Below are 121,962 nucleotides of genomic sequence, written 5' to 3'. Positions count from 1 at the left end.
ACCCCCCACCCGTTGCCCTCCAACAGCAACTACATGGGAGACATTATTTATTTTATTCATATTTTAAATAATCTGTAATCACTTCAATCTGAAGTGATTAACTTTAACCTTTAGCCTCCCATCATGTCTCATCTGAAAGCTTTTAATTAATTATAACATTTTACTTTCTTTGTTGTGTTTCTCTTCAACAGAATCAGAATCATCTTTATTGTCACATCACAGGTTAAAGGTGTGAAGAAGTGGGTGGAATTATTTTTTGTGCAGCTCCATCGTTTTAGTTCTTTTCAGAAAGAGAAAGAAAAGAAGACGGGGGGGGGCAAGGAGAGAATAAAAGATGAATGAAACAAAGATATTTACATATTGTATGTACATGAGGAGACATAAGGTGCATAAGGTACAGTATGTACATGAGGAGACATAAGGTGCATAAGGTACAGTATGTACATGAGGAGACATAAGGTGCATAAGGTACAGTATGTACATGAGGAGGCATATGGTGCATAAAGTACAGTATGTACATGAGGAGACATAAGGTGCATAAAGTACAGTATGTACATGAGGAGACATATGGTGCATAAAGTACAGTATGTACATGAGGAGACATAAGGTGCATAAGGTACAGTATGTACATGAGGAGACATGGTGCATAAAGTACAGTATGTACATGAGGAGACATAAGGTGCATAAAGTACAGTATGTACATGAGGAGACATATGGTGCATAAAGTACAGTATGTACATGAGGAGACATAAGGTGCATAAGGTACAGTATGTACATGAGGAGACATAAGGTGCATAAAGTACAGTATGTACATGAGGAGACATATGGTGCATAAAGTACAGTATGTACATGAGGAGACATAAGGTGCATAAGGTACAGTATGTACATGAGGAGACATAAGGTGCATAAAGTACAGTATGTACATGAGGAGACATAAGGTGCATAAGGTACAGTATGTACATGAGGAGACATGGTGCATAAAGTACAGTATGTACATGAGGAGACATATGGTGCATAAAGTACAGTATGTACATGAGGAGACATAAGGTGCATAAGGTACAGTATGTACATGAGGAGACATGGTGCATAAAGTACAGTATGTACATGAGGAGACATATGGTGCATAAAGTACAGTATGTACATGAGGAGACATAAGGTGCATAAGGTACAGTATGTACATGAGGAGACATAAGGTGCATAAGGTACAGTATGTACATGAGGAGACATATGGTGCATAAAGTACAGTATGTACATGAGGAGACATAAGGTGCAGTATGTACATGAGGAGACATAAGGTGCATAAGGTACAGTATGTACATGAGGAGACATATGGTGCATAAAGTACCGTATGTACATGAGGAGACATAAGGTGCAGTATGTACATGAGGAGACATAAGGTGCATAAGGTACAGTATGTACATGAGGAGACATAAAGTGCAGTATGTACATGAGGAGACATAAGGTGCATAAGGTACCGTATGTACATGAGGAGACATAAGGTGCATAAGGTACATTATGTACATGAGGAGACATAAGGTGCATAAGGTACCGTATGTACATGAGGAGACATAAGGTGCATAAGGTACAGTATGTACATGAGGTTAGACATAAGGTGCATAAGGTACAGTATGTATATGAGGTTAGACATAAGGTGCATAAGGTACCGTATGTACATCAGGAGACATAAGGTGCATAAGGTACAGTATATACATGAGGTTAGACATAAGGTGCATAAGGTACAGTATGTACATGAGGAGACATAAGGTGCATAAGCAGCAGCTATATACCATATATGATTATGTGCAATAATCCAGACTGTCGTCTTTCTGGAAACAGATGATGTAACATCTTATCTTTAATCTGATTGGCTGATTCTTCTGAACTAAAGAACGTGTCCTCCTGCATTCTCTTTCAGACTCCAGAACTTCTCTTTCAGTAAACATCTGTTTATTCTGATCTGTTTATTATCATCTGTTTATTCTGATCCGTTTATTCTCATCTGTTTATTCTGATCTGTTTATTCTCATCTGTTTATTCTCATCTGTTTATTCTGATCTGTTTATTCTGATCTGTTTATTCTCATCTGTTTATTCTGATCTGTTTATTCTCATCTGTTTATTCTCATCTGTTTATTCTGATCTGTTTATTCTCATCTGTTTATTCTCATCTGTTTATTCTCATCTGTTTATTCTCATCTATTGAATTCAGTTCAGTTTTGATCAGTGATGATGAAGATTACAGCCACCCTCCTCATCCTCTCCTCTGTACTTCATGTCAAAGCGATCCCAGGAAGTAAGTACATTATATTTATGTTATTATATAATATGTACATTTATATCTACAGTTATTATATAAAACCAAATATGAACAATGCACAATACAAACAAATGACATGCGCACGCACGCACGCACGCACGCACACACACACACACACACACACACACACACACACACACACACACACACACACACACACACACACACACACACACACACTCCCTCCTTTTACTACCTGTCAGGCCCGCTGAAAGGCGGGGCTAAAGGGGCCTCAGGCGGGGGGGGGGGGGCGCCGGCAGAGACATCGCAAACTTCTTCACATATAATTCATTTAATTTATATTTGTGTGGTGGTGGACTGGTGGAAATGCGCGCTGCGTGCGTCGCGACGTGACTGTGTGTGTGTGCGCTGCTGCGCATCTGATCAGAGAGAGAGAGAGAGAGAGAGAGAGAGAGAGAGAGAGAGAGAGAGAGAGAGAGAGAGAGAGAGAGAGAGAGAAGGGGGGGGGTTGCCGGGTAAAATCTATGAAAAAAGCAAAAATGTGCGCTTACAGTATTGATTGATTGATTGAAGTCACGGGGAGAAAAGTAAACAAAACATTGTGTGGATTTATGATGAGACAGAAAATAGCATGTTTTCAACTAGAAATGATGACTTTAGGAGATGTTTGGACGTTGGAGGGACAGCTATTGAGTGCAGAATGTTTAATGTGCAGAAGTGGCTGCCGTGCCTATGAGTAAAAGTGCAAAAGTATAAAATGGACTAATCTCGTATCAAAAGTAAAAGTACTCATTATGCAGAATGTCCCATTTCAAGTTTTCAAATGTATAAAAACCTTTTGAAAATAGCAGATCTACAAGCTCTGTGAGCTGTAGATCTCTGTGAGCTGTAGATCTCAGCCCTATATATTTCGGCCATTTGAAAATGGCCCTGTAAAAGTACTCACAACGACTGGAGTACTTTTACTTTTGGTACTCAAAGTACATTTTTATACCAATACTTTTGTACCTTTACTGAAATACATTTTTTATTGACTTTTACTTGTAAGGGAGTATTTCTACATTGCATTATTCATACTTTTACTTAAGTAAAACATGTGAATACTTTTTCCACCACTGGTTATGAACAGAACTGACTATATATTGGCTTGAGGCTAAAGTAGCCAACGTGAAATCGCGCAAAGACACCCGACTTAATGTTTTGAGGTCAAAAATAATAATAAATTAATTCAAAAACCGAGAAAAACCCGAAAATAATAATAAGAAATTAATAAATAACTGAATTAAAACCGGAAAAAAATCGCGCGAGGACACGCCCCATGCACGCGCGCGCAAGCATGGGGGATAAGGATAAGGATAATTCCTTTTAACAGGTCGTTCATGAAAGTCCTTGCGGTCTTGTTTCCAATGAGAACCTGTGAGCAATTGGGGTTAAGAGTCTTGCTCAGGGACAAATTTCATATCATCGGCACATATGCTGGGATAGCCTGGAATCGAACCTGGGGCAACCAGGGCCAGCTGGTTCCCTAGGCGGGCTCACTAACCACTCAGCTATGGCCGCCCTCGAGGGGGGGGCCCACTTTCAAAAAACTTGTCCCCCCATCCAAGAATCCTGTCATCGGCCCTGCTACCTGTATATACAATATTGAATCAGTGTGAATAAAACGTTTGACAGGAAGCTACTTTTAATATCCAACCTTTCACTTCATATAAGAACCAAACATGATTGTTTAACATGATGATTATGTGTTATTGTCACTGTGAAGAAGTTTGTTGTTTAACGTCATCTTTGTTTTATTTCCAGTGTTCCATGAGGACATTCAAGTCTTTAGCTGTTCAGACACAGTTAAAGACTCATATAAAGAGTGGATGATGGGACTGGATGGTGAAGTGTTGGTGTACGCAGACTTCAACAAAGGGAAGGCGGTGGAGCCTCAGCCTCCGTTTGTAGATCATATATCCTACCCAGGAGTTTATGAATATGCTTTGGGTGGTGATCAGCACTACTGCAAAGCCAACCTGGACACCGTTCGCACTGCCTTGAAGAAACCACCAGTGAAAGGTACATGAATACTATTAACACAATAGTTATTAACTAAAACGGTTGAACACACACACACACACACACACACACACACACACACACACACACACACACACACACACACACACACACACACACACACACATACACCTTTACTTATTTATTGGGATTTTCAATATAAAGACATGAATTATGTCAAAATCCAAGATAATACGATTATACAACAGTTATGCTCCTTACACACCGGGGGCGATTTTTTCATGCGAATAATAGGTTTTTTTAAACCTTATAAAGTCAATGCAAGCTTCCATGGAGTGAAAAAGCGAAAAAGCGAAGCGAAAAAGCGTCTTTTAATCTGCGTATATTCACATAATCGCCGGTGTGTAACGACCTTTACCATCAAAATAAAACATATCAGAATTAATACTTTTTTTAATTAATTAATTAATACAAAACATTCGTGCATGAGTCGCGCACTCATGTGGTCCGCAACACAGGTGCGGGGGGGGGGGGGGGGGGGGTACAGTTTATGCCCGGTCAACATTAGAGTCCAGTAGCTGGACGGACGGACAGACAGACAGACAGACAGGCAGACAGACAGACAGACAGACAGACAGACAGACAGACAGACAGACAGACAGACAGAGTCCTTGTTTATTCAGCCGCACTAGACAACTGGACACATAGAGAAACAAAACCTAAAACATTTTAATGCCAGATTTCACATCCTGAACCTATTGTAGACTTTATGTAGAGACATTTGGCTGATGGGGGGCAGTTAGCCTAGTGTTGATATTATACAGATGAATAAAACTGAACATTAATGACATTTTTCATTGTCGACTACTTTCAGATGGATATGTGTTCTATAGGGCTTCCCGCTGTGTGTTCAACTCCAGTGAGTGAGAGTGAAGGACATACAGTACATAGAGTCATTGAATTTCGATGGTGATGAGATCATCAGGTGGGACAGTAGAGTAGATCAGTGGGTTGGATACACTGAGTATGGTGTGAAGAACGCAGAGCGGCTCAATAAAGATCCTGGAGCACTGGCTGCGATGAGAGCAAACCGAGAGGCATACTGCAAACCCAACATTGAGCTCTACTACCCCCATGCTCTGAACAAGAGAGGTGAGCTGATCTCAGAGCAGCACTCAACACTCATCACCTCATAAACTATAACATGAAATCACATGATTCTATTCAGAGTTAATTAATGGTGTTAATATTGATCATATAATAATTATTACATATTTCTTTATCTGCTGAGAAACATTTCAGATCCTCTTGATTTATACTGTATCCTAACAGGCTGTCACGCAGTGGAAATAGCAGATCTACAAGCTCACAACATGTGGTGTCACCATTGTACAGTAGTATAAATGAAACATAGATCTAGGCTATGAGCGTTTTCACCTACATATAATGACCTGCCTAAAACAAAGACACCAGGATTAATGTTTTTAAATTATCGTTAAAAAGAACCAGGCTAAAACACACCTCTTTACACTTCATTTCACCACCTGATTTTATATTTTAATTATTGTCTTAACTAGTTTGTTTTGTATGTTTTTTATCACAATATTTTACAGGATTATGTGTATTGTTTTGTTTGTTTATTAAGCAATATCATTTTCATACAATGATATTGCTTGGTTTATTGTTGTTTATGTAAAGCACTGTGTAACTGTGAATTATTTAATATGTTTAAATTATATTATATAAATGCATTCTACGTTGTAGAAAACTGTAGACTATTGTAGAATCTACAGTACTCTGGTGCCATCTGGTGGCCAAACACTGACATTTACAGTTACAATTTACAATGTAGGCATTTATCAGACGCTCTTAATCCAGAGTGATTTACAGTAAGCAAGGTAAACATGAGGTAATACATCAAATGCATAGAAATAGTAATCTAGGATCATATGTAAACCAATAACCTATCATCAGTCTAAACAGTATAATATCAAACAAATAAATAATATGTACATTGAAACTATCCAAATGATAGGATGCCAGGTTGAACCTGGCATCTGTCTACTAGTTAATGACCAGCACAGACCCCGCCCAGCCACTGTTAAAATGCCTCTCTGATATAAAATCCTGGATGAACACAAACTTTCTCACTCTGAATGAAAGCAAGACCGAAGTCATCATCTTCGACAATAACCCTAGCTCACCCATCACCCCACTCGGCCCCCTCAGTGATAATATCAGTTCCTCAGTTAAGAGCCTTGGTGTCACCTTCGACAATAAACTCAAATTCAACAAGCATATTAGCTCCGTGGTCAAGGCTAGCTTTTTTCAGCTTAGGCTTCTAGCCAGGGCAAAGGCCTATCTACCCCGTATCGACCTCGAGCGAGTCGTCCACGCGTTTATTTTAACTAGATTAGACTACTGTAATGCTCTCTATGTAGGCATTGATCAGTCCGCTATCCGGCGTCTTCAGCTTGTGCAAAATGCCGCCGCCCGCCTCCTCACCAACACCAATAGGCGTGACCATATCACCCCAGTCCTCGCCTCCCTCCACTGGCTCCCTGTCCACTTCAGAATTGATTTTAAGATTTTAGTGTTTGTTTTTAAAGCCCAAAATGACCTGTCTCCTCCATATCTAGCTCAATTGATCATTCCTTACGCCCCAACAAGAGCCCTGAGATCGGCCAATCAGTCTCTCCTGGTTGTGCCTGACACACACTTCAGGACCAGAGGAGCTCGTGTGTTCGCCGTGGCCGGTCCCAATCTCTGGAACGCCCTGCCTCTCCATGTTCGCACTGCTCGGTCTTTGACGGCCTTCAAGTCCCTACTAAAGACTCATTTTTACTCTATTGCTTTTAATTCTATTTAATTCATTGCCTGTCTATGCTAATATGCTCTGTACTGTGAAGCACTTTGGTTCGACCTGTCGATGTAAATGTGCTATATAAATAAAGTTTGATATTGATACATAATATGCTATCTAAATGATCTAAATTACATTTTAACCTTTGAATAAGACTGCAAGGTCGTCAAGGCTAGGTCAAGAAGGGAGAAGAGTCTAGGACGTGTGGAGCGTTGTCCAGGGTGTTTTAGAGAAGGGAGAAGAGTCTAGGACATGAGGAGCGTTGTCCAGGGTGTTTTAGAGAAGGGAGAAGAGTCTAGGACATGAGGAACGTTGTCCAGGGTGTTTTAGAGAAGGGAGAAGAGTCTAGGACGTGTGGAGGGTGAGAGGTTGTATAGGGTTGGATCAGGTATATGGAGGTGTTATACCTTTGGTTGGTTTGTAGGCCAACATCAGTGTTTACTGTTTTGTACTCTGTGAGGGCAGCAACTGGAGGGTCAATGGAGGGAGAGCCGGGAAATGTGAACATTTTGGCTGGTTGAAGAACAAGTGTGTTGCAGCTTTCTGGATCATTTGGATGATATGCAATTATTAATGATAATAACAGGTTCCTACTTCCTATGACGGTTATATAATAATAATAATAATAATAATAATAATAATAATAATAATAATAATAATAATAATAGTAATAATAATCTTATTTATCCAGTGGAGCCCAAAGTGAGTCTGAAGTCAGAGACTCCCCCTCGTCGTGGTGAACACACTCACATGCTGAGGTGCAGCAGCTACGACTTCTATCCTAAAGTGATCCTGGTGACCTGGTGGATAGGTCAAGAACCTTTGACCTCTGGTCTCTCCTCTACTGACGAGCTGTCTGATGGAGACTGGTACTACCAGTACCACTCCTACCTGGAGTACACACCCAGGTACACACCTAACAGACACCTATACATAGAAATACACACAGACACCTATACATATATTCTTTAAAAATAAAACAAGTGTTACTCACTTGCTGAAAATTGCCCATTAATTGGTAGGCTAATATTAAGTCACACACACACACACACACACACACACACACACACACACACACACACACACACACACACACACACACACACACGATTCCTCCGAGTCCCGTGTTTAACACCAGTCTACTCCAGACACAACTACGCAGCAAGCTCGTCGTCGTGCAAGCATGACGAACGCACACAGAGACCCGCGAGCGAGTGTGCTATACATGAATACACACACAGGAATACGCTATAACGTGCATATCTCGTTGCTAATTTTTTTCTGCCTCTTGCCTTCCTATTTTTTCTGCAATGGGGAGGGAATAGTGGAATACACAATAAACACTAGAGCGGAGGAGAGCCCAGCGGGGCATTCACGCTCCTACACAAAAATAGTCAAACCTTTTTTTTTTTCCAAGAAACTAAATAATAACAAAGATCAACGGATCAATGTGTCGAAGCGCGGCGCGTTTCAGTGTGTAGATCGGCTACTTTCACAATCTGTCCTAATGTTAGTGCTAATTAACAGCTGCTCACTCACTGCCAGACCGGGCGGGGAGGAGGGGCCGCTTCAGCTCTGAGCAGATCCACATGGACACACATTCAACTTGAGGACGCACGCACGTCATGATTATTTTAGGCGGAGAAAATATCAGTATAAGCTTATCTTATTGCCTATAACGGTCTAGTGCTATGGTGCCTAATTGTAGTTGTGTTTTTAATCTTACATTTACATATAATAGTTCATTGTTTAGTTATTATGGTGCCCCCCCTGCACCGTGGTTCCCCCCCTGCACCGTGGTGCAGGGGGGGCACCTGTGCGTAGCTACTGATCATCCTCATCAGATAGAAAACATGCTGTGCTTTTTGTAGAGGATCATCAGCAGAAAAACGTGTGTGTGTGTGTGTGTGTGTGTGTGTGTGTGTGTGTGTGTGTGTGTGTGTGTGTGTGTGTGTGTGTGTGTGTGTGTGTGTGTGTGTGTGTGTGTGTGTGTGTGTGTGTGTGTGTGTGTTACAGATCAGGAGAGAAGATCACATGCATGGTGGAACATCCCAGCCTGACCGCGCCTATCAAGATGGACTGGGGTCAGTTACTGTAATCTACTCTATTCTACTGTAATCTACTGTATTCTACTGTAATCTACTGTAATCTACTGTAATGTGTTACACTGCACTCTGTTTTAAGGGTTCAAGGATTCTCTTTTTGTACCTGAAGGTACATTTGTTTTGCAGAAAGGAAACACAGCAATCCAATTAAAAACAAGACACAATAATAATACAGACACCAGAAATAAGAATCAATACAAATACATTAAAACATCCTAAAAAAGTAACCATTCTAATAAGAAGGTCATGACAGGAGCCTCACCTACTTAGAGCTTAAAGGAGAGATCCGCCCATTTTAAGTGTTATCTTTGATGTGTCGCTAATCACTCACCATCATTGAAAGGGACGTTGAGTTATTTCAGAGAGTCCCGTGTCCTGCAGTCTGTCGACCCCCTCCGTTGGCATAATGGGAGCCCGTGTAAGAGTGAAAATCGTCTATTATAACCGATGCAAAGTTAGTATTTTCTCTACTACTGCTCATTCTGGAGTCTCATGATACTCAAACGTGCACTGAATGTAGCGAACGAGCTATCGTTCATGCAGAATGAGATTATGCTGGTTGCTTACTTCTTCCACAGACGCCAGGTTCTGTGGAAGAAGTAAGCAACCAGCGTCGTCTAGTTCTGCACGAACGATAACTCGTGTGCGACTTTCAGTGCATGTTTGAGTATCATGAGACGCCACAATGAGCAGTAGTAGAGAAAAAACTAACTTTGCATCGGTTATAATAGACGAATTTCACTCTTACACGGGCTCCCATTATGCCACGGAGGGGGTCGCCAGACTGCATGACACAGGACTCTCTGGAATAACTCAACGTCCATTTCAATGATGGTGAGTGATTAGCGACACATCAAAGATAACACTTAAAATGTCCGGATCTCTCCTTTAAGTGTCTTGTGTCTAGATCAGGTACATCATCTTTGTTTACTAATGGCTGCAGGTATAAAGACATTTATAGAATTTATAATATAATATAATATAATATAATATAATATAATATAATATAATATAATATAATATAATATAATTAATATAATATTTGTATTGTCAGATGACTCCATGCCAGAGTCAGTGAAGAACAAGGTGGCCATGGGAGCAACAGGTCTGGTTCTGGGTCTGGTCTTTTTCCTGTCTGGATTCATCTACTACCAGTGGAAGAAACAAGGTGATTAGCATGTTTAATTGACATGTTTCATTAATTAATCTACTACCAGTGGAAGAAATGAGGTCAGATCAACAGAGGATCACATGACATGTGGAACCCTCACATAAATGCAAACAAACAAACAAACACATGTGTAAAGCCACAACCTAAACTGGTCTATATTGGTTTAGAACCTTAACCAGTTTAGACGACCTAGTTAGAGGTCAAAGTGTGTTCTATGTTGTCACATTTAGTCTTAAATAAGAGTCAAATGTTCAAATTAGTTCTGATGCCACATGTGACCCTGATGACTGAACCCTAATGTTGTTGTGTTGTTGTGTTATTGTGTTGTGTGTACATTTATGCATATTATGGAGAAATACAAACACAATACAGTACATAGGATGTATTTGTGTGTCTGTTTTAACTGTCTCTCTTCTTCTTCTATCAGGTCGTATTCTGGTGCCGACAGCCAATGACGATCTTTAGACTCCTCCCACACACCCAGGTTCACTTCCTCTTTCTTTTTACTAAACCTTTTTACATATACATTCATACAGTTTTAATGTATAAAAGTGTATACAACTAGAAAACATACACATAACAACATGCTTGTGTAAGAAGTGAAACAACTAGCCTGGTACACCATCCCGGTCGCGTGAATTCACATTATCATGTGTCTTCTGCTTAATTTCTTATAATAATGAATCTAATAATCAAATGTAATAATCAAATGATTTGTTGTATCAGACAACACTAATGACAATGTGGTCAGTTGGGGGGGGGTGCTCTTGGTGAACTGTGTAGTTTGGACCATTCATCATCAATCAAATATAAACATGTTTTACATGACGCAGGAGTTTAGATCCCATAGCCTGAGAGGACGTTCAGGTGACTCAGTTAGGAAGTGAAGAGACGACACAATGCAGCCAAACTCTGAACCAATCATTTGAACACAATATTTCAGTGAACTGTACCCAATGATTCAGTTCATTGAACACAACATTTCAGTGAACTGTACCCAATGATTCAGTACATTGAAACACAACATTTCAGTGAACTGTACCCAATGATTCAGTTCATTGAACACAACATTTCAGTGAACTGTACCCAATGATTCAGTACATTGAAAACACTGATCATTCCATCACAGCAGGATCAAAGACAGAACCTTATGGTCCAAAGGAGAGTGTTCTACCAACTGAGCTGCCCTTCCTACTAAGACACTTCCTACTAAGACACTATTGACAAAGTATTGGTCAAATGTTGTTTGAATGGACTGAGTTGTTTCTACTTTGATGGTTACTGTAGTTGCAGGGAAGGTGCTGGGGGGTTAGGTTTTTAAGTAGTTTAGGCCTACTAATAACTTGTTCATGATCTATTAACTATTAATAGCATAGTTTTATAAATAATTGTTAAAGCATTAACCATTAACACACATTTAACAAGTTATAAATAACACATTAACTAATCATTTGGGAATGATTAATTAAATTTTATAAGGGAAGGTTATTCTAAAGTGTTAACATGTTCACACAGTTAATACATTCTGATTCTTCTTGGTTTATTGTCTTTTCACAGAACACCTGGGTGTGTTTTCAGAGAAGCAGAGAGTCATCGCTGCCCCCTGGTGGAGAGAGGAGTAAATACATGTGTGTCCATTCAGCTTTTAAATACTAATAACAGCAGCAAAATGATGAGATCATCAACCTTTTTCACAAATGCTAATTAGCTAGCCAAGGCTAACGAGAATTAGTGTGCAGACTCTGTCTCTTTTCCCGGTGTTTCGCCCAGTTCGACCTGGTCATTGTCTCCGCCAGGCCGAAAGGCATGGCGAGAGAGTATGTTTTTCACCCTGTCCGTCCGTCTGTGTGTCCGTGCGTCCGTCCGTCCGTCTGTGACCAGCTAATCTCCGGCACCGTTGGCTTGATCGCAGCGAAACTGTGCACACACACTCCCTGGATGCCAATTCAGAACCTCTGCCCCAGATATTTCTCATGGCCCTTTTATAGCGCCACAAGGAGGCCGATTTGTGCAAAACTTATTTTTTGACAGTACTCCTACAGATTTTGTCCAGCAAATCGGTACACAGTATCTCTATAGTCATTAAACGAAACGGGTCTTTCAGATTTTTCATATTCCATCCTGATTGGCTAAAAATGTCTTCCAAAGTTTGCAGGAGTGCTCTGTTTTGAACAAAATGCCTCAAATCATGAAAACAGCATGCAATTTCCGTGAAATTTTGCACGCACATTCCATTAGGCCGAGGAATAAATGCCACTTGAACATTTTCCAATCAGCCTCATGGTGGCGCTATAACAGGCCGATTTGTGTTTTTACCTATAACTGCACCAATATGTGTAAAACTTTGTATGCACACTCCCTAGAGGTCAACAAAAAACCTTTGCCCTGCATTTTTCACATCTGCCTTTTATAGCGCCACCAGGAGGTCGACTTATGTAAAACACATTATTTTATACTACTCCTTCCAATTTTATCCAAATTTCACGCAAATCGGTACACATGATCTCTATAGTCATGTGATCAAGACGGATGTGTTTGATTTTTCATATTCTATCCTGATTGGCTAAGATTGACATCTAAAGTTTGCATTATTGGCTTGTTTTGAACAAAATTCCGCAAATCATGAACGCACTGTCCGATTGCGGTCAAACTTTGCACGCACATTCACACTATGTTGAGGAACAAATGCCACCCTTTTGACATTGGCCTGTTATAGCGCCACCAGCAGGTCTAATTTAGCAAAACAAATGTTTTTAACAAAATGCCTCAAATCATGAATGCAGTCAGGGTCCAATTGTCGTGCAAGGCCTAAGAACAAATGGCACCCTTTTCACATTGGCCTATTATAGCGCCACCAGGAGGCCACAATAGCCTACCTGACCTGGCGGAGACCTGTGCCCCGAGGAGCACTTTTTCTAGTTTATCATGTAATCATTTATAATGTGTGATAATGAATGTGTTAAGATCATTATGACATCACCGTTTCCCTGTGATGGGTGGACCTGGACCCTCTAGGCTGGTCCGGGGTTATGGGTGGACCTGAACCCTATAGGCTGGTCCGGGGTTATGGGTGGACCTAGACCTTCTAGGGTGATCTGGGGTGATGGGTCCACTCAAATTAGACAACGGTGGGCCACCACAGTCTATGAAATGAATAGGAAACACTGATGACATGTGTTACGGCCCTGTGTGGCCTCATATTGTGTTTTTTAACCCTCTGAGTGTTCTCAGTGCCCCATTTGGTAATTGGAGGGTGGAGTGGAGATTGGAGGAGTGGCGTGGTGTCTGGAGACACACCTGGGCTTCATCCTCAATCAGCCCAGCCAGCATAAAAGCCTGTTAGAAGCTCCTTTACAGTCCTGTTTACCCTCCGTCACCTCCATGTGCTGAACCCTTTCTGTTAGTTAGTTGGTGTTTACTACTGTAGGTCTATATAGGCTGTGTGCCATACCTTTTTCTGTTTAGTGCGTAAAGGTAACTGTAATACTGTGTGTTTCAAGTACAGACACTTATTAGATAGGAAACTTCACTTCACTATGTTCCAAACCTTCACCTGAGTGTACTAGAGAAGGGAAGCTTGGTAGGGGTGTGCCGCCATTTGCTTTTTTTTTTTTTTTTTTTTTTCGTTTTGAGCCTGTTTTGTTTAGTTAGGGAGCCTAGACTAGTACTTTTTCATGGCAAGGACCCCCAACATGATATGTATTTGGCCGCGGACCCCCATCTCGAAATATTTTGTTCCAGGGACCCCCCAGAAGCCAAGATTTGTGTTAAAAACTCACTCAGAAAATTTGTAATTCACTCATTTTCATGTTTTTTCAAAAATGGCAGATCTACAAGCTCATAGCGCGGCACTCGGTGCCGCGCTATGAGCTTGTAGATCTGCTATTTTTTAATAACCAAAGTATAAAAGGTTGAAGTGATTTAAAATTATTGTGATGCTATATTAACACATTTTGCTGGGGACCCCCTGGAACCCCTCCAAGGACCCCTGGGGTTCCCCGGACCCCACTTTGAGAACCGACGGCCTAGACTGTAACTCTTGTTTTGGTGTAGTTTAGGTTTTCTTTTCAGGTAGGGTTGGAGTATTTTGGCTTTGGCCACCCTGACGTTTTGTGCTTTCCCTAATCTGTTTAAGTTTGATCCTATTAATAAATTGTAAACTCTTTCCGTTCCTCTGGTTTGTGATATTTTGTTTAGATATTGTACCTCTTTATAGCCTCTAGACTTTATAAGGTCGTAACACCACTGTTCATTTATATCTTATATGTCAAGTAGGGGTCGGTCTCTGTCTCTCTGTCTGTACATCTGTTTCCTGTACATTGTCAATGTCTTTCTCAGGTTTTTATCAGTTACTGTGCTCAGGTAGTCTGCCACAGTATACCGTCTGTTTAGGACCAAATATGTTTCTACTTTGTGTTGTGATTGTGTAAGTTCATTCCAATAAGTGATGTATTTATCTTTTTCTTTAGTTATAATGTGGTTAGGTCTAATCTTTAGTTATAATGTGGTTAGGTCTAATCTTTAGTTATAATGTGGTTAGGTCTAATCTTTAGTTATAATGTGGTTAGGTCTAATGTTTAGTTATAATGTGGTTAGGTATAATCTTTAGTTATAATGTGGTTAGGTCTAATCTTTAGTTATAATGTGGTTAGGTCTAATGTTTAGTTATAATGTGGTTAGGTCTAATGTTTAGTTATAATGTGGTTAGGTCTAACCTTCTGACTGATAGTGAAGCTGCACTGAGGCTGGCTGTGGTTTGTGATGTCAGAAGGTGAAAGGTCAGCTAGTTTCAGGACCAGTTGACTGAGGCTCCTTTCTATGTTCAACTCTTGGCAGGCAAGGGCTTTATAATGGTAACAGGCGGGGTCACTCTTTTTAATATGGCTCCGGAATTTAATAGATCTTTTTTGTATATTAAGAAGTAAAGGATATTGGCCTAATTCAGCCCTGCATGCAGAGTTTGTGCTTTTTCTTTGTACCAGGATCATAGTTTTGCAGAACTCTGCGTGCAGGATCTCAACTGGATTTTTGTCCAATTTTGCCCAATCACTTTCTTATAAAGGGCCCCATACCTCACTGCCATACAGTGCTATGGATTCTATAACCGAATTAAATAATTTGAGCCATATCCTGATTGGAAATTGGATTTGAACTGAACACTTGATGGCATAGAAAGCCCTTTTTGCCTTCTCTTTGAGTTCCTTCACAGCTGAACACAGTTTCCTTTGGAAGCCAAATACGTATAGAAGTTTGTTTGTTCTATTTGGGTCCCACCTATTTTGAATGTTGAGTAATTTCTCTGTAACCGTGATAATTTTTGGAAGGTCATAATTTTGGTCTTCTTCATATTCACTGTCAGGGCCCAGGTCTGACAGTACTGATGAAGAATGTCCAAGCTTTGCTGAAGACCTTCTCTAGTAGGATACAGTATGACCTGATCACCTGCATAAAACAGCCTTGCTTCACCCCTCTGCCTTGTGGGAAGAAGTCTGTATGTTCATCTCCAATTTTGACAGGCAATTTCTTTTTATTTTCATATATGTGTAAGCGGGTGGAGTTAATGTTGTCTTATAGATACACACAGAGATAGACGGGAACGCCCAGGAACGCCCCATTCGATTTTTAGCTTGGGGGAAAACAGAACGATCTGCCTCATAGAGTTACATCATACACGATCGTTTGGATCACTTTCAGAGCTGTTTTATGGACGATAGAAACATTGTCAGCCAAGAAAGATCCATCAGAAGGACAGCTGGAACACAATCGTCCACTCACCCTCGGAAAAGTTGACTTATTATTAAGATATATGTGACTAAAAAGACCAAACATCTATGAGCTCACAGCGCGTCGGAACGCGACGCGTTGTAACTGTGAGCTAGATTGTCAATGTTTGGTTTATGTTCCCCCCAGAATACGTAAGCTGGGGTTCATGTGGTTTATCAGATTATCCTTATATCTTATTGCATGAGTCAAGTTTCAGCACAAGCACCACTGAGATCGGAGATCTGTTTCCCTCTTTACATCTCCGTCTGAATACCAAAACACTCGCCCCAAAACACAGTCGCCCTGGGGCAAACCTGCGAGGATTCACCTGGTATTCCTAAACGTAACCTCAGTAAAACTATGCCTAAACATAACCTTATTCCTAAACGTAATCTCAGTAAAACGGTGCCAAAACATAACCTTATTCCTAAACTGAACCTCAGTAAAACTATGCCTAACCCTGAACTTATTTCAAACCTTATCCTCCGTAAAACAAATACAAGAATACAAGAACCGCTGGTCGGTGAGAAAAATGGGGGCGAGCGTGTTTTGGGACGAGTCTTCTGGTTACCTCTCATCTCCCTCTTTGTTACAAAACATGTTTACATATGCACAGTGTTTAATCGCCTGGTAGAGACACTATTACAAGATACGATCAATTAAACTTACCCTAATATCAAAACCCAACAGCCATTAAGTCATCAATAATGTTTATAGTGAATTTGAAGTACAGTTTAGAGACGGAACGGCACGTACCGACGCCATTATCATTTGGCAAAGTGCGCCATTTAATATCATGCAGGATTTACACACTGCTTTAGCTCCGTGTTCATTGCCAGATTTACAATTGTGTTTTCTGTAGGTTTTAAACGAGGATAGCCGGGTTTGGCTTGTTTAGTGTGTAAATCGCTGCATGTTGAACTGCGTTTCCAAACTGTAATGGCGTCGATGTCTCCTGTACTTGGAATTCACTAAAACGTGTTATAAACATCATTGATTAATGAATGGCTTTTTCTTTTTGATAATATGATAAGTTTAATTGATCATATCTATAGAAAATTGAATAGTGTCTCTTACCAGGCGATTAAAGCAGATAACCTCGGGCCATTGTGTTGTGTTGGATCCTCTGTCCAGTCAGGACAACATTCCAATCGGACTCTTGTTTAATTTGCTAATGTAGCGTTCCTTGTCGAGTGGCAACAAGGTTCTGTGCCTGTGATCTGGCAAGCCATGACGCCTGCTTTTTAAATTGGTATACTTTTACAGCATATGAGTTTGAAAACCCCACATCCCTCGATCTATACCAGCTGGGGGAAATCTGTGTTTTCCCCCGAGCCGACTCCGCCCCCCTAGGTACGACCCACTGATGACACTACGCCGTGTGGATATATTCCCCATAGACATATAAAGGTAGACGCGTTCGTATCTCGGCGCGCTTCCTGCTTCCGCAGGGCTGCCGTGTGCGTCACAGAAGCGGAAGTTCGGTAGGCCAATCAGAGGCAGGTGGGGGCGGGTCTTTTTGTATTTCAGCTTTTAACCCTTTAAGAGGCAGCAGCTGTGCGCAGCATCTAGTTAGTTGGAACTTGGCAAACTCCACACTCTATTATTATGCTATACTGCTCTGTGACTTTGGAATTATATGCTTTTGGTATTATTTTATCATTATTACCATTATGATATTCTGCTCTGTGACTTTGGAATGATATGCTTTTGGCTGTCTTGGAGTATTTGTGTTATATGTTATGCTTTCAGTGCCATTAAAATATGGAACACAGACATTTCATTTATAGTTGCTGTTTTTGTAAGAGAAAATTCTCAAATGAACAATTATTTCAGTCTTTCAAAGTTGATTTGCAGATGTTTAACAATTTGACTCTTGACAGTGTGAAATGTTATACTCAAGAGTTAAAGATCTATAAGGGTCCATTTGGTTATCAACTCTCCATCATTTAGCTGGGAACCTGGAACCCCCTCAAGGACCACTGGTGGTTCCCGGACCACTGGTTGAGAACCATTGCACTGACAAGTCCCGGAAAAGACGCACTGTGATTGGCCAGTAGTCAACGCGCTGTGAGCGCTGTGATTGGCCAGTAGCCACTTTGAGTGGCAGGTGCCCTGCGGAAGAGCCGTGTATTGCGATACCAGTTGCCCCAATGAACTGCAGAGGCCAATGAGCTATCTAGGTTTCTAATATCTATGATATTCCCCCTGTGGTGTGTGTGTGTGTAGAGCTGAGGATGGATCATGATTGGTGAACCAATCCGACTGCTGTCCAATCATGGTCTGGTTGGCCTTTTAAAAGCAGGAAGTTGTCATTCAACAACAGATTTGTTTGCAGGTTTTGCACAGGCGGGCAGAGTGTGATCCAGCGTCAGCCATGTTAAATGTAATAGTTCATTTATAGTTATTGCTACTTTTAAATGGGGCTAACAGTGGAGTGTGTAGCTTGTGGGGCAGAATTCTGCCATTAAGGTGCGCTCCACTCTGCTCGCCCTGTGGTAAGGATGTTTTTATTATGTGTGCGTAATGTCAGGTTGTTTTGAAATGTGTGTCAATGTATTAAGCTATTCAATGCAGTCAGATTGTTTTGTGTACATGGTATGTAGTTGTATGTTTTAAACCCACTGTATTTATATAATGATGGTCCATTTGAACTCCTATTTGATAACTTCTGTGAGCATAGTGAACTAATATGTGTGTGTGCTCTTTTGCAGTGAAACGACTAACCTATGAGTTAATTACTCCCTTTTTGTGTGCTGTGGCTTATCTGCTCTGGACAATGCTTGGGGAGATGTGTTCTATTGACCAGTTGTATTGCAGTGGCATAATCTTTTTTAATAATTTAATGTGAATAAAATGTAAAACTTTTGCAACGTCATGGTGTCATTGCTGAGCCTCCTACCCAGTTTTCAAAGCTCTGTTAGACGAACCTCCTTTTAATGTTGAGCCTTAATTGGCTTGTTGGTTTAAATCCAACTGGCGTAGTCAGTAGTATTTATGTTTTTAGTAACCCCTATTTTGGCCAGGGTGGTTACATATGGATTTAATTACCTCAAGGACTTTTCCCCCTATACCACCTTCTATTCATTTAAAAAGTAAACCCTCATGCCAGACTGAGTCGAAAGCTTTCTGGAAATCGACAAAGCATGTATGAATCGTTCCTTTGATTTGATTTATGTATTTATGTGTGTGTGTGTGTGTGTGTGTGTGTGTGGAATCTGACTTTTGCTTAAGACATTGTGCTCTGTGAGGAAATCTATAATTCTAGAATTTAAAATGCTGCCAGATAACTTACCTAACCCCAGGTTACTACTACTTAAGTTGTTGGGACTCCGTTCTTGAAAATGGGTGTGATCAACCCTTCACTCCAGCTTTCAGGTTAGTGACCCACACTTAGTACCAAGGTGATTAGTTTTAGGGTGGCCAATTTACATGTTCTGTTGGTATATTTTAACATCTCATTTAGGATGCCATCAGGCCCACATGCTTTTTGGTTCTGCAGAGCCTTTAGTTTCTCTTGCTCGCTCGCTCGGAGTTTAAAAGGAGAGCATGTGTTGAGATGAAAAGGAGCAAATATTGAGGTTTAAGAAATAATGACATGAAACACATTTTGTATGAATAATATTCAGCTAGTGGAGTTTATTTTGTGTGACAAATAGCGTATCATTCTAATGTTAATTGAAAATGAGACATTCCTCTAAATCTGTCTAGAAATGTCAAAACAAAAGTTCAGTTCAGTTTTAGCCCCTCCCCCTGTAACATATTTTTTGGGGTCAAAAACATGTTTTATACATAATGTCTGGTGGTCATTGGGCTGCTAGGCTGCCCCAACGCTCCTGATTTCGTGTATAGAGGGGCGGGTGTATAGAGCCGGCGAGAGATTGCGCCTGATCCCATTGGTTCACCGATCTGTCCGTCAACCCCCGCCCCGTTAACACAACATTACGAGCGACGCCCACTGCACTCTGGTTGGTTGGGAAATGAAACACTTCCTCAAACCGAGTACACCGACGCGCTGGGCCAGGCTTTTATTTTTTAGCAAAACTAAACAATAAAAGCCTGGAGATCGAGGCTATTGGGCTGCTAGTCTGCTGGTTGTGCAGAGGCTGTGAAACCTTTCTTTCAATCAGGATGTCTGGAAATAGTCCTATTCATGAACCATATTAACGTATAGACAATTGGGTCTGAGGGAGAAGTTATATGGCTGCTTATATCTAACCTTTATATTATACCATCCTTTATAATACTTCTACAATACATTATGATATGTGTCAGCTTGTAAGAGCCTAGATGTCTCCACTAGGCCTAATAGCTATTGTTTTGGTACGGCCTATCTTGTTATGGTTCAGTTTGTCCTTCAGGCAGCTACAGTATAACTATGATCTCTGCCTTGTGCTCCAGGCAGAACTACCGTACCACTGACATGAGTGTTAATGTACTCCTGACCATGATATCATGTACATAAAGCATAACCACCTCCACCTAGAATATTGTCTCCACTCCTATGTGCCTTATCGATTGCTGATTGATCCAGCTGATTGATTCTTCACTATTCTGCCCACCTGAGCATACAAGTTATTAAAGTTTAATAAAGTTATGAACTGCTACATATGAGGACACAAAGCATCAGAGAATAAGTGCAAAATGTGAATTAATGGAGCAGCAAATTGCACACATTCAAACTTAATGTAGATGAGTATTATCATGAGATGATCTTATTAAGATCTTATCTTAAAGTGTACTTTATAGAACATGTCCATGAACATACATTGGCATTCATTCATCCATTCATATATGTATGTATTTATTAAAAATGAAAAATATGGGGCACGGTGGCGCAGTCGGTAGCGCTGTCGCCTCACAGCTAGAAGGTCCTGGGTTTGATTCCCGCCGGGGACGCTGTGGGCGCTGGGGGCGTGTCTTCTCCTCCGCGTCATCAGCGCCCATACCCTAGGTGGGGTTGGCGAAAGGGCCTACTCTGTGTGGAGTTTGCATGTTCTCCCCGTGTCTCCTAGGGTAGTTAATACCCTCACAAAAACATGTAGTAATCCTGGTCGCTATACCGCCTCCCCCATGACAGCCGGGGCGCCTGATGGAGGGGAAGGGAACTGGTCGGAATAACGTGTTCCTTCCACGCGCTACGTCCAACCAGGGAAACTCCCCCCTGTCAGGTGACAAGAAGGTCAGTTGGCTCTCATGCATTGAAGGAAGCATGAGCTCGGCCCTGGCCTCCCTACTGTGGGGGACTGGTGTAGTGCTGGTGTAGGGCTGGTGTAGCGCCCAGGATCACTTAGGAAATTGGCACCGGGTGAAAAAAAAATGGGTTACAAAAATCGCGGGATAAAACATTAAAAAAAATATATATATATATTCGTTTTTCAGTCTAGACATGTTTGGTTTGGAAATGTGGAAAGGTATTAAAAAGCAATGTGACTTCTACCTATGATACAGGCCCACTGAAAATACCAATTATAATACAAATACTATGGTGCAACATCGAGAGTCATGTGAGTTAAATGCTTTGTGTTTCCATTCTTTTCGACAAAGTCCCAAAATCCACCTCTTACTTTCCTTAGTGGGAACACTCAAAGGCCTCCACCTCACGTCTAAAATACACTTTTTCGCCAGAAAAGAAAAGGTTTCACAGGAAGATTTTTTAAAAAGTTACTCTACTAGCATTGGTTCTCAAAGTGGGGTCCGGGGACCCCCAGGGGTCCTTGAGGGAGTTCCAGGGGGTCCCCAGCTAAATGATAGATTAGGCACCAAATGGACCCTTATGGGTCTGTAACTCTGAGAGTTAAATTGACATAGATTTTACAATATAAATTGCGTCCAAGTGATAGAAAAGACATTAAATGTGGGTCCGTAGCCCTAATGCATGTCAAACTGGTGATCCTTCAAATTAAAATGGTTGAGAATCACTGCTATAGAGCCATAAAAAATCTTCTCTTATGGGGGTCCCTGGCATATCTTTTCAAATGGGGGTCTGCGGGCTAATAAGTGTCAATTTGGGGGTTCTTTACATGAAAAAGTTTGAGAACCACTGCCCTACAGAATTGGTCAATGGTAGTTTTCTATTGACAAGATTTGTAGGGAGCCCAGTGGAATAACTAAAAAAAAAAATCTTCCGGTGAAATATTTTCTTTTCTGGCAAAAAAGTGTATTTTAGACGTGAGATGGAGGGCTTTGAGTGTTTCCACTAAGGAAAATAGGCTTTCAATTCCATAAAACCGTCTGTTTTAGTGCATATAGCTAGCTATTTTTTTTTACTACAGATGAGAGGCTGCACTACCGGGGGTGTGAGGGAAACGGCTCGAAACTTGACTGGAGTATTTCCAATTTGTTATACTTTTAGTTCTACTCCACTACATCTCAGAGGCAAATATTGTACTTTTACTCAACTACAATTATTTGACAGCTTTAGTTAAGATTTTCATTATTACAAATCATGCATTAACCACTTCAGCCCTTTATATATTTTGGCTATTTTCAAAAGATTTTTATACATCTGAAAACTTGAAATGGGACATTCTGCATGAGTACTTTTGGTACTTTAAATACATTTTGATGCCAATACTTTCATTCTTTTACTCAGAGTCTTTGTTCACTGTATTAGTCCGTATTTTTCCAAAATATGTGTTTTAATCCCGTCTGTGTCCGATTCTACTGTACTCCTCAATGGGCGGTAGTGATGGGACGCATCAGGTGAAAGCCGGTATTACACTCAATGTAAACAGGAAGTAAACGAGGGGGGAGACTGACATTCGGCCACAAACGGGATTAAAACACATATTTATTGACAAATACGGACTAATACATTGCACAAAGACTCCGGATGCTGAGGTAACATTTTGCAGCAACCGGAAATCACCTTACATATTTTTGTTGTACATGTACGGAGAAATACGGGCTTTACTGGTGAAAGTGCAGGTTGCGGTGGGGGGTGCAGCCAAGACTATCGTAGATACGAAAGTCAAAGTCAGACTCGATTCGGCTCAGGCTCACTCACATGCCGCGCTGTCTGCCAAGCCCCACTTCTTCATAGTTAGCCTATATTAATTGTATTAACATACTCTACCATACAGATTGGACTAAATTACATTTTATTCATTAAAAAGAAAGTTGTGCCGCTTTACTGTTGATGCATGAATCCAGTGTTTTTGTTTGACTTTAAAAGAAAACAGCAGATGGCAGTATTGTACCATTTAAATGTGTTATCATGTAGTTAGCATTACAACTGTTGTGGATGGAAAGCAGCGTCATTCATAAAGAGATTGTTATTATGTGCACATAACATCCATGGCCAACTGCAAGGATTAGGGCACATGCGCAAATCTGCGTCGTCATGGCAACGCGTTTGTATGACCATGTTTTGTTGATGGAACACTTGGTGCTGTGACGTCAGAGCAGAGGCGTCTATATAAAGGTGAAGATGAGTTCCAGGACTCAGTCTCACTGAGACAAAGCTCTGTACTGAGTTCTTACTGTTCGTTCCAGAGCATCACCTACAGCAGAGTCTACAGCACATTGGATCCAGGACTGTCAACAATGGGACGCAGAAAGTAAGCAACAGATGGGTCTGGACACCATGTTCACCTGTCCATTCTGTAACTACCTAAACTCCTGTTCTGTCACAATGGAAAGGACTCGGAGTGTGGGGATTATAACATGCTATGTGTGCATGGAGGCGTACCAAACGCCTTTACATTATCTGTCAGAGCCGGTGGATGTTTTCAGTGAGTGGATAGATGCCTGTGAACAGGCCAACGCATAGCCCTTCAACAAGGTGTCTTTACACTGAAGTCTTCCTCAGAAGGAGGTACCTGCAGCCTGTCATGGATGCTTCCACACACAAGAGGGAGCTCCTCAGTCTGCAGAAGAACGATGAACATCATGCCAGAATGTCCTGACAGAAGAACAAAGGAGTATGATGTGAAGTCACTGGAGAAGCCATAATGATGGAGCTGCTTCAGAGGCTGCAGTGTTTGATATATTTCTCTGTCATTTCTCTGTTCATAGACTGGCTGCTATGAGAGACAGTCTGTGGAATTACAGTAAAATGCTGTATATTAAGTAAACAATATTGCTTGTATTTTTGCTGTAATACTGTAACCGAGTACTCAAGTCAGTAAGTAGGCTACTGTAAATAATATTGTACATTTTACCTGTTAACTGTGATTTTACCCCAACTTACATGTTTTGGATCTGGTCAATAAAAAAAAAACGATAAAACAAAGAACAAGACACATTTAATTCCACTTTAAATCAGCAGTTCAAGTTTAAGTACAGCTACATTTCCCTTTTCTCCATTGGTTACAATACAGAAATGTGGTCAGATGAAAACACAACAAACAGTGTGTCTGTATCCATAACTATCAGAAGATAGTATTAAGTGATTGCGGCGGGCGGCAGTGGCTCAGGGGTAAAGTGGCTGGGTAGAGTGAACTGGAAAACCACAAGGTTCCCAGTTCGATCCCGGGCTGGGGCTGTTAGTGTCGAAGTGTCCTTGAGCAAGACGCTGAACCCCGCTGAACCCGGTGAGCAGGTTGGTGCCTTGCATGGTTTCCTCCGCCATCGGTGTATGAATGTGTGTGTGAATGGGTTAATGGCACATATAAAAGGATAAAAGCGCTATATTAATGCACCATTTACCATTTTATCCACAATTTAGCTCAAACCTTACTGAGGAACATAGGCAATCATTACAGCATATTGTATGCTTATAAATTTTTACACTATAAATCTAAACTATTTTTTTTAATCTACAGTGAAGCAATAGAGGAATTTGACATTTGGATAAAATAAAAACTAAAGCCCAAAATGGTTTTAATGTGTCACATTGTTTATTAAGGATCCCATTAGTCCTCACAGCAGTGAAGGCTATACTCTTCCTGGGGTCCAAACATTCACAATCAAATTAAAACATAATACAATGGAATTCCACCATTACATAGTTAAAACAACTATTATTATTATTATTATTATTATTCCAATGTGTTACTGCTCTATATATTTCATTAACCACTTTAGACCTATTTTTCTCTCTATTTTGAGCATGTCATAAGGGAAAGATTTAACAAACAAAACACATGTGAGCTTGTATATCAGTTATTTGTGGTTAACACGAGTAGTAACATATCGTTGCTGTCGAGCAGAAACCTCTTATCTCCATATTTTAACTTTGTGAGTGTTTTGGTAAATTAATGCCCTACTTCATCACTACAAGCTCCAATCGTGGTGCCAAGCTTTGAGCTTGTAGATCTGCTACTTTTGAATCCTGAAAAGTAACAGTTCTGGACATGTGTGCTGCTCTGTAAAAGTATTATAAATTGCACTAAAGCTAACGTGAGATTTACTGTAAGATACACTGTCCTGTAACAGCAGTTGATATGTTGTTTCTGTGTGTTTTCGTTTTGTTGCTGTAACTCACGTTAGATGCACTATGTATTTGATACTGAAATCAATGTTATTTCTTCCTGTAGAAGTCAGAACCAGTGGAGGTGCTAACCACATATGTTTTGTGTCTTGAACCAACCCATTGCAGCTTCACTAAAGTACCACATCATCCAACCCAGTGCCTCTGTGTGTGTTCTTGGCGGGACGGGTATACAGCGGTTACACACATATATATATATATATATTACGGCCGGGCCGGTGCATAACGTGCATGCCTACCCAAAAAAACAGACATACAAGCTGTCAACGCACTGCGACATGCCGTGTCGATAGCTTGCAGATCTGTTCTTTTGGGTAGGGAGAGCGGCTGCGCTGCTTCGTCCTCTATGCATGAACCCGAAGTTTACAAATTGTACTCTCACGGATGATCCGATCGTCTGATAAAAATATTAAGCATATGCCAAGTTAACTAAAGGTATATAAATGATGCTGAGCTAAACATGTTTCCTTAATTTCGAAGTTTTATAGTTAAACGTTATGATTAAAGTCCACAGTTCCTCTCACAAAGTGACAGCTCTTGCGCTCGCCATGTTTATGAACGGTTAAAAAATCTTTTGAAAATAGCAGATCTACAAGCTCACAACGCCTCACAAGCTTGTAGATCTGCTATTTTCAAAAGATTTTAATACATATTAAATTTGGGAAATGGGACATTCTGCATATCTTTACTTTTGGTATATTAAGTATATTTAATTTACTTGCATAATGGGGACACTTTAGTGTTTTATTTACCTTGCAGATGTCACCTCACCGCTGTAATTTAATTCATAAATATATTATTCAAAAGTTGTATTTGGAGTGGACTGCTTCAGGACATCTGACAGTTGGCTCTGGTATTTTTATGATCCATTTCACTGCATATATTCGCAAAGGGTGTTTAAACTGCTGTGTAGCGTAGGACAGCACTACGTAGTTTATGTAGGCTTTACGTAGGCTTCGTCCGGGAGGTCTTTACGTGCATGCTGTCTCCTGAATGTAGTTTTAGCACACACGTAACGCCGTGCATCTGAGAACCCACGACGATGGTGTCTCCAGGTATTTGTTAGTAAGATGTCTTCTATTTGTGGAAATGTCCTTGAGTTAGATGATTATGTAAGAGATATGTTTTGTTAAAGGAGCTTTTGTTGTGGCAGATTTTATCTGTCAAGCTTGGGAGAGAAGACAGAACACTCTCTATAATTCTGAGATGTAATTGCATGTATTACGTGAATATTGTAAAACATGTTATAAGCGTAAAATGGTGTCTTATAAACCCATGAGGGTTGGGCACTTTGTGTGCAGGACACAGACATAAAAAATGATCTATCTAAAATGATCTATCTATCTGTAGCAGCAGCTAGAATGAGCGTGGGCTTAGCATCTAAAATAGACCACCCGATTATTGTAATTAACGAAACATAATCACCTTGATGTGGACGTGCCACTCATGCTGTCTATCTGAAATAGCTTCATGCGCTCAATGTATTTAAATGCTTAAATCAGCACTATGTACCTTTCCTCTTCTACCCCTGATTTGAAAATGTTTTACCATTGAGAATATAGCCTTGCTCAGGGGATGTATTGAATCGTGTGTGTGTGTGTGTGTGTGTGTGTGTGTGTGTGTGTGTGTGTGTGTGTGTGTGTGTGTGCTGGCATGGGAGGGTCTAAAGGCGGTTACACACCGGCGAATATGCGAATATACGCAAAATACGGACTCGTTCCGAATAATTAAAAGACGCTTTTTTCGCTCCGCGAAACTGGTGTGGAAGCTTGCATTGACTTTATAAAGTTTTTAAAATAAAAGTATTATTCGCATGAAAAAAATCGCCCCGGTGTGTAAGGACCTTAATTGCCAGTGGTGTAAAGTAACTAAGTACATGTACTTACTTTACGTACAGTACAATTTTGAGGTATTTGTACTTTACTTGAATATTTCCAATTTCCAATACTTTTACTTCTACTTCACTACATCTCAGAGGCAAATATTATACTTTTACTCCACTACAATTATTTGGAAACTTTAGTTAGTAGTTACTTTGTTTTCGTCCATTTGAAAATAGCTAATCTACAATCTACAATCTACAATCTACAATCGACAATCTACAAGCTCACAATGCGCCGCGATGCGACGCATTGTGAGCTTGTAGATCTGCCATTTTTTTACATTACACCTGAAATGGGACATTCTGCATAATGAGTACTTTCTACTTTTGGCACTTTAAGTACATTTTGATACTTTTACTCAAGTACATTTTAAATTCCGGACTTTCACTTGTAACAGAGTATTTCTACATTGCAGTATTGATACTTTTACTTGAGCAAAAAAATGTAGTACTTTTTCCACCACTGGTAACCCGTCCATGGTATTGAGGATTGTGAAGAAATTGATTGAGTGATTCTTTAATGGTCTGCTTCTTGTTAATGGTGTCCTGTCTCCTGTCCTTGCTTGTGCCCTGTCTCAGGGGGACTCCGGTGGTCCCCTGGTGTGTGAGAAGGACAACATGTGGACCCTGGTCGGCATCGTGTCCTGGGGCAGCAGCCGCTGCTCCACCTCCGTGCCCGGCGTCTACTCCCGCGTGGCCCAGTTCAGCAGCTGGGTGGACCAGGTCATGGCTGCCAACTAAAAGAAAGATTAAAAAGAAGACTATAACCAGGGGTCATCAACATGTCCGTACACAGACTAATGTGTCCGTGGCAAAGACTTGGTCTTGTCCGTGGCAAATGTTTTGATTTACACATCATTATAATGTTCTTATTTAGTTTTCCTCAGAATATGTATGACTCTGATTTACTATGACACTATGTATGGAACATTAGGAGTCCTACTAGTACTAGTGGTTCTTAAATGTTTTATTTGCAAGGACCACCGTAACTCTGAGAGTGTACAAATGGAACCAAATGGACCCGTAAGGGTCCATTTGGTTCCATTTGTACACTCTCAGAGTTACAGACCTGTTATATGGTCATTCAGGGCTAGCTCTTTATGTGTTTCTGGTAATATTATTGTCCACTCATTTTGTATGTCTGTGGCAAAAATGGAATTTTGACCAAAATGTCCACCACAAGAAAGCATGGTGATGACCCCTGCTATAACTGAAGAGAGATACCTCCTCCACCAACCAACCCCAGCCCCCATCCATCCTGAAAACTTGACCTCATAGCTTTTTAGATGTTGAGATGCTGAATTTCAATTAATAAACATGTCAAAACCTCTTTAAAAGTAGTTGTTTTTGTTGTGGTTGTGTATTAATAACATGTCCAAAATAGGACTGCTGGACACGACCATCCACAGTTGTTGTGAGAGAGACACTAGTCGACTCCAGGTTGAACTTCAATGTTAATGTTAATGCAATTTTAATACATTCTCAATGTGCTCCTGCGTGCTAGCCCACAGCTTGATAAACCTGTTGTATGACTGGTTCTCACTGATAATGACAAAAATAGCAGATCTACAAGCTCATAGCGCGGCACCGAGTGCCTATGAGCTTGTAGATCTGCTATTTTTGAAAAATCTTGACCATTTGTGCATATCTTTGAATATTTATATTTATAAGCGAACATTTTTAACTCAAATCATTGCTTCTGGGGGTCCCTGGCACAAAACATTTTCAGATGGGGGTCCGCGGCCAAATGTATATCAATTTAGGGGTCCTTGGCATGAAAAAGGTTGAAACCCACTTTTGTTCAGTAACAGGTGTCTCTCCAGCTCTCTATTAAATAGAAGATAGCTACATTTTCAGGTTGGGATACTAATTGTATGTAATGCTAACTAAATGCCTCAACTCCTACAATGCCAAGTGCTTAAGTTGTCAGGGTGAGGGGTCCCCATTTCAAATGTCATTATCTTGGGGGTCACGTCTGAAAAGTTTGGGAATCTGTAGTGCCACATTTTCTTATTCCTCTCCTGCCCAGTAGGCGGCGCGCCTGCTCATTGGAGTCGGACACAACTTCCTTGAAATGCCAGACAAGAAGAACAACAAAACAGGGTTGCCATGTCTGCTTATTATAAGTAAAGTTTCTTGTAAATATAAAGTTGGCTTGTTTCCTAAGTGTTGTTTAAACCAGTGGTTTTCAAATATTTTCATGTCAAGGACTTTCATGACTCAAGGACCCCCAAATTAATATGTATTTGTCCATAAATGGTAAATAAATACATTTGTCCATGTATCCTAATCTGAAAATATTTTGTGCCAGGGACCCCCGCACCAGATTTGTGTTGTTAAAAATGTTTAAAGATAATAGCAGATCTACAAGCTCACAGTCACAACGTGTTGTGAGGCTCTTTTCAAATAGGCTAGATAGATCATATAGGTTCAAAGTGCTCATGTGGCCTGCTTTTGGACTTCTTTTCCTATACCTGGTTGCTTATTTCTCTCACAAAACCTGGCAACACTGCTCTAGTGCCACAATGCAGTAGTGAAAACAGCATGGTGTGTTGACTGACTGTTGTTGACACTTTAAAATACCATAGATTTATATCAAAGTAAAATGCAAAGAAAAGTAAAACGTGTCGTTTCTAAACAGTGTCGTCGTTAAGCAGCAGGAGGACGTTTGTTAGCAGCTCAACCACTGAAACACAGCAGGTATAAAGATCAACTCATTGTCTCTTACAGCCTGGCGAGAGAGTATGTTTTACCCCCTGTCCGTGTGTCCGTCCGTCCGTCCGTCCGTCTGTCACCAGCTAATCTCCGGCACCGTTGGCCCGGTCGCTGCGAAACTGTGCACACACACTCCCTGGATGCCAATTTTGCCCATTTGCCCCAAATTTTTCACATGGGCCTGTTATAGTGCCATTAGGAGGCCGATTTGTGCAAAACCAATTTCTTTATATTACTCCTACAGATTTTATCCAAAGGTCATGCAAATCGGTATACAGTATCTCTATAGTCATGTGATCAACACGGATGTGTCCGATTTCCCATATTCCATCCTCATTGGCTAAGGCTGGCTTCCAAAGTTTGCAGGATTGCTCCGTTTTGACCTAAATGCCTCAAATTATGCACTCAGCTTGCGATTTCCGTGAAATTTTACACGCACATTCCCACTAGGCTGAGGAAGAAATGCCACCCCTTTCACATTGGCCTGTTATAGCGCCACCAGCAGGTCTAATTTAGCTAAACACATTTTTGGAACAATCATGAATGCAGTGTCCGATTGTCGTGAAAGGCCTAAGAAGAAACGGGCACCCTTTTCACAATGGCCTATTATAGCGCCACCAGGAGGCCAAAATAACCTACCTGACCTGGCGGAGACCTGTGCTCCGAGGAGCACTTTTTCTAGTTCAGGTTGTTTTGCATCTATGTTAGCCATGGTTCACATCATGTGAACCGAGAGTTCCTGCTTTAGAGTGGTGTTCGATTTGTTTACATTTACAACTCTCACATGTACATAAACGTTCAGATTTCAAATATAAAGTGCTGACCAATGAGCCACGGATGTTACAAGTTGATCCGTTCCGCGATAAGTACCCGTATCTCCCGTATTGTTCAATAAAAAACATTTTAATCCGATCGCCGGCCATTTTCTCCAAATTTTCTCCCATGCTTTCAAGCATGCGACACTACTGGTTGGGAGGTGTATTGCACTCTGATGATCGGATTAAAATGATTTTTATTGAACAATACGGGAGATACGGGTACTTATCGCGGAACGGATCAACTTGTAACATCCGTGGCTCAGGGGTATAAAGCACTTCTGAACGTTTATGTACATGTGAGAGTTGGCAATGTAAAAACAAAGCACCACTCTAAACCAGGAACTCTCTGTTCCATGACTGTCATGTATGACAGTCATGTTATACATCTATGTATCATTTTAGATGAACGGATCACGTCTTGTTTAATCTATTTGTCTTTATTAACGCATCATTTAAGTTGGAACATAAATCCAATTACTTTAATAGCTGTTAGGTTGTTATAAGGTGATCATAAACACAAACAATAGCTCCAGACCATAGCAGCAGCAATACATGTATGGTTTTGTTAGCCTGGGACCAGACGAATCTGACGTCACTATTGTCACTGTAACCCTATAGTTCAGTGATTCTGAACCTGTGGGTCGGGACCCCGAGGGGGGTCCCCACATGATTTTGGGGGGTCCCCATGTGACGGTGAAGTGACAATTTTAGGACTTTTAAGACTGCATCAAAAGTAATCAACAAAGTACTATAAAAAACTGGTCAAACATTGGCCAAATTGTCAAATAATAGAAGAAATAGGCAAACGTTTTGAAAATAGCCGAGGTACAAGCTTGACGCGTTGTCAGCTTATAGATCTGCTATTTTCACAATAGCAGATCCTCAACTCCTACCCTTATCAGGGTGGGGGGTCCTCAGTTCAAATATGATTATCTTGGGGGTCACGGCCTGTTAACCACCAGTAGTATCTTTACTCTGTCAGACAGAGTCTGTCTGTAATGTTAATGTGATTGTCAAGTGAAGTTAGAGCTCCATGTCTTCATGCACCTTGAATCCTTATACCAACTAAACATCTGTCATGCTGTATTGTGTCAGACCTAGAATGACCGTCCAGGCAATGCATGGAATTGGAAATGATCTCCCTGTCTTGTTCATGGGCTGCAAATTGACAGTTTAGCTCCAAACTCACCTGTCTGCTGTTATTATAATTGACGAAGATTTTCTCCTTATTTTTCAAATGATATAGTGTGTAAACTTTATTGTTACATCACAATTTTACAAAAACGGCAAACACGCAGTGGGAATATTAATTCAGCTCTAAATGCTGAAAAGAAAAAAAAAACAGTTGAATTTGCATCATGTCTATAATCTGCATACAAGCAATAGATGGTTTGACATAGGGCCACAGGCCTATATCTTTTGAACTGGTGGGTTTTGTCCACATAAAAATACTATTTTAAAGGTAGGGTAAGTGATATTTTTTGTTTAAAACAAAAAGTATTTTGTTAAAAGGTTAAAATACTATATTCTGATAGTAATCATTGCTATAGTGTGTTTTTTTCAGTAACAGATGTCTCCCTGTCTCTCCAGCTCTTTAATAAACAGAAAATACATTTTTCGGTAGGTGTCAAAATCTCAGCCAATCAGGAGAAAGTACCCATTTTTAAGCTTAATTTGTATAGTGTTCCAGTTCCAATTTTGTCTGCTCATTTCTTAGTGTCATCACTTCCAATTTCACTTGTTTAATCTGTATCCTGATTGAGTTCTCTGTCCTGGTTGGATAAAATTGGAAATGAAACTGAAACTGAAACGAAAATGCATTTTCTGTTTTATAAAGAGGTGGAGAGACAAGGAGACTCCTAATACTGAACAAACACTCTATAGCAATGAGTACTATCAGAATATAGAGCTATTTAACACTTATTTTAACCAAAGCAAATCACTTACCCTACCTTTAACACAATTTTTGGAAGAACATTCTTCCTCATATTTTAACCCATTTTGGGCGGGGACCCGTTTTTGTAACTATACCTTTCAGGACGGGAACCCCTTTTAGGGTTCTTGTTGTTATGTACAGTATATAGCAACATACTGTACATTGTTTGTAATTTTGGAATAAATTTTAGAAGTTTTTCAGAAAACTTAGGTCAGGATTTAGAATAGCCCCTACGGAACCTCTCCCTCCGCTATGTAGCTCCGAGATGAGGTTCCTCGTTGTTTCCTGCCGTTTGCGGTCGACATTGTCGCACATTTTCCACTTTTACATGTTTCTTACCGCTTTCTGCACATCGTATCCAAAAAGCAAAGCATTTGCGCCACTCTCTCAGATGTTTTAAGTTCTAGCGGAACATAACAGCTTCCAACGTGTTGAAGAAAGTATTTAATTTGCCTCGGTTTTCATCCGGTTACATGTTTTTAAGACATTGCGCAAGAGTTGCGCCCGTAGAGATAAAATTACTGATTACCCTATTGGTCAAATGTTGAATTGCATCTTCTAATGCAAAATATTATGGAACCGGAAGAAAACCGAGGCAAATTAAATACTTTCTTCAACTCGTTAGAAGCTGTTATGTTCCGCTAGAACGTAAAACATCTGAGAGAGTGGCGCAAATGCTTTGCTTTTTGGATACGATGTGCAGAAAGAGGTAAGAAACATGTAAAGTGGAAAATGTGCGACAATGTCGACCGCAAACGGCAGGAAACAACGAGGAACCTCATCTCGGAGCTATACAGCGGAGGGAGAGGTTCCGTCGGAGCTAGATTTAGAAGGCGTTTTTATAATGGGCCTCAGGTCTAAATGGGTTAATAATACCCAATGATCACCGTTTTAGGGGAAGTAGAACCATGGAACCCTAAAGTCCTTATTCAATTCCTTCATTTCAGACAAGTGTGTGGAGTCCAGACTAAAGGTGAAGATGAACTCTCCAGACTCAACCAGTGCCATTTCTATTAAACAGGAACCTGAAGACCACCCACACCTCAGTACGTTTAATGTTCTCTCTCTTTCTTAAATATTTTTCTGTTCTGTTGTAGAGCTGTGTCGCAATATGAACATTTTACTATGCAATAGTCATGACGAAATATATGATAATATCCCGATGATTAAAGATGATTAAACAAATTGGCCATGTTGCCTTGTGGTGCACACACCATAGGCAACGGAAGGGGGGTCAGAAGGGCCTAGCAATCGGCTTGTCGATCTCGCCGACCGCTGGTCTATTTATACAAAAAAAAATCCCCGACCAGCGCTGGTCTAGCACCCCACTGTTCCCATCGTGTTGCACAATGGTTGTTGTGTATTGGCTGCATGCTTGCCTCTCGCCGCAATGACCGTTCTGTTACTGGCTACGTGTGCAGTTGCTCTCTCAACTCGATAAACTAGGAGCCAGACAAGCTAATACTCAACAAATCGCTGTTCTTTACGTATTCTGCCTGTGGGTGTGAAAGAAGCAGATGCCCGTGGGGCTCGGGCTGCAGGAATCAAGTGCTGCTATGATAGACTGACTGACCAGTGATCAAATTACTGCAGCGCAAATCTACATAAACGTTCAGATTTCAAAAATAAAGTGCTGACCCCCGAGCCACGGATGTAACAAGTTGAGGTGCAAATGGTCTAACTACACGTATCTGCCGTATTGTTCAATAAAAAGCTTTTTAATCCGATCGCCGGCCATTGTCTCCGAATTTTCTCTGATGCTTTCAACTATGTGACACTACTGGTTGGGAGGTGTATTGCACTCTGATACATTACCAAAAAAAATAGAAAATGGCCTCCGATCGGATTAAAATTCTTTTTATTGAACACTACGGAAGATACAGGTACTTAGGCCATTTGCGCCTCAACTTGTTACATCCGTGGCTCGGGGGTCAGCACTTTATATTTGAAATCTGAACGTTTATGTAGATGTGGCAGTTGTAAATGTAAAAAAATCGCAACCCAGGAACAAGTGGGCCCATGACTGTCATGGTATGACAGTCATGTTTCAGGGCTACAGCTAGGCTAGATTTCATATTTCATATGGAGTATAGCTGACATCTCACCAATACTGTGTTAGAACAGCATTTTAGGTTTATCATGTCCATAACAAGACAGACTGCAGGTGACGATGAACTCTCCAGACTCAGCCAGGGACATTTCTATTAAACAGGAGGAACCTGAAGACCACACACTATTATTTTCTCTTCTGTTGTAGGGCTGTCACAATATCTAATTTTACTAAGAAATAATCATGACAAAATATATGACAATGATAATACCCTGATGATTAAAACAAATTGCTCACTCTGTCTGGTTGCAGAAACATGAAAAACTGATTGGCTACTTTCAGCGTATTCACTTAAGACCATTATTTGCATCGCAGGAATCCACCTTTTGACACATTCTTCCTTGTGCAATCCTAAATTACGAAGGACTTCTTCCCTAATATATGAATCCTATAATCTTTGCACCCAAGATTCATAGGTGGGAGAGTTGGGCTTTGCCATTTTGCCTTCTGCAAATATTATTGTTATTTTGAGACCATTAAGGTCTTCATTTAAAGTCCTTTTTCAATTACTTCATTTCAGATCAGTGTGTGGCGTCCAGACTGCAGGTGAAGATGAACTCTCCAGACTCAGCCAGTGCCATTTCTATTAAACAGGAGGAACCTGAAGACCATCCACACCTCAGTAAGTTTCATATGCTCTCTCTTTCTTTCATATTTTCTGTTTTGTTGTAGAGCTGTTACAATAATAACACTGATTCCTAGCATCCCTATTTGGGGGGGGGGGGGGTGTAACATTTGCTGAAATTAACTGATCTACAAGATCTCTAGCTTGTAGATCAGCTATTTTAGGTAAAGACATTTGGTGTAGAGGGTACATAGCAAATTGTCTGGGAGTCTAATGATCATTACATCCCGATAAAGAAGAAGAAAAAACAGTTATGTATAGTATGGACAATCAAAATCAGTTGGAAATATAACTTTTGGATGTGGTGTCATAATTAAACTTAACTAGACCATACCCGGTGAAGGGCGCAGGCGAAAGTACAGACCTTGCTGCTTATTTCTCGCGCGAAACCTGGCAACGTTATCTCCCATTGTTTGACGCATAATGGCTAATAAAGAGATTTGATGAAATTGAGAAACCGGCTTCGCAGTTAAGTTCAGATGGTAATGGGCAATGGCTGTGTGCAAAATCAGATCAAGTGCTCCAGCCAGTGAGGAGAAACGGGTGACACAGAGACCAAGACACCAAGACACCAAGACAGAGGTTTGTCAAATTATAGTTAGATGTTGACATGGCACACTGACTATCAAGAACATTAAAACATGGCACTTCATGTCAAAAAGGATGCCGTCCCCTGGGCTATAGACCAATTATTTGTTTACTAACATTGAGACTGGACGCACAGGTGATTGTTTCATGCAATCAATTCCCAACCTGTTGTTTTGGGGTGCGCTGGTTTCAGCACACCCCAACCCCCTCTTGTGTGTTGGCTAGTGAGGCGCGTCCTAGCGAGACCTGACAGAATGGGTTTCATTGCGCGCATACTGGTTGCACGCATACTGGTTCTTATCAGTGTGACGTCGTCTGTTAAGGGGTCTATACATTCGACCGCAACTTTAAGTGGCAAGTTTCAAGTAGGCAAGTATAGAGAAAACATTGGTATAGCGTGAAGTTGAGCGGAGATGGCCAACAGTGTAGTGTGGAGTTGGAACGGTGGCATTGGTCTGCAGGGTAGCTTGGGTTTGAGCGATGGCAGCCTGCAGAGTAACGTAGAGTTCAACGGTGATGTGGGCCTCAGGAGTAGAGCGGGAAGGACTGGCGGTTGGTGCCGACTCGTGTGGGGAAGGTGGTGCTGGTCTGTTGGCTACAACAATGCTCCCTGGTCAGCTGGAAGGCAAGCCTACGAAACCGATGACATCAAAGGGCCACAATGAATTATTACACAATAGGGGTAGGCACCCTTACGTACGAGTGCCAACATTGGTGCAGGGGAGGGTGATCATTGGCACACTGACATAAGTGTGAGAGAGAGTTTTTTATTTTATTTATCAAATATTCAAAAAAGGTTTAGTCAGTTAAATTAAGTCTCCTCACATCTATATACAAATTACATCCTGCACATCATTCTACATTCATTCAAACTGATAACTCTGACTGGGGAGGCAGTCTGGGAGATAGGTGGGTCATTGAGTCTAATGTTTATGTATAGCCTATGGACAATAAAAATCAGGTGGAAATACGACATTTTGATGTGGTGTCATACTTCAACTTAAGGCACACTGACTATCAAGAAGATAAAAACATGGCACTTCATGTCGAAAAGGTTGCCGACCCCTGTTCTACATGGACAAAGGAAGAATAGTGTTACATTTTAGAAATCCATTGTTCAATATCATGTTATTGTGCTGCTCCTAGACATCCTGCACCTTGTTGTGTGTAAAGAGGAGGATTCTTCTGAACAGGAGAGGAGCCCCAGTCTGCTCCACGAGAAACCAGAGCCTTCACACATTAAAGAGGAACAGGAGGAGCTACTTCAAAGACCAGAGGAGCCTGATGGATCAATGTTGACATTACTAGCAGTGAAAAGTGAAATTGATGAAGACATCTCTTCACACTGTTCTGAAGTTGAAGTTGAGCTTGAATCTGACACTGAAGTCACTGAAGACAGTGATGATTGGGGTGAGACAAGTGGAGGTGTCCACACTGGAGAAAAAACATTCCAGTTTAAACTGTGTAACAAGAGTTTCAGTTTGTCAAGTAACCTGAAGACACACCAGCGTGTCCACACTGGAGAAAAACCATTCCAGTGTAAACTGTGTAACAAGAGTTTCAGTGAGTCAGGTAACCTGAAGATACACCAGCGTATTCACACTGGAGAAAAAACATTCCAGTGTAAACTGTGTAACAAGAGTTTCAGTCAGTCAGGTATGCTGAAGACACACCAGCGTGTCCACACTGGAGAAAAACCATTCCAGTGTAAACATTGTAACAAGAGTTTCACTTTGTCAAGTAACCTGAAGACACACCAGCGTGTCCACACTGGAGAAAAACCATTCCAGTCTAAACTGTGTAACAAGAGTTTCAGTGAGTCAGGTAACCTGAAGATACACCAGCGTATTCACACTGGAGAAAAAACATTCCAGTGTAAACTGTGTAACAAGAGTTTCAGTCAGTCAGGTATGCTGAAGACACACCAGCGTGTCCACACTGGAGAAAAAACATTCCAGTGTAAACTGTGTAACAAGAGTTTCAGTCTGTCATCTGAACTGAAGAGACACCAGAGTGTCCACACTGGAGAAAAACCTTTCCATTGTAAATATTGTGACAAGAGTTTCAGTCGGTCATCTGAACTGAAGAGACACCAGCGTGTCCACACTGGAGAAAAACCATTCCAGTGTAAACTGTGTAACAAGAGTTTCAGAGAGTCAGGTAACCTGAAGACACACCAGCGTGTCCACACTGGAGAAAAAACATTCCAGTGTTAATTATTGAGCGGTGCAACCGCTCCTATAAGAGGGTTTAGGACCCATCCGTTGTGAAAGTTTTTCTTTCCGTCGTGAAAATTTGTCTTTCACTGTGACGCCATTCTGTGGAAAACACGCCCATAGGCTAAGCTCTGCAGGACGTGCTGTGATTGGCTAGCGAGACACATGGAAATTAACTTTAAACTTCGCAGACGCGCTGTGATTGGCTTAGCGAGACACATGATGAAATTAACTTTAAACTTCGCAGACGTGCTGTGATTGGCTTAGCGAGACGCATGATGAAATTAATAATAATGTATAAAATGTAATTACGTCTTCGCTGGACGTGCTGTGATTGGCTACCGAGATGCATGATGACATTAACAACTCATAAATATCACGGCTCACTTCACACTGGGTGTGATTTTTTTTTAAAGATGTTTTACAAAAAAAAATTAAATGAAATATATATATCTTGTAAAGGAGTGAAAATAGCAGATCGAACTATGTTTTTTTTCCTAAATATACACATGTATGTGTGTGTGTGTGTGTGTGTGTGTGTGTGTGTGTGTGTGTGTGTGTGTGTGTGTGTGTGTGTGTGTGTGTGTGTGTGTGTGTCCACAGACAGACAGACTGTCTGTCTGTCTGATAACTCTATTCCAATCTCACTACATTACAAGTTATATTCATAGTGAATTGTTATGAAATTAAATAATATCACTCTTTCTTTCTCTCCAATGGTGGCATTCGGTTATAACGCATTGTTTTTCAGTCTGTTGTCTCAGTCACTGCTATAACTACAGTGTAGCACTTAAAAAAAGTTTTAAATTGCTTGATTCAGTATTTAGATATTTGATATAATTTTTTTATCAGACACGCCCCCTTCCAAACCCATTATAACTTCAAACTCCATTTTTAATCAGCTGACTCTGAGGAAGGTCGAAAGACCGAAACGTCAGTCTATACTTGCACCTAAATAAATAAAAGGCTTAAAAAGTCTGTGTTGCTCCAGCGTTGATCTCTTCTCCATTTTTTTATAATTTTTTTTGTGGTATTTAATTATTTTCATTTTCCTAAGAATATATTAAAAATAAATGAAAAACAGTCTCCTCACGTATTAGACGGACAATATCAGTCACCAGAACCAAGGACGGGTGTTTCCGATGAATCTAACATGGTTAAAATGGAGTTTGTAGTTACAATGGGTTTGTATAGGAAGGGGGCGTGTCTGATAAAATGAATATCAAATATCTAGATACTGAATCAAGCAACTTAAAAACTGTCCGGGGTGCTCCCAAAAGCCTGAGTAAGACGATAAGATCTGCTATTTTTAACTCACATTTTTAACTCAAATCATTGCTTCTGGGGGTCCCTGGCACAAAATATTTTCAGATGGGGGTCCGCAGCCAAATATATATCAATTTAGGGGTCCTTGGCATGAAAAAGGTTGAAACCCACTTTTGTTCAGTAACAGGTGTCTCTCCAGCTCTCTATTAAATAGAAGATAGCTACATTTTCAGGTTGGGTTACTAATTGTATGTAATGCTAACTAAATGCCTCAACTCCTACAATGCCAAGTGCTTAAGTTGTCAGGGTGAGGGGTCCCCATTTCAAATGTCATTATCTTGGGGGTCACGTCTGAAAAGTTTGTGAATCTGTAGTGCCACATTTTCTTGTTCTTCTCCTGCCCAGTAGGCGGCGCGCCTGCTCATTGGAGTCGGACGCAACTTCCTTGAAATGCCAGACAAGAAGAACAACAAAGCAGGGTTGCCATGTCTGCTTATTATAAGTAAGGTTTCTTGTAAATATTGAAAGTTGCGGCGAGTTGCGTTTTTTTGTGCCAGGGACCCCCGCACCAGATTTGTGTTGTTAAAATGTTTCAAAGATAATAACAGATCTAGCAGATCTACAAGCTCACAGTCACAACGTGTTGCGAGCTTGTAGATTGGCTCTTTTCAAATAGGCTAGGATAGATCTCATATAGGTTTAAAGTGCTCATGTGGGCTGCTTTTGGGCTTGTTTTCCTAGACCTGGTTGCTTATTTCTCTCACAAAACCTGGCAACACTGCTCTAGTACCACAATGCAGTAGTGAAAACAGCATGGTGTGTTGACTGACTGTTGTTGACACTTTAAAATACCATAGATTTATATCAAAGTCAAATGCAAAGAAAAGTAAATCGTGTCGTTTCTAAACAGTTTCGTCGTTAAGCAGCAGGAGGACGTTTGTTAGCAGCTCAACCACTGAAACACAGCAGGTATAAAGATCAACTCATTCAGGTTGTTTTGCATCTATGTTAGCCATGAGAGTTCCTGCTTTAGAGTGGTGTTCGATTTGTTTTACATTTACAACTCTCACATGTACATAAACGTTCACATTTCAAATATAAAGTGCTGACCCATGAGCCACGGATGTTACAAGTTGATCCGTTCCGCGATAAGTACCCGTATCTCCCGTATTGTTCAATAAAAAGCATTTTAATCCGATCGCCGGCCATTTTCTCCAAGTTTTCTCCCATGCTTTCAACCATGCGACACTAACGGTTGGGAGGTGTATTGCACTCTGATGATCGGATTAAAATGCTTTTTATTGAACAATACGGGAGATACGGTACTTATCGCGGAACGGATCAACTTGTAACATCCGTGGCTCAGGGGTATAAAGCACTTCTGAACGTTTATGTACATGTGAGAGTTGGCAATGTAAACACATCGAACACCACTCTAAACTAGGAACTCTCGGTTCCATGACTGTCATGTTTCAGGGCTACCTCCATAGCAGCAGCAATACATGTATGATTTTGTTGTTGTTGACGTCACTATTGTCATGGTAACCCTATAGTTACATCAATGCTACATCATTACAGTGGATAATCTCCATAATAAGCAATGAGGTGCAAAGCAAAGGCTAGGGTTAGGGTTAACCCTAACCTCATGTCAAGGACCCCCAAATTGTATTACCCCGCGGACCCCCATTTGAAAAGATAAGCCGGAGACCCCAATAAGAGAAGGTTTTTACGGCTCTCTAGCAGTGATTCTCAACCATTTTAATTTCAAGGACCCCCAGTTTGACATGCATTAAGCTTCGGACCCCCATTTAATGGCATTTATACCTCTGGGACCCCGATTCATATTTTAAAATCAATGTTAATTTAACTCTGAGAGTGTACAAATGGAACCAAATGGACTCGTTAGGGTCCATTTGGTTCCATTGTACACTCTCAGAGTTACAGACCCATAAGGGTCCATTTGGTTCCTGTCCATCATTTAGCTGGGGACCCCCTGGAACCCCCTCAAGTACCCCTAGGGGTCCCCGGACCCCACTTTAAGAACCACTGCTGTAAACCACCAGTAGTATCTTTACTCTGTCAGACAGAGTCTGTCTGTAATGTTAATGTGATTGTCAAGTGAAGTTAGAGCTCCATGTCTTCATGCACCTTGAATCCTTCTACCAACTAAACATCTGTCATGCTGTATTGTGTCAGACCTAGAATGACCGTCCAGGTAATGCATGGAATTGGAAATGATCTCCCTGTCTTGTTCATGGGCTGCAAATTGACAGTTTAGCTCCAAGCTCACCTGTCTGCTGTTATTATAATTGACAAAGGTTTTCTCCTTATTTTTCAAATTACATAGTGTGTAAACTTTATTGTTACATCACAATTTTACGAAAACGGCAAACACGCTGTGGGAATATTAATTCAGCTCTAAATGCTGAAAAGAAAAAAAAAACAGTTGAATTTGCATCATGTCTATAATATGCATACAAGCAATAGATCGTTTGACATAGGGCCATAGGCCTATATCTTTTGAACTGGTGGGTTTTTTTCCACATAAAAATATCATTTTAACACTTACTGTACAATTTTTGGAAAAACATTCTTCCTCATGATTTGATTTGATTTGATTTGATTTTATTAGACGTTATACAGGAGAAAAACACATGTTACATCATGTTCATCGTAGAAACGTCAAGGATACAGACACAGAAAAGTCTTGCGACTTATTTTCATTGTGGTCCTTGGTCTGAGACAAACGACACTGCAACAAAATACATACAGGTAGACAGTACAGTAATAAATAAAACAATCAATAGCTACACTGCATACAGCATAAATATATATATAAAAATACATATAATCGCATTGCTAACATAAGTGACCCTACTATTCGGCAACGTTTTCTAATAGCCATGCTTTGACCCTTATCTTAAAAAGGAGATGGCTGCTGGTGCTCTTTATAGTCAGGGGTAGTGAGTTCCAGTTAACTGCTCCTCCAAATCTAAATGAGCGTTTTCCCATTTCAGTGGTGAACGTGGGCATGGTCAGGTCTGCTATGCTGGCTCTGGTTAGGTGGGAATGGGCTTCGCTACGCTTCTGAAAAAGATTACATAGGTACACAGGGGCGCTGTTTAAGTAGATGTTATGCACCAGGTTCAGCTGTAGTTGAACTGACCTGGCTGCCAGAGGGAGCCAACCCAACTGCTGGAAATGATGTTTTCCAACATGGTCCCTTGCAGACAGCCCCAAGACAAGCCTGACCAACCTATTTTGAGAAACCTGCAACTTCTCTTTTAGGGCTTTGGTTAGGCCATCGTACCATGAGCCAATGGCATAGTCGAAACAACATAAAACCAGTGAGTTTGCTAATAAGCGAAGACTGTCCGAGTCCAGAAACTGCGCTTTCCTGGCTAAGAATTTGGTTCTACCATTTACCTTGCTAATGGTCTTAAGAGCCATGTTTTCACCACCCAGGCTGCGATCAAGCAGACAACCAAGGTAGCTGACTGAGGGTTTAGCCGGAAAGGACTGGCCCCCAAGAGTGATACTGGGTGAGGCCAGTTTGTGCAACCTGGGCTGAGAACCAAATAAAATATATTCAGTTTTGGCCATATGAAGGGATAATTTATTGTCTGAAAGCCAGGTCTTAATACTATTGAATTCCTTGACAAGGTTGCCATTCAACTTATCCACATCCTCATCTGAGGCCAGGATGGCTGAATCGTCCGCGTACAAGAACAAATTAACAGAACAGGCAGCTTGGAGGTCGTTTATGAAAATTAGAAACAACAGGGGGCCCAAAACACTCCCTTGCGGGACGTCGAGGTCACAGGCAGAGCCTTTGAGAGATGGCCTGGAAAGTCCGTGATTTGATCCCTGTCTGAAAGATACAACATAAACCAATTTAAGCTAGAAGAGCTCAGGCCTAAGGCTGAAAGTTTGTTGAAAAGTAAGCCGTGGTGTACTGTGTCAAAGGCTTTTTGGAGATCAATTAGGATCATTCCACTTAGCTTACCAGCTTCCATTTCAGATCTAATGAAATCAGTAAGGTAGAGAAGACATGAATCAGTTGAGTGGGACTTCCTAAAACCAGACTGGAAAGTATACAGTAGTTTGGAGTCACTAAGGTACCCATAAAGTTGTTCATGAATTACTTTCTCCAGTACTTTGGAAGTGACACTGAGTATGGAGTAGAGCCCGACCGATGCCAGATTTTTGTGTCCGATGCCGATACCGATTTTGAGAGTCCTGGACCACCGATTGCCGATGTTTTTGACCGATATTTTGTAATTAAATAAAATAATAAAAAATAATTTTCAAAAACGTATAAACTTAATTTTTTCATTAAAGTTAAGAATATAAGATTGAGAACATTTAAATAAAATGCAATCACATTATTACAAATAAACATGAATACAATTATTTGAAAACTTTAGTTACTAGTCACTTTGTAGATTTTAATTATTAATATTATTACTAAACATGCATTAACCACAAGTCTTCAGCCCTTTTTAAACTTCGGCTATTTGCAGTGGTGGAAAGTAACTAAGTACATTTACTAAATTACTGTACTTAGTACAATTTTGAGGTATTTGTACTTCACTTGAGTATTTCCAATTTCCAATACTTTTACTTCTACTCCACTACATCTCAGAGGCAAATATTATACTTTTACTCCACTACAAGTATTTGAAAACTTTAGTTATTAGTTACTTTGAATATTTTGATTATTATTACAAAACATACATTAACCACTTCAGCCCTATATAGGGCCATTTGAAATTAGCTGATCTGCAAGCTTGTAGATCTGCTATTTTCAAAAGATTTTTATACATTTGAGAACTTGAAATTGATTGAAATTTGATGCCAATACTTTCACTCAAGTACATTTTGAATTTCAGACTTACTCGTAACAGAGTATTTCTATATTGCAGTATTGATACTTTTACTTAAGTAAAACATGTTAGTACTTTTTCCACCACTGGCTATTTGAAAATAGCAGATCTACAAGCTCACAAGTCACAACATGTTGCTATGCAGTGCTTTGTGAGCTTGTAGATCTACTATTTTGAAAACATTTTCATACATAATGATATAAAGGAGTGTAGTGCACTTCTAAATTTAGGATTTGGTTTTGGTCAATTGATTTAGTTTTCATATTACATTGACATGACGCTGTCACAGACCGACGTGCTCATGCAGAGCCCGTCCATCGATTGGTTGTGAAATCGCCCTGACAACCAACAACAACCAATAAAACCCACAACTGTCCCTTCGGACTATAGGATCCATTCTAAACTATGGGATTGTACAACTTGAGCGTCGAGTCACACAGGCTTGAGGCTTTGAGCACAACAAAACTGTGTCCTTGTATTTTAGTTATGAACAAAGTCTTGCTGAGAGCAAAATGAACGGCCCAAGGTAAGGGTAATGCTTTACAAAGTTGTAAGAGGAATCCCTAGGCAGGCTAGGCTTCATCTGACTGACCATCTTGTCCGCTCTGATGAAAAGTGAAAGTAAATGAAACTCGCCCCAAATCACGCTCACCCCCATTCTTTTTCGCGGACCGACGGTTCTTGCATTTGTTTGATGATAAGGTTAGAACATACTTTTACTGTGGTTACGTTTAGAAATAAGGTTAGGTAGGTTTAGGCATAGTTTACTGAAGTTACGTTTGTGAATACCGCGGGATTTTCCCCGGGGCGATTGTGTTTTAGGGCGACTGTGTTTTGGGGCGAGAGTTTTGGTATTCACCGTGCGTCTGCCAAGCCGCACTCCTCCGCTCAGAAACAGCGTGGAGATGTTAAATTAACGTCTCACTCAGACAGACGTTAATATATATTTCTTTAGCGATATACAAGTAGCTTAGAAGATTGTAGTAGCCTATGCCCAATTGCCCATAAAAATATATACCTAACAGTTGCATCATGATCCATAAATTAACGAGCCTCGCGTCGAGTCATTCATATCATTTATTAATTAATTGAGCTTGGTCTCTCTAGAAGGCATTGTAGTGGTAGATAAGTCTGAGTAAGTTTGAGTACTTAGAAAAGCGCCATATAAATGCAATTCATTATTATTATCATTATTATTATCTCTCTCAGTATTATTGAGAGATTGTTGAGAAAAACGAGCAATCTTTGTGGATTTCACATAAATAAATATAAACACCTTTACCGCAGCTGCGCAGCAATTGCACAATCAGTGAAAATATTATTGACAAAAACATCGGAATGATTGTTGTAAGAATTGAACGAGCTAAAACCTTTTAAACAAAAAAATTACAGTTTTCATATACTATCATTTATTAACATTGAACAGCACCTGTGCCCCTCCTTCTATTTTATTTTATTATTATATAAGATGATGTTTGGCAACATATGTGATGTCTATTGTTTGTTTTTTTGTTTTATGTGTTTTGTTTTTGAAAACTTAATAAAATTTAAGTGGAAAAAAAAAAAAAAAAAAAATGAAAAAAAAAAAAAAAAAACATCGGAACATCGGTGGAAATAATGACCGATGTCCGATGTCAACATCGGGGTCCAAAATGACCGATGTATCGGTTCCACCGATGTATCGGTCGGGCTCTAGTATGGAGATAGGTCTGTAGTTTCCGGGGTCAGACCTATTACCCTTCTTAAAAAGAGGGATTGTCTTGGCATGTTTCATGTCCAAGGGGACAGTTCCTAGCTCTAGGGACAAATTAACTATGTGTGTGACACATGGTGCAATCAAGTCCGCTGCATCCTTTAGGAACCTTGCAGAGATGTTATCAAGCCCAGTGGCCTTGTTGGTGTTAAGGCTCTTTTAACATTTTATTTATGTTTTCAACTGTGACTGGCTTGAAAGAAAAGCTGTTAGGAGTGACACCGAGACGGTCATAGAAAGCTTACAGTTCTTTTTGCCCGTAGGTAACAGGGCCTGCAGGCAGACAAGCAACAAGTTTCATGGCAATAGAGGTGAAAAAAGAGTAAAGTGGTTTGCAATCAGGTTTTTGTTGTACACCCTATTACCTTCAATATCTAACGAGATACAAGGACTTGAAACTTTCGTTTTGGTGGTGCAACCCAGGTTCTTTAGGGTTTTCCATAAGGTTCGAGAGTTATCCTTGTTTTCCCTGATTTGCTCAGTGAAATAGCTGGACTTGGCCTTCTTCACTTTGCGCTGAACCTGATTTCTGAGCCTTCTAAAACGTAGGAGGTCAGCTTGATTACCTGATTGCTTGAACCGTGACAGGGCTTTGTCCCTGGCGCTGATGGCTTCAAAGATTGCTTGTGTGAACCATACATTGGATCTCTGCTTGATTCGGACTGTTCTGGTTGGAGCTACTGTGTCAATTACAGAGATAAAAAGTTTTTTAAAACTACCCCATGCCTGATTGATGTCATCAGAATTAAGAACTGGGGACCAGTCTAGCTTCTGTAAAGCCTCGCAAAATTGAGCCGCAGAGTAGCGCTTAAAGGATCTGGCAGTGATTGACTTATGGGAGTTAAAAATGACTCGTTGGGCTCTCCTGGAGCAGTAAGTAAGAAAGTGATCGCTAATGCCATAGGTTAAAACACCACTTTGAGAGATAAGATCAGTGTCTGAAACCAAAATTAAATCTATGGTGCTAGAAGAAAAATCATCAATGCGAGTGGGTTCGTGGATCATTTGTGTGAGTCCTGCTAAACCTATCCAGCCCTTTGAAAGTGGCACAGGATTTATTAGCAACATCTGTGTTAAAATCACCAATATATATGCATTCCCTGGTCAGCAAATTAGGACATTTTGACAAAACTTCATCGAAAAGGTCATAAAAGGAGTATTGCTCCGGAGGACGATAGCATACACCCAGGAGTATGGGCGATATATGGGGAGGACGGATGTCAATCATTAGAATTTCAGCCAAATTGGTCTCAAGGTCTTTTCTAATGGTGAAGTCAAGGTCGGCTCTGATGTATGCACATACCTGTACACCACCGCCGCCACGATTACGGTCTTTCCGTACAATGGAATAATTATCAATAGATAGTTCGGAGTCACTGATACTAGCATCGAGCCAGGTTTCAGTGAGACAAAAGACTCCAACTTTAATTGATTTGACCAGGGCTCTGATCTCATTGATCTTCGTCCACAAACTCCTAACATTAAGATGCACAAAATGCAGGCCCTTTTCTTGAAAGGGTTTGCATAGGTGCGCAAAGTCGGGAGGTGAAATATTTGTCCGTGAGACAGGACCAGGGTTGAGTTCAACTTTGCCAGACAACAGAAGTAACAGGAGGATAAATTTTTTTTTTCTGAGAGCACTTACAGGGTCCTTGTTTACATAGGAAGACACATGCCTATGGCTGAGACAAAGAACATAGTCCTGAAGTAGCATGAGAGCTGGGAAGTGTGCAGTGCAGACAACATTATAACAGGAAGAGCAAGAAGCAGCTAAAACATAAAAACACTTGGAATGTGCAAAAGTTGTGCTGGTTCCTTTGCTGGGAACACTCACCCCAGATGACCGGAACGGTGGAGGAGACCCAGTCCGAGGAGGTAAAAGCACTCAAAGCTAAAACTATAAAAAAGTTAAAAAGAGACAAGCGAGCCATCCTTACTGCTCGGTAAGGCGCTCCTGGCTGGAAACAAGCCACGCTGGTCGCTGCAAGTTTGCCACTGTAGCCTTCTGAAGTTACTCCCTGGAGCTGTTAGCCTGGTCCGGACCGAGCGCAGCCTCACTGCGGGAGCTGTTGACTTGTTTCCGGGAGGCGGACAGGACGCAGCACCGCTGCGGGGAGCCCACTGTAGCCACTGCCCTGGGGCTCGCAGCCAGATCGCCATGTTCATCATGTAATGGCGCTAAAATCCAGAGAAATTGGTCTGTAGAGGGTTAATTATGTAAACCAGTCCCGTCTGTAAAAATGTTAATTTAATAATTAATAATATTATTAATATTAATAATACCCAATGATCACCGTTTTAGGGGAAGTAGAACCATGGAACCCTAAAGTCCTTATTCTATTCCTTCATTTCAGACAAGTGTGTGGAGTCCAGACTAAAGGTGAAGATGAACTCTCCAGACTCAGCCAGTGCCATTTCTATCAAACAGGAACCGGAAGACCATCCATACCTCAGTACGTTTAATGTTCTCTCTCTTTCTTAAATATTTTTCTGTTCTGTTGTAGATCTGTCGCAATATGAAAATGTTACTATGCAATAGTCATGACAAAATATATGATAATATCCCGATGATTAAAGATGATTAAACAAATTGGCCATGTTGCCTTGTGGTGCACACGCCATAGGCACCGGAAGGGGGGTCAGAAGGGCCTAGCAATCGGCTTGTCGATCTCGCCGACCGCTGGTCTATTTATTTAAAGACGGGGTGCCGTGATTTTCAGAGATTTTTTCCCCCCCTAAAACATAATCATCAGGTATTATGGTTATACTAGGAGGAAGATATTTTTTCAAAAAAGTGTAGACAGAAAGTGTTTGTTTATGTGGACACGCCTCCAGTTCATCAAGTATACCTGGTTCTCACCTTAGCACCTCCTCCACCACCTTAGCACCACCCACCTGTCCTAGTCCCTCCTCCTCCTCATGCCCACACCTGTTGTGTTATGATAATGATGGGGAGGGTATATTTTTACTGTGTCATTAAATGGCTGTTTTTCTATTGGCACGTTTGACCCTCAAGGTTTCAGCCTCCAGGAAGAAACTCAAAATAGTCAGAGAAGACATAAAACACCATAAAAACACCACCAGGGGGCTTAATGAAGTTCTATCAACCTCATAGACACATGAAAAACAGAAAAAGTGCAAAATCATGGCACCACCTCTTTAAAAAAAGAATCCCCGACCAGTGCTGGTGTAGCACCTCACTGTTCCCATCGTGTTGCACAATGGTTGTTGTGTATTGGCTGCATTGGCTTGCCTCTCGCCGCAATGACCGTTCTGTTACTGACTACGTGTGCAGTTGCTCTCTCAACTCGATAAACTAGGAGCCAGACAAGCTAATACTCAACAAATCGCTGTTCTTTACGTATTCTGCCTGTGCATGGGTGTGAAAGAAGCAGATGCCCGTGGGGGTCGGGCTGCAAGAATCAAGTGCTGCTATGATAGACTGACTGACCAGTGATCAGATTACTGCAGCGCAATAGGCTATGGGAACAAAGTTGTTCCCCCGTCAGTTAAAGTGAGAGCCCAGAGCGCACGCACAAATCGCATTAAACCTCCGTGGAATCAAAGTGCACCATGGCATTTGTGATCATGGATTCCTTATTCATGAGGTGAATGTCTCTTATTGTAGGCAGCTACAGCTAGGCTAGCCATGGTTCACATGACGCTCGTCTGTCACAAGCATCATGGGCCCACTTGTTCCTGGTTTGCGAATTTTTCACGTTCACAACTGCTACATCTACATAAACGTTCAGATATCAAATATAAAATGCTGACCCCCATGCCACGGATGTAAAAAGTTGAGGCGCAAAAGGTCTAAGTACCTGTATCTGCCGTATTGTTAAATAAAAAGCTTTTTAATCCGATCGGCGGCCATTTGTTCCGAATTTTATCCGATGCTTTCAACTATGCGACACTAATGGTTGGGAGGTGTATTGCACTCTGATACATTACCATTAAATAAATAAAAAAGTAATAGAAAATGGCCGCCGATCGGACTAAAATGCTTTTTATTGAACAATACGGAAGATACAGGTACTTAGACCTTCTGCGCCTCAACTTGTTACATCCGTGGCACGGGGGTCAGCACTTTATATTTGAAATCTGAACGTTTATGTAGAAGTGGCAGTTGTAAATGTAAAAAAAATCTCTAACCAGGAACAAGTGGGCCCATTACATTACAGTCATTTAGCAGACGCTTTTATCCAAAGCGACTTACAATAAGTGTATTCAACATAGGTAGGGAACGAAAACTGCTAATCACCAGAAGTCTTTAGTGCATTTTCTGCAAAAACAAGCAACCAAGAGTATACCTAGCGCTAAGGTAAAAGTGCAATATATCAGCTACCTATTTCCTTAAACAGATGAGACAAAATAGCTAAATCAAATGAGCATGAGCTAAAACAAATAAGTGTATCGACTAAACAAGATCCAATAAACAATCCAATAAACAATACAGTAATAGAAAACAAGCGTTCGTACAACTAGTTAACAACAAGTAGGTCAGGCAGAGAGGAAGGGTAGTGTTTCCTGAAGAGGTGAGTTTTCAGCCTGCGGCGAAATATGGGCAGTGACTCTGCTGTCCTAACATCAGTGGGAAGTTCATTCCACCACTGTGGGGCCAGAACAGAAAAGAGTCGTGACCGTGTGGATCGGCCAGAAGGACCCTTGAGTGACGAGGCAATCAGTCGCCCCGAGGTGGCAGACCGAAGTGATCGGGCAGGGGTGTAGGCATCGACCATAGCCCGGAGGTAGGAAGGAGCTGTTCCTTTCACTGCCCTATAGGCTAGCACCAGGGTTTTGAACTGGATGCGAGCCGCTACGGGGAGCCAGTGTAGAGAGCGGAGAAGGATGGTTGTGTGGGAGAACTTGGGGCGGTTGAACACCAGGCGAGCCGCAGCTTTCTGAACAAGCTCCAGAGGTTTGATGGCAGATGCCGGAGCACCAGCAAGGAGGGAGTTGCAGTAGTCCAGGCGGGAGATGACGAGAGCCTGGATGAGCACCTGGGCTACCTTCTCCGTGAGGAAGGGGCGAATCCTCCTGATGTTGTAGAGCAGGAATCTGCAGGACCTCGTCACTGATGCGATGTTTGCCGAGAACGTCAGTTGATCGTCCAGGGTCACACCCAGATTCTTCGCAGTCCGAGTTGAGGTCACCACAGCATTATCAATGGTGATGGCCATGTCTCGGTGCGGACAGCCCTTCCCCGGGAGGAACATCAGCTCGGTCTTGTCCAGGTTGAGCTTCAGGTGGTTTGTCGACATCCACTCCGAGATGTCAGCCAGACAAGCAGCAATGCGTGTCTCCACCTGGGCCCATGACTGTCATGGTATGACAGTCATGTTTCAGGGCTACAGCTAGGCTAGATTTCATATTTCATATGGAGACATCTCACCAATACTTTGTTAGAACAGCATTTTAGTTTGTCATGTCCATAACAAGACTGCAGGTGACGATGAACTCTCCAGACTCAGCCAGGGACATTTCTATTAAACAGGAGGAACCTGAAGACCACCCACTATTCTTTTCTCTTCTGTTGTAGGGCTGTCACAATATCTAATTTTACTAAGAAATAATCATGACAAAATATATCATGACAATGATAATATCCTGATGATTAAAACAAATTGCTTACTTTCTGGTTGCAGAAACTGATTGGCTACTTTAGCCTTATTCACTTAAGACCATTGTTTGCATCGCAGGAATCCATCTTTTGACACATTCTTCCTTTTGTAATCCTAAATTAGGAAGGATTTCTTCCCTAATATATGAATCCTATAATCTTTGCTCCCAAGATTCATATGTTGGAGAGTTGGTCTTTGCCATTTTGCCTTTGCCTTCTGCAAATATTATTGTTATTTTTTTCTTCAGTTAACAAAGTCCTTTTTCAATTGCTTCATTTCAGACCAGTGTGTGGAGTCCAGACTGCAGGTGAAGATGAACTCTCCAGACTCAGCCAGGGACATTTCTATTAAACAGGAGGAACCTGAAGACCATCCACACCTCAGTAAGTTTCATATACTCTCTCTTTCTTTCATATTTTCTGTTTTGTTGTAGAGCTGTTACAATAATAACACTGATCCCTAGCATCCCTATTTTAGGTAAAGAGATTTGGTGTAGAGGGTACATAGCAAATTGTCTGGGAGATAAGTGGGTTATTGATCTGAGTCTAATGATCATTACATCCCGATAAAGAAGAAGAAAAAACAGTTATATACAGTATATGGACAATCAAAATCAGTTGGAAATATAACTTTGATGTGGTGTCACAATTAAACTTAATGTTGACATGGCACACTGACTATCAAGAAAATTAAAACATGGCACTCATGTCAAAAAGGATGCCGTCCCCTGGGCTATAGACCTTTACTTTACTAACATTGAGACTGGACGCACAGGTGATTGTTTCATGCAATCAATTCCCAACCTGTTGTTTCGGGGTGCGCTGGTTTCAGCACACATAGATATATATAAAGGCTAGATGGCTCAAGGGGGCGTCGCAAGCGTAGCTCAACCGCGGCCATCTTGCAACAGTCATTCATAACATTATGTCTATGGTGCATGTACTTTGAAATAACCATAGCGTGCTCAATTTTCATCCGATTTTCAAATGGTTTGCTGTTTTGTAAACACCAAAGATGTAGTTATGATACTGCATACTTATAATTATAATCATGTTTTTTCAACACCTAACTATTTGAAAATCGGATGAAAATTGAGCACGCTATGGTTATTTCAAAGTACATGCACCATAGACATAATGTTATGAATGACCGTCCCAAGATGCCCGCCATGTGGCAACGTCGTACTCCATTGGCCAGCAGCGCGGGTGAGTCATCTAGCCTTTATATATATCTATGTCAGCACACCCCAACCCCCTCTTGCGAGACCTGACAGAATGGGTTTCATTGCGCGTATACTGGTTGCACGCATACTGGTTCTTATCAGTGTGACGTCGTCTGTCTGAAGGGGGTCTATACATTCAACCGCAACTTTAAGTGCCAATTTTCAAGTAGGCAAGTATAGAGAAAACATTGGTATAGCGTGAAGTTGAGCGGAGATGGTGTAGTGTGGAGTTGGAACGCTGGCATTAGTCTGCAGGGTAGCTTGGGTTTGAGCGATGGCAGCCTGCAGAGTAACGTAGAGTTCAACGGTGATGTGGGCCTCAGGAGTAGAGCGGGAAGGACTGGCGGTTGGTGCCGACTCCTGTGGGGAAGGTGGTGCTGGTCTGTTGGCTACAACAATGCTCCCTGGTCAGCTGGAAGGCAAGCCTACAAAACCGATGACATCAAAGGGCCACAATGAATTATTATACAATAGGGGTAGGCACCCTTACGCACGAGTGCCAACATTGGCGCAGGGGAGGGTGATCATTGGCACACTGACATAAGTGTGAGTTTTTTTTTCCTTTAAAATTAAATATTCAAAAAAGGTTTAGTCAGTTAAATTAAGTCTCCTCACATCTATATACAAATTACATCCTGCACATCATTCTACATTCATTCAAACTGATAACTCTGACTGGGGAGGCAGTCTGGGAGATAGGTGGGTCATTGAGTCTAATGTTTGTTATGTATAGCCTATGGACAATCAAAATCAGGTGGAAATACGACATTTTGATGTGGTGTCATACTTAAACTTAAGGCACGCTGACTATCAAGAAGATAAAAACATGGCACTTCATGTCGAAAAGGTTGCCGACCCCTGTTCTACATGGACAAAGGAAGAATAGTTTACATTTTAGAAATCCAGTTTACATTTTAGAAATCCATTGTTCAATATCATGTTATTGTTCTGCTCCTAGACATCCTGCACCTTGTTGTGTGTAAAGAGAAGGATTCTTCTGAACAGGAGAGGAGCCCCAGTCTGCTCCACGAGAAACCAGAGCCTTCACACATTAAAGAGGAACAGGAGGAGCTACTTCAAAGACCAGAGGAGCCTGATGGATCAATGTTGACATTACTAGCAGTGAAAAGTGAAATTGATGAAGACATCTCTTCACACTGTTCTGAAGTTGAAGTTGAGCTTGAATCTGACACTGAAGTCACTGAAGACAGTGATGATTGGGGTGAGACAAGTGGAGGTGTCCACACTGGAGAAAAAACATTCCAGTGTAAACTGTGTAACAAGAGTTTCAGAGAGTCAGGTGACCTGAAGAGACACCAGCGTGTCCACACTGGAGAAAAAACATTCCAGTGTAAACTGTGTAACAAGAGTTTCAGAGAGTCAGGTAAGCTGAAGAGACACCAGCGTGTCCACACTGGAGAAAAACCATTCCAGTGTAAACTGTGTAACAAGACTTTCAGTGAGTCAGGTCAGCTGAAGACACACCAGCGTGTCCACACTGGAGAAAAACCATTCCAGTGTGAACATTGTGACAAGAGTTTCAGTCAGTCAGGTCACCTGAAGTCACACAATCGTATCCACACTGGAGAAAAACCATTCCAGTGTAAACTGTGTAACAAGAGTTTCAGTCAGTCATGTGACCTGAAGACACACAATCGTATCCACACTGGAGAAAAACCATTCCAGTGTAAACTGTGTAACAAGAGTTTCAGTAATTCAGGTAGTCTGAACAAACACCAGCGTGTCCACACTGGAGAAAAACCATTCCAGTGTAAACTGTGTAACAAGAGTTTCAGTGAGTCAGGTAGTCTGAACAAACACCAGCGTGTCCACACTGGAGAAAAAACATTCCAGTGTAAACTGTGTAACAAGAGTTTCACTCAGTCAAGTAACCTGAAGACACACCAGCGTACAGGGGCGTGCTTAAGGATCAGGAGGCCCTAGGCAAACCCCAGTATGAGGCCCCTGGGTCGGGACCCATATGTGGGTCGCGGACCAATTGAGTAATTAACCCTTTATTTTTTGTTTCCTACATTTAGTTTTTAATTATTGAGCGGTGCAACCGCTCCTATAAGAGGGTTTAGGACCCATCTGTGGCGAAAGTTTTTCTTTCCGTCGTGAAAATGTGTCTTTCGCTGTGACGCCATGCTGTGGAAAACACGCCCATAGGCTAAGCTCTGCAGGACGTGCTGTGATTGGCTAGCGAGACACATGATGAAATTAACTTTAAACTTCGCAGACGCGCTGTGATTGGCTAGCGAGACGCATGATGAAATTAATAATAATGTAAAAAATGTAAGCACGTCACTTCGCAGGACGTGCTGTGATTGGCTACCGAGATGCATGATGACATTAATAACTCCTAAATAGCACCGCTCACTTCACTGGATTTTTAAAAAAAAATGTTTTACTAAAAAATTAAAATGAAATGTATATATTTTTTAAAGGAGTGAAAATAGCAGATCGAGCTATGTTTTTTTCCTAAATATACACATGTATGTGTGTGTGTGTGTGTGTCCACAGACTGTCTGTCTGTCTGATAACTCTATTCCAATCTCACTACATTACAAGTTATATTCATAGAGAATTGTTATGAGAGAGAGAGACGGGGTTTCCGACAACGGCGGTCGTTTGTTCGTTGGTTCGGTTTCGCAGAGAGCGGAGAAAAGACTCGACCACGCAGAGCTCTTCCTCTCGTCGGTTCTTCAACTCGACCCCCTCCGCCAACCGACAAGAAAACTCAAGAACGACGACGGCACCGCGCCTGCGTTGTGGCATTGATCCGCGGGGACAAAGACCCACTGTGTTCCTCGGTGGAATAGATAGCGTTTAAGCCAGCGGTTCTCAAACTTTTCACCCCACAAAACAATCATATTTGAACTGTGGAACCCCCCACCCTTACAAGCACTTGGAATTGTAGGAGTTGAGGCATTACATTTAGTTTGACTCTGTTCCACAGATAAATAAGGTGAAAATAGCTACAAGCTTGTAGATCGTCTATTTTCTAAAAATGTTTTCCTCTGTCTTTGGTAAAATTTTACAATTTGGCCAATGTTTGACAATTTCTAATAGTATAGTTTGTTGATTACTTTTGACGCAGTAATGGTCTTATTATTATAATTTTTAGAGGTATTAAAAATATCTTAGAATGTCACTTTAGTGACAGGTGCAGATAGCCTGTATACACTAATACTGTATGTTGGTTCGTTTACTGCTGAGTGAGAAAACAATGTTGCACATTAATTAAGCTAATCATCTGGGGACCCCCCCCCCCACAGTTTGAGAACCACTGGTTTAAAACGCATTCAAATGAATTACAGTCGCTTCCCTTGTGAAAAGCCCTTTAATAGCCACACACACACGCCCAGCCATCATTGGCCAGGTGATTATAGACCTGGTAGAAGCAGCTGTCGACGTCACCGCAGTGGAAATATCTGGTGACCCGTGAGGGAGAATAGGCTCTGTGTACAGCGGCCAGAAATTGGGCCTCTGCCTTACTGCCTTCACAGGTCTTACCAATTATACTAATTAAGGCTCTGTTCCATTTAGTGTGGCACAGTGGTTCTCACACTTATTAATTTCAAGAACCCCCGTAACTCTGAGAGTGTACAAATGGAACCAAATGGACCCGTAATACACACTCATAAGAGGGCATTTGGAAACCCTTCAAGGAACTATGAGGGTCCCTGGACCACACTTTGAGACCCACTGGTGTAGCAGAGTGTTTCCAGTGAGTCAACAACATGCACAACATCAACTCCCCTTGATTGTGTTTGACCAGAATGGAACAGAGCCTTCATTAGTATCATTGGTAACAGTAAGGAAGAGGCCCAATTTCTTTCCAATATGTTCTGCTGTGCATAGAGCCTATATTGCAGAAGGTAAACCGCTCGCCAGAGAAAACGTTCCAAACCCTTTGGTCCCAAAGACGTTCCAGGGATTCCATTCTATGAGTAATTAGAAATAATGTCATTTAAGTTATGGCTGCGCCTGTGCCAATCAATGTTTTTACCCAGAACTTGGGGCCTGGGGGAAAAAAAAGCCTGAGAAAGAGTATTAACCGGAGTCCCCCAGGGGTCCACACTAGAACCCCTCCTGTTTTCGCTCTACGCTAAATATATTTCGCCCGAAAAGTATATTTGCCGAAGATTTTCCTGTCATGTGGTTTTGGACCATATGGCACCAAAATGCTCCGGGAATAATAATAAGAAATATAATAATAAATGAATGAATAATGTTAAGTCCTCTGAGAACTTGAACTGAAATGGTATAAAACATTGTTTCTATTTTAGCCAGAAGGGAAGAGTGAAATGTTTCAAAAGACCAAAGCTTCCTTTGTAAACGAAACCTTAAAACACTGTCACAGTTTGAAGGTCTAGATCAGTGGTTCTCAAGCATTGTCATGTCTAGGACCCCCAAATGATTGTATTTGGCCTGCAGACCCCCATTGACTGATTGATTGATTTGATTTGAATACTTTATTAACACGTTTCTTAACAGTACAGTTAGTACAGTCCAAGGTTGTGCTAAAAAAGGATAACACCAAAAAAAGCCCCCAGGGAGCTTTTGCTGGGGACCCCCTGGGACCCCCCCAAGAACCCCTGGGGGTCCCCCAGACTCCACATTGAGAACCAGTGATCTAGTGCAGGGGTCTTCAACAGGGGGTCCGGGACCCCTAGGGGGTCCTCAGAGTTGCTACAGGGGGTCCGCCAAATCTTAGTTTGGTATGATTTTTTTTTTTACCTTAACCATTTGAACCCTAGCATCCCTTTTCTGAGGAGAACTTAAGCCAAAAATAGCCGATCTACAAGCTCACAACGCCTCGCAGCGCCTTGTAGATCGGCTATTTTTGGCAAAGAGGTCTAGGTGTAGAGGGAAAAAGAACAGTAAACGTAAACAAAAAAAGTTGAATCTAAAACACAATTTTATACAATATAGAGGGGGTCCCTGCTTCATCTCTCTCTCAGCTAGGGGGTCCTTGGGCTGAAAACGTTGAAGACCCCTGATCTAGAGAGTCTTATCTTTAGTTTAACAGAGCAGCCTGTTCAGAGGGTTGAACACTGCTGTGAAATGCCCTGATCTCACAAGTGTTTTTGATTAAAAAGATATGAATATAATGGATACAGTATTAGGTATATCATCACATAGCATTGTGCCGGTTATTATGGTCTGTTGTCTCCACTGGAAGTTCTTCATCCTGGTTTCAGAACAGAGGTTCTCAAAGTGTGGTCCAGGGACCCTCCGGGTTCCTTGAGGGGGCTCTTAAATGGACAGACCTTTAAGGTATATTATACTATTTAGCAGTGGTCGAAAAAGTATCATTTATTTTTACTTTTAAGTAAAAGTATCAATACTGCAGTGTATAGAAATACTCTGTTACAAGTTAAAATCCGGAATTCAAAATTGACTTGAGTAAAAGTACCAAAAGTATTGGTATTAAAATGTACTTAGAAAGTACCAAAAGTAAAAGTACTCGTTATGCAGAATGTCTCATTTCAAGTTTTCAAATGTATTGAAATCTTTTGAAAATAGCCGATCTACAAGCTCACAATGTGTCGCATTGTGAGCTTGTAGATCTGCTATTTTCAAATGGCCAAAATAAATGGGGCTGAAGTGGTTAAATCAAAATCTTCAAAGTAACTAGTAACTAAAAGTTTTCAAATAATTGTAGTGGAGTATAAGTAAAAAATTTGCCTCTGAGATGTAGTGGAGTAGAAGTAAAAGTACTGAAAATTGGAAATACTCCAAAGTAAAGTACCTCAGAATTATACTTAAGTACGGTACTTGAGTACAAGTACTTAGTTACTTTCCACCACTGGTTATATTATAGTATTTAGTGTGCAAAAATAAGTGACCTTACAGGTCAGTAACTCTGAGAGTGTACAAAATTGGGTCCATTTGGTTCTTGTACTCTTAGAGTTATGGGGGTCCTTGAAGTTTAAAACAAAAGGTTTGAGAACCACTGTTTCAGACTAATACCTGGTATTAATGTATGTCCTGAATGTACTGACTATCATCCTGGTTCTATTGGTATTACTGCTTTAGGTCTGGATATTGCACTTTTTCTCATGGTTTAACTGACAGTAAGGTCTTGAGTGTAAATTCAAGAGTGAATTTAGCTTTGGGGGAGAGTTAAATGAATTGGCATTACTGCATACATACATGCACTCAAATACATGCACATATCAAGGTTGTTATAGTTTAACATTTTTCATTTTTTATTTAAATTAGTTTAAATTTGTTTTAATGTGGGTTTAGAGTATTATTATTTCATTTTTTTAAAAGGCTTAGTTTTGAATTTGTTGTAAAATGGGGTATTTGTCAGGGTCAAGATTCAAAACGGTAATAAAGTATTGTCATTAAAAAAACAAAACACAAAAATATATTTTCAGTCATAGCTAAGAAAGACAAATTTCATATCCAAGCAAAATACTACCCTGACGTATGAAATATTGCCTAAAACTATACAGTTAGTTATTGTTTTTTTGTACAGCCTTGTTTTTATTTAATTTAATTTAACTATAATAACCTACATATATGCACATAATACACATGGCCAAATACAGTACATGGAAATTGTTCCATATAGTTTTATTGTGACGTAGACAGCAGCTCATATTCTTTCTTTGTGATTTCCATTGGTTTGTCTGTAATGTACCGTATGTGTTGTTGTACACAGAGACCACATGGCAGTACTGACATCTCTTTATCAGCAATCATACAAAGAATGCACATGTTCCTTTGATCAGCGTCGGTGCTTTTTAACCTCTTAAACCCTCTATACTTGATTGGCAAATCTCTTCGCCGAAAATAGCCGATCTACAAGCTCGCGTTGTGAGCTTGTAGATCGACTATTTTCCTGCGAATGCCATTTTTTTTACGGCTCTAGCAGTGATTCTCAACCATTTTAATTTCAAGGACCCCCAGTTTGACATGCATTGATTAGGCTACGGACCCCCATTTAATGGCATTTCTATTTCTATCAACTGGCATCTCTGGGACCCCAATTTATATAGTAAAATCAACGTTAATTTAACTCTGAGAGTGTACAAATGGGTCCATTTGGTTCCATTTGTACACTCTCAGAGTTAAATTAAAATTGGATTCCAACCTGATTTCTAAAGCCGTCTCTCAGTCTGGACACTCTTGACACTGAAGCCTGGTTTATACTGGTTTATACTGGTTTATACTGGTTTATAATTCATCAAGCGATGGTGTAACTCGCCGACCTACGAGCTGAGCTGTTTTTGGGGAACGATGAACCGCTGTACGATAGAGCAGGGGTCTTCAACAAGGGGGTCGGGGACCCCTAGGGGGTCCTCAGTTACTCCAGGGGGTATTTTTTCTTTTTTTACATTAACCACTTGAACCCTATATAGCATCTCTATTCTGAGGAACGTTAGCCGAAAATAGCCGATCTACAAGCTGCGTTGTGAGCTTGTAGATCGGCTATTTTCGGCAAAGAGGTTTGGTGTAGAGGGGAAAGGAGCAAATCAAGTACTATGTCTTGAAGGTTTAAGTGGTTAAATGTCTGAAATTAACAAAGGAAGCATTCATTTACACAACACTGATGATACTCAATGAATCTATCTATGAAATCTATGAAAAAAGTTTAATCTGCAACACAATTGTATGCAATGTAGTGGAGGGTCCCTGCTTCATCTCTCTCTCTCTCTCTCTCTCTCTCTCAGCTATAGGGGGTCCCTGCTTCATCTCTCTCTCTCTCAGCTATAGGGGGTCCCTGCTTCATCTCTCTCTCTCTCTCTCAGCTATAGGGGGTCCCTGCTTCATCTCTCTCTCTCTCAGCTATTGGGGGTCCTTGCGCTGAAAAACGTTGAAGACCCCTGGATAGAGTATAAGTTAAGCATTAGCCACGCCTATGTCGTTAAACGTTAACGACAGCAACTGAATACAATAATCCGGTCTGATCACTTTGTAAATAACAGTCAGTCCTAAAGATCAGATTTGAGAAACAAATGTGATTTTGCTGCAGCCTGAACAAAGCTTCAGATTTAGTTAGAAAACAATAAGTTAGGTTTTTTTTCCACTACAGGACCAAACATGGCCACATGGGTCATACAGGACACATTAATATCAACCAAAATATCATCATTCTGTTTCAGTATGCCGCCATCAATGTTTATTTGCCAACTAACCGGGTCATAGTTTGAAATAAGCCAGTTCTTGTTTAAAAAATCATGTGCTATTAATACATTGTGTTAATTTGGCCCTGGTTTTGGTTAGCGCCCCCCTGTGGAGGATGGTGTGTTTAACGCCGCTGAACAAGAGAGGAGAGGCAGTAGAACATGTAATGTATTAATCATATAGCATTATTGCTGTCTGCATCGATGGGTCAAATACATTGTTTGGAAGCCTTTTTTTCTTTTTAAATTAAGTCTTACCTATATGTGAGGATGAAACGTTTGCTGTTTTTATTTTATATTTTATATGAATTGAGGAGAGAAAACGGTGACAATTAAAGATGCATTCTGTTTTAATTTGGATGATAAAGTGTTTACATGTTCTATAGTAGCACAACGTGCCAAAGTTCCTTCCTGTCTCGTCACCAGGAGGAAGACGGAAATGGGAGGAGACTTGTAGAAGTGGGAGGAGACTTGTAGAAGTCTGTGTGGTACCTCTAATGATTAGAGCGATGGTTCTCAAACTCAAAGTGGGGTCCAGGCCAGGGACTCTAAGGGTTCCTTGAGGGGAGGGTCTAAATTGCCCCTTACAGGTCTGTAACTCTGACGGTATACAAATGGAACCAAATGGACCCTGACGGGTCCATTTGGTTCCATTTGTATACCGTCAGAGTTAAAGGTTTCACGAGAGAGAGGGGGCGGGATTAATGGACTATGGCATCAAAGTCCAGGGGCCAATCGCAGCACTTTATTTAGCCTAATTATTCAGAAAACCTCAGACCACAGAAAATCCACTGAATGTTCAAAGTTCAGGTTTTTTGGGGTGTAATTGAGGTCATAAAACAAATATGAAAAAAGGGGGAAAAAATGAAAATTAATGTCATGAAACCTTTAAAGGAGTCTCCATTGAGTCTCCTTAAATGAAAGTGTTTCATTTCCCCAACCAACCAGAGTGCAGCATAGATATAGAAACCTAGATACCTCATTGGCCTCTGCAGTTCGTTGGAGCAACTGGTATCGCGGCCGCCATTTTAGAGGAGGAAAGCTGACACTCACTCAGTGGTGTTTGTTCCAAAACTTCCATGCTGTGCATTGAGGGACACACACTCAAAGTAGACTGGCCAATCACAGCGCTCACAGCGTGTTGACTACTGGCCAATCACAGCGTGTCCAACTGACTTTTGCTGCTCGGCTGCCTCTTACGAAAAGACACGCCCCCACCTGCCTCTGATTGGCCTACCGAACGCCCCCTTCTGTGACACACGCGGAAGCTTGCCTTTTCTAAAATGGCGCCCGAGATACCAAAGCCTCAGAGCCGAAGGAGACGTCTACCTTTATATGTCTATGGAGTGCAGTGGGCGTCGCCCCAAATGTTGTGACGTCACGGCTCTCAATGCTGCACATTGGGGAGGGGCGCGGGGCAGGGGCGGGGGCTGACGGACAGATCGGTGAACCAATCACCGGAAATTTTGAACCCGCCCCTCTAGGCTGCCACACACTTCTACAAGTCTCCTCCATCTGACTGAACATGATGTGAACTGAGCCTGGAGTTTGGAGGTTGGACCAGGAGATGTTGCCTCGACACCCATCTAGTATCAAGTCATCGCTGTCTGGTGGAAACCTTGCATGTCCAAAACCCTGACGAAAATGGAAGAAAACCGTGTTCCAATGGATTCAATGTAGTTATTTAGTCACAAGCTCTTATTAATACCTTTCGTTGGTTCAATATGTATAAACTCCACAGACAGACTCAACCACGTTCACTTTTAAAATCTTGTAAAAATAGCCGCGCAGTGAGCTTGGCTGTTTTGGCGACTTTTGCACGGCAGAACGAAGGCGATGTATGACGATGCAATGTTTCCGCCCGACAGCGATGATGTATTTGACAGGATGAATAAAAGCCCAATGTCATATGTAGCGTGCAAATCAAAAGTTATGAATCCCATTTTAGCTGCTTGGGAGGAAGAATCTCTAAACTGATGATTAGTTTGAATTCGGGGAGTGTTATCAGTTATCCACCGATTATGACAACTATGCTAACAAGTGGAATGCCTCAAATCACCTTTTTAATCGCCATCTTAAAACATCCTGTGTAGGGTAAAACTATCCCTCTATTAGTATGGAAAGGTGTTTGAGTCATGCTAGGATATTTGAGTCTTGGTGGGACGTTTGAGTCATGCTAGAATGTTTGAGTCATGCTAGGATGTTTGAGTCTTGCTAGGATGTTTGAGTCATGCTAGGATGTTTGAGTCTTGGTGGGATGTTTGAGTCATGCTAGGATGTTTGAGTCATGCTAGGATGTTTGAGTCATGCTAGGATGTTTGAGTCTTTGTGGGATGTTTGAGTCATGCTAGGATGTTTGAGTCATGGTGAGACATTTGAGACAGATCACATTCGTATTTGACTTCGTTCAGCTTGTGAGCGTAGGCAGTACCCAAGTCCCATCGCCATTTTATGCCAGAAAACTGAATTCATAAGCAAAAGCAAATAATAATATTATTAAAATGAGTTTGTGAATGTTGTGGCATGGGGGATATCACATGTAAAAGTGTACATTGTTTGTATATACCTGTCAGTGTGTGTAGAATCTGCACAGATATACACCGTGTATTTGGCCTCAGTTCATAGTTTTGTTGTTGGATTGTACAGCGCTGCGCTTCTAACTGTTCTCTGTTTTATAGAAATGGAAGAAATTCAACTTTGAATGAGGACAAAATGATTAACTTAAATAAATGCATTTATATATGAACTAAATGCTGCAAAGTGCCGTGCTTCAGTGAGTGACTACCTGTACGTACATAGTACATACACAGGCATAAAAGGGCTTGTAAGTCATATGTTTTTGTTAAAATAAGTGCTAAATAGTCCTATATTTCCTATATTAATCATTGCCATCCAGTGTTTGTTCTCCAGCTCTTTAGTAAACAGAACATTCATTTTCATGTCAGGATGCCATTGTTATCCAATAAAGAGAGAGAACATACAGGATACAGGATAAACAAGTGAAATAGGAAGTGATGAAACAAAAACAAAAAAATAGACACATTTGGAACTGGAACACTTTATTATTGAAGCTGATAAATGATCTTTGTGGAGTTTCTCTTCTGATTGGATAAAACTGGTATCCTGACCTGAACATGTTCTGTTTACTAAAGAGATGGAGAGACGAGGAGACCCCTGATACTGAACAAACACTCTATACAATGATTACTATCACAATATAGAGCTGTAACTTAATCACTCTCAACATATTCTTCTTTATATCGTATGTCCAAAACTGTTACTTTTCAGGATTCAAATTCAAAAGCATCAAAAGTAGCAGATCTACAAGCTCGAAACGCGTCGCTTCGCACTACGCTTCGTGTGACGCTGTAGTATGATCAAGTGGGGCGTTAATTTATGAAAGTTAGAATATGGAGATAAGAGGTTTCTGCCCGACAGCAAGGCAAATGCTCTATTAGCCTTAGCAGCCATATAACTCTGAAATACAACTTAAGATGTGCTTCAAAGTTTCCCTAGTGATGTCACTGGAGTAAAAAACTACAACCTTTCTTGTTTTTTAGCCGCTATCCTCAGTGTTTACAAATGAAAGTAGAAAAGTGCAGTTCCTGGTGAAACTGTGAGCTTCGCTGCAAGCAAGTAGAAGAATAGTAGAAAATAGTAGAAAAAAGTGGAAATCAAGTAACTAGTTATGAACTAAATGTTGAGTAAATATGAATTAATTAATAGTAATGATTTACTAAGGATGAAAACCATGACCCACCTGGGACCACCGGGCCCGTCCAGTGAACCAGTCCAACTTGGGAGACCCCCGCCACCCTAACACACAGCAATGCACCGCATGGAGGTTTAGGAACAAACACCACTAGAGAGCGACTCTCCTCACTACTCCTACGTACCTACCTACTGTATGAGCACTCATCCTGGGCATAGAAGCCACCGGGGGGGAAAGCAGATCTACAAACCCACCACGTGTGGCCCTTAACTAATGATAAATTAACTTTGGTTAAGTCATAGTGACTTCCAATTAATGATGAATTCATAGTAAATTAATGTATGAGTTAATCATTAATAAAGCGTTAATTAAGAGTTAATTAGGTGTACAAAATTTGCTCCCTATGGTAAGTTGTGACCTGTGTTTCAAATTTCAGTCTATTGGTGCATTCAAGTAGGCAGTTTTAACGTCCATTTGGTGCAAAATCAGGTTTTCCTGCTGCTTTCTGCATCAACACTCTGATACTAGTCAAGTTAGCTGTAAGAGAAAATGTCTCCTCATAATCAACTCCCATCTTTTGACTGTACGGTACCCTTTAGCCACATACCTAGCCTTGTATTTTTCACACCCATCTACCCCCCATTGCTTTCTTACCTTCAGGTAAGTTGATTAGAGTAAAATGTGAAGCGACACGTTTTGACCTTGTAGATCTGCTACTTTTGATATTTTTGAATTTGAATCCTGAAAAGTAACAGTTCTGGACATATGAGGTTTCTACCCGACAGAGACGATGTAGTATACACACCTTTTGTGAGTAATTAACTATAAGGTCCAATTGGACTGTAACATCTTATGCAATTAATCTTATGGAATGATGCTGAATGCTGAATCCACTATATGAGGTGCATGGAAATACCTTTTATTGTACAATTCGAAATCACCATTTATTAGCAACTTAGGCTCTAATGCCATGACAGCGATTCCCTGGTTCGATTCCAAGACCAGCTCGACCATTGCTCTTTGTCACTCCCTTACTTTCTCCCCCACCTTGACTGTCTCTACACTGACCTATCCAAATGAAGCAGAAATGCCCGAAAAGATAAACATTTACATTTGAATGCATTTTACTATTTGAATATCCGGATCTGCAGACCCAGTCCGGGTTTCTTCCTAATAAATAATAGTAAAATCAACAGGAAGTTGACATTTTTATTTAAAAAACAAACAGTACTGGGTTTGGTGATGTTCCATATTGTCTGAATCAGCTTTGTTTGTGTTCGTGTACGTGCTAAAAGAGTGACTTTGAGAGATGTTTTGAATGATCACTTTCTAATCAATGGAGCAGTTATTTTTGATTTCTTGTCCACCTTTGGAGTTACATCATAGCAAGGTAAATACACAACCCAAACCTCTACCAAAGTGGTCTTGCCCTTTAATTGATAGAAGCTTCTAGATCATGTGACAACAATCTCTCTCTCTCTCTCTCTCTCTCTCTCTCTCTCTCTCTCTCTCTCTCTCTCTCTCTCTCTCAATCAGGAAGTGAAATTAATGTTCGGGGAGTTTCCGGTGGGACGCTTCAACACCACACACACACACACACACACACACACACAGACACACAAAACAGTGTGGTTTTGCGTGTGTGTCTGTCTGTCTGTTTCAACTTTTAACATCAGATTTAAAGAGTCCTTATTGCCATGAGCAACACGTTGACATTACCAACAAGAGTCAAATTAAACAAACAATAAATAAATACATGATTATTTACAGTCTGTGAGGTTGTTGACATCAACATGTCTCTCTAGTAACTGGTGATGATTAATAAAAGAATAATTCTGATTGGCTGCTGAGTGAATCAGGAAGTGAAATTCAAGTTTGAGTTCAACCGCGCACACGCACACACACACACACACACACACACACACACACACGCACACGCACACACACCTCTCATGTGACACTTTGATCACATGACCAGTGTGTTTTTAAAGACATTAGATGGTTTCAGCAGTGAGATGTAATGAGGCTTGGATTGATGTTTAATGAACATGAACAGCATTTTACCAGCAACGCTGAACACACACACACACACACACACACACACACACACACACACACACACACACACACACACACACACACACACACACACACACACACACACACACACACACACACACACACACACCATCAGTGAGATGTAATGAGGCTTGGATTAGAGGAGCGTCTGTGAGTTCAGTTAACAGAGGTTCCCGGTTTGATTCCTGACTCCTCCTGGCTTCATGTTGAAGTGTCCTTGAGCAAGGCACTGAACCCCTAACTGCTTCTGATGAGCAGGTTGGAGGAAAGCCTGGTATTCATTCTAAAACTGAGCCCTGTGATCCGGTTTACAAAAAGGGGGGGGGGGGAATCGTGTTCCGGTGGTTGGTTCCGGTTGGTGTCGCATTGTTTTTGTTCCCCACATAATGTGAATCAGTTTGTTTAGTCAGGCTACGAGTTAGAATAAAAGATGAACATACCAAACCAGTGGGTGGATTTTTTTTTGTGCAGCTCCATCGTTTTAGCTATTTTCAGAAAGAGAAAGAAAAGAAGACGGGGGACGGGGGGGCAAGGAGAGAATAAAAGATGAATTAAACAAAGATATTTACATACTGTATGTACATGAGGAGACATAAGGTGCATAAGGTACAGTATGTACATGAGGAGACATAAGGTGCATAAGGTACAGTATGTACATGAGGAGACATAAGGTACAGTACGTAGCCTACATGAGGAGACATAAGGTGCATAAGGTACAGTATGTACATGAGGTTAGACATAAGGTACAGTATGTACATGAAGTTAGACATAAGGTGCATAAGGTACTGTATGTACATGAGGAGACATAAGGTGCATAAGGTACAGTATGTACATGAGGAGACATAAGGTGCATAAGGTACAGTATTTACATGAGGAGACATAAGGTGCATAAGGTACAGTATGTACATGAGGAGACATAAGGTGCATAAGGTACAGTATCTACATGAGGAGACATAAAGTGCATAAGGTACAGTATGTACATGAGGAGACATAAGGTGCATAAGGTACAGTATGTACATGAGGTTAGACATAAGGTGCATAAGGTACAGTATGTACATGAGGAGACATAAGGTGCATAAGCAGCAGCTATATACCATATATGATTATGTGCAATAATACAGACTGTCGTCTTTCTGGAAACAGATGATGTAACATCTTATCTTTAATCTGATTGGCTGATTCTTCTGAACTAAAGAACGAGTCCTCCTTCATTCTCTTTCAGACTCCAGAACTTCTCTTTCAGTAAACATCTGTTTATTCTGATCTCTTTATTCTCATCTGTTTATTCTCATCTGTTTATTCTGATCTGTTGATCTGTTTATTCTCATCTGTTTATTCTCATCCGTTTATTCTCATCTGTTTATTCTCATCTGTTTATTCTCATCTATTGAATTCAGTTCAGTTTTTATCAGTGATGATGAAGATTACAGCCACCCTCCTCATCCTCTCCTCTGTACTTCATGTCAAAGCGATCCCAGGAAGTAAGTACATTATATTTATGTTATTATATAATATATACATTTATATCTACTGTTATTATATAAAACCAAATATGGACAATGCACAATACAAACAAATGACATGCGCACGCACACACACACACACACACACACACACACACACACACACACACACACACACACACACACACACACACACACACACACACACACACACACACACACACTCCTTTTACTACCTGTCAGGCCCGCTGACAGGCGGGGCTAAAGGGGCCTCAGGCGGGGGGGGGGGGGGGGGGCCCGCCGGCAGAGACATCGCAAACTTTTTCACATATAATTAATTTAATTTATATTTGTGTGGTGGTGGACTGGTGGAAATGCGCACTGCGTGCGTCGCGACGTGACTGTGTGTGTGTGCGCTGCTGCGCATCTGATCAGAGAGAGAGAGAGAGAGAGAGAGAGAGAGAGAGAGAGAGAGAGAGGGAGAGGGAGGGAGGGGGGGGGTTGCCGGGTCAAATCTATGAAAAAAGCAAAAATTTGCGCTTACAGGATTGATTGATTGATTGAATATTTTAAAGGTCCGTCCAAAAAAGTCCTTGTGGTCTTGTTTCCATTGAGGTCCTTGGTATTCAATTCATAAACATATAATATTCATAGACCGGCTTGCTTATTGCTCTCACAGAATATGGCAACACTAGAAGTTACAAGTCACGGGGAGAAAAGTAAACAAAACATTGTGTGGATTTATGATGAGACATTTCAACTAGAAATGATGAATTTAGGAGATGTTTGGACGTTGGAGGGACAGCTATTGTGAGTGCAGAATGTTTAATGTGCAGAAGAGGCTGCAGTGCCTATGAGTAAAAGTGCAACAGTATAAAATGGACTCATCTCGTATCAAAAGTAAAAGTACTCATTATGCAGAATGTCCCATTTCAAGTTTTCAAATGTATAAAAACCTTTTGAAAATAGCAGATCTACAAGCTCACAGAGCTTGTAGATCTCTGTGAGCTGTAGATCTCAGCCCTATATATTTCGGCCATTTGAAAATAGCCCTGTAAAAGTACTCACATGGACTGGAGTACTTTTACTTTTGGTACTCAAAGTACATTTTTATACCAATACTCTTGTACCTTTACTGAAATTCATTTTTAATTGACTTTTACTTGTAAGGGAGTATTTCTACATTGCATTATTCATACTTTTACTTAAGTAAAACATGTGAATACTTTTTCCACCACTGGTTATGAACAGAACTGACTATATATTGGCTTGAGGCTAAAGTGGCCAACGTGAAATCGCGCAAAGACACCCGACTTAATGTTTTGAGGTCAAAAATAATAATAAATTAATTCAAAAACCGAGAAAAACCCGAAAATAATAATAAGAAATTAATAAATAACTGAATTAAAACCGGAAAAAAAATGTGCTACTTTTAATATCCAACCTTTCACTTCATATAAGAACCAAACATGATTGTTTAACATGATGATTATGTGTTATTGTCACTGTGAAGAAGTTTGTTGTTTAACGTCATCTTTGTTTTATTTCCAGTGTTCCATGAGGACATTACAGTCTTTAGCTGTTCAGACACAGTTAAAGACTCATATAAAGAGAACATGGTGGGACTGGATGGTGAAGTGATGGTGTACGCAGACTTCAACAAAGGGAAGGCGGTGGAGCCTCAGCCTCCGTTTGTAGATCATATCACCTGGCCAGGAGCTTATGATGCAGCTTGGGGTCTGCAGCACTTCTGCAAAGCCCAGCTGGACATCGTTCGCACTGCCTTGAAGAAACCACCAGTGAAAGGTACATGAATACTATTAACACAATAGCTATTAACTAAAACGGTTGAACACACACACACACACACACACACACACACACACACACACACACACACACACACACACACACACACACACACACACACACACACACATACACCTTTACTTATTTATTGGGATTTTCAATATAAAGACATGAATTATGTCAAAATCCAAGATAATACGATTATACAACCATCAAAATAAAACATATCAGAATGTATTCATATTGTGAGGCATTTCGCTCTCAAAATAACAACCTTTTTGCAAGTGTTATCTCTGTTATCCTGGAAATACATGATGGGGTCTGACTGACAGACAGACAGACAGACAGACAGACAGACAGACAGACAGACAGACACTTTAGCTTAAGTAAAAAATTTGAGTACTTCTTCCACCACTGAAGGATGGTAGAGTGTGTTGTTAATGTTGTTTTATGGTCGGTTAATTAATTAATTAATACAAAACATTGGTGCATGAGTCGCGCACGCATGTGATCCGCAACACAGGTGCGGGGGGGGGGGGGTGGTACAGTTTATGCCCGGTCAACATTAGAGTCTAGCTGGACGGACGGACAGACAGACAGACAGACAGACAGACAGACAGACAGACAGACAGACAGACAGACAGACAGACAGGCCCCACTAGACAACTGGACACATGGAGAAACAAAACCTAAAACATTTTAATGCCAGATTTCACATCCTGAACCTATTGTAGACTTTATGTAGAGACATATTTGGCTGATGGGGGGCAGTTAGCCTAGTGTTGATATTATACAGATATAGAATAAAACTGAACATTAATGACATTTTTCATTGTCGACTACTTCCAGATGGATATATGTACTATGAGGCTCACCACTGTGTGTTCAACTCCAGTGAGCTGAAGGACATACAGTACATACAGTCAATTCATTTCGATGGTGATGAGATCAACAGGTGGGACAGTAGAGTAGGTCAGTATGTTGGATACACTGAGTTTGGTGTGAAGAACGCAGAGCGCTGGAATAAAGATCCTGGAGCACTGGCTAGGATGAGAAGAAACCGAGAGGCACGCTGCAAACCCAACATTGAGAACTACTACTCCTCTGCTCTGAACAAGAGAGGTGAGCTGATCTCAGAGCAGCACTCAACACTCATCACCTCATAAACTATAACATGAAATCACATGATTCTATTCAGAGATTATTAATGGTGTTAATATAGATCATATAAGAATTATTACATATTTCTTTATCTGCTGAGAAACATTTCAGATCCTCTTGATTTATACTGTAACAGGCTGTCACGCAGTGGAAATAGCAGATCTACAAGCTCACAACATGTGGTGTCACCATCGTACAGTAGTATAAATGAAACATAGATCTAGGCTATGAGCGTTTTCACCTACATATAATGACCTGCCTAAAACAAAGACACCAGGATTAATGTTTTTAAATTATCGTTAAAAAGAACCATGCAGGCTAAAACACACCTCTTTACACTTCATTTCACCACCTGATTTTATATTTTAATTATTGTCTTAACTAGTTTGTTTTGTATGTTTTTAATCACAATATTTTACAGGATTATGTGTATTGTTTTGTTTGTTTATTAAGCAATATCATTTTCATACAATGATATTGCTTGGTTTATTGTTTTTTATGTAAAGCACTGTGTAACTGTGAATTATTTAATATGTTTAAATTATATTATATAAATGCATTCTACGTTGTAGAAAACTGTAGACTATTGTAGAATCTACAGTACTCTGGTGCCATCTGGTGGCCAAACACTGACATTTACAGTTACAATTTACAATGTAGGCATTTATCAGACGCTCTTAATCCAGAGTGATTTACAGTAAGCAAGGAAAACATGAGGTAATACATCAAATGCATAGAAATAGTAATCTAGGATCATATGTAAACCAATAACCTATCATCAGTCTAAACAGTATAATATCAAACAAATAAATAAATAATATATACATTGAAACTATCCAAATTATAGGATGCCAGCTTGAACCTGGCATCTGTCTACATAATATTCTATCTAAATTATCTAAATTACATTTTAACCTTTGAATAAGACTGCAAGGTCGTCAAGGCTAGGTCAAGAAGGGAGAAGAGTCTAGGACGTGTGGAGCGTTGTCCAGGGTGTTTTAGAGAAGGGAGAAGAGTCTAGGACATGAGTAGCGTTGTCCAGGGTGTTTTAGAGAAGGGAGAAGAGTCTAGGACATGAGGAACGTTGTCCAGGGTGTTTTAGAGAAGGGAGAAGAGTCTAGGACGTGTGGAGCGTTGTCCAGGGTGTTTTAGAGAAGGGAGAAGAGTCTAGGACGTGTGGAGCGTTGTCCACGGTGTTTTAGGGAAAGGAGAAGAGTCTAGGACGTGTGGAGGCTGAGAGGTTGTATAGGGTTGGATCAGGTATATGGAGGTGTTATACCTTTGGTTGGTTTGTAGGCCAACATCAGTGTTTACTGTTTTGTACTCTGTGAGGGCAGCAACTGGAGGGTCAATGGAGGGAGAGGAGAACGGGGGAGAGCCGGGAAATGTGAACATTTTGGCTGGTTGAAGAACAAGTGTGTTGCAGCTTTCTGGATCATTTGGATGATATGCAATTATTAATGATAATAACAGGTTCCTACTTCCTATGACGGTTATATAATAATAATAATAATAATAATAATAATAATAATAATAATAATAATAATAATAATAATAATCTTATTTATCCAGTGGAGCCCAAAGTGAGTCTGAAGTCAGAGACTCCCCCTCGTCGTGGTGAACACACTCACATGCTGAGGTGCAGCAGCTACGACTTCTATCCTAAAGTGATCCTGGTGACCTGGTGGATAGGTCAAGAACCTTTGACCTCTGGTCTCTCCTCTACTGACGAGCTGTCTGATGGAGACTGGTACTACCAGTACCACTCCTACCTGGAGTACACACCCAGGTACACACCTAACAGACACCTATACATAGAAATACACACCTAATAGACACCTATACAATATATGCTTTAAAAACAAAACAAGTGTTACTCACTTGCTGAAAATTGCCCATTAATTGGTAGGCTAATATTAAGTCACACACACACACACACACACACACACACACACACACACACACACACACGATTCCTCCCGAGTCCCGTGTTTATCACCAGTCTACTCCAGACACAACTACTTGGAAGCTCGTCGTCGTGCAAGCATGACGAACGCACACAGAGACCCGCGAGCGAGTGTGCTCTACATGAATACACACACAGGAATACGTTATAACGTGCATATCTCGTTGCTAAGTTTCTTCTGCCTCTTGCCTTCCTATTTTTTCTGCAATAGTGGAATACACAATAAACACTAGAGCGGAGGAGAGCCCAGCGGTGCATTCACGCTCCTACACAAAAATAGTCATTCTCAAAAAAACTAAATAATCACAAAGATCAACGGATCAATGTGTCGAAGCGCGACGCGTTTCAGTGTGTAGATCGGCTACTTTCACAATCTGTCCTAATGTTAGTGCTAATTAACAGCTGCTCACTCACTGCCAGACCGGGCGGGGAGGAGGGGCCGCTTCAGCTCTGAGCAGATCCACATGGACACACATTCTACTTGAGGACACACGCACGTCATGATTATTTTAGGCTGAGAAAATATCAGTATAAGCTTATCTTATTGCCTATAACGGTCTAGTGATATGGTGCCTAATTGTAGCTGTGTTTTTAATCTTACATTTAAATATAATAGTTCATCGTTTAGTTATTATGATGAGCGGCATGGCTCGTTTTGGGTGCCCTTGGGTCCCCCCCCCCCCCCTGCACCGTGGTGCAGAGGGGGCACCTGTGCGTAGGTACTGATCATCCTCATCAGATAGAAAACATGCTGTGCTTTTTGAAGAGGATCATCAGCAGAAAAACGTGTGTGTGTGTGTGTGTGTGTGTGTGTGTGTGTGTGTGTGTGTGTGTGTGTGTGTGTGTGTGTGTGTGTGTGTGTGTGTGTGTGTGTGTGTGTGTGTGTGTGTGTGTGTGTGTGTGTGTGTTACAGATCAGGAGAGAAGATCACATGCATGGTGGAACATCCCAGCCTGACCGCGCCTATCAAGATGGACTGGGGTCAGTTACTGTAATCTACTCTATTCTACTGTAATCTACTGTAATCTACTGTATTCTACTATATTCTACTGTAATCTACTGTATTCTACTGTTTTGTAAGGGTTCAAGGATTCTTCTCTTTTTGTACCTGAAGGTACATTTGTTTTGCAGAAAGGAAACACAGCAATCCAATTAAAAACAAGACACAATAATAATACAGACACCAGAAATAAGAATCAATACAAATACATTAAAACATCCTAAAAAAGTAACCATTCTAATAATGAGTCGCAGTTTACGGAGCTAGTTCAGGCCAGGCAACTCAAGGGATTGGGGCAACCGATCAGGTGACTAGTCACATGCACTTTCCTCCTGATCGGGTGGTTATAGGTACTGCGCTGTTACCTGCTCACTCTGGCTGCCCTGTCTTGCTGAGCTGACGTGTGTCGCTACTGCTGCTGCTGCCTCTGTTGCTGAGATCCTGCTACCGCTGCTTACCTGCTGCTGCCCATGAAGTCATCCCACCCGCCTCCCCGGCATCCACCTGTAGGCTCTGTTTCTAGATCCCCATGGGGGTTTAATTCATTCCCTGTAAATGCTAATTGGCATGTAACATTCATTAAAATGTTATCCTTACAGGGAATGAATGGATTCAGAGGCCTGACGCCAAACTATGCTTCCTCATGTTTTTTATACCATGCTCAAGCTTGCTAATAAATATATATTCTAATCCAATCTAAGAGTTGTCTGACTGAAAGAAGGTCATGACAGGAGCCTCACCTACTTAGAGCTTAAGTGTCAGATCAGGTACATCATCTTTGTTTACTATTGGCTGCAGGTACAGTATAAAGACATTTATAGAATTTATAATATAATATAATATAATATAATATAATATAATATAATATAATATAATATAATATAATATAATATAATATCATTCATATAATATTTGTATTGTCAGATGACTCCATGCCAGAGTCAGTGAAGAACAAGGTGGCCATGGGAGCATCAGGTCTGGTTCTGGGTCTGGTCTTGTTCCTGTCTGGATTCATCTACTACCATTGGAAGAAACAAGGTGATTAGCATGTTTAATTAACATGTTTCATTAATTAATCTACTACCAGTGGAAGAAACAAGGTGATTAGCATGTTTAATTAGCATGTTTCATTAATTAATCTACTACCAGTGGAAGAAATGAGGTCAGATCAACAGAGGATCACATGACATGTGGAACCCTCACATAAATGCAAACAAACAAACCTAAACTGGTTTATATTGGTTTAGAACCTTATCCAGTTTAGACCAGTTAGACGACCTAGTTAGAGGTCAAAGTGTGTTCTATGTTGTCACATTTAGTCTTAAATAAGAGTCAAATGTTCACATTAGTTCTGACATGTGACCCTGATGACTGAACCCTAATGTTGTTGTGTTGTTGTGTTATTGTGTTGTGTGTACATTTATGCATTTTATGGAGAAATACACACAATACAGTACATAGGATTTATTTGTGTGTCTGTTTTAACTGTCTCTCTTCTTCTATCAGGTCGTATTCTGGTGCCGACAGCCAATGACGATCTTTAGACTCCTCCCACACACCCAGGTTCACTTCCTCTTTCTTTTTACTAAACCTTTTTACATATACATTCATACAGTTTTAATGTATAAAAGTGTATACAACTAGAAAACATACACATAACAACATGCTTGTGTAAGAAGTGAAACAACTAGCCTGGTACACCATCCCGGTCGCGTGAATTCACATTATCATGTGTCTTCTGCTTAATTTCTTATAATAATGAATCTAATAATCAAATGTAATAATCAAAAGATTTGTTGTATCAGACAACACTGATGACAATGTGATCAGATGGGGGGGTGGGGGTGCTCTTGGTGAACTGTGTAGTTTGGACCATTCATCATCAATCAAATATAAACATGTTTTACTTGACGCAGGAGTTTAGATCCCATAGCCTGAGAGGACGTTCAGGTGACTCAGTTAGGAAGTGAAGAGACGACACAATGCAGCCAAACTCTGAACCAATCATTTAAACACAACATTTCAGTGAAATGAACCCAATGATTCAGTTCATTGAACACAACATTTAAGTGAACTGTACCCAATGATTCAGTTCATTGAACACAACATTTAAGTGAACTGTACCCAATGATTCAGTTCATTGAAAACACTGATCATTCCATCACTAGCAGGATCAAAGACAGAACCTTGTGGTCCAAAGGAGAGTGTTCTACCAACTGAGCTGCCCTTCCTACTAAGATACACTATTGACAAAGTATTGGTCAAATGTTGTTTGAATGGACTGAGTTGTTTCTACTTTGATGGTTACTGTAGTTACAGGGAAGGTGCTGGGAGGTTAGGTTTTTAAGTAGTTTAGGCCTGCTAATAACTTGTTCATGATCTATTAACTATTAATAGCATAGTTTTATAAATAATCGTTAAAGCATTAACCATTAACACACATTTAACAAGTTATAAATAACACATGAACTAATCATTTGGGATTGATTAATTAAATTTTATAAGGGAAGGTTATTCTAAAGTGTTAACATGTTCACACAGTTAATACATTCTGATTCTTCTTGGTTTATTGTCTTTTCACAGAACACCTGGGTGTGTTTTCAGAGAAGCAGTCATCGCTGCCCCTGGTGGAGAGAGGAGTAAATACATGTGTGTCCATTCAACTTTTAAATACTAATAACAGCAGCAAAATGATGACATCATCAACCTTTTTCACAAATGTGTCCTTTACACAATTAAAAATGCTAATTAGCTAGCCAAGGCTAACGAGAATTAGTGTGCAGACTCTGTCTTTTCCCGGTGTTTCGCCCAGTTCGACGGCACGGAACGTCGGAACGGCACGTACTGGCGCCATTATCATTTGGCGAAGTGCGCCATTTAATATCATGCAGGATTTACACACTGCTTTAGCTCTGTGTTCATTGCCAGATTTACAATTGTGTTTTCTGTAGGTTTTAAACGAGGATAGCCGGGTTTGGCTTGTTTTGTGTGTAAATCGCTGCATGTTGAACTGCGTTTCCAAACTGTAATGGCGTCGATGTCTCCTGTACTTGGAATTCACTAAAACGTGTTATAAACATCATTGATGAATGAATGGCTTTTGCTTTTTGATATTATGATAAGTTTAATTTGATCATATCTATAGAAAATGTAATAGTGTCTCTTACCAGGCGATTAAATCAGATAACCTCGGGCCATTGTGTTGTGTTGGATCCTCTGTCCTGTCAGGACAACATTCCAATCGGACTCTTGTTTAATTTGCTAATGTAGCGTTCCTTGTCGAGTGGCAACAAGGTTCTGTGCCTGTGATCTGGTAAGCCATGACGCCTGCTTTTTAAATTGGTATACTTTTACAGCATATGAGTTTGAAAACCCCACATCCCTCGGTCTATACCAGCTGGGGGAAATCTGTGTTTTCCCCCGAGCCGACTCCGCCCCCCTAGGTACGACCCACTGATGACACTACGCCGTGTGGATGTATTCCCCCTGTGGTGTGTGTGTGTGTAGAGCTGAGGATGGATCATGATTGGTGAACCAATCCGACTGCTGTCCAGTCATGGTCTGGTTGGCCTTTTAAAAGCAGGAAGTTGTCATTCAACAACAGATTTGTTTGCAGATTTTGCACAGGCGGGCAGAGTGTGATCCAGCGTCACCCATGGTAAATGTAATAGTTCATTTATAGTTATTGCTACTTTTAAATGGGGCTAACAATGGAGTGTGTAGCTTGTGGGGCAGAATTCTGCCATTAAGGTGCGCTCCACTCTGCTCGCCCTGTGGTAAGGATGTTTTTATTATGTGTGCGTAATGTCAGGTTGTTTTGAAATGTGTGTCAATGTATTAATCTATTTAATGCAGTCAGATTGTTTTGTGTACATGGTATGTAGTTGTATGTTTTTAAACCCACTGTATTTATATAATGATGGTCCATTTGAACTCCTATTTGATGCCTTCTGTGAGCATAGTGAACTAATATGTGTGTGTGCTCTTTTGCAGTGCAGTGAAACGACTAACCTATGAGTTAATTACTCCCTTTTTGTGTGCTGTGGCTTATCTGCTCTGGACAATGCTTGGGGAGATGTGTTCTATTGACCAGTAGTATTGCAGTGGCATAATCTTTTTTAATAATTTAATGTGAATAAAATGTAAAACTTTTGCAACGTCATGGTGTCATTGCTGAGCCTCCTACCCAGTTTTCAAAGCTCTGTTAAACAAACCTCCTTTTAATGTTGAGCCTTAATTGGCTTGTTGGTTTAAATCCAACTGGCGTAGTCAGTAGTATTTATGATTTTAGTAACCCCTATTTTGGCCAGGGTGGTTACATATGGATTTAATTACCTCAAAGGACTTTTCCCCCTATACCACCTTCTATTCATTTAAAAAGTAAACCCTCATGCCAGACCGAGTCGAAAGCTTTCTGGAAATCGACTGTGTGTGTGTGTGTGTGTGTGTGTGTGTGTGTGTGTGTGTGTGTGTGTGTGTGTGTGTGTGTGTGTGTGTGTGTGTGTGTGTGTGTGTGTGTGTGTGTGTGTGTGTGTGTGTGTGTGTGTGTGTGTGTGTGTGTGTGTGTGTGTGTGTGTGCTGGCATGGGAGGGTCTAATGGTCAGTGGTGTAAAGAAACTAAGTACATGTACTTACTTTACGTACAGTACAATTTTTAGGTATTTGTACTTTACTTGAATATTTCCAATCTCCAATACTTTTACTTCTACTTCACTACATCTCAGAGGCAAATATTATACTTTTACTCCACTACAATTATTTGGAAACTTTAGTTACTTTGTTTTTGTCCATTTGAAAATGGCTAATCTACAATCTACAATCTACAATCTACAAGGTCACAATGAGCCGCGATGCGACGCATTGTGAGCTTGTAGATCTGCCATTTTCAAATGATTTTTTTACATTTACACCTGAAATGGGACATTCTGCATAATGAGTACGTTCTACACTGGCACTTTAAGTACATTTTGATACTTTTGATACTTTTACTCAAGTACATTTTCAATTCCGGACTTTTACTTGTAACAGAGCAGTATTGATACTTTTACTTGAGCAAAAAAATGTAGTACTTTTTCCACCACTGGTAATCCGTCCATGGTATTGAGGATTGTGAAGAAATTGATTGAGTGATTCTTTAATGGTCTGCTTCTTGTTAATGGTGTCCTGTCTCCTGTCCTTGCTTGTCATGGCTGCCAACTAAAAGAAAGATCAAGCAAGACTATAACCAGGGGTCATCAACATGTCCGTACACAGACAAATGTGTCCGTGGCAAAGACTTGGTCTTGTCCGTGGCAATTTTTTTGATTTACACACCATTATAATGTTCTTATTTAGTTTTCTTCAGAATATGTAAGACTCTGATTTACTATGACACTATGTATGGAACATTAGGAGTCCTACTAGTACTAGTGGTTCTTAAATGTTTTGTTTGCAAGGACCACCGTAACTCTGAGAGTGTACAAATTTGTACACTCTCAGAGTTACAGACCTGTTATATGGTCATTCAGGGCTAGCTCTTTATGTGTTTCTGGTAATATTATTGTCCACTCATTTTGTATGTCTGTGGCAAAAATTGAATTTTGACCAAAATGTCCACCACAAGAAAGCATGGTGATGACCCCTGCTATAACTGAAGAGAGATACCTCCTCCACCAACCAACCCCAGCCCCATCCATCCTGAAAACCTGACCTCATAGCTTTTTAGATGTTGAGATGCTGAATTTCAATTAATAAACATGTCAAAACCTCTTTAAAAGTAGTTGTTTTTGTTGTGGTTGTGTATTAATAACATGTCCAAAATAGGACTGCTGGACACGACCATCCACAGTTGTTGTGAGAGAGACACTAGTCGACTCCAGGTTGAACTTCAATGTTAATGTTAATGCCATTTTAATACATTCTCAATGTGCTCCTGCGTGCTAGCCCACAGCTTGATAAACCTGTTGTATGACTGGTTCTCACTGATAACGACAAAAATAGCAGATCTACAAGCTCATAGCGCGGCACCGAGTGCCTAAGAGCTTGTAGATCTGCTATTTTTGAAAGATCTTGAACATTTGTGCATATCTTTGAATATTTATATTTATAAGCGAACATTTTTAACTCAAATCATTGCTTCTGGGGGTCCCTGGCACAAAACATTTTCAGATGGGGGTCCGTGGCCAAATGTAGCCTATATCAATTTAGGGGTCCTTGGCATGAAAAAGGTTGAAACCCACTTTTGTTCAGTAACAGGTGTCTCTCCAGCTCTCTATTAAATAGAAGATACATTTTCAGGTTGGGATACTAATTGTATGTAATGCTAACTAAATGCCTCAACTCCTACAATGCCAAGTGCTTAAGTTGTCAGGGTGAGGGGTCCCCATTTCAAATGTCATTATCTTGGGGGTCACGTCTGAAAAGTTTGGGAATCTGTAGTGCCACATTTTCTTATTCCTCTCCTGCCCAGTAGGCGGCGCGCCTGCTTATTGGAGTCGGACGCAACTTCCTTGAAAAGCCAGACAAGAAGAACAACAAATCAGGATTGCCATGTCTGCTTATTATAAGTAAGGTTTCTTGTAAATATTAAAAGTTGCGGCGAGTTGCGTTTTTTGTGCCAGGGACCCCCGCACCAGATTTGTGTTGTTAAAATGTTTCAAAGATAATAGTAGATCTAGCAGATCTACAAGCTCACAGTCACAACGTGTTGTGAGCTTGTAGATTGTCTCTTTTCAAATAGGCTAGATATATCATATAGGTTTAAAGTGCTCATGTGGCCTGCTTTTGGGCTTGTTTTCTTAGACCTGATTGCTTATTTCTCTCACAAAACCTGGCAACACTGCTCTAGTGCCACAATGCAGTAGTGAAAACAGCATGGTGTGTTGACTGACTGTTGTTGACACTTTAAAATACCATAGATTTATATCAAAGTCAAATGCAAAGAAAAGTAAAACGTGTCGTTTCTAAACAGTGTCGTCGTTAAGCAGCAGGAGGACGTTTGTTAGCAGCTCAACCACTGAAACACAGCAGGTATAAAGATCAACTCATTCAGGTTGTTTTGCATCTATGTTAGCCATGAGAGTTCCTGCTTTAGAGTGGTGTTCGATTTGTTTTACATTTACAACTCTCACATGTACATAAACGTTCACATTTCAAATATAAAGTGCTGACCCATGAGCCACGGATGTTACAAGTTGATCCGTTCCGCGATAAGTACCCGTATCTCCCGTATTGTTCAATAAAAAACATTTTAATCCGATCGCCGGCCATTTTCTCCAAGTTTTCTCCCATGCTTTCAACCATGCGACACTAACGGTTGGGAGGTGTATTGCACTCTGATGATCGGATCTAAATGCTTTTTATTGAACAATACGGGAGATACGGTACTTATCGCGGAACGGATCAACTTGTAACATCCGTGGCTCAGGGGTATAAAGCACTTCTGAACGTTTATGTACATGTGAGAGTTGGCAATGTAAAAACATCGAACACCACTCTAAACCAGGAACTCTCGGTTCCATGACTGTCATGTTTCAGGGCTACATCTATGTATCATTTTAGATGAACGGATCACGTCTTGTTTAATCTATTTGTCTTTATTAACGCATCGTTTAAGTTGGAACATAAATCCAATTACTTTAATAGCTGTTAGGTTGTTATAAGGTGATCATAAACACAAACAATAGCTCCAGACCATAGCAGCAGCAATAATACATGTATGGTTTTGTTAGCCTGGGACCAGGCTATGGTTTTGTTGTTGTTGACGTCACTATTGTCACTGTAACCCTATAGTTCAGTGGTTCTAAACCTGTGGGTCGGGACCCCCAGGGGGGTCCCCACATGATTTTGGGGGGTCCCCAGGTGACAGTGAAGTGACAATTTTAGGACTTTTAAGACCTTTTTAATACCTCGAAAATAATTTACTGCATCAAAAGTAATCAACAAAGTACTATAAAAAACTGGTCAAACATTGGCCAAATTGTCAAATAATATAAGAAATAGGCAAACGTTTTGAAAATAGCCGAGCTTATAGATCTGCTATTTTCACAATAGCAGATCCTCAACTCCTACCCTTATCAGGGTGGGGGGTCCTCAGTTCAAATATGATTATCTTGGGGGGTCACGGCCTGTAAACCACCAGTAGTATCTTTACTCTGTCAGACAGAGTCTGTCTGTAATGTTAATGTGATTGTCAAGTGAAGTTAGAGCTCCATGTCTTCATGCACCTTGAATCCTTCTACCAACTAAACATCTGTCATGCTGTATTGTGTCAGACCTAGAATGACCATCCAGGTAATGCATGGAATTGGAAATGATCTCCCTGTCTTGTTCATGGGCTGCAAATTGACAGTTTAGCTCCAAACTCACCTGTCTGCTGTTATTATAATTGACAAAGGTTTTCTCCTTATTTTTCAAATTATATAGTGTGTAAACTTTATTGTTACATCACAATTTTACGAAAACGGCAAACACGCAGTGGTAATATTAATTCAGCTTTAAATGCTGAAAAGAAGAAAAAAAAAGTTGAATTTGCATCATGTCTATAATATGCATACAAGCAATAGATCGTTTGACATAGGGCCATAGGCCTATATCTTTTGAACTGGTGGGTTTTTTCCACATACAAATATTATTTTAACACTTACTGTACAATTTTTGGAAAAACATTCTTCCTCATATATTAATAATACCCAATGATCACCGTTTTAGGGGAAGTAGAACCATGGAACCCTAAAGTCCTTATTCTATTCCATCATTTCAGACAAGTGTGTGGAGTCCAGACTAAAGGTGAAGATGAACTCTCCAGACTCAGCCAGTGCCATTTCTATTAAACAGGAACCTGAAGACCATCCATACCTCAGTACGTTTAATGTTCTCTCTCTTTCTTAAATATGTTTCTGTTCTGTTGTAGAGCTGTGTCGCAATATGAACATTTTACTATGCAATAGTCATGACAAAATATATGATTGATAATATCCCGATGATTAAAGATGATTAAACAAATTGGCCATGTTGCCTTGTGGTGCACACGCCATAGGCACCGGAAGGGGGGTCAGAAGGGCCTAGCAATCGGCTTGTCGATCTCGCCGACCGCTGGTCTATTTATTTAAAGACGGGGTGCCGTGATTTTCAGTGATTTCTTTCCCCCCCTAAAACATAATCATCAGGTATTATGTTTATACTAGGAGGAAGATCTTTTTTCAAAAAAGTGTTATGTAGACAGAAAGTAGGGATGCACCGAATATTCGGCCACCGAAACATATCGGCCGAAAATGGTTAAAAAATGCATTTTCGGCTTTCGGCCGAAAGGGTTTTAACGCCGAAAAAATATCACCGAAAGACACCGAAACATATCGGCCGAAAAACACCGAAACATATCGGCCGATATCACCGAAAGACACCGAAACAATGCCATTTTCAAAAAATCTTGAAATAAAATGTGAAATATTATTATTATATAATTATATAAATGTTTACATTTTACAATCTTTCAGCAGTCAGTCTGGAATTAATGTATGGATTCAAAAGTGCTGAATAAATGTTTTATGGACCCATAATAGTGATTATTATTTAAGTTAAGTTTTGCCATAATCGGGTAGCTGATCAACATTGGTAAACAAATAAATTCATTATATATATGTATATATATTTATCATATTCGGCCTTTCGGTATTCGGTTTTCGGCCAACTGTTTTCTATTTTCGGCATTCGGTTTCGGCCAAGAATTTCCCATTCGGTGCATCCCTAACAGAAAGTGTTTATGTTTTTATGTGGACACGCCTCCAGTTCATTAAGTATACCTGGTTCTCACCTTAGCACCTCCTCCACCACCTTAGCACCACCCACCTGTCCTAGTCCCTCCTCCTCCTCATGCCCACACCTGTTGTTTTATGATAATGAGGGGGAGGGTATATTTTTATTGTGTCATTAAATGGCTGTTTTTCTATTGGCACGTTTGACCCTCAAGGTTTCAGCCTCCAGGAAGAAACTCAAAATAGTCAGAGAAGACATAAAACACCATAAAAACATCACCAGGGGGCTTAATGAAGTTCTATCAACCTCATAAACACATGAAAAACAGAAAAAGTGCAAAATCATGGCACCACCTCTTTAAAAAAAGAATCCCCGACCAGCGCTGGTGTAGCACCTCACTGTTCCCATCGTGTTGCACAATGGTTGTTGTGTATTGGCTGCATTGGCTTGCCTCTCGCCGCAATGACCGTTCTGTTACTGGCTACGTGTGCAGTTGCTCTCTCAACTCGATAAACTAGGAGCCAGACAAGCTAATACTCAACAAATCGCTGTTCTTTACGTATTCTGCCTGTGGGTGTGAAAGAAGCAGATGCCCGTGGGGCTCGGGCTGCAAGAATCAAGTGCTGCTATGATAGACTGACTGACCAGTGATCAGATTACTGCAGCGCAAATCTACATAAACGTTCAGATTTCAAATATTAAGTGCTGACCCCCATGCCACGGATTTAACAAGTTGAGGCTTAAAAGGTCTTGTACCTGTATCTTCCGTATTGTTCAATAAAAAGCGTTTTAATCCGATCAGCGGCCATTTGTTCCGAATTTTCTCTGATACTTTCAACTATGCGACACTACTGGTTGGGAGGTGTATTGCACTCTGATACATTACAATTTATTTTATTGAAAATGGCCGCCGATCGGATTAAAATGCTTCTTATTGAACAATACGGAAGATACAGGTACTTAAACCTTTTGCGCCTCAACTCGTTACATCCGTGGCTCGGGGGTCAGCACTTTATATTTGAAATCTGAACGTTTATGTAGATGTGGCAGTTGTATTTGTAAAAAAATCGGAACCCAGGAACAAGTGGGCCCATGACTGTCATGGTATGACAGTCATGTTTCAGGGCTACAGCTAGGCTAGATTTGATATTTCATATGGAGTATAGCTGACATCTCACCAATACTGTGTTAGAACAGCATTTTAGGTTTGTCATGTCCATAACAAGACAGACTGCAGGTGACGATGAACTCTCCAGACTCAGCCAGGGACATTTCTATTAAACAGGAGGAACCTGAAGACCACCCACTATTCTTTTCTCTTCTGTTGTAGGGCTGTCACAATATCTAATTTTACTAAGAAATAATCATGACAAAATATATCATGACAATGATAATATCCTGATGATTAAAACAAATTGCTCACTCTGTCTGGTTGCAGAAACATGGAAAAACTGATTGGCTACTTTCAGCTTATTCACTTAAGACCATTATTTGCATCGCAGGAATCCACCTTTTGACACATTCTTCCTTGTGCAATCCTAAATTACGAAGGATTTCTTCCCTAATATATATAAATCCTATAATCTTTGCTCCCAAGATTCATATGTTGGAGAGTTGGTCTTTGCCATTTTGCCTTTGCCTTCTGCAAATATTATTGTTATTTTTTTCTTCAGTGAACAAAGTCCTTTTTCAATTCCTTCATTTTAGACCAGTGTGTGGAGTCCAGACTGCAGGTGAAGATGAACTCTCCAGACTCAGCCAGGGACATTTCTATTAAACAGGAGGAACCTGAAGACCATCCACACCTCAGTAAGTTTCATATAGTCTCTCTTTCTTTCATATTTTCTGTTTTGTTGTAGAGCTGTTACAATAATAACACTGATCCCTAGCGTCCCTATTTTCTTTTGGGGGGGGGGGGGGGGGGGCATTTGCTGAAATTAACTGATCTACAAGATCTCTAGCTTGTAGATCAGCTATTTTAGGTAAAGAGATTTGGTGTAGAGGGTACATAGCAAATTGTCTGGGAGATAAGTGGGTTATTGATCTGAGTCTAATGATCATTACATCCCGATGAAGAAGAAAAAATGTACAGTTATGTACAGTATATGGACAATCAAAATCAGTTGTAAATATAACTTTGATGTGGTGTCATAATTAAACTTAATGTTGACACACTGACTATCAAGAAAATTAAAACATGGCACTCATGTCAAAAAGGATGCCGTCCCCTGGGCTATGGACCTTTACTTTACTAACATTGAGACTGGACGCACAGGTGATTGTTTCATGCAATCAATTCCCAACCTGTTGTTTCGGGGTGCGCTGGTTTCAGCACACATAGATATATATAAAGGCTAGATGGCTCAAGGGGGCGTCGCAAGCGTAGCTCAACCGCGGCCATCTTGCAACAGTCATTCATAACATTATGTCTATGGTGCATGTACTTTGAAATAACCATAGCGTGCTCAATTTTCATCCGATTTTCAAATGGTTTGGTGTTTTGTAAACACCAAAGATGTAGTTATGATACTGCATACTTATAATTATAATCATGTTTTTTCAACACCAAACTATTTGAAAATCTGATGAAAATTGAGCACGCTATGGTTATTTCAAAGTACATGCACCATAGACATAATGTTATGGATGACCGTCCCAAGATGGCCGCCATGTGGCAACGTCGTACTCTTTGGCCAGCAGCGCGGGTGAGTCATATAGCCTTTATATATATCTATGTCAGCACACCCCAACCCCCTCTTGTGTGTTGGCTAGTGAGGCGCGTCCTAGCGAGACCTGACAGAATGGGTTTCATTGCACGCATACTGGTTGCACGCATACTGGTTCTTATCAGTGTGACGTCGTCTGTTAAGGGGTCTATACATTCAACCGCAACTTTAAGTGGCAATTTTCAAGTAGGCAAGTATAGAGAAAACATTGGTATAGCGTGAAGTTGAGCGGAGATGGCCAACAGTGTAGTGTGGAGTTGGAACGCCGGCATTGGTCTGCAGGGTAGCTTGGGTTTGAGCGATGGGAAGGTGGTGCTGGTCTGTTGGCTACAACAATGCTCCCTGGTCAGCTGGAAGGCAAGCCTACGAAACTGATGACATCAAAGGGCCACAATGAATTATTACACAATAGGGGTAGGCACCCTTACGTACGAGTAACAACATTGGCGCAGGGGAGGGTGATCATTGGCACACTGACATAAGTGTGAGAGAGAGTTTTTTTTTCCTTTTAAAATCGAATATTCAAAAAAGGTTTAGTCAGTTAAATTAAGTCTCCTCACATCTATATACAAATTACATCCTGCACATCATTCTACATTCATTCAAACTGATAACTCTGACTGGGGAGGCAGTGTGGGAGATAGGTGGGTCATTGAGTCTAATGTTTGTTATGTATAGCCTATGGAACAATCAAAATCAGATGGAAATACGACATTTTGATGTGGTGTCATACTTAAACTTAAGGCACACTGACTATCAAGAAGATAAAAACATGGCACTTCATGTCGAAAAGGTTGCCGACCCCTGTTCTACATGGACAAAGGAAGAATAGTGTTACATTTTAGAAATCCATTGTTCAATATCATGTTATTGTTCTGCTCCTAGACATCCTGCACCTTGTTGTGTGTAAAGAGGAGGATTCTTCTGAACAGGAGAGGAGCCCCAGTCTGCTCCACGAGAAACCAGAGCCTTCACACATTAAAGAAGAACGAGAGGAGCTACTTCAAAGACCAGAGGAGCCTGATGGATCATTGTTGACATTACTAGCAGTGAAAAGTGAAATTGATGAAGACATCTCTTCACACTGTTCTGAAGTTGAAGTTGAGCTTGAATCTGACACTGAAATCACTGAAGACAGTGATGATTGGGGTGAGACAAGTGGAGGTGTCCACACTGGAGAAAAACCATTCCAGTGTAAACTTTGTAACAAGAGTTTCACTCAGTCAGGTAACCTGAAGAGACACCAGCGTGTCCACACTGGAGAAAAAACATTCCAGTGTAAACTTTGTAACAAGAGTTTCACTCAGTCATGTGACCTGAAGACACAACAGCGTGTCCACACTGGAGAAAAACCATTCCAGTGTAAACTTTGTAACAAGAGTTTCACTCAGTCAGGTAACCTGAAGAGACACCAGCGTGTCCACACTGGAGAAAAAACATTCCAGTGTGAACATTGTGACAAGATTTTCACTCAGTCATGTGACCTGAAGACACACCAGCGTGTCCACACTGGAGAAAAACCTTTCCAGTGTAAACTGTGTAACAAGAGTTTCAGTCAGTCAGGTGTCCTGAAGAAACACCAGCGTGTCCACACTGGAGAAAAAACATTCCAGTGTAAAATGTGTAACAAGAGTTTCAGAGAGTCAGGTAGTCTGAAGACACACCAGCGTGTCCACACTGGAGAAAAAACATTCCAGTGTAAACTGTGTAACAAGAGTTTCAGAGAGTCAGGTAACCTGAAGACACACCAGCGTGTCCACACTGGAGAAAACCCATTCCAGTGTAAACTGTGTAACAAGAGTTTCAGTCAGTCAGGTCAGCTGAAGACACACCAGCGTGTCCACACTGGAGAAAAACCATTCCAGTGTAAACATTGTAACAAGAGTTTCAGTCAGTCAGGTCAGCTGAAGACACAACACCACCGTACAGAGGCGTGCTTAATGATCAGGAGGCCCTAGGCAAACCCCAGTATATATATATATATAAGAGAGAGAGAGAGAGAGAGAGAGAGAGAGAGAGAGAGAGAGAGAGAGAGAGAGAGAGAGAGAGAGAGAGAGAGAGAGAGAGAGGAGAGAGAGAGAGAGAGAGAGAGAGAGAGAGAGAGAGAGAGAGAGAGAGAGAGAGAGAGAGAGAGAGAGAGAGAGAGAGAGAGAGAGAGAGAGAGAGAGAGAGAGAGAGAGAGAGAGAGAGAGAGAGAGAGAGAGAGAATTTATGGATGTTTTTTCTTTATGCCGGTGGCCTATATGGAATAAGTCTCCTCTGGTTTGAGGGAGGCCCTAGTGTTGAGATATCATGGGGCCCCCTGACTGTTTGGGGGGGCATGTTGGATGTTTTTTAAGGGCCTCTAATGGATTGGAAAGCTGTTTATTTCTATTTTTATATATTTTACAAAAATTAAGAAAAAAATCTCATGGGGCCCCCTGCCTGTGTGGTGGCCCAGGCGGCCGCCGAACCTTGCCTACAGCAAAGCACGGCCCTGCCAGCGTATCCACACTGGGAAAAAGCTTTTCTCTGTAAACATTCTCTGTCTTTCCACTGTCAATTGTAAACATTGTGACAAGAGTTTCAGTCAGTTAGGTGACCTGAAGTCACGCAATCGTACCCACACTGGAGAAAAAGCTTTCTCTGTAAAAATTGTCTTTCCACTGTCAAGTGTCAACATTGTGACAAGAGATTCAATCACCCAGGTGACTTTAAAAGACTTCAGCTTATTCACACCAAAAGGATCAAATTGACCCTCCTAGAGTCTTCGTTTTTTAGTCACACCTAAGGTCTGCGGGTAAATTTGACTCATTGAGTGCCAGAATTAATTAATGAATTAAAGGGACTACACCATGAATTTTTACTTTTTCTTCTTTTTTTGTGTGTTTTTGGTCTCCCCTACCTCTCTTCTATCCTCAAAAATACCCCAGTTAGAACACTCAGGCTTTCACAGCAAATCTGGGGTTTTCTGTAAATTGGTCTCAAAACAGGCCAAACTGATTTGGTCCTTGACGTGATGTCACGTCAGGGAACAATTCCTCCCGTTTTTCAGTTCCAACCAAAAAATAATAATATATATATATATATATCTTTATTTTTTATTTTTCTTATTTTTCTTATTTTTTTCATATATATTTTTTTTACTTATTCCATACAGAACCAGGAGATAACATGCATACAAACTGGCTCAATAGCGCCCCGTGCCAAACAGGACAATGTGGTATTGCAGGTGAAAGTGCTTTATAAGCCAGAGAGAAGTTAGTTGGAATGAGTATATCTGAGGCTTGATTTAGGCTCAAACCTTTTGAAAAACGTTTGAGGGACATAAACAATATGATATTAAATATATATATATATTTTTTAATTCATGCCAGTGCCAGAGCATTTTTACCAACCTTTCAAGAGCCACAGAACATATTGCTCCAGGACGATCGACACATAGTGTCGGTTGTTACAAGTTGATCCGTTCCACGATAAGTACCCGTATCTCCCGTATTGTTCAATAAAAAGCATTTTAATCCGATCATCAGAGTGCAATACACCTCCCAACCATTAGTGTCGCATGGTTGAAAGCATGGGAGAAATTTTGGAGAAAATTCATGTGAATTAGCAGATCTACAAAAAAGATCTGCTACAGATCTTTTTTTTTTTTAGATCTGCTACAAAAAAGTAGCAGATCTACAAGCTCGAAACGCGCCGCTTCGCGCCGCGTTTCGAGCTTGTAGATCTGCTACTTTTGATGCTTTTGTGTGACGCTGTAGTGTGATCAAGTGGGGCGTTAATTTATGAAAGTTAGAATATGGAGATACGAGGTTTCTGCCCGACAGCAAGGCAAATGCTCTATTAGCCTTAGCAGCCATATAACTCTGAAATACAACTTAAGATGTGCTTCAAAGTTTCCCTAGTGATGTCACTGGAGTAAAAAACTACAACCTTTTAGTGTTTAACTGTGAGCTTCGCTGCAAGCAAGTAGTATAATAGTAGAAAATAGTAGAAAAAAGTGGAAATCAAGTAACTAGTTATGAACTAAATGTTGAGTAAATATGAATTAATTAATAGTAATGATTTACTAATGATTAAAACCATGACCCACCTGGGACCACCGGGCCCGTCCAGTGAACCAACTTGGGAGACCCCCGCCACCCTAACACACAGCAATGCACCGCATGGAGGTTTTGGAACAAACACCACTAGAGAGCGACTCTCCTCACTACTCCTACGTACCTACCTACTGTATGAGCACTCATCCTGGACATAGAAGCCACCGGGGGGGAAAGCAGATCTACAAACCCACCACGTGTGGCCCTTAACTAATGATAAATTAACTTTGGTTAAGTCATAGTGACTTCCAATTAATGATGAATTCATGGTAAATTAATGTATGAGTTAATCATTAATAAAGCGTTAATTAAGCATTAATTAGGTGTACAAAATTTGCTCCCTATGGTAAGTTGTGACCTGTGTTTCAAATTTCAGTCTATTGGTGCATTCAAGTGGGCAGTTTTAATGTCCATTTGGTGCAAAATCAGGTTTTCCTGCTGCTTTCTGCATTAACACTCTGATACTAGTCAAGTTAGCTGTAAGAGAAAATGTCTCCTCATAATCAACTCCCATCTTTTGACTGTACGGTATCCTTTAGCCACATACCTAGCCTTGTATTTTTCAGACCCATCAATGTTGCTCTTAATCGCATAACCACCCCCCCCCCCCCCCCCCCCCCCCCCACTGCTTTCCTACTCTCAGGTTAGTTGGTTAGAGTAAATGTGTTATTTTCTTTATGCGATTGCACTTTTTTAATTTTGTATGTTTTTTGAACATTCAAACTTTGAACATTCAGTGGATTTTCTGTGGTCTGGGGTTTTATGAATAATTAGGCTGAAAAGTAATCTGAGCTTGGCCCTTGGGCAGTGAAGTCACAGGCCATTAATCCCGCCCACTCTCCTCCTCGCCCTCCCCTCCCCTATCCTTTCCTTTGGGGGGGGGGGGGCGGGGGCGGAGCAGAGGCGATGACTGACAGGCAAAATCCCTCAACAGCGACACCCGCAGGCAAAGATTTATTTTTTCATTGCAGCTGAAAAGGCTTTAGAAATGTGTGAGAAAAACACCTGCCATGGATCACTGGAGTGGATTTTTTTGTTAAAACTTTTTATACACGTTTGAAGGACCATGACAAAGACTTTTAATGTGTGGTAAAACTGAACGTCATGAAACCTTTAAGGCTCCTGTGAAAGTTACAGGTATGTCACTCAGTAGCAATAATCTATGTTACTTTGGACCTAATCAGTTTCCTCATCAGATGCGTCCTGAGAAACATAGTCACGTAGGTAACTTGGCTTCCTGCTCACTGTAGACAGTAGTTCTCTAGAGTCTAGAAGGGTATCTTTTTGGCTCAAGCTTAGCTTCAACTGCCTGTGGTTGGCTACTCTCTTCAGCCTCATTGACTGGAACCTGGTCACTTTCTGGAGTTACATTCTGCCTAGTATTGGCCCTGTACTCCACCTTCAGATCACCATCATCATCATCATCAGGTGCAATGTTAGTCTGAGTCTGTTGCTCCTGTAGTATATTTCATAACATAACATACACATTTGTTAGCATTATTTAACTTCACAAGTCTACTTTGGCCTGTACAGACAGAAGAGTGGATTCAAGCAGAGAGGTGACTGTTGGTCTGAGCTGGGTGTGGGGTACTTAGCATTGCCTTTTGTTGTTTACCTGGGAGACAGAGGTTCTATGCATGTGTCTCCCATCCCCCCTTCCTGCCTCATACAGGTGCAAATCGAATCAGGGACTCAAAGTGGGATCTATTGTTTGTCTGGGTGGGGTCTCACCTTTTGGAGGCTGACCCCCACCCACCTATTCAATGCTATAAAGACTATGACATGTAAGCTTGTAGTGTGTGTGCCACTCCAGGCCGTTAGGCTGTGGAGATGGTTGGCTGCTGTTTGTACTCTGAATAAACTGGAAGAAAGAAACCTCACTGACTGGAGTGATGACTCAATCCATTCTTCAACCATTCATTCTCACCACTGGAACAACAAACTATCTACAATATGGCGTTGTTGGCAACTACAAAAGTGCAATAGAACCTTTAAGTCTGTGGTTTTCAGATACCACACTCCAGTTTTAGAAACAAACTAATGGCTAATACATTTTTTCTGCACTTTCCTGCTGTCAGGAAAATAGACAATGTATGCTGGACTGGTTTTGTCATACGCGATAAAAAACAAAATTCTCACACCTTGGATCAAGTTTTCGCTTGTCTTGTTTATACGCAAAACACTCTGATCCGAACCTTTGCATTCTGGACAGGTTGGGTCGTCTCCCTGTCAGCACCTGTACTGGTGTCTGCTTTGTGCGCTTGTTAAAACACCTGTTCTTATGTCTAATGCCATTCTTAACCAGTAAAGTTTTGAACCTCTTTGCAGTGTATTCGGTGCCATTATCAGATCTGAGACGTTTAATGTTACCATATGGGGCTGTGTCTGCAAGAAATCTTTCAGTGGCTTGCACTGTGTCACTCTTATTTTTAAGAAAATAGACAAATACTGCACTGGAAAAATCCTCATTAAATGACAGTGCATACTTGTACCCTTCTCTGGACTCTGGTTGTATAGGTCCTGCCAAATCTGTGTGTACAAGCTCTAATGGTGTAGTAGCTCTCACATCAGGGTCCCTGTTGCCCTGAGTGCACACTTCACTATGTGGAGGTTTGTTTGTTGTACCTTTAATTGTCATGCCATCCACAACAGATTGCAACCTCTGAACGTCATCATAATTACAATGCCCTAATATTTCATGCCATGTTTGCAAATGAAAACAGCCCTTAGCTTGGTCATCACATTTCACATCATCTTTTACTGTGTGCAAATAATACAGTCTATCGTGCACGTGAATGTGGAATTTCGTACCGTCTCTGTGTATCAGAACGTCCTTCCCTTTCTTGAAGATCACGGTCGCTCCGCTGGCAGTAGCTGCTTTCACTGAAAAATGTCTTGTGGATAGGAGGGGATATACAACGCCCGTTTCAGCGTTGTTTTGAGGTGGCGCCCACGGCTGTCCATCAGGCAGACCTCTGCGTCCCCTCGGCGCTCTGCTTCGCCCTTGCACCTTGTGCCGTCGGCCAGCTCCACACAGTGGGACTCGGCCTGGAACTCGTCATCGAACTTCTTGAACTTGTCAAGGTCTGTAATAATATGCGAGGTTCCCCCGCAGTCGACCATCAGGCCCCTCGCATCGACGCCCAGGCTTGGCTGGAAGTCTTGATGCCCGGTCGCTAACCCGGAACGCATACTCGTCCTCCTGGTCATCTGTCGCCTCCTCGGAAACCTTCCGTGCGTCATCTCGGCGCTGTCTCCTTCTGCAGGTCGTGTCCCGGTGTGTGGTGCTTCTGCAGTTGTTACACCACAGTTAGCGCTGGCAAGCGCGGGCCATGTGTCCTCTCAGGCCGCACCTGAAGCACACCACGTCCGCTGCTGCCCGTTCAGCTCCACGTTCACCTGGACCTGCTGCTGCTCTGGTGGGTCTCGCTGCTCGTTGCTGTGCTCACACCGTCATCACGTTGTCCTCTGCCACTGGAGCACGCATCTTCTCCGTATCCTCGTAGCTCCTTAGTTTCGTCTTAAATTCTGCAAACAGTATCGGCTTATCTGCTTGCGTGACATGGATAGCAAACGGTTTAAAAGACTCAGGGAGCCCCTTTAAGACCATAGCAACTATAACCCGTCACTTAAAGTCTCTCCTGCGTTTCTTAACGCAGTGATGGCGGTCTCTGCACGAATCACATACTCGGTTACACTCTCGCTACTTGCTTTCTGAAGCGAGGTCAGTTCAGTATACAGGCAGATTATTCGTGGCTTTCCTGTACCTGCATAATAGCCTCTTAAAATCTGTGGTGCTGCCCGCCCGTCGTCGGATGCCTCTCGCATCACCAGCGATAAACTTTTATCATCCAGGAACTGGATTAAATCTGCATATGCTTCCGCATTTTTCGCCGCGTCTTCCTGCAGCGCTTCTTCTGCTCCTTCGTCTTCAGTAGTTCAATCAATCAATCAGTCAATAATCAAATCATACAGCATATAGAAAATCAGTCATCATTAATGTATTGGCTATTTGTCAACAACAATAATAACTCCAAAAGGCCACTGAGGCACCAGGTAAAGTAGATCTTACACAGATCAGGCGTTTGTAATGAGTCCATTGTCCAGACAAGGCAGCGACGTTTTTGATCACCATCAAATGTGGGTATATTTCTCACTGGTATGGAGGATGCAAAATTTTGCTGTACTAACATTGTAGTGATGTCAGTTTGGCGTTGCATGATATTCACAATATCATTTTGGGTGTCATTATTGCATGTCATATTCAAGGAGGATGCTCGTCCTGTCTGTTGAGCATCATGAACCACTTGTGTTGGTGCTTGAGTGTATAGTGGTCTGAGTTCCGTCTCTAACACTGCGATTTGTTAAGGCCTGACAGTTTGTGATGTGTCTTTAAACCTGATGGTCTGTGAGGTTTCCTTTGGTCTTACAGTGACAGCCTGGGAATTAGGGTGACATTCATTACGGGGCCAGGCTGCCAGCATGGCTCCGTTTTGATATTGGCATTATTTACGGGGCCAGAGCTCAGGCACTGAGCTGGGCTCCGTTTTAAGATTTGCTTTATTTTTCTTCTTCTGCCACTTTTCGCAGTTCTGGCTGAACCGTGCATACGCTTTTTACGAAACTCTGCCATACGGTAGAGGGTCATGAAAAACTATCAGGAAATAATTCTCACAATCTTTCGTCAAAAGGTGGCGCTATAGCACTCAATTGAAAATGCCAACTTTGAACAGGTAAAACTCATGCCCTGTTTGACCTACAGCCATGAAACTTCGATACACACATGCGTCTCTTCATGCCCGACAACTTTCATGGTCTGACTTTTGACCTCTGAGCTCCCACCATTTTGAATTATATGAAAAACATTAATTGGCTCATGAATAACTTCTGCATTTTTTCACTTATGGAATATCCGCCGCTAACGTTTTGTCGGCAAAGGTCCTAAGTTCATGTGTAAAAGGTTTCGTGCAGATTACTCAAAAATCCCAGGAGGAGATTTTTAACTACATTCCAAATATCACTGAAACCAATCTCACTCCAATTGGCCAAAGGGGGGCGCTATAGCAATTTTTTTAACATGCGTTAAAAAAAAAGTCATGCCTCGTTTGGCCGAAAGTCGTGAAACTTGCTTACACTTGTGCCTTGACTCATGAGGAACACATCTATCGCTTTGATCAGTAAGCTCCGCCCTTAGATTGTCCGCAATTTTGAGCAGTTTGAAAAACACTTAAACCCAGGATTTTTCAGCTATTTGCGTGAAACTGTATCATCTCTGTTACCTCCTTTTTCACTAGTTCAGGTCTGTTGGTCCGATGGCTTCTCTCTACAGAATATGCCTGAAAACCGCAAGGTTACCGGTTCATGCCTCACTTGATGCAGACTTCATTTAAGTTGCATTGCACACAACATGATTGTGTCAATTAATGCATATGCAATTGTTAAAGATAACCTGAAATGCTTATTTGAGGGTATGTTTTTTCAATGTGACATACTTAATTCTGAAAATAGCCGATCTACAATTTCACAACTTTTCAGATAGCAACGTTTTGTGACGTTGTAGATCGGCTACTTTCACTAGTTTTCGTTCCGAGTAGACAAAACATTTCTTTATTAGTAATTGGTAAATGGTTTGTGAACCAGTGATCTAGAGTAGTTCGGGACACAGAGGCTTGGTTCATAATGGACGGAAATACTTATAGATATCAACAGACACTATCATGGAGGCCATATATCTAGCTCAATGAGAAGATAGGCTGCCTTTGAGTCCGTAGGTTGCAGGTTCGATCCCTGTCCCAGACAATGTATTGAGGTGATCATGATTTGGCATTATTAGGTTTACACATGGTGTTTCTTGAGGATAGGCTTAGGCGTTGTTTTACTGAGGTTAGGGTTAGTGAGGGTTTAAAATGCTCATGTTAATTGCATGGTCTTCTCTCTCTCAAGTTCAGTCTTCTATGTTTCTATCGCTTATTGTGCATATTACTTATCATTGCTTCTTTTTTTTTCTCTCTGCAATCGCTGGCCCCGTATTATCGCTGCTTGCAGTTATATTTATTATTATTATTATTATTATTATTATTCCAGTGTGTTACTGCTCTATACATTATATTAACCACTTTCTACCTGCTGTCCCTATTTTGAGCATGGGGGAAAAATGTCACAAATAAAAAAATAGTGAAAACACAAAACACACGTGAGCTTGTATATCAGCTATTTGTGGTTAACATGTGTAGTCGGGCAGTAAACCTCTTATCTCCATTTTTTAACTTTGTGAGTTTTTTCCTAAATGAATGCCCTACTTGATCATGCAGCGTCACACAAAAGCATCAAAAGTAGCAGATCTACAAGCTCGAAACGTGGCGCGAAGCGACACGTTTTGACCTTGTAGATCTGCTAATTTTGATATTTTTGAATTTGAATCCTGAAGAGTAACAGTTCTGGACATATGAGGTTTCTACCCGACAGAGACGATGTAGTATACACACCTTTTGTGAGTAATTAACTATAAGGTCCAATTGGACTGTAACATCTTATGCAATTAATCTTATGGAATGATGCTGAATGCTGAATCCACTATATGAGGTGCATGGAAATACCTTTTATTGTACAATTTGAAATCACCATTTATTAGCAAGTTAGGCTGCGCTCAGGTCCTGGACCTGGTGAGACGAAGGAGGAGCCCGGCCAGGAGACAACCCACAGAGCCTAGTCCCTCCACGTGCCAGAGCCTCCCCGAGTCCCGGCAGAGTACTTCCGGAGAAGCGGACTGAGTGGCCCTGTCTTGCCCTATAGGACTGACCGTGGGTAGCTACTGGGACGTAAGTCGGGGCTTGATCAACCCTGGCTGGGTCACCTGGGCGAGGGTGTATGTTGTATGTTGCGAGACCCGAAACACCCGATGACCCCAGGCTACAGCACTGATGATACGTCCCAGTTGCATCCATGTGATGTTTTTCTTTATTAGGCTCTAATGCCACGGCAACGATTCCCTGGTTCGATTCCCAGACCAGCTCGACCATTGCTCTTTGTCACTCCCCTACTTTCTCCCCCACCTTGACTGTCTCTACACTGACCTATCCAAATGAAGCAGAGATGCCCGGAAAGCTAAACATTTAAATTTGAATGCATTTTACTATTTGAATATCCGGATCTGCAGACCCAGTCCGGGTTTCTTCCTAATAAAAATAGTAAAATCAACAGGAAGTTGACATTTGTATTTAAAAAACAAACAGTACTGGGTTTGATGATGTTATTGTCTGAATCAGCTTTGTTTGTGTTAGTGTACGTGCTAAAAGAGTGACTTTGAGAGATGTTTTGAATGATCACTTTCTAATCAATGGAGCAATTATTTTTGATTTCTTGTCCACCTTTGGAGTTACATCATGGCAAGGTAAATACACAACCCAAACCTCTACCAAAGTGGTCTTGCCCTTTAATTGATAGAAGCTTCTAGATCATGTGACAACAATCTCTCTCTCTCTCTCTCTCTCTCTCTCTCTCTCTCTCTCTCTCTCTCTCTCTCTCGCTCTCTCGCTCTCTCTCTCTGAGTGAATCAGGAAGTGAAATTAATAGCGACTCTTGCTATCTTCCTCTTGGGTCCAACCCAAGAGGGAAATAGCAAGAGTCGCATTCTCCGGTTTACTTCCCGTTTAGGAAACAGGAAGCAAGTTGGAGTCTATTGATTCCAATGGAAGAGTGAACGTGAACACAGCTTCTGAACCATTCTTTAGCTCCATGGTCACTGAACTAAATATTGGACCCAATCGTCACAAGACACACAATATGTACAAGATTTTCATACTAAAATTGCTTTTTTTAGAGACACAAATGAGGGGAAAATCAACTTTGTTATCGACTTTTCTCTATCCCAGCAACACACTCAAGCGAGATTTCGGAAGATATCTGAAGAGTCCATCTGCAGTCTGACGGACGAGACATAGAGGGCTATGTCCCTTATGTTTTAACTCTATGCTCTGTCCCTATAAGATGTTCTAAAAACTGATTAACTGAGATTATATATATGTGAATATAGTACGTGAAAATCATTATGGACATATTCAAAATTAAATAAAATGTGTGTTCCAATGCTCAATAATATAATTTTCCATTATTTACTGTCTTGGTTGATGGGGTATGATTTGGGAATCATGACATTTTGCTAAACATAACATCCATGCTAAACATACTATGGTCTATAGTGGTAAAATATATACCTTATTAAAAAAAAAGGCCCTTGGGCCTTTTATTTATAATGTATATATAATATTATATATCGTCAGTGTCCAGCCGGCACCAGCTAACTCCTTTTTCAGTTTTTTTTTTTTTTTTCATAAATCAACGCTATTGAACCCCCTCTACATCTGTGTAATTTTTTTTTTAATAATAACATATGAAAAGTATTAAAAAGCGCCTCTGACGAAAACTCCTAACTCCATTGGACCCTCAAACTGTCCGTCAAAAACAAACAACTCCCCCCTCCTCTCAGGCTCTCGAGAAGCTCTGCTCTGTATGAGGCAGACAGGGAGAAGATTTTTCAATGCTTTTGGGAGAACATAAACTGGGAAGAGAAGAGAATGTATGTGCAAGGTTTGATAGATGTCACCCCAGTAAAGAGGAGAAGGGTGTCTTCACAAAGGTCATCTGCTCGTGTTTTCTTTTTAAATGTTAATGGACAGAGAATGAGTGTGTCCAGGAGTTTGTTTCAAACATCTCCAAGAGCTCAAGGAGATCATGCCAAAAGACTTTCACAGCTTTTATGACAATCTAAAGCACTAAGAAACACCCACCACACACACGCAACACACAACACACAACATTGTGATAATAAAATATTGATAGGTATATGATAGGTAAATTCAACTGTGGTTGTTATTGTTAGTGCAGTAGGCTACAGATTTGATAGGCTAAAGATTCTATTTTTCATGAATGTATTTTGTATTTATATGCCATTTTTTTATTGTTGGTGTGCCATGATCGCTTTTGTTAAATACATGATTGAGTATTGAGGCAGAATTGTTTGTTGCACTCAACTGTAGAAGAACAACAGTGGTAACAGTTAGATCCATGGTTGTTTACAATGCATGTTAAAATAAAAGTTGTTTAAGTACAGAATTCAGCTTGATCTATAGTATATGAGGATGGCGCTCACCATAAATAGCTGATCTCCAAGCTCACAATGCGTTGTGATGTGTTGTGAGCTTTGAGATCCATTGCCAGCTGTTCTTATCAATGATGGACAAAACCTCCTAACTCCACTTGCACTGGATTTGGGTAAAGTGGTGATAATATAATGACACATGCAAGTATCTGATAATATATAAAGTCACAATACCAAGTTTGATGAGGCAGTATTGCTTTGTTTTAAAAATATAAGGTTTTCTTCATTTTCTGAAAAATTGATATTTTGTTTTTCATTTCCTGAACAATTACCATTTTGGATTTAGCTGGTTCCGGCCGAACAGCAGAGAGATATATATATATATATATATATATATATATATATATATATATATATATATATATATATATATATATATATATATATATATATATATATATATATATATATATAACAATAATATATAACTCTAATATTATATTATGTATATTAGATATATTATATTATATTAGAGTATATTCAGTTATATATATATAATATATAAATGTTATAATAATAACATTGAGCAGAAACAGGAGCACATCTAGCATAAGACTGAATAGTGTGTTTGTAGTGGGAATTTCATAGGTTTCTTAAAAGCATCTTTGCCAATAACAGTTTACTTTCAAACATGTAAAGCATTTATTTTCTTTAATGAAGAAAATACACAAATACACATCCATATGACATTGTCAGCCAGGGAGAGGGGAGGGGGAGGGTGGTGGGTATGGTCGGGGGAGAAGACAACAACACCTACTTAGGAGACCATATGTAGGATTTGTGTACTACTTCGCCTCTAGTGGCTCCAATGGAGAATGTGTATCTTGCTAAATTAACAATCTTTGGTTCAACCGCACGCACGCACGTACGTAGGTACGCACGCACGCAAGCAAGCACGCACGCACGCACGCACGCACGGACACACACACACACACACACACACACACACACACACACACACACCTCTCATGTGACACTTTGATCACATGACCAGTGTGTTTTTAAAGACATTAGATGGTTTCAGCAGTGAGATGTAATGAGGCTTGGATTGATGTTTAATGAACATGAACAGCATTTTACCAGCAACGCTGAACACACACACACACACACACACACACACACACACACACACACACACACACACACACACACACACACACACACACACCTCTCATGTGACACTATATGATCACGTGACGTGATGGTTTCATCAGTGAGATGTAATGAGGCTTGGATTAGAGGAGCGTCTGTGAGTTCAGTTAACAGAGGTTCCCGGTTTGATTCCTGACTCCTCCTGGCTTCATGTTGAAGTGTCCTTGAGCAAGGCACTGAACCCCTAACTGCTTCTGATGAGCAGGTTGGAGGAAAGCCTGGTATTCATTCTAAAACTGAGCCCTGTGATCCGGTTTAGAAAAAAGGGGGGGGGGGGAATCGTGTTCCGGTGGTTGGTTCCGGTTGGTGTCACATTGTTTTTGTTCCCCACATAATGTGAATCAGTTTGTTTAGTCTCGCTAGTCACGCTACGAGTTAGAATAAAAGATGAACATACCAAACCATTATTATTATTTTTTTATCTCTAAATTTTTATCCCACGATTTTGTAACCCTATTTTTTACACCCAGTGCCAATTGTCTATGTAATCCTGGGCACTACCTTCCCTCTGCCAACCTAGGGAGGCCAGGGCCGAGCTCATGCCTCCTTCAATGCATGAGAGCCAACTGACCTTCTTGTCACCTGACAGGGGAGAGTTTCCCTGGTAGGACGTAGCGCGTGGAAGGAACACGTTATTCCAACCAGTTCCCTTCCCCTCCATTAGGCACCCCGGCTGGCCAGGGGGAGGCAGTATAGTGACCAGGATTACTGCATGTTTTTGTGAGGGTACCTACCCTAGGAGACAAGGGGAGAACATGCAAACTCCACACAGAAAGGCCCTTTCACCAACCCCACCTAGGGTATGGGCACTGATGACACGGAGGAGAGAACACACCCCCAGCGCCCACAGCGTCCCCTGCGGGAATCGAACCCAGGACCTTCTAGCTGTGAGGCGACAGCACTACCGACTGTGCCACCGTGCCCACACCAAAACCAAACCATTATTATACCAAAATAAACTAAACGATTATACCAAACTAAACAAGTTTTAAACTAGGGGAATCATTTTGGAGGCGCACGGCGCTGGAGGTTCCGGTCGTGGGTTCCGGCCGCCTGATGACGTAAAGTTATTTCCACTCCAGACCCGACCAGAAACCTGAAAATGGTATTTGATCCCAGGCTACCTTTAACCACTCTGATGCTCCAAGATGTCACCTTTGACCTTTGACCAAGAAGATGTGGTTGAGTTAGAAGGTCAAATGTGACTCCTTTGTGTGAGAATACCTTAGCTTATAAATTAGTAAAAGTAAATTAATAGACTAAATAGACTTTTACTGCACAGCCTTCCAATCCAATGGTCTCTGAGTTCTGTCCATATGAAGTGTTAAACACTGTGTAACACTGCTGTAGAACCATATGTGTGACATTCAGTTTATTTGGTGAGACTATTCTCTTACCAGACCTGAACAGTGTTTGTGTAAAGTTTGGTGTGGATTGGAACCCCCCACCCGTTGCCCTCCAACAGCAACTACATGGGAGACATTATTTATTTTATTCATATTTTAAATAATCTGTAATCACTTCAATCTGAAGTGATTAACTTTAACCTTTAGCCTCCCATCATGTCTCATCTGAAAGCTTTTAATTAATTATAACATTTTACTTTCTTTCTTTCTTGTGTTTCTCTTCAACAGAATCAGAATCATCTTTATTGTCACATCACAGGTTAAAGGTGTGAAGAAGTGGGTGGAATTAATTTTTGTGCAGCTCCATCGTTTTAGTTATTTTCAGAAAGAGAAAGACATAAGGTGCATAAGGTACAGTATGTACATGAGGAGACATAAGGTGCATAAGGTACAGTATGTACATGAGGTTAGACATAAGGTACAGTATGTACATGAGGAGACATAAGGTACAGTATGTACATGAGGAGACATAAGGTGCATAAGGTACAGTATGTACATGAAGTTAGACATAAGGTTTATAAGGTACTGTATGTACATGAGGAGACATAAGGTACAGTATGTACATGAGGTTAGACATAAGGTGCATAAGGTACAGTATGTACATGAAGTTAGACATAAGGTGCATAAGGTACCGTATGTACATGAGGAGACATAAGGTGCATAAGCAGCAGCTATATACCATACATGATTATGTGCAATAATCCAGACTGTCGTCTTTCTGGATACAGATGATGTAACATCTTATCTTTAATCTGATTGGCTGATTCTTCTGAACTAAAGAACGAGTCCTCCTTCATTCTCTTTCAGACTCCAGAACTTCTCTTTCAGTAAACATCTGTTTATTTTGATCTGTTTATTCTCATCCGTTTATTCTCATCTATTGAATTCAGTTCAGTTTTGATCAGTGATGATGAAGATAACAGCCACCCTCCTCATCCTCTCCTCTGTACTTCATGTCAAAGCGATCCCAGGAAGTAAGTACATTATATTTATGTTTATATAAAATTATTTTATTATTTTATTATATAAAACAAAATATGAACAATGCACAATACAAACAAATGACATGCGCACGCACACACACGCACGCACGCACGCACGCACACACACACACACACACACACACACACACACACACACACACACACAAACACTCCTTTTACTACCTGTATATACAATATTGAATCAGTGTGAATAAAACGTTTGACAGGAAGCTACTTTTAATATCCAACCGTTCACTTCATATAAGAACCAAACATGATTGTTTAACATGATGATTATGTGTTATTGTCACTGTGAAGAATTTTGTTGTTTAACGTCATCTTTGTTTTATTTCCAGTGTTCCATGAGGACATTCAAGTCCTTAGCTGTTCAGACACAGTTAAAGACTCATATAAAGAGTGGATGATGGGACTGGATGGTGAAGTGTTGGTGTACGCAGACTTCAACAAAGGGAAGGCGGTGGAGCCTCAGCCTCCGTTTGTAGATCATATGAACTACCCAGGAGCTTATGAACAAGCTTTGAATGATCAGGAGTTCTGCAAAGCCCAGCTGAACACCGTTCGCACTGCCTTGAAGAAACCACCAGTGAAAGGTACATGAATACTATTAACACAATAGTTATTAACTAAAACGGTTGAACACACACACACACACACACACACACACACACACACACACACACACACACACACACACACACACACACACACACACACACACACCTTTACTTATTTATTGGGATTTTCCATATAGGCTGACATGAATTATGTCAAAATCCAAGATAATACGATTATACAACAGAATATGCTCCTTACACACCGGGGGCGATTTTTTCATGCGAATTATAAGTTTTTTTAAACCTTATAAAGTCAATGCAAGCTTCCATGGAGTGAAAAAGCGAAGCGAAAAAGCGTCTTTTAATCTGCGTATATTCGCATAATCGCCGGTGTGTAACGACCTTTACCATCAAAATAAAACATATCAGAATGTATTCATATTGTGAGGCATTTCGCTCTCAAAATAACAACCTTTTTGCAAGTGTTTTCTCTGTTATTCTGGAAATACATGATGGGGTCTGACTGACAGACAGACAGACAGACAGACAGACAGACAGACAGACAGACAGACAGACACTTTAGCTTAAGTAAAACATTTGAGTACTTCTTCCACCACTGAAGGATGATAGAGTGTGTTGTTAATGTTGTTTTATGGTCGGTTAATTAATTAATTAATTAATTAATACAAAACATTCGCGCATGAGTCGCGCACGCATGTGGTCCGGGGGGGGGGGGGGGGGTACAGTTTATGCCCGGTCAACATTAGAGTCCAGCAGCTGGACAGACAGACAGACAGACAGACAGACAGACAGACAGACAGACAGACAGACAGACAGACAGACAGACTCAGCCTCACTAGACAACTGGACACAAAGAGAAACAAAACCTAAAACATTTTAATGCCAGATTTCACATCCTTGTAGACTTTATGTAGAGACATATTTGGCTGATGGGGGGCAGTTAGCCTAGTGTTGATATTATACAGATATAGAATAAAACTGAACATTAATGACATTTTTCATTGTTGACTACTTCCAGATGGATATGTGTACTATGAGACTCACCTCTGTGTGTTCAACTCCAGTGAGCTGAAGGACATACAGTACATATACTCAAATAATTTCGATGGTGATGAGTTCCTCAGGTGGGACAGTAGAGTAGATCAGTATGTTGGATACACTGAGTATGGTGTGAAGCAGGCAGAGCGCGCCAATAAAGATCCTGGAGCACTGGCTGGGATGAGAGCAAACCGAGAGGCACGCTGCAAACACAACATTGAGATCTACTACTCCTCTGTTCTGAACAAGAGAGGTGAGCTGATCTCAGAGCAGCACTCAACACTCATCACCTCATAAACTATAACATGAAATCACATGATTCTATTCAGAGTTGATTAATGGTGTTAATATTGATCATATAATAATTATTACATATTTCTTTATCTGCTGAGAAACATTTCAGATCCTCTTGATTTATACTGTAACAGGCTGTCACGCAGTGGAAATAGCAGATCTACAAGCTCACAACATGTGGTGTCACCATCGTACAGTAGTATAAATGAAACATAGATCTAGGCTATGAGCGTTTTCACCTACTTATAATGACCTGCCTAAAACAAAGACACCAGGATTAATGTTTTTAAATTATCGTTAAAAAGAACCATGCAGGCTAAAACACACCTCTTTACACTTCATTTCACCACCTGATTTTATATTTTAATTGTTGTCTTAACTAGTTTGTTTTGTATGTTTTTAATCACAATACTTTACAGGATTATGTGTATTGTTTTGTTTGTTTATTAAGCAATATCATTTTCATACAATGATATTGCTTGGTTTATTGTTGTTTATGTAAAGCACTGTGTAACTGTGAATTATTTCGATAAATAAATGCATTTTACGTTTTGTAGAATCTACAGTACTCTGGTGCCATCTGGTGGCCAAACACTGACATTTACAGTTACAATTTACAATGTAGGCATTTATCAGACGCTCTTAATCCAGAGTGATTTACAGTAAGCAAGGTAAACATGAGGTAATACATCAAATGCATAGAAATAGTAATCTAGGATCATATGTAAACCAATAACCTATCATCAGTCTAAACAGTATAATATCAAACAAATAAATAATATGTACATTGAAACTATCCAAATGATAGGATGCCAGGTTGAACCTGGCATCTGTCTACATAATATTCTATCTAAATGATCTAAATTACATTTTAACCTTTGAATAAGACTGCAAGGTTGTCAAGGCTAGGTCAAGAAGGGAGAAGAGTCTAGGACGTGTGGAGCGTTGTCCAGGGTGTTTTAGAGAAGGGAGAAGAGTCTAGGACGTGTGGAGCGTTGTCCAGGGTGTTTTAGAGAAGGGAGAAGAGTCTAGGACATGAGGAGCGTTGTCCAGGGTGTTTTAGGGAAAGGAGAAGAGTCTAGGACGTGTGGAGGGTGAGAGGTTGTATAGGGTTGGATCAGGTATATGGAGGTGTTATACCTTTGGTTGGTTTGTAGGCCAACATCAGTGTTTTGTACTCTGTGAGGGCAGCAACTGGAGGGTCAATGGAGGGAGAGGAGAACGGGGGAGAGCCGAGAAATGTGAACATTTTGGCTGGTTGAAGAACAAGTGTGTTGCAGCTTTCTGGATCATTTGGATGGTATACAATTATTAATGATAATAACATGTTCCTACTTCCTATGACGGTTATATAATAATAATAATAATAATAATCTTATTTATCCAGTGGAGCCCAAAGTGAGTCTGAAGTCAGAGACTCCCCCTCGTCGTGGTGAACACACTCACATGCTGAGGTGCAGCAGCTACGACTTCTATCCTAAAGTGATCCTGGTGACCTGGTGGATAGGTCGAGAACCTTTGACCTCTGGTCTCTCCTCTACTGACGAGCTGTCTGATGGAGACTGGTACTACCAGTACCACTCCTACCTGGAGTACACACCCAGGTACACACCTAACAGACACCTATACATAGAAATACACACAGACACCTATACATATATTCTTTAAAAATAAAACAAGTGTTACTCACTTGCTGAAAATTGCCCATTAATTGGTGGCTATAATATTAAGACACACACACACACACACACACACACACACACACACACACACACACACACACACACACACACACACACACACACACACACACGATTCCTCCCGAGTCCCGTGTTTATCACCAGTCTACTCCAGACACAACTACGCAGCAAGCTCGTCGTCGTGCAAGCATGACGAACGCACACAGAGACCCGCGAGCAAGTGTTCTATACATGAATACACACACAGGAATACGCTATAACGTGCATATCTCGTTGTTAAGTTCTCTTGCCTTCCTATTTTTGGGGAGGGAATAGTGGAATACACAATAAACACTAGAGCGGAGGAGAGCCCAGCGGGGCATTCACGCTCCTACACAAAAATAGTCAAACCTTTTTTTTTTCTCCAAAAAACTAAATAATAACAAAGATCAACGGATCAATGTGTCGAAGCGCGGCGCGTTTCAGCGTGTAGATCGCAATCTGTCCTAATGTTTGTGCTAATTAACAGCTGCTCACTCACTGCCAGACCGGGCGGGGAGGAGGGGCCGCTTCAGCTCTGAGCAGATCCACATGGACACACATTCAACTTGAGGACACACGCACGTCATGATTATTTTAGGTGGAGAAAATATCAGTATAAGCTTATCTTATTGCCTATAACGGTCTAGTGATATGGTGCCTAATTGTAGCTGCGTTTTTAATCTTACATTTAAATATAATAGTTCATCGTTTAGTTATTATGATGAGCGGCATGGCTCATTTTGGGTGCCCCCTCGGCACCGTAGTCCCCCCCCCCCCCCCCTGCACCGTGGTGCAGAGGGGGCACCTGTGCGTAGGTACTGATCATCCTCATCAGATAGAAAACATGCTGTGCTTTTTGAAGAGGATCATCAGCAGAAAAACTGTGTGTGTGTGTGTGTGTGTGTGGGTGTGGGTGTGGGTGTGGGTGTGTGGGTGTGTGTGTGTTACAGATTAGGAGAGAAGATCACATGCATGGTGGAACATCCCAGCCTGACCGCGCCTATCAAGATGGACTGGGGTCAGTTACTGTAATCTACTCTATTCTACTGTAATCTACTGTATTCTACTGCATTTTACTATATTCAACTGTAATCTACTGTATTCTACTGTAATGTGTTACACTGCACTCTGTTTTAAGGGTTCAAGGATTCTTCTCTTTTTGTACCTGAAGGTACATTTGTTTTGCAGAAAGGAAACACAGCAATCCAATTAAAAACAAGACACAATAATAATACAGACACCAGAAATAAGAATCAATACAAATACATTAAAACATCGGAAAGTAACCATTCTAATAAGAAGGTCATGACAGGAGCCTCACCTACTTAGAGCTTAAGAGTCTTGTCTAGATTAGGTACATCATCTTTGTTCACTAATGGCTGCAGGTATAAAGACATTTATATAATTTATAGAATTTATAATATAATATAATATAATATAATATAATATAATATAATATAATATAATATAATATAATATAATTAATATAATATAATATTTGTATTGTCAGATGACTCCATGCCAGAGTCAGTGAAGAACAAGGTGGCCATGGGAGCATCAGGTCTGGTTCTGGGTCTGGTCTTGTTCCTGTCTGGATTCATCTACTACCAGTGGAAGAAACAAGGTGATTAGCATGTTTAATTAACATGTTTAATTAACATGTTTCATTAATTAATCTACTAACAGTGTAAGAAACTAGGTGATTAGCATGTTTAATTAACATGTTTCATTAATTAATCTACTACCAGAAGGAAGAAACTAGGTGATTAGCATGTTTAATTAACATGTTTCATTAATTAATCTACTACCAGTGGAAGAAATGAGGTCAGATCAACAGAGGATCACATGACATGTGGAACCCTCACATAAATGCAAACAAACAAACAAACAAACAAACAAACACATATGTAAAGCCACAACCTAAACTGGTTCATGTTGGTTTAGAACCTTAACCAGTTTAGACGACCTAGTTAGAGGTCAAAGTGTGTGCTATGTTGTCACATTTAGTCTTAAATAAGAGTCAAATGTTCACATTAGTTCTGACATGTGACCCTGATTACTGAACCCTAATGTTGTTGTGTTGTTGTGTTATTCGGTTGTGTGTACATTTATGCATTTTATGGAGAAATACACACAATACAGTACATAGGATGTATTTGTGTGTCTGTTTTAACTGTCTCTCTTCTTCTTCTATCAGGTCGTATTCTGGTGCCGACAACCAATGACGATCTTTAGACTCCTCCCACACACCCAGGTTCACTTCCTCTTTCTTTTTACTAAACCTTTTTACATATACATTCATACAGTTTTAATGTATAAAAGTGTATACAACTAGAAAACATACACATAACAACATGCTTGTGTAAGAAGTGAAACAACTAGCCTGGTAAACCATCCCGGTCGCGTGAATTTCTTATAATAATGAATCTAATAATCAAATGTAATAATCAAATGATTGGTTGTATCAGACAACACTGATGACAATGTGGTCAGATGGGGGGGGGGGTGCTCTTGGTGAACTGTGTAGTTTGGACCATTCATCATCAATCAAATATAAACATGTTTTACATGACGCAGGAGTTTAGATCCCATAGCCTGAGAGGACGTTCAGGTGACTCAGTTAGGAAGTGAAGAGACGACACAATGCAGCCAAACTCTGAACCAATCATTTTGAACACAACATTTCAGTGAACTGTACCCAATTATTTAGTTCATTGAACACAACATTTCAGTGAACTGTACCAATGATTCAGTTCATTGAAAACACTGATCATTCCATCACTATCAGGATCAAAGACAGAACCTTGTGGTCCAAAGGAGAGTGTTCTACCAACTGAGCTGCCCTTCCTACTAAGATACACTAATGACAAAGTATTGGTCAAATGTTGTTTGAATGGACTGAGTTGTTTCTACTTTGATGGTTACTGTAGTCTCAGGGAAGGTGCTGGGAGGTTAGGTTTTTAAGTAGTTTAGGCCTACTAATAACTTGTTCATGATCTATTAACTATTAATAGCATAGTTTTATGAATAATCGTTAAAGCATTAACCATTAACACACATTTAACAAGTTATAAATAACACATTAACTAATCCTTTGGAATGATTAATTTTATTTTATTAGGGAAGGTTATTCATGTTCATGAAGTGTTAACATGTTCACACAGTTAATACATTCTGATTCTTATTGGTTTATTGTCTTTTCACAGAACACCTGGGTGTGTTTTCAGAGAAGCAGAGAGTCATCACTGCCCCCTGGTGGAGAGAGGAGTAAATACATGTGTGTCCATTCAGCTTTTAAATATTAATAACGGCAGCAAAATGATGACATCATCAACCTTTTTCACAAATGTGTCCTTTACACAATTAAAAAAGCTAATTAGCTAGCCAAGGCTAACGAGAATTAGTGTGCAGACTCTGTCTTTTCCCGGTGTTTCGCCCAGTTCGACGGCACGGAACGTCAGAACGGCACGTACTGGCGCCATTATCATTTGGCGAAGTGCGCCATTTAATATCATGCAGGATTTACACACTGCTTTAGCTCCGTGTTCATTGCCAGATTTAAAATTGTGTTTTCTGTAGGTTTTAAACGAGGATAGCCGGGTTTGGCTTGTTTTGTGTGTAAATCGCTGCATGTTGAACTGCGTTTCCAAACTGTAATGGCGTCTCCTGTACTTGGAATTCACTAAAACGTGTTATAAACATCATTGATGAATGAATGGCTTTTGCTTTTTGATATTATGATAAGTTTAATTGATCATATCTATAGAAAATGTAATAGTGTCTCTTACCAGGCGATTAAAGCAGATAACCTCGGGCCATTGTGTTGTGTTGGATCCTCTGTCCAGTCAGGACAACATTCCAATCTGACTCTTGTTTAATTTGCTAATGTAGCGTTCCTTGTCGAGTGGCAACAAGGTTCTGTGCCTGTGATCTGGCAAGCCATGACGCCTGCTTTTTAAATTGGTATACTTTTACAGCATATGAGTTTGAAAACCCCACATCCTTCGGTCTATCCCAGCTGGGGGAAATCTGTGTTTTCCCCCGAGCCGACTCCACCCCCCTAGGTACGACCCACTGATGACACTACGCCGTGTGGATGTATTCCCCCTGTGGTGTGTGTGTGTGTGTGTAGAGCTGAGGATGGATCATGATTGGTGAACCAATCCGACTGCTGTCCAATCATGGTCTGGTTGGCCTTTTAAAAGCAGGAAGTTGTCATTCAACAACAGATTTGTTTGCAGATTTTGCACAGGCGGGCAGAGTGTGACCCATGGTAAATGTAATAGTTCATTTATAGTTATTGCTACTTTTAAATGGGGCTAACAATGGAGTGTGTAGCTTGTGGGGCAGAATTCTGCCATTAAGGTGCGCTCCACTCTGCTCGCCCTGTGGTAAGGATGTTTTTATTATGTGTGCGTAATGTCAGGTTGTTTTGAAATGTGTGTCAATGTATTAAGCTATTTAATGCAGTCAGATTGTTTTGTGTACATGGTATGTAGTTGTATGTTTTAAACCCACTGTATTTATATAATGATGGTCCATTTGAACTCCTATTTGATGCCTTCTGTGAGCATAGTGAACTAATATGTGTGTGTGCTCTTTTGCAGTGCAGTGAAACGACTAACCTATGAGTTAATTACTCCCTTTTTGTGTGCTGTGGCTTATCTGCTCTGGACAATGCTTGGGGAGATGTGTTCTATTGACCAGTTGTATTGCAGTGGCATAATCTTTTTTAATAATTTAATGTGAATAAAATGTAAAACTTTTGCAGCGTCATGGTGTCATTGCTGAGCCTCCTACCCAGTTTTCAAAGCTCTGTTAAACGAACCTCCTTTTAATGTTGAGCCTTAATTGGCTTGTTGGTTTAAATCCAACTGGCGTAGTCAGTAGTATTTATGTTTTTAGTAACCCCTATTTTGGCCAGGGTGGTTACATATGGATTTAATTACCTCAAAGGACTTTTCCTCCTATACCACCTTCTATTCATTTAAAAAGTAAACCCTCATGCCAGACTGAGTCGAAGGCTTTGTGTGTGTGTGTGTGTGTGTGTGTGTGTGTGTGTGTGTGTGTGTGTGTGTGTGTGTGTGTGTGTGTGTGTGTGTGTGTGTGTGTGTGTGTGTGTGTGTGTGTGTGTGTGTGTGTGTGTGTGTGTGTGTGTGTGTGTGTGTGTGTGTGTGTGTGTGTGTGTGTGTGTGTGTGTGTGTGTGTGTGTGTGTGTGCTGGCATGGGAGGGTCTAATGGTCAGTGGTGTAAAGTAACTAAGTACATGTACTTACTTACGTACAGTACAATTTTGAGGTATTTGTACTTTACTTGAATATTTCCAATTTCCAATACTTTTACTTCTACTTCACTACATCTCAGAGGCAAATATTATACTTTTACTCCACTACAATTATTTGGAAACTTTTAGTTACTAGTTACTTTGTTTTTGTCCATTTGAAAATAGCTAATCTACAATCTACAATCTACAAGCTCACAATGCGTCGCGATGCGACACATTGTGAGCTTGTAGATCTGCCATTTTCAAATGTTTTTTTTACATTTACACCTGAAATGGGACATTCTGCATAATGAGTACTTTCTACTTTTGGCACTTTAAGTACATTTTGATACTTTTGATACTTTTACTCAAGTACATTTTCAATTCCGGACTTTTACTTGTAACAGAGTATTTCTACATTGCAGTATTGATACTTTTACTTGAGCAAAAAAAATGTAGTACTTTTTCCACCACTGGTAACCCGTCCATGGTATTGAGGATTGTGAAGAAATTGATTGAGTGATTCTTTAATGGTCTGCTTCTTGTTAATGGTGTCCTGTCTCCTGTCCTTGCTTGTGCCCTGTCTCAGGGGGACTCCGGTGGTCCCCTGGTGTGTGAGAAGGACAACATGTGGACCCTGGTCGGCATCGTGTCCTGGGGCAGCGGCCGCTGCTCCACCTCCGTGCCCGGCGTCTACTCCCGCGTGGCCCAGTTCAGCAGCTGGGTGGACCAGGTCATGGCTGCCAACTAAAAGAAAGATTTAAAAAAAGACTATAACCAGGGGTCATCAACATGTCCGTACACAGACTAATGTGTCCGTGGCAAAGACTTGGTCTTGTCCGTGGCAAATTTTTTGATTTACACACCATTATAATGTTCTTATTTAGTTTTCCTCAGAATATGCATGACTCTGATTTACTATGACACTATGTATGGAACATTAGGAGTCCTACTAGTACTAGTGGTTCTTAAATGTTTTATTTGCAAGGACCACCGTAACTCTGAGAGTGTACAAATGGAACCAAATGGACCCGTAAGGGTCCATTTGGTTCCATTTGTACACTCTCAGAGTTACAGACCTGTTCTATGGTCATTCAGGGCTAGCTCTTTATGTGTTTCTGGTAATATTATTGTCCACTCATTTTGTATGTCCGTGGCAAAAATGGAATTTTGACCAAAATGTCCACCACAAGAAAGCATGGTGATGACCCCTGCTATAACTGAAGAGAGATACCTCCTCCACCAACCAACCCCAGCCCCCATCCATCCTGAAAACTTGACCTCATAGCTTTTTAGATGTTGAGATGCTGAATTTCAATTAATAAACATGTCAAAACCTCTTTAAAAGTAGTTGTTTTTGTTGTGGTTGTGTATTAATAACATGTCTAAAATAGGACTGCTGGACACGACCATCCACAGTTGTTGTGAGAGAGACACTAGTCGACTCCAGGTTGAACTTCAATGTTAATGTTAATGCCATTTTAATACATTCTCAATGTGCTCCTGCGTGCTAGCCCACAGCTTGATAAACCTGTTGTATGACTGGTTCTCACTGATAACGACAAAAATAGCAGATCTACAAGCTCATAGCACGGCACCGAGTGCCTATGAGCTTGTAGATCTGCTATTTTTGAAAAATCTTGAACATTTGTGCATATCTTTGAATATTTATATTTATTAGCGAACATTTTTAACTCAAATCATTGCTTCTGGGGGTCCCTGGCACAAAACATTTTCAGATGGGGGTCCGCGGCCAAATGTATATCAATTTAGGGGTCCTTGGCATGAAAAAGGTTGAAACCCACTTTTGTTCAGTAACAGGTGTCTCTCCAGCTCTCTATTAAATAGAAGATAGCTACATTTTCAGGTTGGGATACTAATTGTATGTAATGCTAACTAAATGCCTCAACTCCTACAATGCCAAGTGCTTAAGTTGTCAGGGTGAGGGGTCCCCATTTCAAATGTCATTATCTTGGGGGTCACGTCTGAAAAGTTTGGGAATCTGTAGTGCCACATTTTCTTATTCCTCTCCTGCCCAGTAGGCGGCGCGCCTGCTCATTGGAGTCGGACGCAACTTCCTTGAAATGCCAGACAAGAAGAACAACAAATCAGGGTTGCCATGTCTGCTTATTATAAGTAAGGTTTCTTGTAAATATTAAAAGTTGCGGCGAGTTGCGTTTTTAGTGCCAGATTTGTGTTGATAAAATGTTTCAAAGATAATAGCAGATCTAGCAGATCTACAAGCTCACAGTTAAAACGTGTTGTGAGCTTGTAGATTGGCTCTTTTCAAATAAAGTGCTCATGTGGCCTAATTTTGGGCTTGTTTTCCTAGCCCTGGTTGCTTATTTCTCTCATAAAACCTGGCAACACTGCTCTAGTGCCACAATGCAGTAGTGAAAACAGCATGGTGTGTTGACTGACTGTTGTTGACACTTTAAAATACCATAGATGTATATCAAAGTAAATGCAAAGAAAAGTAAAACGTGTCGTTTCTAAACAGTGTCGTCGTTAAGCAGCAGGAGGACGTTTGTTAGCAGCTCAACCACTGAAACACAGCAGGTATAAAGATCAACTCATTCAGGTTGTTTTGCATCTATGTTAGCCATGAGAGTTCCTGCTTTAGAGTGGTGTTCGATTTGTTTTACATTTACAACTCTCACATGTACATAAACGTTCACATTTCAAATATAAAGTGCTGACCCATGAGCCACGGATGTTACAAGTTGATCCGTTCCGCGATAAGTACCCGTATCTCCCGTATTGTTCAATAAAAAGCATTTTAATCCGATCGCCGGCCATTTTCTCCAAATTTTCTCCGATGCTTTCAACCATGCGACACTAACGGTTGGGAGGTGTATTGCACTCTGATGATCGGATTAAAATGCTTTTTATTGAACAATACGGGAGATACGGTACTTATCGCGGAACGGATCAACTTGTAACATCCGTGGCTCAGGGGTATAAAGCACTTCTGAACGTTTATGTACATGTGAGAGTTGGCAATGTAAAAACATCGAACACCACTCTAAACCAGGAACTCTCGGTTCCATGACTGTCATGTTTCAGGGCTACATCTATGTATCATTTTAGATGAACGGATCACGTCTTGTTTAATCTATTTGTCTTTATTAACGCATCGTTTAAGTTGGAACATAAATCCAATTACTTTAATAGCTGTTAGGTTGTTATAAGGTGATCATAAACACAGACAATAGCTCCAGACCATAGCAGCAGCAATAATACATGTATGGTTTTGTTAGCCTGGGACCAGGCTATGGTTTTGTTGTTGTTGACGTCACTATTGTCACTGTAACCCTATAGTTCAGTGGTTCTAAACCTGTGGGTCGGGACCCCCAGGGGGGTCCCCACATGATTTTGGGGGGTCCCCAGGTGACGGTGAAGTGACAATTTTAGGACTTTTAAGACCTTTTTAATACCTCGAAAATAATTTACTGCATCAAAAGTAATCAACAAAGTACTATAAAAAACTGGTCAAACATTGGCCAAATTGTCAAATAATATAAGAAATAGGCAAACGTTTTTAAAATAGCCGAGCTTATAGATCTGCTATTTTCACAATAGCAGATCCTCAATCCTACCCTTATCAGGGTGGGGGGTCCTCAGTTCAAATATGATTATCTTGGGGGGTCACGGCCTGTAAACCACCAGTAGTATCTTTACTCTGTCAGACAGAGTCTGTCTGTAATGTTAATGTGATTGTCAAGTGAAGTTAGAGCTCCATGTCTTCATGCACCTTGAATCCTTCTACCAACTAAACATCTGTCATGCTGTATTGTGTCAGACCTAGAATGACCATCCAGGTAATGCATGGAATTGGAAATGATCTCCCTGTCTTGTTCATGGGGTGCAAATTGACAGTTCTGTCAAATAACTCACGAATAGATTGAACCAATATTATTGACCGAATATATTTAAGCAATATAATAGAATGAGAATACAAGTGTGGATGTAATATTTTATTTTGGCGTTCAGGCTCTGCTATATTTTTTCTCCCTGCTCAGCACAATCATACAGCCATCATTAACCATTAAGAGCAGGGAGATAGATATACATAACAACCCCCCCTGGGGAACAGAAACAATAGCAGAGCCCACTGGTGGTGCTGGGATGGTGGTGGGAGCAAACGCTGCATGACAACACCTATGAAACACAAAGCAGACAGAACACAGATGAAGGTGAGCTTAAAGGAGCATTTCACCCCTGGAAGAAACTGCAATCACTCAATGTTAATAGTATTTGTAGTAGATAACAGTAGAACAATTTAAAATTTGCACCCTATGGCCAGAAAAATAATGAAATCTGTGTGTTTGACTAGGATTTGACTGGAACGCTGCAATACTACAATGACCATAATGCTTTGGTGCACTGCACCTCCTTGTGGGGGAGTGGAGGCTGCCTGAGGGTGTGATCTTCAACGACAACACACAACATGTGTGCCAGTGTTCAGTGTTGCCATGTCTGCTTATTATAAGCGGCTTCTTTCTAAAATGTAGTTGATATTTGGGCTTGTATCCTTCCAAATGTTTTGATTGTTGTTTAAACCAGTAGTTCTCAAACATGTTCATGTATTTTTCCACGGACCCCCATCTGAAATTATAATTTGTGCCAAATATGTGTTGTTAAAACGATTAAAAAATACTCCACATTTTGCACTTTTTTCCCCTCAAGATTTTTTGGAAAATAGCAGATCTACAAGCTCACAATGGGTAACATCGCAACGTGTTGTGAGCTTGTAGATCGGCATTTTTCAAATATATAATATCCCATTCCCATGTCTAGGTTTAAAGTGCTCTTGGCTTAGTTATCTTCTTTTGGGCTTGTTTTCATAGACCTGGTTTCTTATTTCTTTCACAATATCTGGCAACACTGGAAGTCAAAAGCGTCCATCTCATCCTTCATGTTCAAGGATTCGTTAGTGATGTCACATCACTGACAAATCCTTGGTATCTTTAGCCGTTCTACTTCCGTGTAGTAGCGACATAACTGTCGAATCCTTGATATTATGATCCTAGCCTTTCACAGTGTTTGTTTACCGTCGCGTCGCTCCACGTTGTATTTGGATTCTTTCACGCTTGCGCTTATGAAACACTAAACAGGATTATTATTTCATGTCAACATTCAAGTACAACTATCAGAAGATGTAACTCAGGTAAAGTAATGCGTCACTCTGCAGCTAAAGGGGTGGGGATTATTTACAACTCTATTGGGTGGAGTCCAAGACGGTTCAAGGTTGGACCAAATCTTGGGGAGACCCTTTGGGGCTGTCTTTGGAGCTGGTCTGACTGAGACGCATCGAGACAACATGTAGTGCGGAAAGGAATGAGACCTGTCTCTCGTGACGTAAATAACGTCACGACGTTTGCGAAGATTACTAGATATCTAAAAACACAGATTATACACAAAAAAAACCCAGGATCTTGTTTCTTGAGTCCTAAACTTCATTAAAATACGTTTTCGGTGAAGTGTCCCTTTAAATAAACCGCCCGATTGGACAGCTGACTGGCGTGACTGCCACGTCAGAGTATGACGTACTGTATGGGTCTGCATGACGCTGTAACCAGCCCCATAGAATGAGCAATGCATGTAACCTATCTCGAGTGTATGCTGGCCAGAACTAACTCGCAGGCTACGTATCATTTTAGCTCCAAACTCACCTGTCTGCTGTTATTATAATTGACAAAGGTTTTCTCCTTATTTTTCAAATTATATAGTGTGTAAACTTTATTGTTACATCACAATTTTACGAAAACGGCAAACACGCAGTGGGAATATTAATTCAGCTCTAAATGCTGAAAAGAAGGGAAAAAAAACAGTTGAATTTGCATCATGTCAATAATATGCATACAAGCAATAGATCGTTTGACATAGGGCCATAGGCCTATATCTTTTGAACTGGTGGGTTTTTTCCACATAAAAATTTCATTTTAACACTTACTGTACAATTTTTGGAAAAACATTCTTCCTCATATATTAATAATACCCAATGATCACCGTTTTAGGGGAAGTAGAACCATGGAACCCTAAAGTCCTTATTCTATTCCTTCATTTCAGACAAGTGTGTGGAGTCCAGACTGCAGGTGAAGATGAACTCTCCAGACTCAACCAGTGCCATTTCTATCAAACAGGAACCTGAAGACCATCCATACCTCAGTATGTTTAATGTTCTCTCTCTTTCTTAAATATTTTTCTGTTCTGTTGTAGAGCTGTCGCAATATGAACATTTTACTATGCAATAGTCATGACAAAATATATGATAATATCCCGATGATTAAAGATGATTAAACAAATTGGCCATGTTGCCTTGTGGTGCACACGCCATAGGCACCGGAAGGGGGGTCAGAAGGGCCTAGCAATCGGCTTGTCGATCTCGCCGACCGCTGGTCTATTTATTTAAAGACGGGGTGCCGTGATTTTCAGTGATTTTTTTTCCCCCCCTAAAACATAATCATCAGGTATTACGGTTATACTAGGAGGAAGATCTTTTTTCCAAAAAGTGTAGACAGAAAGTGTTTATGTTTTTATGTGGACACGCCTCCAGTTCATCAAGTATACCTGGTTCTCACCTTAGCACCTCCTCCACCACCTTAGCACCACCCACCTGTCCTAGTCCCTCCTCCTACTCATGCCCACACCTGTTGTGTTATGATAATGAGTAGAGATGGTCCGATCAGGTTTTTTTAAACCGATCCGATCATTTTCAAATCTGATCATCCGATACCGATACCGATCCGATCATGTATTTTTTATATTTTTTAACTTTTTGTATTTTATTTATTTATTTTATTTATTAATTCATTCACTCATGCATGTATTGGCTGGTCGTCCAGGCCCAGAGGTGGACAGAGTATTCAACCCCAGTACTTGAGTAAGAGTACTCCTGGTTAAATTTACTCCGCTACAAGTAAAAGTAGCTCAGTCAAAATGTTACTCAAGTAAGAGTAAAAAGTATTCAAGAGTACATGCTTTTAAAAATACGTAAGTACAAGTAAAAGTAAAAGTACATTTCTTATTTTTCACATCAATGAATTGCTGTAATTTTTTATAAGGCTTGTTTAAATCACAAGTCAAATGAGGGCAGCATTGGTTCAAAACAAGTAAACTAAATTAATATCTTTATAGCCCAGTGATGCAGCACAAAATAACCAAATAACCACAACATATTACATTTAAATATACTGTATTGAACAAACTAATATCTCTAAAACCTCAGCAATTCCAATGCAACAAAATAACTCCTCATCAGTAGCAGTGATGTTAGGTTCTCAATGTAGTTGTGGTCATTTGAATGGGTCCCAGAGACATTTTGTGATTCTATGAGTCCTAATAAAATAAAAAAAATTCCCCATTCAAGGTGCATGCACTTGTATTCAAGGCGAAAAACAAACCATGTCACTCTTTGCTTTTCAAGAATACTCAAGGGAAAAAAGTACCATTTGTCACTGCTATGTGCTAAGCTAAATACTAGTGCTAGCCAAAACTCCCATCAAATTGATAGTTTTAAACTATCTCAAGGGGTCTAATATGTTGTGCTTACATCGACAATAAGTGTTGTCCCTATCTACTTCAATGGACTATTTGTTTGGGCTGTTTGCTGGATTCTTTTTTTTTAACGAGGCAATATTGTGCGCACACACACACACACACACACACAGGCTACAGGGCAGGCACTTACACAGACTGCGTGGCTGTTTTTTTCTGTGCGCGACAGATTTCAGCGTTGTTGTTTTTTTTCATAGCGTGTGTTGCATTGGTCTCACAAACTGTAATAAGTTCCACTCCGCGGACATTTTCCAACCTGCGTGCGTGCAGCAGAGCATTGCAGCGAGATCATAACAAACACTTCTTCCTTCTGTTAAGGCGGCTGTTATTCAGCCAGCGTTTCACCGCCACCTTCGGATCTGGAGTGATATCAAACTCTCGGTTAATTGACCTATTTATCGGAATGACCGATCAAATTATTTTCATTGATATCGGGCCTATCCGATCCATGGCCGATTGATCGGACCATCTCTAATAATGAGGGGGAGGGTATATTTTTACTGTGTCATTAAATGGCTTTTTTTCTATTGGCACGTTTGACCCTCAAGGTTTCAGCCTCCAGGAAGAAACTCAAAATAGTCAGAGAAGACATAAAACACCATAAAAACACCACCAGGGGGCTTAATGAAGTTCTATCAACCTCATAGACACATGAAAAACCGAAAAAGTGCAAAATCATGGCACCACCTCTTTAAAAAAAGAATCCCCGACCAGCGCTGGTGTAGCACCTCACTGTTCCCATCGTGTTGCACAATGGTTGTTGTGTATTGGCTGCATGCTTGCCTCTTGCCGCAATGACCGTTCTGTTACTGGCTACGTGTGCAGTTGCTCTCTCAACTCGATAAACTAGGAGCCAGACAAGCTAATACTCAACAAATCGCTGTTCTTTACGTATTCTGCCTGTGGGTGTGAAAGAAGCAGATGCCCGTGGGGGTCGGGCTGCAAGAATCAAGTGCTGCTATGATAGACTGACTGACCAGTGATCAGATTACTGCAGCGCAATAGGCAATGGGAACAAAGTTGTTCCCCCGTCAGTTAAAGTGAGAGCCCAGAGCGCACGCACAAATCGCATTAAACCTCCGTGGAATCAAAGTGCACCGTGGCATTTGTGATCATGGATTCCTTATTCATGAGGTGAATGTCTCTTATTGTAGGCAGCTACAGCTAGGTTAGCCATGGTTCACATGACGCTCGTCTGTCACAAGCATCATGGGCCCACTTGTTCCTGGTTTGCGAATTTTTCACGTTCACAACTGCTACATCTACATAAACGTTCAGATATCAAATATAAAATGCTGACCCCCATGCAACGGATGTAACAAGTTGAGGCGCAAAAGGTCTAAGTACCTGTATCTGCCGTATTGTTCAATAAAAAGCTTTTTAATCCGATCGGTGGCCATTTGTTCAGAATTTTCTCCGATGCTTTCAACTATGCGACACTACTGGTTGGGAGGTGTATTGCACTCTGATACATTACAATTAGATAAATAAAAAAGTCATAGAAAATGGCCACCGATCGGACTAAAATGCTTTTTATTGAACAATACGGAAGATACAGGTACTTAGACCTTCTGCGCCTCAACTTGTTACATCCGTGGCACGGGGGTCAGCACTTTATATTTGAAATCTGAACGTTTATGTAG

General features: G+C 40.7%; 1 protein-coding gene across 6 annotated transcripts; it reads left to right on the top strand.

Annotated features, from left to right (window-relative positions):
* The first annotated feature begins 2,086 nt into the window (after positions 1-2,086).
* LOC308104238 (H-2 class II histocompatibility antigen, E-S beta chain-like) lies at positions 2,087-112,208 on the top strand. 6 transcript variants are annotated; one of them, XM_080454617.1, is made up of 10 exons: positions 68,623-68,691; positions 103,672-103,691; positions 103,755-103,838; positions 104,204-104,458; positions 105,462-105,734; positions 107,163-107,379; positions 108,447-108,514; positions 109,007-109,120; positions 109,694-109,750; positions 110,703-112,208. In XM_080454617.1, the coding sequence occupies exons 3-9, from the start codon at positions 103,772-103,774 to the stop codon at positions 109,729-109,731; spliced, it is 1,032 nt and encodes a 343-aa protein (XP_080310743.1). In that variant the 5' UTR covers positions 68,623-68,691; positions 103,672-103,691; positions 103,755-103,771; the 3' UTR covers positions 109,732-109,750; positions 110,703-112,208. The 6 variants fall into 6 exon arrangements, with proteins under 6 accessions (XP_080310740.1, XP_080310739.1, XP_080310738.1 ...); XM_080454614.1 differs by lacking the exons at positions 103,672-103,691; positions 103,755-103,838 and adding an exon at positions 2,087-2,292 and having other exon boundaries at positions 68,608-68,691; XM_080454613.1 differs by lacking the exons at positions 103,672-103,691; positions 103,755-103,838; positions 104,204-104,458 and adding exons at positions 2,087-2,292; positions 70,225-70,479 and having other exon boundaries at positions 68,608-68,691.
* Positions 112,209-121,962: the final 9,754 nt, after the last annotated feature.

Source organism: Gymnoscopelus braueri, assembly GCF_963280865.1.
Source record: "Gymnoscopelus braueri genome assembly, chromosome: 1".
In the NCBI taxonomy this organism is placed as follows: domain Eukaryota; kingdom Metazoa; phylum Chordata; class Actinopteri; order Myctophiformes; family Myctophidae; genus Gymnoscopelus; species Gymnoscopelus braueri.
Note: the sequence above shows the minus strand (reverse complement) of the source record. Positions and strands in the feature narration are given on the sequence as shown.

Bases quoted from the DNA above. Each gene is read 5' to 3' on its own strand.
- LOC308104238 (XM_080454614.1), top strand. From the start codon at position 2,226: ATGATGAAGATTACAGCCACCCTCCTCATCCTCTCCTCTGTACTTCAT. The intron at 105,735-107,162 runs GTGAGCTGATCT...TTATTTATCCAG, and splicing joins CTCTGTTCTGAACAAGAGAG to TGGAGCCCAAAGTGAGTCTG. The intron at 107,380-108,446 runs GTACACACCTAA...TGTGTGTTACAG, and splicing joins TACCTGGAGTACACACCCAG to ATTAGGAGAGAAGATCACAT.